The following is a 144,179-nucleotide window of genomic DNA, read 5'->3' as shown; positions in this document are numbered from 1 at the left end:
CATTTAAAGATAACAAAGTGTGTTCACAATCTTTCCCCAGCTTTTCATCATAGTTATCCTGGAAATTAGTGAGACAGGAATTTATTATTGCCTGTAGTTTTCAATAAGGCAATTTAGGCACAGTGAATAAGAAATGACTTGCTCGAAGAGATAAGCTAGGAAGTGGAGTAACCAACCGTCCTAGTTTACCTGAGACTGAGGGGCATTTTATTAGTAAGTAGCAGAGGCAGGATAACAACTCAGGCCCTTTAACTCTTTTTTTAAAAAATTAATTAATTAATTAATTAATTAATTTTTGGCTGAGTTGGGTCTTTGTTGCTGTGCACGGGCTTTCTCTGGTTGCGACGAGCCCCGGGTCCTTTAACTCTTAATTTAACACTTCTCCTCCCAGATGACCTCATCATGTGTACTTGACCTTCTCTACTTCGGGAATTCCGCTTAAAACTTCTCTTTTCACTCAGCTTTTCTTGACTAATCTTATCTGAAACTTCAGCTGCCCTAACCTCTCCAGCAATCCTTTGTCTTTGGTATCCCAACCACAACTGGTTCTATATTTTCTCCTGTATATGGGTTTCATAGTTTTTCATTATGTTTCTTTCCTCTCTCCCTCAGATCGTGGGGTCATAGAGGCAGACAGTGTTTCTCCCTCCTTCCCATGACATGAGTGGGGACTTCATAATTACTGCTGCCTGACCAGCAGGAAGTAAGTAGACATTCAAGACACTTGACCTTCAGGGTCAGATAAGTTGCCAAGGGTCACCATTTATTAAAATTCAGTTATCATTTAAGATGAACAAGAATCACTTAGTGCCAGGAACACAATCTGTATATTTAGTGCAACTCTATGTGGATTATAATAAGGAAAACACAGCCTCGTACAAATCGATGATGCATCTCAGAGAGCCGACTTTGGCATCCAGGCCTCCCCGGTCATGGTAGCTCCTTTAGTCCCCTGGCCTCAGCAAGTACTACCACCCCTGGTAGTTGGGCATCTCGCAGAGGACCCACCAGCCCTCCAGCATGTGGAGTGAGTGGAGCTCATTGAGCTGGAAGTGGTCATGCATGCAGGAGCAGTCCTCTGTGAGCTCGGACACCAGGCCTCCGTAGCCATGTCTCTCATACAGCTTTATCCTGTGAGAGCTAGTCTGTTGTGACAATAAACCAAAGATGAAAAATAAGTTGTGGGCATCCTTGATGTCAGTAAAGGTGACTCAATCAGCCTGCAGCTTCATGAAGCAGGGTTTTCAAACCATCCTGTCATATATGTATCCTTTCCTTACATGGTTGTTATAACAAATTAGGGAGAGTATTAAAATAAAACTGACCTGACCAGGGGTCTATCCTGTGGAAGAAACAAGAATTGAAATAAAGTCAATAAAAGGGATTCCTTTCTAAAAAAAAAACAACTGTCACAACTGTATTTAGTTCAGTCTGCAGAAAGGATTTTAACTCCGTTTACCATTATGACTGTGTATCACTGAATCCTATCAAGCTTGGTTTTGGTTTTTTTTTTGATTGGAGTATAATTGCTTTACAACGTTGTGTTAGTTTCTGCTGTAGAAAAAAGTGAATCAACTATATGTATACATATATCCCCTCCCTCCTGAGCCTCTCTCCTCCCGCCATCCCACCCCTCTAGGTCATCACAGAGCACTGAGCTGAGCTCCTCAAGCTTGTTTTTAAATATTTTTATTTTGGAATTTATTTATTTTTGGCTGTGTTGGGTCTTCATTGCTGTGCGAGGGCTTTCTCTAGTTGCGGTGAGCAGGGGCACCTCTAGGCATGCGGGCTTCAGTAGTTGTGGCATGTGGGCTCAGCAGTTGTGGCTCAAGGGCTCTAGAGCGCAGCCTCAGTAGTTGGGTTTAATGGCTCTGCAGCATGTGGGATCTTCCCGGACCAGGGCTAGAACCCATGTCCCCTGCATTGGCAGGCAGATTCTCAACCACTGTGCCACCAGGGAAGCCCCTCAAGCTTGTTTTTAAGTCACTTTTGTACTCATCATGTACAACAATTCATATTTACTCTGAGTCCACATGTCCAACATTTTGCCAAGTCACTTGTAAGTTGAGTTTCTTGCCTCAAAGAAATTTCTGTCTTATTTGTACCTCTTTTTGCATCTGCAAATTTCTGCAGCCGAATTTTGGTTTCACTTCTTGAATCTGCTTGTCATGACACATAATTTGGTGTCATCAGAATGTAGAAATACAAATTCCACATGATTGAAAAACATTAAGCAGCATTTTGGTGAGGACCATGTCCCATGAAATCCTAATTAATGATCTTTTTCTGACCCTTGTAAAAAACTAGTTGATAATGACTGCTGAATACAAGGAGCCACCTGCAAGCAAACTGTTCTAGTTTCTAGATCCGTAGGTCATAAAGAAGGTATTGAAAATAATCGCCAGTACAGTCAGAATACATTATACTTATGTTGTTCTCCCATAGTCTGTCAGTGTTCATTAAGAAATAATGATCTAGATAGATTTTTTCTTTACTGAACAAGGTAGTTTTTATTTAGAAATTAGGGATCAGCTAGATACTTCCAAATTCAACTTTAGAAGCTATATTGTTGTGATTTCTTGTGCCTAAAAACAATCTGCCCATTTTTAATGCTTTATTGAAATGAGTTTTAATGTTTCCATATGAGAGCGTAGTAAAGGCAATCAATTTTTTGTTAAATGCTTGAGAGTTGGGCTTTGCTATTTCACCGTGAACACTAGTCCTGAGTTGAAACAAACTGACTTTTATGAACAGGAATTTATGGCCATGGATCAGTGATGCTTTCACATGAGTCGTGTTGAACTAAGACTCACGTAAGGAATTGTGTGGCAGGGGCGGACGGAGTCGTTGAGGCCCATCCACTGCTGGTAGTCGGGGTAGTCGCCGCGCCGCAGGAAGCACTGGTGGCCCTGGTAGTTGGGGCGCTCGTAGAGCATCCAGCAGCTGCTGTCCACCCGGATGGAGTTGCAGCGGCTGAAGTAGGGCTGCAGGTTGGGGCAGTCGCTGCTGCACTCGTAGCGGCGGCCCTGGAAGCCCCAGTCCTCGTAGATGGTGATCTGCAGGTGGAAAGCAAGGTGACAGCAGGGAGTCAGCTGGGAGGTACATCCCCCCCACCCCACAGTAGATACCCAGCAGACACGCTGTGGCGTATGTTTATGTAGGAAAAAAAAGATTATAACAGTGTATGTATAAGCCCAAATGTCAATCTTGGTTATCAATGAACGGCAAGATTATAGGTCTTAATTTTATGTTTTTATTTCTCCTTTTTGTTGTTTTCAATTGCTTTAATTTGTTGTTACATAAATATATATTACTTTCATGAGATGAAAAAATAAAATCAATTTGTAAATGTATAACTTTGAGTTACTGGTGAAAAGCAGCAAATTTTGTAAATAGCCACATTTTGTCTTGAGATTAAACACTTCTCCTTGGGCTAAAAAGCAAGAGGTCTCCCAAGACTCTCTGAGACGCTCCAGGAGTAGGAAAATATACAGAATCCTCCCATTCCCCTCTCCCCTCAACCCAGCTTCTAGGGATGCTTTTTGTTTTCAAAACTAGCATCATGTGGACCTAGAGTCTGTCATACAGAGTGAGGTAAGTCAGAAAGAGAAAAACAAATACCGTATGCTAACACATATATATGGAATCTAAAAAAAAAAAAAAAGAAAAGAAAAAAATCGTTCTGAAGAACCTAGGGGCAGGACAGGAATAAAGACGCAGACATAGAGAATGGACTTGAGGACACGGTGGTGGGGGGAAGGGTAAACTGGGACAAAGTGAGAGAGAGGCATGAACATATATACACTACCAAATGTAAAACAGATAGCTAGTGGGAAGCAGCCACATAGCACAGGGAGATCAGCTCGGTGCTTTGTGACCACCTAGAGGGGTGGGGTAGGGAGGGTGGGAGGGAGACACAAGAGGGAGGGGGTATGGGGATATATGTATGTGTATAGCTGATTCACTTTGTTATACAGCAGAAACTAACACACCATTGTAAAGCGATTATGCTTCAATAAAGATGTTAAAAAAAAAAAAGCTAGCATCGTGATTTTCCTGAGTTTTCCCTCCCTGAAGCAACACTGTTTCATAGGACCCAGGTGACTGCTTGAAAGCTTTTCCCATCGCTGCCAACCTATTGATTTAGAAGCACTCTCAGATATTCAGGGGTAGAGGGTGACCCCAATCCCCAACTCATCGCGTGTGTATGTAGAAAGATGAAATCAAACACCTTCATGGTTCATGACCCAGGGAGGGACATCCACCTACAGCTGGCAATATGTCCACAATGCATTTGTAAAAGTCCTCAGGCAGCATGTAAAGAAAATGTGCAGATGCTAAGAGGAGAGAAATTAATAGCCACAAAGAAAAAGTGTTCCCCTGCAAGTAGCAGAGCTAGACAAAAGAAAACTGGGCAGAGTCCTATGAAGTTAGACAGTATACCCAGGGACCAGAGGATATACCTAATGTGGCAGGTGTACTGGTAAACTTCAGTTACAGCTGTAATTGAACCAGTGTGGGAAAGGCTGCATTGGTCTCCCCAGCTACAAAACCACATCGGAATACACCACCATTTTCAGCAAAAGTCAACAAATCACACACCAGTTTTGGCACATGTTAAAGAAAACTGTTCTGCAGAAAGGTGACACATCAAAACCATAAGGTGGTATAATTTATACTTACATTCACTTGGTCAAATTGTTACTACATGTATTTATAAGCTCAACTATGTGCCTAATCAGAATTTTGGAAATGTGTTGAAAGACCAGATCATTTTCATTTCCTAGTAGTCCTTATATTCTACTGAAAGAAAGCCCGGACCTGTTTTTCTTTTAAGGCTTTATTGAAATGAGTTTAAATATTTCCATGTGAGAACATAGTTAGGGCAATCGATGACAGGTTAATTTAATTCGGATTGAAACTTTGGAAAATTGCCTCCTACTCCACCATTCTGAAATGTTCAGTGCTAAACATTTGTAAAATGTCCTACAAAGCCAGTCTGCTCTGACACAGAAATAGTATATATTCTCCAAATCCTCCAACCAACAATCTTCTAGTCATAATGAAGTAGCATAAGATACATACTTGTTTTTTTAACCACAATATGGCCAAACAATGTGATTCTAAGAAAGCTCAACACCTGAAAAAACACTTCAATGCACTTTGTATCAAAAGCTAATTGCAAAGAAAAATATGCCAGCAAGAGTTGGAATTTTAAGATGATGCAGAGACTTTTCTTCTCCCAGAGACTTTATTACGAACTCCCATGGTGCAATTCCAAGTTTCTAAGTGACCTGTAGAATAAAAAGATAATTTTTGTATCAAGCACATCAATTTAACATGGACACAGATATTAGCTTTCAATCTATAGGGAGTTAAGGTCAAATATCAGATACCAAATTACTGACAAAGATGAATTAAAATAAAAGTGGGTGCAAAAGAATTTCCATGGAATTTTTCTCAGACATTTGGAAATTGAGTTATATTTCTCAATTAAATACAATATATGATCCCACACAGGGAAAAATATATAAAAAAGGACAGTATTGGTCAATTGACAAAATTGATACCTAGATGGTAAAGTATCAATGTTAAATTTTCTGAAGTTGATAAGCATCCTGTAGTTATTTAAGAGAGTGACTTTATTCTTAGGAAATACACTCTGAAGTATATAGGGGTAAAGTGATATGGTGTATATAACTTCAGATGGCTTAGAAAAAGTTTTATATACTCAGTATAAAATGTATACTGAGGGGCTTCCCTGGTGGCACAGTGGTTGAGAGTCGGCCTGCCGATGCAGGGAACATGGGTTCATGCCCCGGTCCGGGAAGATCCCACATGCCGCGGAGCAGCTGGGCCCGTGAGCCATGGCCGCTGAGCCTGCGCGTCCGGAGCCTGTGCTCCGCAATGGAAGAGGCCACAACAGTGAGAGACCCGCGTACCGCAATAAATAAATAAATAAAAAAAATAAAATATATACTGAGAGAAAGAGAAACAAAGAGAGAAGAGAATAAAAGAGTGGGACAGAGACAGAGAGAGAAAAATGGTAAAGATAATGAAGCAAAATGTTATGGTAACAATTAGCAAAGGTGAGTAAAATGTATATGAGAGCTCTTTGTACTATTTTTGCAACTTTTCTCTAAGCTTGCAATTATTTCCAAATTAAAAAAATAATAAAAATAATACTTCTTTTCACTAACCATGACCAAAGCAAATCATTTCTTTGCCCCGCAGCAGTTGTGTATTGTGCCTGCACTATACTATTTTGAATTTCTTATATATTGCTTTGAATTTAAACTTATATTGCCCTCTTTCCATTTCTGATAGAGAAGTGTTAGTCTCCAACTATGAAAATGGAATCATTGATTTCTCTCTGCAATTCTAATAGTTTTTACCTCACATAGTTGGATGTTCTGTTGTTTGATGCGCACATGTTAAGGATTGTTACGTCTTCTTGGAGAATTGACCCTTTTATCATTATGTAATGCCCTTCTTTATCCCTAATAACTTTCCTTGCTTCTAAGTCAGCTTTGTCTGAAACTAATATAGCTAATTTTCTTTTTTAAATTAGTTCTAGCGTGATTTATTGTTCTCCATCCATTTACTTTTTTTTTTTTTTTTTTGCTGTGCTGTGTAGCTCGCAAGATCTTAGTTCCCTGACCAGGGATTGAACCCAGGCCACCTCAGTCAAAGCACCAAATCCTAACCACTGGACTGCCAGGGAATTCCCTACATCCATTTACTTTTAATCTATATATGTCTTTATGTTAAGAGGGTGCCTTATAGGCACCATATAATTGGGTCTTGTTTTTTGATCCACTCTGACAATTTCTGTCTTTTTTTTCTTCTTCATAATTGTATTATAAAAATTTTCATACAGAAACGTTGAAAGAATTGTACAATGAAGATACATATGCCCACCACCTGGATTCTGCAGTTAAGAGTTTGCTACATATATGTCTAACTGAATCTCTTTGCTGTACACTAACACAACATTGTAAATCAGCTGTACTTCAATTTAAAAGTTTGCCATATTTGCTATATTTTCTTTAACATACATCTTTAACACATCTGCAGTGATGGGAATGCTCTGTGCTGTCCAGATACAGTAGTCTGTGGCTATTGAGTTCTGTCTTTTAATTGGTGCATTTAGACCTTTGATGATCAAAATGATTATTGATATAGTAGAATTAATATCTATCTTAGTTGTTAATGTTTTCTATTTGTTGCCCTTGTTCTTATTTGTCTTTCACTCTTTTTCTGCCTTTCCAAGGATATGGCGTTGCTCATACCCATTTTGACTAATAAATGAGCTACTAATACCAATACAGTACAAAAGAAATCTTGAAAATTGTTTTCTAGAATACCTGGATTGTTAAAAAATAATTTCTCTTTTTCCCTTATTGAAGAAATTCAGTGACTGGAATCGAAATTTCTGAATAAGGCATTGATATCTTGCAGTTAAAAAAAATGTTCATCAGCTAAAAGACATGATACAGTATCCATAAGCCACAAAAGAAAAGACTAAGAAGCTTAAACATATAAATGAAAAATTTCTTCAAACAAGAAACTGTGAAAGTGTATTTTTCATACATTTAATAAACTATTTAATTTATTTGTTATTTCTAACAAACTAGATAGATGTGCGTGTATGTATATGTACATGTATGGCAAATATTTGAATTGAAAATTATTAATAGTTGTTATTTCTGAGGAGTAGGACAAGGATATGGGAAAGTGAGGATTCTTTTACTTTTCATTATCTATATTTTGTACTTTTGAAATTTTTACTGTAAGCATGTATTACTATTATAGTTGAAAAACTACTTTACAACCCGATCAAAAAATGGGCGGAAGAACTAAATAGACATTTCTCCAAAGAAGACATACAGATGGCCAAGAGGCACATGAAAAGCTGCTCAACATCACTAATTATTAGAGAAATGCAAATCAAAACTACAACGAGGTATCACCTCACACCGGTCAGAATGGCCATCATCAAAAAATCTACAAACAATAAATGCTGGAGAGGGTGCAAAGAAAAGGGAACCCTCTTGCACTGTTGATAGGAATGTAAATTGATACAGCCACTATGGAGAACAGTATGGAGGTTCCTTAAAAAAACTAAAAATAGAATTACCAAATAACCCAGCAATCCCACTACTGGGCATATACCTGGAGAAAACCATAATTCAAAAAGACACATGCACCCCAATGTTCATTGCAGCACTATTTACAATAGCCAGGTCATGGAAGCAACCTAAGTGTCCGTAGATTGATGAATGGATAAAGAAGATGTGGTACATATATACAATGGCATGTTACTCAGCCATAAAAAGGAATGAAATTGGGTCATTTGGAGAGATGTGGATGGACCTAGAGACTGTCATACAGAGTGAAGTAAGTCAGAAAGAGAAAGACAAATACCATATATTAACACATATATGTGGAATCTAGAAAAATGGTACAGATGAACCTGTTTGCAAGGCAGAAATAGAGACACAGACATAGAGAACAAACGTATGGACACCAAGCGGGGAAAGGAGGTATGGGATGAATTGGGAGATTGGGATTGACATATACATACTAATATGTATATAATAGATAGTTAATGAGAACCTGCTGTGTAGCGCAGGGAACTCTATTTAGTGCCCTTTGGTGACCTAAATGGGAAGGAAATCCAAAAAAGAGGGGATATATGTATACATATGGCTGATTCACTTTGCTGTACAATAGAAACTAACACAACATTGTAAAGCAACTATACCCCAATAAAAATTTAAAAAAAAGAAAAAGAAAAACTACTTTATTAAGTACATTCCTCAAGGGTTGGAAGAGATGCCTAAAGTACACAAATAATAAAGCATGAAAAACCCTCACGAATGTGGTTTCTGCTGTTTGATTGTCAAGAAGGGGCCTTATGAGAGGGATTCATGTCAGGATCTGATCCTATTGCAAAATGGGCACTTATTCTTTTGACACTCCTGGGCTTACAAGTATCGATTAGCCTATAGAAATGGTTGGTCCCTAAAACGAGCCTCTCAGGCAGTATGGGTAGGGCACAGTGGTTTGAAAGCACTCACCTAAGGACCATTCACTTACTGCCAATTCACTAATCAGTAATAATTACTGAATATTACTGCCTGCAAAGCATTTTATACACATGTAGGAAATAATAAGGAAATAAAAGATCTGCTTCCATCAAGAAGCTAACAGTCTTCAACGGTTATGGAAAAAAACATACAAGGAATGAAATTATACGTTCAAAATAACATACCAATGAGCAATCTTGAGAGCCAGATTTTCAGTACATAGGTGCATAGATGAGCCTCAAGGGGCTATGAACCTCTGTCTCAGAGATCTATTTTTTCATGATTAAGTTTAAGGTGTAGATTATCAGTGTATGTGTGTATGTGTGTGGATGTACGTATATGTTATTTCTGGAGTTATTACTGTTTTTTGATTTTCTGCTGTCTGTTTTACTTTCTAAAGCTTGCTCTCCCCAAACTGACATCTTAAAAATTAACATCATCTTACTCAAAAGGATCTTAAGTAACAAAGATATAGTTCTAGAAAAGCTATACCTTCAAATCTCATTATAACAAAGACCTTTAAAAGAAAACTCAATATCATAAATATTTCCTAATAGCATGAGTTTTGTTACTAGAATAACATGTATTAAAGCCCTGATGTGACTAAAGATTTCAGGCAGTTCTTAAAGCATTTGCTATGATAAGGTTACATTTCTAATCAGTCAGTAGTTTGCCTCAGAAAATCTGAATAAACCCTGAGCCCTGTGTGACCCAGTCTATTCAGAGATTCACATTGTAAAAATGCATAGTATAGCAACCGAACTACATAAAAAGGAATTTCAGTTTTCACTTGTGTTTCTTGAAGCAAACCCAATTCATAACCCAGTGGTTCTGTTTTCAAAATTCCCCTTTCCCTTTCCTACCTTACAACCCTCCAGCTGACCCAGAGTCTCTCATTCAACAAAACCCTAAAACATCCCAGCCAGCCAGTCTGTACCACTTTTCTGATTCTTTCCCTGCTCAGCTTTGGTCTCTCTGACTTTTAAAATTTCCTTTTCACTTTGCACATTGCAATTGAGAACGCAGAGCTGGAACGGCAAAGAACCCTCCTTTCTTTCTCCTTACTTTCCAGCCCTGTCCATCTCTGACCATTCTCTGAATTCTGAAGCATAAATGTCAAAGGAATTAGATGGGCAGGGCAGAAGCAACAGAGATGCAAAACAGACAAAGATAAAATTTTCATTAGTGAGAAAGGGACCGAGAATAGGAACGTTTGACACAGATATTAATACAAATCCTCTCCTCAACACACTTATTTGAATCAACAGAATAATAGCTGATTAACTGTAGATAGTATTTCTCAAATGCTATAAAGATAATAATGGTCAATATTTATTTAGGATTTACTCTGTTCTCATCTCTCTCTCTTTTTTTTTTTTTTTTTTTTTTTTTTTTTTTTTGCTGTACGCTGGCCTCTCACTGTTGTGGCCTCTCCCGTTGTAGAGCACAGGCTCCCGACGCACAGGCTCTGCGGCCATGGCTCACGGGCCCAGCCGCTCCGTGGCATGTGGGATCTTCCCGGACCGGGACACGAACCCGTGTCCCGTGCATCGGCAGGCAGACTCTCAACCACTGCGCCACCAGGGAAGCCCTCTTTTTTTTTTGTTCTAATCTCTTAACATGCATAATATCAGTTAATCATTTCAACGACCTTAAGAGATAAGTACCATTATTCTTCCCATTTTGCAGAGGAGGAGAGGTTAAGCAACTTGCCCAAAGTCATACAGCTGGTATATTATACAACGGGCTTTAGTTTCAAACCCAGAGTATCTAACTCCCAAAGGCTAGACTTTTAGCCACAATATAAGTAAAGTACTCCCCAAACACCTGGTATCAGTTGGGTTCAGTTTGCATTTTTAGACCTACTTTGTTCTTTGGCTGTGTGTCCAAAGATAAATTATTTTATGGTTTCCATTCTGTGACATTTGCTTCCTTTGTAGAGCTGCTGGTGGCATTTTGATTCGTTGCTCCCCTTCTTAACTTGACACCTAGAGACACATGTAGTCATCATGTCTGTATAAAAAGCATTTTTTAAAATGAGTCCTCCTCAGTTTTACATCCTTCCCTTCTAGGGTGCTTTGCTTCCATCACCAAAATTTCTGAGAAATGACTTCCCTGATTTCAATGATGGAGGGAAATCAAGTCATAAATGCTCCTGATTCTTTTAAATTCCACCAGACAGAAAGATGTTACCATAACAACATTGACCTTACTTTGTAAGTACATCTCCTAGTTTTACTTAAATTTTTCTAAGCAATGGAAGTAAACAGGCTTACTCTGTTTGCGGGCATATTCTGCTGCTTTGGGTGCTGTTAACATGGCAAAAGGGTGCAAGGAGAGGTGGAAGGGTGGAGCTCTGGGAACCTGAAAAAAAAAACAGTTCTACTTTTAAAAGCTGCACCCACTTCGTGCTGTCCACAGCTGCTGGTTATAGCACTTGTTTCAGGGCTCGGCCTGTTTCCCCAACCCGCCGTCCTGACGCGTTACTAGCAGTTGAGGATCATGTTTCATGGGTCATGCACTTTCCCACGCTGCCTTTTGTTGCCGTTCTTTGCCTAGAATGTTCTTTCACACAATGATGCTCTTCACATGGTTCCCTTTACCTGGAATAGCTTTTTCCTCCTCTTCTGCCTAGAGGCTCCTACTTTTCCTTTAAGATGTGGCTCATACATCACCTTTTCTGAGAAACTGACCCCGATGTCTCCCCACCTCCCCTCTCGGGCGCTGGCACCCCACCCCCCAATCCCATCCTAAGGCCAAATTATTGACTCACTCCTCTGTGAACTCAAAACACGTCGTCACGTAGAACACCCCCAGTGTGCAATAGTTATAACCCGCTGTCTGCTGCATTGCACCGGAAACTTCCTCAAGGTTAGGACTGTCTGTCTCTTCAACCTTTCATTCATTCAACAAGTTTCCAGTGAGCACTACTGTGGGTCAGGCCCTGTTTTAGGAGCTGTGGTTGGTAAGACAGACAAGGTTCCTGCCTTTCCAGTGCTGAGTGAGGAGAAAAAACCAATAAACTATTAGGCAATCAGGGTACCCACACACTGTGATAAGTTTAATCAACTAAACCAGAGAACGTGCTAGCAAGTTACTGGGCAACCGCCACCTCACACAGAAAGGACAGAAAATTTGGATTAAACAATAAATGAAGTCGTGCTGTCTTTATAGACAGGACAGCTTATAGCCACCTCAGCAGGGCACGTCTAGATTTGACCTCAGCCTTTTATTCAAATGGCAAACATATTTATTGAGAGTTTGTGTCATATCCAGCATTGTAAAGAATTAAACATAGGCATGAATGGTGGCTTCTGACCTCAAGAAGCACGTAATCTATTCAGAAAGATGACCCTAAAACACAGAAAGTAATTACAAGGAGGCTTTGTATCTGTGTGGAGCAAGGGTGGCTATGATAACAGCCCTGCAGCGTGATACGTGCCACGTGTAAGAAAGAGAACCAGCTCGTATGGCATCCCTGATGCATTTTCTACCCTTAGAAGACTCAAGACAGGCTTTTGCAGTGGAATTCCCTGGTGGTCCAGTGGTTAGGACTTGGCACTTTCACTGCTGTGGCCTGGATTCCAGGGAACTAAGATCCCACAAGCCGCGTGGCATGGCCAAAAAGAAAAAAAAAAAAAAAAAGACAGGCTTTTCCCTGTCCACTGGAGAAGAGAGAACCCGAGGAGTTTAAAGTCACTTCCAGCTCACATGTTCTATGACTCCTGATAATCTGATGATTCATGCAAGCAATTAATATGGCTTCCTGCGTGGTTTACAAGAAAAATTATTTTTCAAGTAGGATGACATTGAAATCCTAAAGCTAGAGTTAATCATGTGCTCTTTTTTTACTTCAAAGTTCCTTACTGAGATCTTCAGTGTACCACACAGCTAGCAAGTGACAGAGCTGGGACTAGACACCAGTCTGTTGGCCTCTGAAGAGTTTGCTTTGGATGTAAGTCTGGATAGAGTGAAATGATGGATGGTCAGACACTAGGGTGTGGAAAGGAGAGATTCTGATGTTCTCTAGTTACCTGCCTTGGTCTTTTTCCTCTCTCTGTTACACAAGTTTTCACTCTCTCTGCCCCCCTTTCCTTTTCCCCTCTTTCTCTGTCAAAGGGAGCTGAAGAATATTTTTATTGTTTGCTTTATTTGTTGAAGGAAGATTTATGCTCCTTTTACTTCACTTATGCTCCTTTTACCCTCACTTGTGTGAAGTTCTTAGTTACATTTTTTTTCCCTATGGGTCCATGTTCCTCAGCAGAAAAATGGCTCCCTGTCAGCCCAAACCAGCTCCCTTATCGGGAGTAGAACGCGAAGCGTAACAGACTTGAACAATTCTGAGTCCAGGAGGCCTTTCTGTCACTAGGTGGCAGCAAATAGCCCTGAGGAAAGCCATCAAGCCCACACACAGTACCCATGTGGTACCAAAGTGGCCAATTCCAGCGGCCAGAAATGCTACATAATCTGATTAGTATTCAACAGCGCTTTAAGCTCTTGTGTGGGAAGGATTTTAGCTGTTGCTTAGGAGACATTTTATCCGAAGGAAGCAAAAGTGATTCATATACACGCAGCAGTTAGAGAGGAACCTTTGTCAATAACTTTTTTTTTTTGAACAACCACACCTCCTAGTTAAAACCATTTTTTTGAAGTTATGTTAAATCCCAAAGGACTGTTTTAAAATAGCTCTTACAATTTAATCTTTGAAATGCTCCGTTTCCATTAAGAGGTCCTGCTAAGTTAAGATGTGGAGGGGGTGCCTGAGTAGAGCCGACGTGTAGCCACAAGAGAAAGGCCTGAGCTGGCATCCTTGAGTCAGTGAGGAGCTTGTGAGGGCCACAGGGGTAGATGATCGTCAGATGCTTATGTCTGTATCTCACATCATCTCATACCCTTTGTGAGAATTTGCTATCTAAAATAGGCAAGGTTTATAATGTATTAATAATACAACGGATGCTTGATGAGCTATTTAATTTTTGAATATTTAGAGAAGTGGTTCTTAACTGGCTGTGATTTTGCCTCTTAGTGGACATTTGGCAACGTTGAAAGACATTTTTAGTTGGCACATCACGGGGCAGGAGTGGGAAGCTATTGGCATCTAATGGGTAGAGGCCAGGGATGCTGCTAAACATCCCACAATGCACTGGACAGCCCCGACTCCACCCCCTACACACACAACAAAGAATTATCTGACCCAAAATGTTGAGAAGCCCTGATTTAGAGGAATACAGAGGAAATCAGATACACCCCCTTCCCCCTGGGTACCAGAACCTTAACCATAGCTATTATTTTGAGGTTACCATGTGCCAAGCACGAAGGGCTTTACTGATATAACTCACCTCATTTCCCACAGAAACTCATCTTCTGGTCCCTGTTTTTACAAATGAAATCAAGGCTGATAGAGCTTAGATTAATCCTTGCCCAGGATTAATCTGCTGATAGCTGGTAGAGCTGGGGTTCGAACCCAGGCTACCTGGCTCTAGGATTCTCATGCTTAACCCTTACACAAATGGCCTGTCAAGTACAGGACACTCATATTCTGTAACAATAAACAAACTCAGGTCTTTGAAGGGAAGCCCCTGAAACCCAGTCCCCCTAAAACCAAGTTCCTCTGCTGAGTTATGATTAACCTCTCTATCCAAAACATTATTCTGTTTCTTGTCCAACACCTGTTCCCCTCAAGATTGAGGAGTATCAAAGAAAAGGGGGGACTGAAACCGAGCAGGACCCTGTGGAGCCCTCCTGGACACCAAAGCCTTTCCATGTCCTCCATTTTTTGTTTGTAGAAAAAAAGCATCAGACATTCCCTGAGTTCCAAAGGGCAGATTCAAACAGTTACCAATTAGGGGAGTGACTGAACGCAGAGAGAGAGCAGTAGTGCAGAGATGGGGGCTGGTCCTGGTTCCTCTTCAGGGGACGTGCATGGCAATCTGATGCGTATCTCTGAGTTCTTCTATGGGAACTAAGGCTCCCACCCTGGTGGAGGAGGTCACTTCAGGCTGAGCACAAGCACACGGACCCCAGACTGGTTGGAACCAGAAGGCTGATGAATGAGATTCCCAGAACACCACCCAGTTACCTCATCACCAACCAATCAGAGGAGGGTTACATACTCTGCAGCCCTCCCCCCAAATTTTGCCTATAAAAACGTCTTCCCTGAAACCCATCAGGGAGCTCGGGTCTTTTGAGCCTAAGCTGCCCTATTCTCTTTGCTCAGCCCTGCAATAAACTTTGCTCTGCTCCAAACTTAGACGTTTTGGTCGTTTGGTCTCACTGTGCATCAGGCATGTGAACTTGAGTTCGAGAACACCCCCTCTCTGAGGGTACGATTTATTTCCCTGCAGAACTGGTCATTATGTAGTCTACCTGTACATCTGGACTTTCTGTTATTGGTAACTGATTGTGAAGACAGAGACTGTGAAGAACAGAGAAGGTGCTGAATAAAGGCTCTTTAATGAATGAAGGAAAGGCTGGATGGATGGATAGAGACTGGCCAGCCCGCTCTAAACAGTGCGGCTTTCTGTTCTGGCCCCTTTAATGAACCTGGCTCATCTGAGCTACTCTGACACCCATGTTTGCAAACCTTCTTGATGGATAACCTAGCTAAGACTGGAGGGGTTCACAGTGCCGTTCCCTCTAGGATGTGATTTTCTGTATTTGCTCTCTGGCCGCTTGAGCTGAGACCAACCAACCAGAGGTGCCTATGGCCTGCTCTAGACCTCTCCCAGGCACAGAAGATGAAGGGGGAGAAAACACAATGTCTGAAGTGGAGGAGCTTGGGCTCAGATATTTATATGTATGTGTTGGCGGGGAGGGTTTGAGGAAAGGGGAGAAGAGGGCAGCCTGGAAGGGAGAAAGCTGCAGAAAAAACGAACAGGAATGAAGCAGCATGGTTTGCTTGTCTCTGTAAGAACACAGAAGAGCTGGGCTTTCTTTAAAAGCCAAGAACAGCTTGGGTCTCTGAGGAGCACTGAGTCTGGTGTGGCTTATACCTCAGCTAAGGTAGAATGTCAGCTCCAAGATATGAGATCCATGAGAAAGTCATCTTTTCTGACTCACCCACCCTTGTATCCCTGCACCTACAACTATATTGAATGAATGAGTGAGTGAATGAATGAATGGATAGAGTTGAAACCAGAGTGATCAGAGAGGAGGTGCTGATTTCCTCTGTAATCAAGGGAACTTGAGTCTCAGGACCAGGCCAGCTTACATACGGATTAAGGTGAGAGGGCCATTGGATTCAGTTACAACACTTCTGAGGAAATGCTCGACTCCTAAGCTGGCCCTGGTGGACTTTTTACTTTATAGGATCCCACTGTCTGCAGTATGGTCTGCAGGTAAGAGAACAAAGGATGCAGGCATTCCTGTGGCCGTAGCCCTGCCCCTGACCTCGCCTCCCTTCCAAATCCTGGTGGGGGGCATTGAAAGCAGCTGTGTGAGTAGAAGTCCTCATGTGAGGGTGTGGGTTCTCCCTGCTTCCCTCCCTGACTCCCTCCCAGTACACATCCCTGCCAACCCCACCCCATCTGCCCTTTCTTCTTCCCTTTTCTAGAAGTATCTAAAGGGATCGGTAGTTCACCTCTCAATAGAAGCCCATATGTTAAATGTTTACTAAAGGTTCATACATTCATAAACAGCAAAACCTGAACTGACGTAAAGATCATTCAGAATACTCCGTTTCTGTTTTTGTTTTTTTAAGATTAGTATATGGAAGCCCAAAGAGGGAAAGGGACCCAGTCAGAACTCACCCTGGGTCTCTGGACTCCCAGATCGTTAGTGCTTCTATTAGACTGACTTCCAAGTAGTCTTGTGGGCAGGAGAAATGTGGCAGCAGTAAACTAGATAATTTCTCATGAGAATGAATGTTGTAGATCTTGTCCTAGTGCTAGAAGTTATAGTACATCATACAAGAGGAGCGCTTGGACTTACCAGATCCACGTTATGAAAGGTGTAAGTGAGAAATTCTGTTAGTCAGAGACAGAGGCAGAATCTAGACTCTAAGCCTGGTGCTCTATTGGCTGCCTCTGTTTGGCCTTCCATAAAATGCATTTGGTATTGTGAATATAGTCCTCTACCTAAGGAAAGCATCTTACATTTATTACCCAAGTAAGATATGGCTACATCTGGTTTTATCCATCATGATATAAAACTGTTATTTCATGCCTGGAGATGCAACATTATGAATTCATAAAATAAAGAAATTCTCTCTAAAAATCCCTTATATCGATAGTCTCAGGTCGTCCCTACCTTGGTAGCACCAGAATTGTTAGAAGAATCAGCCCCATAAATTTTAAAGACTTCCTCAATTGGGATGCTGTTCTGTTAAACAACAACGACAATAACAAAGATGTATTATCATACCATGGCTTTTCTTTTATTACAAAACAAAGCTATTATAGCTCCCATATATCCAGTACCATGCCTGGAGACCGTGGGCACCAAATAAATGTCTTCTAAACAAATGGATAAATCAGAGTATCCTAACACCAATTATCTATGTGTTATTTTTTCCCCTTAAATAAATGTTTTCACAATACAATATAGAAGTCAACCTTTTTATTAATCTTTAAAAATAAAAATTTAATATTAGTAAATTCTACATATTTAGAAACATTGGTTGAAAAAGTAAAATAAATATTCATTAATGTGAAAATGCACATTGTAGATACAAAACCTCCATGTATGCCAATAATGTTCTTTTCCTTACCATTAAGATTCCAGCATAAGACGATAAAATCATTGCTTCTCGTTCTCTGTGGTTTGGATATATGGGTCTACCCCGAAATGGCATTTTCCTAAGGGGGAATATGAATGAATAAGAATGGAGGGTTTATTCTTGTTTTGTTTGACACCTGCTAAGGTTGTGACAATAAGTAATAAGTAATTACCAATGGCTGTGTGCTTTGCTATTCACAAAATTGATATGATTAATCCATCATCAGTAAAGTGTACACTTTGAATTTTGAATCATCCAACAGTGGTGACGAATTTGCCCTCATCTATCCACATTTCCGCAGCTATCAAATCCTGGCGGACTGGCCACTATGGTGGAAAATTGTGGTTTCACCAACCTATATCCTTTCCCCTTCTTGTGGCAGTTTGCTTGGGGGTAACTGCCTTAACCCCCTGTAAGCCTGTAACTTCCAGGGAAGCTGATGACACCCCTAGATTCCAAGGATGGAAAACACACTGTGGCCTAAATTAGCTAGCACCCCCAGATAAGTCAGAGCAAACAGAGCCATTGAGACACAATTCTGTGATTTTTAAAAAGTCCATTCTCCCCTGGCCTGAATGTTGTGATAAAGTGGGCTGAAACTAGGCATAGCGTCCATGCAGAGGAAATAGCCAAGAGGTAGATCCTGATGACCTGGTTTGAGTTTTGAATTAAGCCATGCCTAATGAGGACCTAGCCGTGGACTTTCCAGATACAGAGGCAATAAATCTCTCCTCCCTCTCTCCTTTTTAAAATTTATTTATTTTTTTGCTTAAGTCCGTTTAAACCGGATTTTCTGCTTATTACAACTAAATACTGATACAACCATTCAGCACCAGGTGTGTGTTCTAAAGTCACAGAGCAGAAGAAACAGCTGGCCTCCAGGACACGCGGTTCAATCCTGGCCTCATTAGCTGCATGTTCTTCCTAACTGAGTGGGTCTGCTCGGCACACATGGGAGAAGATGCCAGTAATCCCGGCAAGGATTCAAACTGTGGTGATTCAAGCCGCTCAGCTCAGGTGCACATCTGGTTAAATGCTTAAGAAGTTGCGTTTAATAGTTCTTAGGAAAAGATTGCAGCCTTACCCACAGAACTGATCTTTTTTTTAAAAAAGTCAAGGCATGTACACAATAAAGCACAGGTTTATTTCTAAGGCAGAACGTTCTATGCAAGAAAGATCTGCATCAGACAGAAACCAACTCACAGAGATGCAAAATATGTAAGCATGTATATGACTTCCTCGAATCGACAACTGTCAGGGTTTCTTCAGGTTTCTAGTTGGAGGGGGATACGTACCCCATAGTATTTTCAAATCTGAGTGCCTTGTGGTGAACTTCCTCTGTCATTACTCACAGTTAAAAAAAAAAGAAAGAAAAAAAACTATTCAACTTACACTTTCTCCCACTTCAGCCAAGTTAAGTCTTCTGAGTGATCCAGCCACTGCAGAGCAACATTGATGGCCAAGTCGTAGTGTGCCTGGAAGCAGGAAGCACAGACAGCAAAGGAATCGGCTGAGACATTGGCCGAAGCACGTGCTAGGCACAATGACAATGGCACTGCTAAGCCTATTCTACTCGTTTGTCATGTCCACAAAGGTGACGATCACCAGCTGTGTCCAGTAACCTGATGCTTAGGCAGAAATAACTAGTGTTCTTCAGGCATTACATTTACCTCACACTAGAGCAGTGTGTGTGTGTGTGTGTGCACATGCGCACACGCGTGCGAGCCAGAAATGATAGATTCATGGAATACTAAACTGGAAATCAGGGAATCTGGGTTCAAATCTAGGTATTGCCAACAACTCATGGTACCATATCCTTGGGTGAGCAATTGCTGTTCTCTGGGCCACAGTTTCCTTGAATTTTAAAATAGAAAAAGGGGAAGATAGAGGAAGAGGGACACAGAGAACAATTTCTAATTCTGTGGAACATCAGAACTGAGTGCCCAGGGTCACAGGGGAGGTGGTGTGTCCATCTGAGGAGCTGGGGGAATCCCGGGAGGCTTCAGAGAGGAGGCATCAGTGGAGCTGGGGCTTGAGGAATGAGGAGAATGTCTACAGGTGGAGAAGCACCTCCCAGGAGGAGGGTCCAGCAGAAGCAGAGAACTGGAGGTAGACCAAGTGACTTTCTAAGAGTCTTAAATGCAGTAAAAAGCTGAGGACCAATTCCATGTTCATTCCTATCCTCCCCACTACCTTTTCCTGATAATTTCTAAGTGTCTTTGCCATTTGTCTATCAAAACATTCCTTTTCTCCTCCCCACCTCCAGCCCCAGTAAAAGGAAGGTCAGTTTTGTTTCTGTGTTTGTAGATGCGTTCCAAGGCTCTGTGTAACTCTAACATTGTGTAAACAATGTAATTATAACAATGTAATTATTTCTTTCAGGGACTGACCCAAAGTGAAAAGGAAGGAAGGGAGGGAGGGAGGGAGGGAGGGAGGGAGGGAGGGAGGGAGGGAGGGAGGGAGGAAAGAAAGAAAGAAAGAAAGAAAGAAAGAAAGAAAGAAAGAAAGAAAGAAAGAAAGAAGAAGGAAAAGAAAGAAGGAAGGAAGGAAAGAAAGGAGGAAGGAAAGGAGGAAAGAAAGAAAGGAGGAAAGAAAGAAAGAAAGGAGGAAAGAAAGAAGGAAGGTAGGAAGGAAGGAAGGAAGGACCATGCTTACTTGTTGAAACCTAGTACAAAGATTGATGCCTGGACCAGCAGCACTGACATCACCTGTTTGTTCATTAGAAATGCAAATTTCCAACCCCACCCCTGAACTCCTTAATCAAAACGGTCTTGTAATAAGACCTCATTAAAGTTTGAGAAGCACTTATCTAATTGATTTAATTTCTCCATTTAATACGTGCACAGAGAAGTAGTTTAGAACACCAAGCCTTAACTGCTCATTCAGCTCCAGAGAAATCAGCCAGGGAAGGGGAGGGGGCGGGGAGGGACAGGTAATTTCTTCTTCCTCATTAGTGCAAGAATAGTAAATGGGTAGCATAAAAAGCTGAGGGTCTACTAATCTCTTTTGGATTAGATCTTTACATAGCTTCCTTAATTTATGAGAAGTGAACTTTGATTACATAGTATGAATCTGAATTTCAACATGTATAATATAATAAAAAAGGATTTTAGGATTATTCAATTATTTGGTTTTCTCCATAAATGGTAAAAAATTATATTTGAGAACTACACGACAGTTAATCTCGTCAACAAGCTTTTAACATCATGTCTGTCACATTTAATCTTGTACTCGTTTTGCTTTTAAATCTTTTCTCTCCTAATAGTAAATAAAGAGCAAAAGTCTCATGACTTTAATTTTCTCATTCTTCTTGCTTTCAGTTTAATGAGTTGAAGAGACCACATGGAGAATCCTAGGTTGAGAAGATGAGGAAGAGGACATTCTGGGGGGATCAAGATTAGCCTTGCTTGCGATAGATATTAGATCCCCGTTCTGTCCCCATAATACACGTATGACACAGATGTGACTCGTGGCAGCATGCCTTTCTTTACCATATCATCTAGAAAGGTGAGTTGCCTTCTTCCTTTGGGGTCAAATTCATTTTCCCGAAGTCTGATGCCAATATAATCTCCCCTTAAAAGCAAGAGAGCAGGATTGAACCAGCGGGAAAGACATGGGAGCACGGTCTGCAGAAGAACATTCCTTCCCCATCCCTCCCTCCTCCACCAAATACAAGCGAAGTCACCGATGGCTCTGGTAGCTGAGTTAATATTCATTTTGATTTAAACAGACATTCTGCTACCTTGCAGGTTTAAAGTGTCTAACCATCATGAACAAATCACATTTATTGTAAAATTAAACTCACATAGAACCGAATTTCTAGGAAAGCAGGGAGTATGATAAATCCCCAAGGCAGAACAGATATTACAAAACCGAAAGGATTGAGACCCACTATTTAAAATAAAGATTCCCTTGCTGCCCTTGCTAAATTCAGGCAGGATGTCCAAAGTTGATAACTTCCAGATATATGACATTCCATACAGATGTGTTCTTTTGCCTGAAGGCTTTTTGCCCATTAGAATGCAAATACCGTTAGGAGGAGTTATGTGTAAAAACATATTAGTGATTCCACTTTAGTGTATCCTTATCAGATCCTTTCCTAACGGACTTTTAATAAGGGGAGGGTAGAATAAGTGCCCTGGGAGGTGAATAGAAAGGAGTACTACCCTGGGAAAGTCAAGAAGAGGGAATGGATATAGGAAAAAGGACTCTGGGGTCTCCAAGGTCGATCTCACAATGTTACATAAGGACAGTTCTGTTTGTCAAGGTCTTTACCAAACACTTTGGGCAAGTTCCTATGCTGGGGATAAATTTGCTTTAGGGTTCTAAAAGCCCTTCTTCTGAGTCATTAAGCTATTCTAGATTGATAAAAGTTCTTGAAATTTTGCTTTGTAATTCCAAGACACTTTATTTAAAGTAGCCTAAATAGATTCTTTGGGTAAAATTAAACTATATATACATAAAAAATTATATTTATTTCAGTTTTGAAATTACAGTTCTTTCGATGAGATATGTAGAGGAACTGGCATTCCTAATCATGGCTTGTTCTTTATTATGTTGACCTCTAAGCACATGCATGTAAACATGTGTGAATTCATACATAGTTTATTGCAGCATTTCTTTTTTTTTTTTGCGGTACGCGGGCCTCTCGCCGTTGTGGCTTCTGCCATTGCGGAAAACAGTCTCCGGACGCGCAGGCTCAGCGGCCATGGCTCACGGGCCCAGCCGCTCCGCGGCATGTGGGATCTTCCCAGACCAGGGCACAAACCCGTGTCCCCTGCATCGGCAGGCAGACTCTCAACCACTGCATCACCAGGGAAGCCCCTACTGCAGCATTTCTTAAAGAACTTGTTAAAAGATAATTATCTTAGTAGGCAGAGAAAGGACATTTAATGGAGACTATGATAAGATCTCTAATAAAAGGGTATTATTGTTGTGCCTATAATCATGAAATAGAACATAATAACCTTTTTCTCCTCTTTTTATATGGTCTGTGATTTTCACCAACCTCTTAACAAAGTACCAAGTCAAAGAAAAGCTACCACAGGAGGAAAAAAATTTCCATGGGAAAACTTAATGTTTTCTTTATGTGTTTAAAACAAAGTTCAGAGGGCAGAAAATGGAGATAAATTATTTAATCAATAAACCTGACAACAGAAGAAGCAGAGTCTGCAATTTAAATGCTGGGCCCTTGGGTACATTTTTCCAGAAATCTCTCCTATATCTTTTACCAGTCGGGCCCTTTCAAAGGCATACCCTGCCCAGCACAGGCTGGGACTGTGGGCTCAGATCTTAGACTCTAGAATGCGAATGCCTCGGATGTGCACGCTGCTGGCAGAAGCATCCTCCCAAGAGGTTCAGCATCCTGCTTTGCACCACATGTGAGGCCTCTTGGGCAGGAGACAGAGGCCAGATCATCCGGCTTTCTCCTATAGCCCAGGAACAGATTCTTCCTTAGGTTTTTACCCCACTGCCAATATCCAGACCATCTATGACATAAACCCCGCCAAATGCTCAGTGCAGTAAATGTAAGTTATTCTCAATCAGACTTACAGGAGTTTTCTCATTTCCTTCTTTAGTAGCCTTCTTTCCATGATTAAAGGCTTATCCAGCTGAGCAGGTATCTGCAGCTACACTGCACCTGTTTTCCTTTGGAAAGACCCAGCCTCTCTGAACCTAGAAGCTACAGCAGCAAATCAGAGAGAATTTTGAGTTAGGGATGCTATCACTCCTAATACCAGTCATGGAGTCCTAGGCTCTGGAAGGGATCCGAGAGTGTGCAGGCCTCTTATCCAGCAGGTTCCAGGTCAGAAAGCTGTGTGGAGGCCAGCGCACTGTACCTTGAGTTGATCTGACACCTCTTGTTCCTTCCACACTTTTCCAATATTCATCATTTACTTATTCTTGCCATAACCTTGCAAGTATCGATACAACAGACACAGCTCATGTAATCATGGATGAGACTAGCTAGACAGAAAAATCCAAGCAAAGATGGCTTGTGATCTGATTCTGTTTGAGTTCTGTGTGCATTCAACATAGTGACTCTCCATGAACCTACCTGGTTCCTGGCTCATGATGGAGGTTTCTATAGAACCCAGGTACAACTTGCTATGGCCAGCAGGTCCCAGTAAGAACGTGTGGTGATGGCAAAGGTGAGGCCATACCTTCAATTCTCAACCCCACATTGAACCAGAAATTGAAGTTCAGGTGATGGGGTCAAAGGGGGCCTGGAGTCACAAAAAGGACTTAATTTTAGAAATCATCACTATTGAATGGAGTGCCCAGGGAGAGGTATAAACGGGATATCAACTTTACCTGCAATGTTTTGTTTCTTAAAAAAGATTTAAAGCAAGTTGTAATGGTTAATTAATTTTATGTGTCAACTTGGCTGGGCTACTGTGCCCAGATATTTGGTCCAACATTATTCTGATTCTTTTTGTGAAGGTGTTTTCTGGATGAGATCAGCATTTAAATCAGTAGACTCTGAGTAAAGCAGATTACTCTCCATTATGTGTGGACCTCATCCAATCAGTTGAAGGCCTTAAAAGAACAAAGGCTGACCTTTCCTGAGCAAGAAGGAATTCTGCCAGCAGACTGCCTTCAGACTTGAATTGCAACTCTTTTCTTTTTTCTTTTTTTTTTTTTTTTTTTTTGCGGTATGCGGGCCTCTCACTGCTGTGGCCTCTCCCATTGCGGAGCACAGGCTCCGGACGCGCAGGCTCAGTAGCCATGGCTCACGGGCCCAGCTGCTCCGCGGCATGTGGGATCTTCCCGGACCGGGGCACGAACCCGTGTCCCCTGCATCAGCAGGCGGACTCTCCACCCCTGTGCCACCAGGGAAGCCCTAGAAACTTTTTTTTAATTGTAACATATAAACATTAAACTTTATTCGATTCAGCTCTCCAACAATAATCGGAGAGGAAACAGGATGCCACTGATTTAAATAAATTCTTCACCGAATTGGTTTAATTATTTTGGACCATTCTTGCTGTGGCTGCATCTGCTAAAGCCTTGGATGGGACGTAAAAATGGGAATAAAGTCAGAGCATTCCATAGGAATGGATTAACTATAAAGAGAGTAATGTTGTGCCCTACGGGAGAATCAGTTGGGAGAGGACACTGCAAGCCAGAAAGGTTGCCTGGTGGCCTAGACAAGGAAGAGTGCTGCACCTGGGGAGGCCAGACGCCAGAATGTGGAGTCCATTCCACTACTGACTGCTGTGGCCATGGCCGTGGCCAAGCCTCCTGGCTCTTCTGCACCCCAGTCTCAGGTGTGATCTAAAATGTGAAGAGCCTGGTTAACAGCACCCAGAGCACCTTTCACCCTAACATTCCACAACTCCATAAAGGCTGGCATGTGTTATCATTCTTCTAACTCAAAAATTTAAAAAACATTTGTTGGTAGAACATCTGTCCTACCTCAGTTCCTTGACTGGGGTGGGGGAGTGGCACTTCCTTAGCTTAGATGACTTTTTTTTTTTTTTTGTGGTACGCGGGCCTCTCACTGTTGTGGCGTCTCCCGTTGTGGAGCACAGGCTCCGGACGCGCAGGCTCAGCGGCCATGGCTCACGGGCCCAGCCGCTCCGCGGCACGTGGGATCTTCCCGGACCGGGGCATGAACCCGTGTCCCCTGCATCGGCAGGCGGACTCTCAACCACTGCGCCACCAGGGAAGCCCAAGATTCCTTTTTAAAAAGCAAAAGATTTAGCGTTTGCTCTAACCTATTCTTGTTTTGTAATTCTGAACCAGTCTTTTGAATTTCAGAAACACCAATTATAAAATGTGAGTCTCTTGGTTGTTGGGACAGCTTCCTCTTAGACCCATTCTTCCTCCCCCTTACCACTCAATGTGGCATAATATGCAAAGATTTTTTTTTTTCCGGCCATACCACACGGCTTGCGGGATCTTAGTTCCCTGACCAGCGAATGAACCCGCACCCTCAGCAGTGAAAGCACAGAGTCCTAACCACGGGACCGCCAGGGAATTCTCATAAAGATTTTTAAAATATGAGCATCTTCCATTCCCACTAGGCTGGAGGTTAGGAGACCCTGTTGAGGCTACCTTGGACGAGTTCATTTTCCTCTCTGTGTTTTCGTGTTTCCTCCTCTGTAAAAAAAAGCACTGAATGATTGAAGAGGTTTCTGCCAGCTGTCCAGTTCAGTGACTTCCATGCATTGAGTCTCTGTGCCTGGTTGAAAGAGGACCATTTGCACAGACTCTGTTCAGCTTAGATTTGAATTCAGCCAGTTGCCCCTCTTTTCTGTCTATAGAATTTTAATGAAAACAAGACTCTGGCTGGAAATACACATAAAAGAGCTGCTGGAAAGATGTCAGCTGCCTCATGCATTAGCTGTTTCATAGAAACCAACCCCCCCCCCAGAAGTCACAGCCCCCATTTTCTATAGGAATATCATGCCCTGAAGAAAATCTGTACACTCCCTGCAGGTCCCCGCTCTGCACCCCGGCATCTATGGTACAGGTCCTTCAGACCGTGTTCTATTAACAGATTCCCCTTTCAGAATCTCTCACCAACCGAGTGATCCCAATGCTTCTGTTCTCTCCGTGCTTCTGGAGGCGTGCTTGAGCATCCACTGGGCTGGGGCTCACAGGCATCCGGAAAATAGATGCTTTTTTTTTGGTTGCTAGGAAACGGTGACTGAATGAAAATAGTTTGTTTTTTAAATACACCCACACTCCCTGAAGGGGGAGAAAAAGTCATACATTTGGGACAGGAGTATGATCCCGACCTGAAGTTCACAGACCTTTTTTATCTGAGCAGGCTTCAGTTTCCCATCTAAATGATTCATGGAAAGCTGAGAGCGTGTGAGCCGTCCACCTCCCCCAGGGGTTTTTGTAGCGCTCGGCTGCAGACTCAGGAGTCAACTGGCCAAGCGAGGATTTCTGGGGGAGCCAGTGAACCTCGGGCTCCTCACAGGTAGGCTGATTCTACTTGGTGACCGTAGACATGGGGCAGGGGAAATCCTGAACAACTGTCACCATTTATCTCCTGCTAAGTGGTCTCCCTGCTCACACACTTAACACTTCCTCCCTTGCTTAAAGCTTGCTGATGATTTCCCATTGCTCTTAGAGTAAGATCTAAACTCCTAACCGTGGCCTGTGAGTGAGTGTCCTCTATGCCCTTGGACAGGGGCAGACTGTCGCTCTGCCCCATCTAGTTCTGGGTGTCTGTTATCATTACCACTTAACTCTCTTTTCCACCCCTCTCCACCATCCAAGTCTCTCATCTACCTGATATCTCAGGTGTTCTATGAGTGACAGTAACACTCTAGATTTGGATTTTTATAGGCTAGCTGTTCACTCCATATTGAATTGAATTATATTGAATTATATTGTACTCAGAACGTTCCAGGTTTTGTGAGCTTGAAGTTTATACAATTTGGGGACGCTTTTTAAGACAAGGAATGCAAAAATATGAATACAAGATTGAATGTTTATTTAGGACTATTAATCACCACAAGTTACACATTTGAAAGAGGTAACAAATACCACAAACATTAAAAATAAAGAAAAAACTCAGTATTAATATTATCTTTATTAGCTCACCAACATACCCTAAAATCTTTTTTTCTTGCATACTCTTTGATTACCTCTTGAGGTGACAAAGATTTTGTAATAATTATTTTCTATAGAGAGATTGGAAAGAAAATTGTCTTTCCTCTAGTGTAGTTGTTTACAACTTATTTGAAATTATAAAGTATTAGAATAAACTAAAAGTTCTTTTTCAGCTTATTGATTCCATGTTGGTAATGTCTCCTTCATTACGTTTTCCACAATTTCCTTCTCAGGAGATGCTCCTTCCTCAGGGCAACTCCTGGAAGACTTTAGCCTTGACCTTGCTAGGCTTCTTCACCCCTGCCCTCCCCCTCCCCTCAACCCCACACCCACACCCACCTTCATCCCCCCCACCAGCTGAGGTTGCTGAAGCTTGTCCAACTCAGCCAAGTACTCGTCAACTTCAGTGTTCCCCTCCCCAGCTCTGATCCTTGGAGACAGAGAGAAGGTTCGGGTGCTCAGTGGTCCGTCAGGGGCTGCTTGTTGCCCAGACTCATTGGTGGGACTTCCCTGGTGGCACAGTGGTTAAGAATCTGCCTGCCAATGCACGGGACACACATTCGATCCCTGGCCCAGGATGATTCCACATGCCGCGAAGCAACTAAACCTGTGAGCCACAACTACTGCGCCCTCGTGCCACAACTACTGAAGCTCACGTGCCTAGAGCCCGTGCTCTGCAACAAGAGAAGCCACCGCAATGAGAAACCCAGACACTGCAGTGAAGAGTAGCCCCTGCTCGCTGCAACTAGAGAAAGCCCGTGCACAGCAACAAAGACCCAACGCAGCCAAAAATAAAGAGATAAAATAAATAATAATTTTTAAAAGCCCAGACATTCTTTACTTCTAAAAAAAAAAAAAGACTCATTGGTGAAGGCAATGCTAGCAGTGTGCCTGTCCTGCCACAATGCCAGGACCACCTGCCGGGCACGGAGGGTGACCTCTGGCTGGGGCCAGCCTGCTGCCTCCTCCTCGCAACCCCCATGGAGGACACATTCAGCCTTGGAAGAACCCAGGAAAATGTGAGACCCTCCACCTTGGCTGCTTTAGCTTTGGGAGAAAACCCACCTCTCAAACTTCTTCATCTCAGGACATTAAAATCAAAACAAAACCACTCTTACACCTCAGTGAGGAAATTCTCTGTTCTCATGGCATGTCCTCGAGGCAGGTGTAAAAATAGTATCCATGTTTTATACATAAGGAAACCACGGATGGAAAGGGGGATGGTTTGCTGGGGGAAGTCATTTTATCAGCTCTGACTTCCCAAGCACTGCATCTTCACTAGACATTTTTTTTTTCTTCACTAGACATTTTAATGTCTTCTTTAAACTTTCTAAAATCCCTAAAATAGTCATGATAGCTGCATGTAATATATTGACTTGATACCGTGGAAATGGAATTACATTTTCACAGAATGTTGGTATGAATTTTTTGTCTTCATCAAAATGTATATTTAAATTACTGAAGAATAATACTACTACATAGTATGATAATGGAATAGTAACTCTGTCATTTGGGGTAAATTACTTAACTTCTGCACTTTATTTCTCTGTTCTTTAAAGCACAGGGAGAATCTACCTCACAGGTTGTTCCAAACATTAGAAAAACTTTCTATATATAAAATATATTTTGACCTGAGACACTTACAGGTCTTTCACAGATGGTAGTCGTTAATATCGTAATGTTTGCATCTTAATTGTATTTATTCATCCTTTGCTCTTTAAAAGTACTCTCTTAGTGGTTTATGTTGAATCTCCTTATTTCAGTGGTAAGCTCCTACAGTGTAAACATCGTGTTTTCTATCAATATCTTTGTGCTTCTCAAATAAGATGCATAATAACGCTTTGTGCTTATCATGCATTCACTAAACATTATCTGGAATGGGAAATTGTTTTATGTTCTGAAGGTAATGAGAACTCTGAACACATTTAACAGATAAAATCTCTGCTCTCATTTTTAGGAATGTTCTTGCCCTTATTGGTTGAACAATTAGGGGGTCAGCAGGGGTTGACCAGATGGTAGTGTTTTTAGCATTTGCATTTGGTAGGGGGAAAAAACCCTGCGTGCACACATAGATAGTGTATGGTAAGCCAGCATATGTGAGCATAGCTCACAGGTTTTACACGAAAAAAAAAAAAAGAAAAGGCACTTTCCTGGTGGTCGGTCCAGTGGCTAAGGCACTGCGCTCCCAAAGCAGGGGGCCTGGGTTAGGGAACAAGATCCTACACGCTGCAACTAAGAGTCCGCATGCCTCCACTAAGAAGAGTTCTCATGCCACAACTACAGATCCCACATGCTGCAACGAAGCTCCAACGTGCTGCAACTAAGACCCGGTGCAGCCAAATAAATAAAATAAATAAATAAGATGAGATTTAGTAATCCTCTCTGTGAACACAAGAGACCAGACATTGAAGGGTAACAAAGCTATGACTATGCTCACCCTAGGATTTTGACAAGTCTGAGCATATCTGGGCAAGTCTGGAGGACCAGGGATTGCAGAGTTAGACCAAGATTCTATTTGCATCAGTGGTTCTCAACATTGGCTGTACTTTAGAATCACCTGAGGTGCCTCTAAAACTCCCCAGAACAATTAACTCAGAATCTTTGAGAGTAGAACTCAGCCATCCATATTCTTTACATTTCTCCAGGGGTTCCTATAATATGCAGATGAGGTTGGGAAACACTGACATGTGAAAGACCTAGGAACATCCTAGGTAATGCTCCATTATTGCAGTTACACTAACCTTCAATCTGAGGGAAACTTTTTTTTTTTTTTTGCGGTATGCGGGCCTCTCACTGTTGTGGCCTCTCCTGTTGCGGAGCACAGGCTCCGGACGCGCAGGCTCAGCGGCCATGGCTCATGGGCCCAGCCACTCCGCGGCATGTGGGATCTTCCCGGACCGGGGCACGAACCCGTGTCCCCTGCATTGGCAGACGGACTCTCAACCACTGCACCACCAGGGAAGCCCTGGTTAGTGTTTTAAACAGCCTTCTTCCTCTACGACTTTGTTATAATTCCCTGTGTTTGAGGGCAATCTGAGGAGCCCCGTGATTATCCATGTGTACTCACAAACGACCCCTCTCCTCTTTTTGGATGGTTCTGCAGAATCCTTGAGCAAAGCCTGAGTATTTTTACTTGATCCAGGGTGTGAATTCTTTCTCTGAGTCTCCTCCACCTCTGGAGCAATTAAATGCCAGAATCCTGGGCGAATATGCTCAGAAAATCCTAGATACATGTGAATTTGCCGCAGGTACACAATTTAGATTTTCTCTGTGATTCGTTTCAAAAAGTAGAGCTTTTAGGTAAGTAAATAAGATTTGGGGAGAATATTCAAAGTAGTTAATTTAATTTTTTTACGTTTCTTTTTAAGAGTGAGTAGTTAAAATGATACAACTAATTCTCATATACACCTTGTTAAAAACTCAAATGGTACAGAGGTATACTGAATCAATGTGTGGGGACGTCCCTCCATTTCCCCCAGTAATCTTTTTTCTCTAGTTGTAAGTGCTATCACATCACTCAAGACACTACACTAAACATTTACATACACAGGTAAATACAGAAACACTTGTTTATTTTAATATAATTGGATTATACTGATATTTTTTGCAGTTCTCCCGCCTTCTTAAAATATGTCTTAGAAAGCTCTTTATTAGGATATATAAACATATCTCATTCTTTTTAACTGTGGTGTATATTTCACAGTAAAACTACACTGTCATACATTCACTCGTTCCTCTATTGAGAGACATTTAGGATATTTCTAATTGTTTGCTACAATAAGCAATTTCGCAGTGACAGTTTTCTAAAAATACATATTTAACTTTGTGAATAAGCATGTCCTTAAGAGAGATCTTTCAGAGTGGAATTGTTGAATTAAGGGACAGGTGCATTTAAATATTGACAGAAGCTGATAGAATGGCTGTCTCCATTTACTTTCCCCCTAACATTGTGTGGAGTCATCAGTCTCACTGTCAGCTGAGTCTCCCTGTATGATGGGGCATCACCAGGATTTTGTGTGAGCAGACAAAGAGAGATTTTGGAAAATTTTCCAGAGTACATTGGACCCCTCAGCTATTGAAAGCAGTCCTTCAATTCCTGGGTTGTAGAGTTTGCTCCAGTAGGTGATGGAGGACAGGATTTGTACACTTGTGGTTTCTGAAGTAAGCATTTCTTTTCATGTCTGTGAGGTTTCTTTCATAATGCTATGCTTTATTAATAAAACTTTCCAAGCACATTTCCTCCCCTCTGCAGCAGTTTGTGTTCTAAGTGTGGTTACAGCTGTCAGTAGGTCAGTTGTAATTATCTGATCTGGATTGCAACCCTGTCTCTCCTCCTAAACGACTCAGCGGGGAGAAGCCAAAACCATTTTTTAACCCTAAAAATCATTCCCTTTGGCTTTTCCAGAGCTTACGTAGGAAGAGAGACCTACTAAACTCTTAGCTTCTCTCCAGTGAATAGCTTCATTTATTGTTCAGTGGTTAAGGAATAACACTGATAGCTGGTATTCTGTGCTGTAACCCCCTCTAATCACACTGTGCTCTCTTGTCCCTGCAATAGTCCCAGCTCTCAACTTTGCAGGACCCTCCAGGCCTATCTTGAGCCAGGGAATTAAAATGCCATAGTTGTCTTTTTTTTTTAGTTTATTTTATTGAGGTACAGTCGATTTACAATGTTGTGTTCATTTCTGCTGTACAGCGAAGAGATTCTGTTACACATAAATATACATTATTTTTCATATTCTTTTCCATTATGGTTTATCCCAGGATACTGAATATAATTCCCTATAGGACCTTGTTGCTTATCCATTCTGTATATAAGAGTTTGCATCTGCTAACCCCGAAATCCCACTCCTTCCCTCCCCCACCTCCCTCCCCCTTGGCAACCACAAGTCGTTCTCTATGTCTGTGAGTCTGTTTCGTAGATAAGTTCATTTTTGTCATATTTTAGATTCCACATATAAGTGATATCATATGGTATTTGTCTTTCTCTGTCTGACTTACTTCACTTAGTATGATAATCTGTGGGCCCATCCATGTTGCTGCAAATGAAAATGCCATAGTTTTATGACACTTTATGGCTCCTATGACAATAAATTATCTGTAGTGGGGGAAAAAGCTGTGGAAAATTAATATGTGTTCTCCATATTACATGAAGTGGAGTGGTAATGGGTGGGGGGAGAAGAAGGCTGTAAAAATATTTGGATTTTAGATGTATTTTAGATCAGAAGTAGAAAGAAGAATGAAGCAGAAAGTATAACAACAATTTAAGAGGATTAACCAGAGGACATCATCTTGTTGAGCACTCGCTAGCTGCAGCATTTGCTTATTTCTAATCCCCATGACAACTCTATGAAGTAATGTCATTTCTTCGTCTGAAGATGTGGAGACTGAGGCTCAAAGTAGCTACATGACATGGCCAGAGGCTCATGAATAATAAGCAATTTTGCAGGATTTAAATCTATGTTCGCCTTGTTTCAGAATCTTTGCTGTTCTCACCATAGTACAGTTTGCTCCAGTCAAATGTGAATTTCAGTTAGAGTAAATAATTTTTTTTAGAATAAGTATGGCCATATATTCCACAGGGTTATACTTATACTATAAAATTATTCATCATTTATCTGAAATTTAACTAGACAGACTGTATTTTTTTTGTTGTTGTTTGTTTGTTTTTTGTTTTTTTCGGTACGCGGGCCTCTCACTGTTGTGGCCTCTCCCGTTGCGGAGCACAGGCTCCGGACGCACAGGCCCAGCAGCCATGGCTCACGGGCCCAGCCGCTTCACGGCATGTGGGATCTTCCCGGACCGGGGCACGAACCCGCGTCCCCTGCATGGGCAGGCGGACTCTCAACCACTGAGCCACCAGGGAAGCCCCAGACTGTATTTTTATTTATTAAATCTGGCAACAGAAGACTCCCTAACCTACTAGAGCCAAGAGCAGGGGTGGAGGAGAGGAAAAGGTGAAAATCTCTCTCCCTCTTACCATTGTTCGTTTCCTTGTTTCTGGGTTCTTTTTATAGCTCTTTCCCTGCTTCTCTCAAGGCAGCATGACCCACACCTGGTGATATTCTCACATATGCCCTAGATTTTGATAGTAGTTTCTAGAGAGAATGTGACTGTTTTTGATGACCTGTGTCCTAAATCAATGGGCCAATTTGGACACCAAGGTTAAAGATTGCCAATCTTGTTTTACATAATGCAAAGAAGATGTTCCTTAGTTTTAAAGTTGTCAGATGTTAGCTTGGAAGATACAAAAATTATTCTAAAGGAAGGATATGCAAGGTGGTGGGGAGGCAATCGTGCCCAACCGTGATTAGATATAGAATTTGTTCTGCCGGGGTTGTAAATCAGCCAAAACTTGCTACCTCATAACAAGCACTGTTTGGTTCTCTGCAGAATTCAAAGATAACCTCCTATTCTTGAGGATAAGATAAAGGTACTAATAGAGAAATATGTTTGGAGATGGTGCTTCTACAAAGTTTGAGAACATCTGTAAAGCAACTATACTCCAGTAAAAATTAAGAAAAGAAAAAAAGGGCTTCCCTGGTGGCTCAGTGGTTGAGAGTCCGCCTGCCCATGCAGGGGACGCGGGTTCGTGCCCCGGTCCGGGAAGATCCCACATGCTGTGAAGCGGCTGGGCCCGTGAGCCATGGCCGCTGAGCCTGTGCGTCCGGAGCCTGTGCTCCGCAACGGGAGAGGCCACAACAGTGAGAGGCCCACGTACCACAAAAAAAAAAAAAAAAAGTTTGAGGACATCTGTGGACACCCAGCTGTATGCCACTGGCACACCATCAAGACTGGGACATTTTAAAATGGCGGCTCTGGATGTATAGAAGTGGTGATGCCACAGACTCACGGGGTCAGGCCAGGAATGTCATATGGGTGTCAAACAGAGCTGTTATGGAAGGTGTTCCTCTTTAGCATTCACCTCTGCATAAAAGAAACCTCTGTGATTGCCTGGCCAGGTTTACTTCTGGCTGCTCTTAGCCTGGTAGCACCCAAGGTCCAGGAGGGCCCAGGGACTCTGCATCTACTCGCTGTAACTCAGGGGTGATTGGGAGTGTTGCTGTAGCCTTGTCTAGCTTGGTGGAGTGGGGCACTGGGTGCCCAGACACCCTGCCAGTGCTGAGAATGTTCTTCAGCGTGGGATTTGTTAGAGTAAATGACTGGACACGGGCTCTAGGTTTTGAGTGACAATAGTTGCTTAAACAAGTCTTTCTATATAATGAGGAGTCCTATCCCAGTCTATTCCTGCCTCCTCAATTTCTTTTAGAATTTATGCTACATTCTAAAGGCATGTACTGTGCTGAGAAATGCTCTGAAAGGGGGTTCTATGAAGAACGTCATTCAGAAAGATGACAAAGATGACAAATACTGTACTGTAAACTCTTCATCTCGGAATTTGGAATAAATGAACCCACTATGGTAATCAGTATAACATAGTAGTATGCAAGTGACAATCTGAGGGGAAATCCAAAAAAATCAGTGAAAGGCTTTTTTCTCGAACTTTCCTTTTCACTTCTAATTCCTTACTTTCTCTGATTTATTTGATTAAATCCAACTTTTTTGTTACCATATTTGAACAGAGCTTAGTCTCATTCCTTCCAAGGTTCTAACTTAGAGTGAAAAGTTGGTAGGTTCTGTAGATTGTTTTTAAGAGTACTTTCTTAAATTTAATTTTTTTTATGTTAAAGTATAGTTGATTTACAATGTTGTGTTTGTTTCAGGTGTACAGCAAAGTGATTCAGTTATACATATACATATATCCATTCTTTTCAGATTCTTTTCCCATATAGGTTATTAAAGATTATTGAGTAGAGTTTCGTGTGCTATACAGTAGGTCCTTGTTGATTATCTATTTTATATATAGTAGTGTGTGTATGTTAATCCCCAAACTCCTAATTTATCCCTCTCCTGCCTCCTTTCCCCTTTGGTAACCATAAATTTGTTATTGAAGTCTCTGAGTCTTTCTGTTTTGTAAATAACTTCATTTGTATCATTTTTTTAGATTCCACATATAAACGATATCATATGATATTTTACTTTCTCTGTCTGACTTAATTTAGTATGATAATCTCTAGGTCAATCCATGTTGCTGCAAATGGGATATATCCAGAGAAAACCATAATTGGAAAAGATATTGATACATGCAACCCAATGTTCACTACAGTACTATTTACAATTACCAAGACATGGAAGCAACATGAATGTCCATCAACAGAGGAATGGATGAAGAACATGTGGTACATATATACAATGGAATATTACTTAGCCATAAAAATGAGAGTACTTTTATTTGTCTTTTGGAGAGAGAAATGGATGCAGCTTAGTGATGAACCCAAACCCTGGAATAACAGAGATTTGAATTATCATCCTAGGTTTACCCTTTACCACTGCAGGGCAGGAGGTAGAGCTCAACTGATTGCTATGTTTATTCAGAGCATAAAAGTGCCAACTTGGGGATTTTTATGGAAGTTTCATCACATAGGCATGATTGAACATTAACTGAATTTCCAGCCTCTCTTCAGAGAACTGGGTGGGTGGGTGGAGGTGAAAGTTTCAAGCTTCTAATCATGGCTTGGTCTTTCTGATGACCAGTCCCATCCAGCAGCCCACCAAGAGTCACCTCATTAGAACAAAATACATTCCTGTTATCCAGGAAATTCCAAGGGATTTAGGAGCTTCGTGTCAGGATGCAGGGTCAAAGACCCATATTAGAATAAAAGATGCTCCTGGTGTATCTATTTAGGAAATTACAAGGGTTTTAGGAGCTCTGTGCCAGGAACTGGGAGCAGAGATGAATATATACATTTTCTATTATCTCACAGCAACAAAGGCTAAGCTATGAGAGTTGGTGCCAGGCTGCATCTGCCCAGAGGAAGGGGTGTCTTCTCCTAATTCACTCAGAGGTGCCTATGGGCTAGTGATAGTCCTAGAGAGGACAGAAGATTAACTTATTTGGGGCAGTAACTGTGCTGTGGTTCCAGAATTCTTTCCTCTCAGAAAAGTATTCTGGACAGTCTACCTCTAAGATAGGGCTTTTTAGGTCCCAACTTCTGTTAGAGATCTTCCTAAGTAGTAAACATTCATGGAGTATTTCCAGTCAACAGAAAGCTAGGAGATCAGAAGTTCTGTAAAATGAAAAAGGAATTATAATATCTGTCTTTTTACTTCCAGGATGCTTACCTAAATGTTTCTTATCATCATTTTTTTTTCAGCGAACATATAGGATTCTAATGTCGCTAAGCCTTTCCTAATTGTCTCCGAATTCTTTAAATTAAATATAACAAATGTTGCATATTTAAAATATGCTTATCAGCCTGTTCTTCAATTAAGTTTGTAATGATTTCATTCCCTTTGTTGCGGCAAGAATGGCCATGTTGTCACCCTAAAAATATGGGACCTGGAGTCAAACTACCCGGGTTTGAATCCCATCTTTGCCACTTACCATCTGTGGCAGGTTACATTTTCCCAGATGGACACACAGTCCTCCTGTTCCTCTTGCTCTTCTTCTTTTATTTTTTTTTCCCTTATAAATTTATTTATTTTTGGCTGTGTTGGGTCTTGTTGCTGCGCCCGGGCTTTCTCTAGTTGCGGAGAGCAGGGGCAACTCTTCATTGCGGTGCACAGGCTTCTCATTGCGGTGGCTTCTCTTGTTGCGGAGCACCGGCTCTAGGTGCACAGGCTTCAGTAGTTGTGGCACGCGGGCTCAGTAGTTGTGGCTCACGGACTCTAGAGCCCAGGCTCAGTAGTTGTAGCGCACGGGCTTAGTTGCTCCATGGCATGTGGGATCTTCCCAGACCAGGGCTCGAACCTGTGTCCCCTGCTTTGGCAGGTGGATTCTTAACCACTGCGCCACCAGGGAAGCCCCCTTATGCTCTTCTTATAAGGGGATATTGACTCCACTTTTATCAAGGTAGGGGGCAGATTTATCCACTTGAATCTGGACAGGTCTCTAATTGTCATAGAAGTAAAACTATGTGACTTTCAAGACTAGGTCTTAAAAGGCATATGTGGACCATTACACAGCAACACAAGGAACTAATAATTGATACATGCACAAGTGGATGGATCTGAAGGGCATTATGTGTAGTGAAAAAAAAGCCAATCTTAAAAGGTTATGTACTGTGCGATTCCATTTATGTAACATTCTTGAAATGATAAAGCTATAGAGTTGAAGAACAGGTGTGCTGTTGCCAAGGGACAGGTATCAGGGTGGGGAGGAGTGGGCGTGACTATAAAGAAATAGCACAAGGGAGTTCCTGGATGGAACAGTTTTGTATGTTGATTGTGGTGGCAATTACATGCATCTTAACGTGAAATCGAATTGCACAGAACACAGGCGCAGGCACACACATACACAAATAAGGGCATGTAATAACTGGTAAAATGGAGTAAGTTCACAGTCTAGTTAATTGTATGGTTAATTTCCTGGTTATGATATTGGCCTACAGTTACAGAAGATCACTACTGGGGGAAGCTGAGTGATGGGTTCATGGGACTCTATTACTATATTTGCAACTTCCTGTTAGTCTATAATTAACTCAATATAAAAAGTTTTTTTTTGTTTGTTATTTTAGGTCGTACAGGTTTCATTGGTCCTTTCAGGATGCTTGTTTTTGGAGCCCAGCTGTGATGCTATAGGTATGTCCAGGCTACATGGAGAGGTTATTGTGGGGTTCTGCATGACAGCCCCATCTGCGGTCCCAGTCAATAGACATATGAGTGGGGAAACAGCCACAGCTGCCATCTGACTGCAACCGCGTGTGAGACCCCAGGTGAGAATCTCTAAATAAGAACTGCCCAGCTGAGCCTAGTCAACCTCTAGCGAGGTAACAGTCAAGTAATATTATTGCTTTAAGCCACTAGGGTTTGAGATAATTCATTAGGCGACAAAAGATGACCGGAATACCATCAATGTGACCTGGGCACCTCTGTGCCCCAGGTTTTTTATTTACTTATGAAAAAGTAATAGTGCCTGCACGACAGTTTATTGCAAGCACGAAACAAGTAATCGAGTAAAGAATCTAGGACAGTGCTTAATGAGGTTCATAAATGTTAGCTCCAGTTATTATTACTGTGTATCCAAATTATAATAAAAGGACAAGCAAGATATTAAATAGCCCATTTAGGTCTGGGTCAATTCCAGAATGACACTAAATGACTTGTACCCTCTTATCCCCAGAGATTGAGAGCAAGCCACAAGAACTTGGCAATGGAGTGGCTTCTATCTTGAGCACATCCTGGTATGACCTCTACCCTGTGGTTTGCCTGTGGGGTAAGTGTACATTCTAAAAATAAATAATGGTTCTATTAAGTTACCCCCCTCTACCTCAACCCCAGAGGGAGTAACTTATTTGTTCTATATGGGTTAAAAGTATTTGTGGGTGCTAATCTGCTCCTTGGGACGAAGAACATTCTTTTATGGAAAATGTCTGTTGCTTGAACAACACTTCAGCTAGTTGGAAGCCCACTTTGTAATACACAGCATTAAAAAAGGCCTTCTCGGGCTCCCCTGGTGGCGCAGTGGTTGAGTCCGCCTGCCGATGCAGGGGACACGGGTTCGTGCCCCGGTCCGGGAAGATCCCACATGCTGCGGAGCGGCTGGGCCCGTAAGCCATGGCCGCTGAGCCTCCGCGTCCGGAGCCTGTGCTCCGCAACGGGAGAGGCCACAACAGTGAGAGGCCTGCGTACCGCAAAAAAAAAAAAAAAAGGCCTTCTCCCTTTCCCCAATTTGAGCACAGAGTGTGCTAAATCAAAGCCCTCTTTTCACTGTGCACCATTAAACAAAAAATTATCCTATAATTCCCACCCTACTCCTACCTCCTGACCACACAGTTATTGCACCTTCAGGTCAGGACAGCAGACAACCTTTGGAAGGAAGAATTGACAGAAGGGGAGGCAGAATTGATTCGGAGGAGCATGGTGTCCTGAGGTCACCCCCAAGGAGTCTGAATTTCCCTCCAGAGTTAGTGCCTGGTCGGAAACCAAGGAGGGGCCATTTCACCCAAAAGTGCTGACTACAGCTGCCTGGCAGCGCAGGGATGCACTGCAGCAATAGAAGCCCTTGGGCAGCATCTGGATAAATACTTAGAACTTCAGACTTTGGAAAATGCCGAATCATTAACCCTTAGGTTTTAGTCCTTGCCTGTGATCTGTATGGGTGTTTTTGGAGGTTGCCCTGAAATCTGGATTCACTATGACTAACTCAGCCCAGTCAACCTTGTCTGTAATACTTAATCCCTACACAGAAAGAAAAAACTGAGAGAGGAAAAAAACTTGATGTGTGGGACAGGGGGAGGAGGGTAGGGGTGCTGGGGACACACCCACACCCACACCCACACAGATGATGGAACAGTTTCTGCATCATCAATTTGAACTCTTTATCTGAGTTATCACAAAACACCATTAAAATATAACCTGAGGGCTTCCCTGGTGGCGCAGTGGTTGAGAGTCCGCCTGCGATGCAGGGGACACAGATTCGTGCCCTGGGCCGGGAAGATCCCACATGCCGCGGAGCGGCTGGGCCCGTGAGCCATGGCCACTGAGCCTGCGTGTCCGGAGCCTGTGCTCTGCAACGGGAGAGGCCACAACAGTGAGAGGCCCGCGTAACGCAAAAAAAAAAAAAATATATATATATATATATAACCTGAGCTATATTTCCCTGCTGCAGTTGTAACAATGTTGTGATAGCACCTCTCCTGATGTATCTGTGATTAATGGCCTTTATCATTAAGGTTTTCACATCCAAGGTGGCTTTGAATGCAAATGTGCATTTTATCCAGGAGATGTTGGGGAAGATACCATAGAGTTGCCTGAAAACTAGGACAAATATCTCAATAGCTAGAGAATCAAGAACTCCTGCTTTACACATGACCTGTTTTACAAAGTACCACAGCTGGCCCTGACACTCTCCTGACCTCACCACTGGGAGTTCTTAAAAGAATGACAGTGACACCAACCCTAGCTTAAGTATTTGATAAAGCCTATGGGTTCTGAAGTGGAAGAAAGGAAGGAAGTTGAAAACAACAGGTTGGATAGTGAACCTCAGAGAAAGTTTCTATAAATGAAAATTGCCGATGGGGCATAAAGTAAATAACACAAGGGGCGTAAATAATACAAGTAATTCAAGTAAATAATACAAGGGGCATAAAGTAGGTAATACACCTTAAATTGCACCTGTTAGGGATTACTCACAATTCATCATCATCCTCCTCTTTATTTTTTTTAAATTTTTTTTATGAAGGCTTTATTTTATTTATTTATTTATTTTTTGCGGTACGCGGGCCTCTCACTGTTGTGGCCTCTCTCGTTGCGGAGCACAGGCTCCGGACGCACAGGCTCAGCGGCCATGGCTCACAGGCCCAGCCGCTCCGACCAGGGCACGAACCCGTGTCCCCTGCATCGGCAGGCGGACTCTCAACCACTGCGCCACCAGGGAAGCCCAACAGAGACTTTTTAAAATCAAATTCCTATGGCTAGGACCTAGCCTGGCAACTGAAGTATACTTGATAAATAAAAACTCAGAAGACTAGTCATCAGCACTTAATTTTAATTAAAATTGATAGTTTCGATTAAGAACAGGACTAGAATAGTGTTTACAATCAACTTCTGAAAAATCACATATATATAAAGGAAATAAAACAGGTCAGCAGAAGTCCAAGAAAGGTGCAGCTTGTAGTATTGCACGTGGATGAAATATGCTGTTCAGGGTAGCATAATACTTAGGCCACACAAGGCAAGGAGGAGGAGACAAATACAGAGGACAAACCCCTAGTTAGTATTTATTCTGGATTCTTCAGTGAGCTCAGAAATATGTAGTATTTTTGAAACATTCAGCTAGAGCTCTTTACAAGGATTGACTGTGTCTTCAACACCTTTTAGTTACAGCCATGCTTTTCATTCCAAATCATGCACAAGTTTAACGTACAGCTTCTACCTCACATAATGGGACATCTGTTAAATCAAAACCACCCAGTGCCACAGGCCATGAAAAGTGGGAAAGGGAATGAATTTCTACTTTATACAATTTTAGGGAATAGTACTGTGGCTATAGTTTACCCTTTCAAGCACTCTTCATTTTGGTCATTTATATCAGAACATGAAGAAAAGTTGACAGTGAGTACAAATGGACACTAAAAGTAATTCCTAGGCTACTAGTAGAAAGTAAAATAAAATTTAAAAAAAGTCCCCTGCCACGTTCACAAAGGTGGCATAATTGTATGGATAAGAAAAAGGCTGTAAACTTATAGAAAAGATAAACTCTGGCTTCTAAACAAATTACAGAATTGATTTTGCCTTTACTCTTGAGTGTTATAGAGAAAAATGTAAACCAGTGGACCTAGTTACCAAAAACACACATCCTCCAAAGACGAGGGATGACCTTAAAGTTTGGCCTGAGCTAGTTTTGTCTTCAAGTTTTCTCCGAGTTTATCCATGAACTCAAATGTATTCAAGTAGTCAGAACGCTGCACACTAATAGCAGAGGAAAAAGAAAAGAAGGAAATTTAGTTTGTCTTTGATCTGGTGGCAGGTAGAGGAAAAGTCCTAGACATGCTACTTAAAGTAACATTCTATTTATTTCTAGAAGAAAACTGATTAATGTGAACAAGCTATAAGTTTATGGCCGATGACTGCGTTCAAGGTTCAAGGGGCTAACCCAGGTTACAGGCAGTCTGAGCAGAGGCTGGGCCACACACACACTCACAGGAGGTTCCTGGCCATGTAGCTTTGAGGGTGAAACTGCCCCAGAGCTTCATTCAGACTAATGCCTGGGACACTGAAATCATCCCACTTCTTATTCCTCATTCTTAAAAATAATAGAACATATCCAGGTACAGTCATGCTTTTACTCATATCCCCACAAAATGTCACGTCCTCAAAAAAACCTTTAGTAAAAAATTTATTCCTAAGTATTTTATTCTTTTTGATGCTATCATAAATAGAATATTTCAAATATGTTTTTCAAATATTTCAAAAAACATAGTTTTGCTCCCACTGTGAATGTGATGGTTCTTCCATTTCCATTTTTGTTTATTGGTGGTGTAAGGAAAAGCTACTTTGTTGTTGCTTATTTATCTAGTATCCAGCTACCTTAGCCTTTTTTTGTTGAATTGTTTGAATTTTATAGATATATAATTTATAACCTGAAAATAAAGACAATTTCATCACTTCTTTTCACATTAAAAAGAAAAAGAAAAGCTTTAGTGCTATTATTTCTACCTTTGTCTTACTTAAAAAGCAAAAGACAATGGACTGGCTATCTAATCCTGCTAATACGTGCCTATTCAAATCGGCTTGGAAGTAACACACCCATAGGAACATTTCAAACACTGTATTCTTGCTGGAAATTTAAGATAAGAAAGATGTAGTGATGGCGTGTATCCCCATTACTGAGGTATACTGACCCGAACAGAGATCTCTGAGGACACATGGATGGGACACGGGATTAGTGTTAAATTTTAGTATTGTTTCTTGATGTGAGTCATAGTAGCCAACTTTGATTGAGGGAGGAATCCCTGAGCAGCAGCTGATCCAGCTGGGATACAGGCTACCATGTTCTCAAAAAAGTCCTGGGCGATACAGGGGCCCTCAAGTATCTGACTGCTGGTTACAGATACTTAAGGAAGGGACTATGATAAACCGGACATCTTATACCTGCACTGCTTACTTTTCTTACTGTAAATTGAAGAAAATAAAGAGGTAGAATAAAATAGTCTTGGGGGTCCCTTTGTTTCTAAATGCCTATAATTTTCTTGTTAAATTAAGCAGAACCTTGCCACCCACTTGACTGTAACTAGATCAGGGGTGAGCAAACTACCGCTTGGCCCATGAACCCAGTCTGGGCTGCAGCCCAGTTCTGTACACAGGGCTTGATTGGAACACTGCCACACCCATTAGCTTTTGTGTCAACACTGACTGCTTTCCTGCCATGGAGGCAAAGTTTAATAATTGCCGTATGTTCCACAAAGCCTGAAATGTTTATTATCTGACAATTTACAGATGTCTGCTGACTCCTGAACCAGATGACAAATACTAATTCATGCAACTCCAAAAAGCACTTGATATTTTGAGTCCAGTGAGGATAAATGGTAATTTGACCACAGAGCTTAGGGCATCTTATACTTACTTGGGTAAACCTTTAATACAAGCAGCCAAGTCCTTGGTCATGAAGCCAGCCTCAATGGTCTCAATACAGACTTCTTCCAAAACCTTTGCAAAGAAGCTGAGGTCTTTATTGTTATCAAGTTTAGCTCTGTGGGCTAAGCCTCTGGTCCAGGCAAAAATGGAAGCTAAAAGAGAGGGAGAAAAAAAAGGCACACTTCAATCACACTGGTTAGAAATATTCCCAAGTGCCTCAGTTCCCCAAAATAGAACATTTTTTTGTTTGTTTAGGTAACTGACTTCACTGGATGCTATCTGCATGAGCTGTAAGTTTTAGGAAAGTTGGAAACATTTTACCAAATTGAAACTTTTCAAAAAACCTGCACTTTTGTAGAGGAAATGTTTTGGATTTTGTTAGACCTTTAAGAAAGCACATATTCAGGGTAGGAATACATGACGCTTAAGGCATTTATGAATTTGGAAAAGGTCACAATCTCTTCTATCTCTTGTCTATATTGGTCTCTTCTCCTCTTTCCAGGCTATAATCTGTTTTAAAGTGCTATCCCTAAAACCTAGTTAAAAGGATCTAACAATGTGGCTTTAGATTCTTAGCTACATGTGACATTTCACTGCAGCAGAGGAAAAGGAAAATGCTTGTTGATAACATTCTTCTCTGTAATGAATATTCTCCCACAAACTGGAAAAGCATATACTGTGTGTATTTTAAGAAACATTAAAACAGTTCTTATGAGTAGAGCAAATCAGCTGTTTGGTGATGATTTTATACACAAGGCACTGGGCAGCCAAAGGAACACATCTGAGCCCCTTTGGAGATTTCTACTCTGGTTGGAAATCAATGTAGCAGCAAACAGTATCTTACCAATGGGATTGGTGGATGTCTCCTCTCCTTTCTGGTACATTCGGTAGTGACGTGTTACAGTCCCGTGGGCAGCCTCTGCTTCTACTGTCTTGCCATCTGGACAAACCAGCACACTGGTCATCATGCCAAGAGAGCCATAACCTATGAGTGGCAGAACATGAAGTATGGGATTCAACTGCATGAAGAGCACTGGGTCTCCCAGAGATGAGAGAAAATGACTTCGTCTTGACCGGTCTCAGTGAGCAAAATAAACATGAGCACATGGAGTCACCAGTAATTCTTCTGCCTTTCAGAAAAGGCTGTGCTTTTACTTCACTTATCTACCTCAGAGGCACCTGCTCCATGATGAAGAACTCATGGTCGGACTGCCTGCATTCCACCCTAGTTCCGTGACTCCCTAACTACTGTGGCTCAGTTTTCTTACCTGTAAAATGGGAATAGTAGAAACACCTATTTCATAGGGTTGCTGTGAGAACGAGATGAATATGCATATGTTCGTGACTATATATGAAAAGAATACATAGTCCTATTCCTTAGACTAGTACCCGCCACAGAGTAAGAGCTCAATATATTACTGTCATGCTTACGTGCAGATACTCTGCTGTTCCAGGAAAATAAAGATTAATGAGTTGTCTCCTGCCATCAAGCTGCTCACAGGCTCATGTGGGACTGGGAAGAGAAAGCTGATTAAAAACAGAATGGGATGGGGCTTCCCTGGTGGCACAGTGGTTAAGAATCCACCTGGCAATGCAGGGGACACGGGTTCAAGCCCTGGTCCGGGAAGATTCCACATGCTGTGGAGCAACTAAGCCCATGTGCCACAACTACTGAGCCTGCGCTCCAGAGCCCGTGAGCCACAACTCCTGAAGCCTGCGCACCTACAGCCCGTGCTCCGCAACAAGAGAAGCCACCGCAATGAGAAGCCTGCGCACCGCAACGAAGAGTAGCCCCCGCTTGCCACAGCTAAAGAAAGCCTGCACGCAGCAACAAAGACCCAACGCAGCCAAAAATAAATAAATTTTTAAAAAGCAACAACAAAAAACACAGAATGGGATGGGTCCAAGCACCTCCCACTCGCCCCTGCTCTCTTTCACAGCCTCCCCAGAACGACTCTATTCTGTGGTTTCTTATTCAGAGAACCACATTACAACTTTTAAGTCCATACAACTGATTTTTCTTCTTTTCTTCTTTTTTCTTTTTTTACACTCGAATTCCAAGAACACGTTTCTCCATTTTTGCTACCTCCCAATAACACCTGTGGAGTTAATAATGCAAATTTATAATAGGCTGCTACTTTGTTTGTTTGAGAGTAAGTAAATAAACCCTTTTTAAACTCATCTTTGAGTACAATGGCAATTTCTGTGCTGAATTAGCAGCTCCTTTCCTATCACTGTGTTGGTATGAGGCTTTAGTAGAGTCTCAAATATTCATTGATTGGAGACGTTTAGGGCCATATCCACGGTGAATGTGTCTATCTATTTATATTAGGAGACACTAGTTGGTACCACTGTCAAAACTGAGGACAGGAATAAAATGTTTGGTGTGAGTCTAAAGTAGTTCATGCCTCTAGAGAAGAATGAACGTAAGAACAGCTCGGCTGGGGGCTTCCCTGGTGGCGCAGTGGTTGAGAGTCCGTCTGTCGATGCAGGGGACACGGGTTCGTGACCCAGTCTGGGAGGATCCCACATGCCGCAGAGCGGCTGGGCCCATGAGCCATGGCTGCTGAGCCTGTGCTCCGCAACGAGAGAGGCCACAATAGCGAGAGGCCCGTGTACTGCAAAAAAAAAAAAAAAAAAAAAAAAAAAAAGAACAGCTTGGCTGCCTTTTAATCTGTTTAGCTACGTTGAGGTCACCTTTATCTACAGGTACTGCTCAGACACAGAGCCTTGGTTCCAGGTATCTTTATCGGTGCACTGCTGGACACTGCAATTCCACATTCCTATTTTGAAATCCTTTGAACCTCCATAACTTGACAATTACATTGGAGATATCCCTCCAGATACCCTCTTCTTTTTTTTTTTTACCCTCTTCTTATTGCCATGAGGACATTTAGAAATGATGGAATCATTTGGGTCCCTTTCTAAGAATTCTGTTTACCAGGAAGCTTTTTTACGCACCACAGAATCACCACAAAGCAACACTCCTTCCTCTGCTGCATTCAATATAAACGATTGTGAGGACGTAAGAGAAACAGAAGGAGGGTAAAGAAGGAGAACTGGGTAACTCATTTATCTGACATAAAAGTTATCTTTAACCAGGCAGATTTACTGATTTTCAAACTGATAGGAGATGATTAACTTTTCATAAGAGAAAGAAAAAGTAGTACTTCCTGGGGAAAAGCAAACATAATTAAAGCTACCACAAATATTCATCGGGGGAAATTCAGTTTACACAGCTACCCTGAGTAACTGAAGTTGGAGGGCAACTTGGTGCTGAGGAAATCAGGGAAGGGAGCAATTTTGCTCATTTGGTCCTTATCTCTGGCATGAAGCTCCTGATTCCTGGAATTTCTATGAAAAGCCCGGGGCTTCTTTGCTCAATTCTGTGTGTTTCAAGCTAAGCAGTAAACACATGTGTCTTACAGGGTGACAGAAGAGCCGTCAAGGCTGGCAAAAGGGGCATGATCTGTAACTGTCTCCAGATGAATGGGCTCTCGGAGGGAGGCCCCTCGCTTAGGAGACAACCCTGGGCCCTCCTTGCCCGAGTCCCCTAGCTTTTCAGGTTCTCATCAGAAGGCAGATAAGGGTGGGGGGTGGTTTTCAGATCGGGCCGCTGGGCTACCATTGGAGGCAGGGAAGCTTCAAGCGGGGAAAGGGCTGAGACATAAGCTATGTCAGCCTCTGAGCCTGGAGCCGGGAGTCTCAAGCCACGAGTTAATTCCTGTGCGTCCCTGCCAGAAGTCGCCTGCCCAGTCTGAGCTTAATCTCCTCATCTGTCAGCTAAGAAGATGGACCTGGATGCCTTGCGGCGTTAACATTTCATGACTTTTAGCAGCAAAGGACTACAGAATCCCCCTTCCTGTACCAGAGAGCTAGCAGGGCACGACCTGTCTGCTGCAGGCCAAGCCCACCTCCACTTGGTTCTCCAGCTCCTTACCTTGGGCCACGGAGTCCGACTGCACATCCCCATCATAGTTTTTACAGGCCCAGATGAAGCCTCCTTCTGATTTCATAGCTTGGGCCACCATGTCGTCGATGAGCCTGTGCTCATACCAGATATTCTGAGCTTCAAACTGAGATTTGTATTGCCTAAGAAACAAGAAAGAAAAGAGCAACAGACAAAGAAAACTGGTTTTGTTGGGATACCATGTGCCTCTCCAAAGGAGTTGAGGTGGGGTTGGAAGCAGCACATTTTAGTTGAAGCAACAAATTTGGGAACCAGACAGACATGGGCTCAAATCTCTGCCCACTCATTTTCTAGTTGTGAAACCCCAATTCCCCCTTCTGTAAGGGTGATTTCATCCACTCTGCAGAGATGTGAGAATTAAACAAGACGGTGGAGTGTTCCAAGTACTACTTTTACAGTTTTCAATACACCACTAATGAGATTCATGAGATTCAGCTTACTTTAAGAATGTAATCGGGGAGAAAAAGACTACTTTACTGCTCAATATCATTCAGGAAACTAGGACAGCTTCTAGGTTTGATATAGATAGATAGTAGAAGGAGGAATTAAAATGTTTCAGGAAAGATACCTCAAATCCTAGCCGTGGCCTGAATGCTCATATCTAAACGGGAGGGACGCCATCTTAAAGGTCAACAAGTGCTCAGGTATTGTTGAACTCAAGGTTGTTATAAATGTAGACTTAAGTTCAAATGACTCCACTAAAGCAGAGTTTTATTTATTTATTTTTAATAAAATCAATCAATTAATTAATTAATTTAAACTTTTTGGCCCACGGCTTATGGGATCTTAACTCCCTGGACCAGGGATTGAACCCATGCCCTAAGCAGTAAAAGCGTGGAGTCCTAACCACTGGACCACCAGGGAATTCCCAAAAGCAGAGTTTTATTTAGTTATTTATTTATTTGCTGTACGTGGGCCTCTCACCGTTGTGGCCTCTCCCGTTGTGGAGCACAGGCTCCGGACGCGCAGGCTCAGCGGCCATGGCTCACGGGCCCAGCCGCTCCGTGGCATGTGGGATCTTCCCGGACCAGGGCATGAACCCGTGTCCCCTGCATCGGCAGGCAGACTCTCAACCACTGCGCCACCAGGGAAGCCCCCAAAAGCAGTTTTATATCTTAACAGTGGGCTTCAGAAAGAATGGAAATGGGCCCAAACTCAAACTCACACCCATGAAAAATCAGAACTTTCTATCATTAACAGGGTACCTTTACTCACACATTAAATAACTCTGGCCCTGAAGAAAATAAACAGGGGGCCTTTATCTGAGAACACACTTCCCTTCTAAAAGCAATTCAAGAGTTTCGTTTCACTCCTGTTAAATCTCAGTTTTGTCCTTATCTGAATGGGATAGTGATGGTTTTCACTCAATTTGTCCCACAATCAAAGGGATAAGCATACAAATTCTATATTATAAATGCCAGCTTATGTGACAAAAAAAGAAAAAGAACTGTAGTTACTTGTCATATATCTCCTGAAAGATGTCTTTAAAACGTCCATCATATTTCTTTAGAATAGTGTTTTTGGTGCTCAGATACAAAGGCCAATTCTTAGACAGAGCCATCAGGAAGGAACTGTGTGCAAAATCTTTGATTGCCTTATCTTGATTGTACATCCCCATGGCAACACCACCACCCTCTGTGGGGGGACAACAATGAGGGAAAAAAGAAAGGTAAACAGGGTATAGTTGTAACAAGTCTATATACACCCACCACCCCCAAAACACCCAATTCCCAGCTCTCATGTCTGAGTCCAGGCTTCAAACTTCAATATTCCATGAGTTCTTGAGACACATAATCAGAGGAAAGTCAGTTCTAGGTAAGGACATTCTAACTTGCTCTGAAAGGGCAACGTAAATGAGAAAAACATGGTCTTTAGGATCCTAAAGTTCTTGAAATACCGAAAGCTACTGAAACGAACCAGAAATACACTCAAGAGTTGAATAATTTTTAAAGTCTCTTTTCATACTTTAAAAATTTCAAGCATGTTTTTTAAACTCTAAGTGTGAACTCAATCCTTAGCTACTGAGAAAACTTTGCATTTCAAATACTGGATGAAAATTCTTGTAATTTCCTGGCGGATACTGAAAGTTCATTCTGTCATTGGTAGAAATAATTACACTCCATGTAATCACTGGTGTTTCACAGCTCTTGTTGTTTGAACTTTGTTATTACTGAAAGCTAGAACTTGAATCTGTGCCACTGCCCAGGGCCAGCTTGGGCTGAGGATGTTAGAGCTGCTGAAACTGGCAGAACTAGAGTCCATTAAAATGATATGATTTAGAGGAGTCAAGGAAAACAACAGCTAGGTAAGTTTTGAGGTTTTGTTTGTGTGAGTGCTTTTAACAACCTTAACAGTGGAGAAAGAGGGTCCTCTGTTCTTTCAACAGCTTTTGGGAGGGATCTGCCATAATGGACCTTAGAAGCAGCAGGACGGGGTGGGGGGGGAAAGAAGAGGCAAAAAAACCAAACTTTCCACTTTCACAGAACAAATACTCAGAAGGACAAGAAGAAAACTTCAGCAAATAAATAATGCAGCCATTTTCAAATACAAACCCTACCAGAGCCAAAGGGCAGGATTACACAACAGGCGATTTGGGGCTATTAATGTTTAATTTGTGCACAACAGACTCCTGTCAACCTTCCCTCTATGTTTTAAGAGAGACGCATAATTATCTACTTGCATTTCCAATTATCTATATGCATTTCCAATTAAGTGGCTAGTTCTTTTTATGCCTTTAGCAATGCCACAGGAAGCCATGGCATTGATTTTGAGTCCTATGGAAATGTTGTAGATTCAGGTTGTATTTTTAGGCAGCCACACAATTTTCACAGAACTTAAAAAAAACCCAGTAATAACGCTGTCTAAACGATCTGCTAAAAAAATGAAAGATGTAGCTCATGGTGGACTTACACATACCTGTGAAGTTATGTACCAGGAATGTCGTTTTGGGGGATCCATCGCTTGGCGTGTAGGATATCTCTACTTTTCCAGGCCCCGGGACAACAAAATCAGTTGCTTTGTACTGTATGGGGGAAAAAGGTATATTAAAAAAACAAAAACAAAAAAACCCCCCACAAAAATCCAAAACTGCCCTAGCTAGTTAGTGGTAGTACACATTAGAAATCAATATTTATCAGGGGCCTACCATGCATGGGGCAGTTTCCTGAGTACAGATATGGGTATGAGAGAGAATAACAAAGTATTTCCCCTTATGAAGCTTAAGACCTAACAAAGATAAAAGAAGTAACATTAGAGCTTTCAAATGTCAAAAGGGGGCACAGATAAAAAATGCTATTGGAGGGCTTCCCTGGTGGCGCAGTGGTTGAGAGTCCGCCTGCTGATGCAGGGGACGCGGGTTCATGCCCCAGTCCAGGAAGACCCCACATGCCGCGGAGCGGCTGGGCCCATGAGCCATGGCCGCTGAGCCTGCGTATCCGGAGCCTGTGCTCCGCAATGGGAGAGGCCACAACAGTGAGAGGCCCGTGTACCACAAAAAAAAAAAAAAAAAAAAATGCTATTGGAAGACAGAGGAAGACGAATGACTATCACCTGGAGGTCAAGGAAGTCTTCCTACAGGGAGATGATATACCAGCTGTAGCGCTGAAGATGATGATGAGAATGCTAATGCCTGGTTCTCACTATATGACGTACTTTAAGTGATTAACTTGTATCCCTTATTACCTCATTTGATTCTTCCATCAATCTTACAAGGGAGGAACTGTGATGTAGTGGAAATAATGCATCTAGGGTCAAGACTCGGGATCTGGTCCTTGGACCTTCAGGACTCGGTCTCTTCATGGTAATCACTGCTACTAATGCCCAGCCCAGCACCTGTCCACATGAAGCAATCATTCTGAAAGCAGCTGCAACAGGCTGACGACCCTTAGGAAAGGGCCTGTGGAGGACTGCTACCTTTGGTATGGAAAATGTGCCCAGCCCACACTAGGCTTATGTCAATCTTTGCTGCCTTGTATCTTTCCATGGCTTAGATTAGAATACTTTCAGGGTCAGGTACCAGCCGATGCCAGCCAAATCTATTTGTCTGTTTTGTGTAGAATAATACTAATAACAGCTGGTAGAAAAGCTGTCAGATAACGATACAGATTAAATATCTACTCTATGCAGAATATTTCTGACATATAAAGTCCTTCACTATGGGTGGTAATTGATTCCCATTTCTCAAAAGGCAGAAACCGAGGCACCAAAGTACAATAAATGCTTTCTAGAGGTTTGGAATTTTCAATCTAGACTTTAATAAATAGAATGACCATTCTTCCAGGTGACTGATGCCAAAATAATAATTGAAAAAAAAAAAAAAGGAAAAGGACATCATTGAACTCGTAAGAACTTAAGAGTGGTGTTCCCAGGATTAGTGAGCTTGTAGCACTCCCATCTACATCCCCTCTCCTGGGCCTCTGAGAGGTATCTGTGAAGGCACTGGCCAGGATGAAGGGATAGTCTGAGCCACACGGTAGAACAAAGTGAACTACCCCTCAAGGACGACCTGGTGACCCTGCCTCCAGGAACAGAGAGTGGTCTGCTCTACCCATACTGTGTTTAAGGACGGCTACATCAAAGCCTCCGGGTGTCAGCATCAGGGAGACTTGTTTTTAAGGCTCTTTTAAGACATAAGCTGCTTTCTATGAAAGTCTAAAACTTCAGTTTCAACACAGAACTTTTATTTTGTTTAGCTGGCAATTTTTGTTTAATTTGGCAACAAGCCTACTTGTATAGAAGTACAGAAACTGTACTTTTTTGTTCCCAAGCAGGAAGGGAATGTTTTAAAGAGACTGTTTTCAACTACTGAGTCAGTTCTTCCTTTTATGCATGAAACGATCACGTTTAATATAATCTTCGGTAGTTCTCAACTCTGCACACTAGAATCTCCTGGGGAGCTTTAAAATGCCATGGAATTCAGATTTAGCTGGTGTAGGGTGGGACTCAGGCACTGGAATTAAAACAAACAAAATTTTTTTAAAACGCGAAGCAAAATAAAACAAACACCAAAAAACCTGTAAAGGGACCTTACTGTACAGCCACAGGGTTGGCTGAACCACTGATTTGGCCGAACCACAGGAAATTCTCTAAATAAAAATGTCTACATCATATGGTTTAATCTAATAAAAAGATAAGGAAGAAAAAAACATGCCTGGAAAACATCATTTGTGTGGAGACAGGTACCCATCTGTAAGTTTATCTGTATTTACTTTTATCTAAATGTATACATACATTCATTTCTCAATTCTGTACCTCACTTAATGGGAGTAGATAAGATAAATAAAGATAAGAATAAAGCACATATAAATCAGAACTGCTGGGCAGTCAAAGCCCGTGAAAAAATAATATGGATTTTTTGATGATGGCCATTCTGACTGGTGTGAGATGATATCTCATTGTAGTTTTGATTTGCATTTCTCTAATGATTAATGCTTTGTGACCGCCTGGAGGGGTGGGATAGGGAGGGTGGGAGGGAGACGCAAGAGGGAAGAGATATGGGAACATATGTATATGTATAACTGATTCACTTTGTTATAAAGCAGAAACTAACACAACATTGTAAAGCAATTATACTCCAATAAAGATGTAAAAAAAAAAAAGAATATGGAAAATCAAGTTATGCCAACACCACTTACTTGATCGCCATAAGCATGACGACCTATGATGATGGGTTTTACCCATCCACTCACAAGCCGGGGGATATTTTTGCAGATAATAGCTTCTCTGAACACAGTGCCACCCAGAATATTTCGGATGGTACCATTTGGTGATTTCCACATTTGTTTCAACTTGAACTCCTCTACCCTCTTCTCATCGGGGGTGATGGTGGCACACTTGACACCAACGTTGTATTTCTTTATAGCTTCTGCAGCGTCCTTGGTGACCTGGTCATTGGTGGCATCGCGATTCTCTATGCCTAAATCATAGCTGGGAGGGAAAAATTGTAAGCGTAACTTTCCAGGCAAACCGACAGGAGATTGAGGGTACTCCTATTCTATCCCCATGCACCACTCTGTGCATGGTGATGGCATGCAGGGCCTGCCCTGCAGAAAGTGAAAACTCCATATGTACCCAAATCCGCTAAGTTTTAGCATTAGTGTATCCTAGACACAGAAGATGGCTGCCAACTAAAAAAAAAGCACCCAGAAAGGCTGGACTGCTAGGCCACGCATGCCTCCCTGTGTGTGGGAAGCTGTCTAGAAGGAAACTAAATGGAAACCGCTGCGCTCTGCCCTGCTGCCTGCTCTTCACCATAGAGGCAATAATAATAGCACACCAGCAACCTTTCTGTAGACTGCCTTCCGCACGATTAACATAAGAATGCAAGCCCAAACATTAATTTTCCCTTAGTAAATATTGTGCTCTAAAAATAAAGGGGTCAGAGGGTTTCTAGTATTTTGGCACTGAAGTGTTGGAGTTACAGATGAGACGGACACTGCCAAAAAAAGCTAACGACCCCTTCATTAATGACAATTAGTCATATGAAGAAGCTTTCCCTACATCTTGGGCAAATTTCTTTCTTCTGGAAACAAGCCTGCAGTTTATAGAATAAGTAATGGAATCCAGCAGTGGTTTTATAGAACCCAGTGAATTATAGCTTAATACACACCAACACCCAGACTGCAGGTTATTCAGAGCAGGAAAGAATGCTGGTTGTCCATGAAGTATAGAAAAAGACTGTAAAGCTTTATTTAAAGTATGTAATAGTTTGCCAAAAGCAGGAAAAACAAAACAGTAATGAACAGTTTATTTTGTTCTCCAAGGCTTTAAAAGTTTTCCAAATTTTTTCAGCCTTCAAAACTTGCTGAACCATTAAGCCTCTAGATTTCTTGCTTCAGTTCCTGTATTTTCCTTTCCTTAGATATCCCAACTTGTGACGGAAATGCAAAAGGGAATCCAATCTTACAATGTATTTCCAAATAATAATTCCAAACTGCTTTGACTGTTTTGGCTTCCTCCCTCCCCTTGAGGGTGTATCGTGCATTTGCATTAACCAGACCTCCTTAGGAGATATCCTTCCTTCTTAGTCTTGTAAGGGGTCATGATGACCCACTACTTGCTTTGTACGCACAGATGTGGATTGTGTGTAAACTGTCAATACATGATTTGGGTCAATACAACCCTTTACTTAACTGCTCTTTCACCTCTAGCGGGCAGAACAGTCCTCAGAGCTTTCTGAAAAACTGTCTCCTGGGTTATAATCCTCAAGTTGGCATGAATAAAATTTTCCATTTCTTTCTTAGATCGATTATTGGTTAATTTTTTTTTCATGGACACTTACAAAGCCACTGACTTTCTTATCTTATGGTTTAGGGAGTGCTCAATATCTATAAATGTCTACTCCTAACTCAAACAAGCAATGTGGTCAGCAGTATTTATGTTCATAGGAAACATTTTTCATCAGAAGAACCTGCCAGCAAATTAGTGGATTTTTTGCTTCTCTTCTTAACATTTCTAAGCGAAAAGAATGAATAAATGGCCTCGATTACTGCCTAGCCAACAGAAAATAAAACAAATGAATCACTCCACTCCCCTCAAAAAGAACCAATCATGTAATAATAATAGCAATTTTGGAACAACTTACACTTGTTTAAGTCTCCAAAAATTCTTTAGTCTTTAGCCAGTGACTCTTTGCCTTCTAGGCATAATAACTGTCCTTTAAACCTCCTTATGCCTCTATACTAAAGCAGCTCAAAAGCACCTTTGCAGCTACTATACTGGGAAGAGCTCTGCAAATTCACCTATTATCATGTAAAGTGTTTGTAAAATGCTTCTTTAACCACTTGGATGATTTTTTTTTTTAACTTTAATTAATTAATTAATTAGGGCTGCATTGAGTCTTCGTGGCTGGGCTTTCTCTAGTTCCGCTTAGTTGCAGTGCGGGGGCTTCTCTCGTTGCGAGCACGGGCTCTAGGCACGCAGGCTTCAGTAGTTGTGGCGCACGGGTTTATTTGCTCCGCGGCATGTGGGATCTTCGCAGACCAGGGATCGAACCTGTGTCCCCTGCATTGGCAGGCGGATTCCTAACCACTGCAACACCAGGGAAGTCCCTGGATGATGTTTTTATAGTGTCATTTCCTGTGTGTTTGGTGGACCTCTGCAGATATTTGCTCCCTCCCTCTCATGGCTGCAATATAGATATTATCCACACCTTAGGCTTAGAATAATTAAAAAGGGCATTTAATGACAACATGTGAATTAAATGTCTACACCCAAGCAAATAACAGGTCCTCAGGACAGTCTGAGGAATAATTCTGGGTCAAGGCAAACACGCTTACAGTTGCCAATAGTGTGGCTGAAATGTGTTGTCCAACATATTACCCTGCCAGCCTTCAGCCACTCCACCCCTGTGAAAATTCTGTCTCTACCTAGTCCAATGTACAAAGAGCACGAGCAAATGTATGAAAAACATAGGGGGAAGAAAAATGAAAGAATTCCATAGAGATTTTCATATCTGTCCCCAAATACTTTTTTTTTTTTTTTTTTTTTTGCGGTACCCGGGCCTCTCACTGTTGTGGCCTCTCCCGTTGCGGAGCACAGGCTCCGGACGCGCAGGCTCAGCGGCCGTGGCTCACGGGCCCAGCCGCTCCGCGGCATGTGGGATCTTCCCGGACCGGGGCACGAACCTGTGTCCCCTGCACTGGCAGGCGGATTCTCAACCACTGCGCCACCAGGGAAGCCCCCCAGATACTTTTAATACAGGGTAAAGGCTCCAATCTCCAGGACACAAATGATTTACGGAACTTCTGAAAGGTCGGGGTTGTATTAGATAATGTCAAGAATTCTTTCTGTGCTACAATTGTATGAAAAGGGTAAAAGACAAGGAATGAAAAAGACAAGGAATGAAAAGGAATGTTTCTCCAGGTCAAGATGAGCTAACAGACCCCCAAGCCATGAGCCATCTGGCCAGAGAAGGTAAACAGGACACATCCTGACCCACTGAAACTAACATTTAAGAAATGTCACAGAAATTTCACAAGCTTCTCAGTTCTTCCCCTTTAAAAACAACCCCAACTCAAAGACCAATTTGGAGTGGATCTGAGACTTGTCTCCCACTCCCTTCTTGGCGCCCTGCAAATAACCCCTTACTTTGCTGCAAACACCTACTGTCAGAGTTTGGCTTTCTGTACCAGGGGCACACCAGTTACACATTCATTTGCTCATAAGCTCACCAAAAGCTTTATACACAAGGTACAGTGGTATCTATGTAAAAAAGCGACTTATAACCTGAAATCACACATGCTTTCTGACTTTGCTGCTTGGCAGAGTGATTCATTTACCTGTGCAGGTCCAATTCCACATAGGGAAAAATAAGTTTCTCTTTAATCAACTCCCAAATGATTCGTGTCATTTCATCTCCTTGCATCTCTACTACAGAACCGCCTTGGATTTTTTGAGACATTTTGACTTCAATAAACCTTCAAGAGGAAAAATGATAAGACACATATCTCATCATTTGCCTCATTACCATGTAAAAACAAAATACAATTTGGTGACTTCTAAAAGAACAATTCATAACAGCATGACTGCATAAACAGCTAATAATAACAATTACATGAACCATTAGAATCGAATACGTTTGCTGTATAAAGCATTGTGTTACATGCTTCTTGTGTGGTTTCTGAATCAACACTCACAACAACCCTGTAAGATGGAAATTATTTTTCCATTCTACTTTGCTAAAAGAAAAAAAGCTTTCGCAAGGCCATCCGGCTGGAGGGTCGGCTGGAAGGTCGGGGGAGCCTGAGCCGGTCACATGCCCTTAATAATGTAATCATTATTCTTGACTGTTGGTTTGTCCTATAAAATGAGATTATTTCCACAATATCATGTTTATTTGAAAACCTCTATCCAACTCCTCATTCTACTGGGCCCTCAAGAGGAGCAGAATGATGTGTGCTACTATTTCCCCTCTTTTAAGAGGCTGTTTTGGTTAAAACAACTATCCTTGAGGAGATTCAACAAGTTCCAGCGACCCATTTTAAAGAAACTTTAAGTCCTTTTAAAAGTGAAAGATGAAGAATTCCAGGTGGAACTATATTTTCCTAGAGACAATAACGGATATCGGGGATGTCACACTGAATACAAAGTGATTTCTCAGAGAAATCTGTACGTATAGAGAAGGACTACTGTCCAGGACACGCCCCTGTCCTGTCCTCGGTATCCCAACTCCTGGACTGTTCTTCTGGCGGTTAGTGGGCAAAGCTGCCAGTGGGTGGGACAGGGGATTGGAATTGTTCCAGGAAGAGGTGTCTTCTTGGGATGTGGGGGGATGCCAGATTCAAGTCAATCTGATTCCCAGAGAGGGCAGGGGTACACCCTTTGGATGAGGCTTAAAGAAAGGCGTGTTTCCTGAGAGGCAGAGGAGGCCCTGAGCCTGCTAAAGGTTCCCTTTCATGGTGCTCTAATGGAAACTTTTTTTCTCCCCAGCAACATAACTGCAGATTGCTTTTATTCTTTTAAGTTATGGCTGAGGACTGGAAGTCAGGAGAACTGACTAAAAAAAATATGAAGTAAGAGGCCTGTAAACAGTATTTCTTAAAAAGTTAAGCTAAAGTAACTTGGTCTTTAAATTTTAAAACGTAATGATTAGTAGACTGTGAGCTTCAGTTCCTCACCACAAGCCAGGACATATTCCTAACCCCTAGGCCCATTTTCACTTCCCAATTTCTAACTCTGGGATCCTGCTTACTAGAGGTTCCCTAGACCATCACTGGGGAACCATCTGGAACTCAACTAGAATAAAAAAGTGAACAAACTGGTGTGAATGAGTCAGCTACTTCCCATTTGTAATTTCAAGTATAATTTAAAGTACAGCTTAAAGTGTATGATTTAGTCATGCTGATCCCACTGTCACATCTGTCCTTGTATTTAAAACAAAACAAAAAGAGGCAGCAAACTTATCTTAGTTTTGATACATTCCTGAGGCCATACTCCTACATAGTATTATGCAAGGGCTATGATGGCTAATTTTCTTTGACGGCAAATACAGTTAATAAAAGGTCATACATCATACTTGAAATTTCAATAATGAGTGACAATGTTTTTTAGTTAATTATTTTCTTCTCAATTGAAACAAACACTTTCTGCAGTAATCTTTCTATATTTCATAATGCATAACTGAAACATTTCATGTTTTCTTCACGTTACTTATCCATTACATTTTTACTATCTTTTCACTAAAAAAGTGAAGCTTTATTGTAGACCCTGGCTTACTACAATGTAGGACACTATTTTATTTCTCCTAGATTTGAATTCCATGCAGTGAGCATTAGACACCACTGAATTCACTTTCTACCCTAGTCCCTCAGATTTTCTGTCTCCACCCAAACCCTGACTTCAGAAGGAAGGCCTTTTCCAACAAGCCAGTTCATTTATTCTGAAAGCAGCTGAATTCCAATCTCCTGACACACATGTGCAATGCTAGAAAATAAACCTGGACTAATACAAAGTAGTTTAAGAAAAAAGAGCTGCTCACCCTGTTTAATTTTATTTTCATTATTCCCAAAATTTTAGCCACATTTTTTGGGGGGCTGAGTTCATAAACTACATTAATTTCTGGGAAAACCCCCCCAAAAACCAAAGTCTCTTGCAGAGAAGTCTAGACTGAAAGAAACAAGGAAGCAAGTGCAATTTATTGTTGGAAATATTCCTGACTCACTCCCTTGCAGTGGCTGCGACCACTTCCAAGACCTCCAAGACCAATTAAACGCAGTATTGCCATATCAAAGAATGGGAAAAATTGCTAATTCTCACCTTTACAATTTCTAATCACCCAAACTCCTCTCAATCTTGCAGACTCAGCTGAGTGCAGTTTATCTCCTAAAACAAATCAAAAAAGGGAAGAGAAAGGTAAGGTACAAGGCACTCCTGTCAGGAGAATTTAGCTGATTTCAATACGGGCCAAGCAACCCGGTTTGTCTGGTTTAAAGTACAGTGCTGAGTGTACCCAGGCGGGGCAAAGGGCAGTTTCAGGTCCGCAGGCACCTTTCAAATAAAGTAAATATCTTTGCACACACTGGAGGGTGCGTCCGTGGGGAGTCCCGGGTTCGTCGTCCGTTAGCTAGTCTTGTGGTTTGCACGTCCTTAGGGGACGCTGTGACCAGCGGGCTCATGGCCTGCATGCGTCCTTGTGGCCACTGTGCAAGAGGGCTGCAACCGAATCTGGCTCGGTTTCTCCTTCCAGGTCTCCACGTCCGCCCCTTCCCTCCCAGGTGCCGGGACCTTTAAAACCCGGGCGCCAGGAGCAGGCCGAAGGACGCCTCCCCCAGAACTCGAGAAGCCGGCGGCGGCGTGGTTTCCTCCACCCTCACTCCGCCCCCGACCGCCACCAGGTGGCCTAGCGAACGCCCCTCGCCGCCCCCCTTCAGGCTCCCCAGGCGGACGCATCCAGCTCGCCGCACCGCCAGTCCCAGCAGCCCAAGGTCGATGCACACTCCCAAGTCCTCCAGCTCCCGAGGCCGCACGGTTTCTTCCCCGTAAACGCAAGACTTCGACTTCCACGCGTCCCTGCATCCTCCCACCCCGATTTTCCTTTCTGTTGCAGACTTGGCCTTCCGTTTGTCATGGCATGCAACCTTCCGCCGCCCGGTTTTCGTCCTCCCTTGACTAAGAGCGGGCCTTCTACACATCCAGGCATCCAGCACCTTCTTCCTCTCCATTTCCAAAACCACGCCCAATACCTGGATTTCTTTCCCCTGCCTTGCGACCACGACTCGCCGCTAAGTTGCCCCTACCATACCCAAGATCTGAGCTTCCTTCCTTTTTCCCACTCCAGCTATTGACAGAGCCTCCCCACAAAAGCCAGGGGCCGGAGACGCCCTTCGAAGCCTGCGGTTACCTGCAGGAGAAGGTACGCTGGCGATGACCCGGGAATGCCACAGCCCTCACACGGTTAACCCCACAAGCGCACACTCTGGCAATCCCAGCCGTGCTCCAGCTGTTTCGGCTTCTGACACGGCCTCCGCAGAAACCGAGAGCTGGGATGGCCCCGCTTCCAGGCTTTTGTCCCGACCCAGGCCCGGCCCCCTCAGTCCACCTCCCGGAGCTCCGCCCCTGCCCCGCCGCCAATCGCCGCGCGCTGACCCGCTGAGATGGGCGGGGCCAGGGGCCAGGGGCGGGTCCCGGAAGGCTAGGTCGAATTCCGCGGCGAATTCCAAGCGCTCAAGGTAGGGAAGGGCTTGCAGCGCCTTTGGAGTCGGCCGCCACTGCTCTACGGCAGAAGGACGAGATTGCCACCTGCAGGCTGGGGAGCAGGGCACGCCTGGGCCGGTCTTCTGAATCCTCCGCCGACAACCTAGGGCCCGGCGGAGTGAGTTTCCACTTCTGCAATAAAGGCAAACCGGGGACGGCGCGGCTCGGACCAATCCCCTTCCCTGCGCGCCCCGGCTGTGTGGTACACTGGAACGCGCTTGGACAGAAGGAAAAGTGCCGTGGGCAAGCGTGACATCGCTTTGGGGGCTTCGCGCAGCTGGAATGCAAAGGGTTGAACAGTTGCACAAGCAGGCATGGTACAGTAAATTTCCGCCACCGCCGATGACTAAGTCTTTAGAGCTTCGGTATCTATAATTTCAATTACTACTGAGTACTATAAATAAACGCAGTCGTCATTTGCATTAGAAGATAAGGATAATGAGATTATTATCTGGGTTCCAGAGAAGTTCAAATAAAGATCGGAAGTCTTAGAGAACAGTGGATTAAAAAAAAATTCTGTCCTCTGCAGGGGATTATTTTTTGTGTATTCTTTATTCTTGAAAACATGCAAGGCAGGGGAGGAGTATTTTAGATCGTGATTTGTAGGATAATCGCATGCTTGGTCCAGGATTCAATACCCCCAAATTTAGTTTTTAAAATTATCTCTAATATCGGGTTATTATTATTACTCTTATGAAGGGTACTATGCGAGGTGCATTTTGGTCACTAGAGGGCACTGGTATTTTTCCCAAGAGAAAAGGAAGAAGGAAAGCATACGCAGCCTCGCGCTTGTTGATTATTGAGATGGATTAACTGAAAGTAGCGGTCACTTCCATTTATTCCTATAGAACTGATTATAGAGGTATATGGTCTTGTATTTTCATCTCTAATTTGAGACTCCAAATCACCTGAGATTGTAAATTTACTCTATATTATATCAGGCTCACGTTATTACCCCTTGTCCACTGCTAAAATTATTTATATTCATTCTTGTTCCAGAAAGGATTTAGAGCAACCTTCAAGATACAAACAGTATAGCACGACAAAGGACATTGAATATAGGTGAGGAAAAGATAGAATAAATACAGGAAATTGTACAGAACCAAGGTGAGTTTAATCACAAAATGTATTCCATCAAATCCTAAACAGTGCCGAAAGGGGGGCTACAAACTTGGCTCTAAGCCAATGTGGGAGGAAAGGTAACAGCGTTACCTTTCTAAAAATCTAAAACAGCGTTTCCTAAGTCAGTAATGTAGGAAGTACTTTTCAACTGAAAAGTTTTTTTGTAGATCCCGAGCAGTGACTTATACTAATATATACAGATATATGCTCCTTATGCCGATAGCTCTCATACAACTATAAAATAACAAACTTATAGACAAAATGACTACAAGCAAAACTATAAAAAATATATTACCATTGTCAACATTAATTAAATGTAACAAACGATGTTTGGCTGAAATTAAATTACTGCTTGCAATTTGAATATAAAACTCACTGCTTACATTCTGGTTCTTTTGAATTTAGCTTGGCTTTTCCACTGGATGCCATGTGAGGATTCATTTAGAACACCAGTCTTCCAGACTCACAGACATAGAGAACAGACCTGTGGTTGCCAAGGGGGAGAGCGGGTGGGGTTGGAAGGGATTGGGAATTTTGGGTTAGCACATGCAAACTATCATGTATAGGATGGATAAACAGCCAGGTCCTACTGTATATCTCAGGGAACTATATTCAATATCCTGTGATAAAACAGATTAGAAAAGAATATAAATAAGAATGTATACACCTGTATAACTGAATCACTTTGCTGTACAGTGGGCGATCTTTACTGGGCTATCTATTCTGTTCATGTGATCCCTTGGTCTAATTTATACTTTATTGTATGTTTATGAAATATTAATATCACCAGGCTAACTACAAGAGGGGGGAATTTTTTTGCTTGTCTTTGTTTTTGTTTCTGGAAGGCATAGACTTGAGCACGGTTAAGGGTTAAGGAGGAAGGAGTCATTGGAAAAAGAGGTTGAAGAGACGGCACAAACTTCTGTAATAGGAAAGACACTTTGTACTCTATTATGAGTTAAAGACACTTTGTACTCTATTATGAGTTAATCACTAAAGAAATGTTGCCTGTAAGCTTAAATTATACATAATGGCCCATCTCTGGGAATCCTGCCTCCCAGGTAATGAGCATTAAGCTAAAATACCTTTGTTTAGCTCACAGGAAACATCCTGACCAGGTGGACCTGTGGATGACTGCAGGGAGGAAGAAATTAACACATCTTCTATGGAGGCTGACTGGAACCAGGAAATGTTTGACTTCACTCCCTCCCCTTTTAGTATTAAAAGAAGCCTGAATTCTAACTCAGGCAAGATGGTTCTTTGGGGGCACGAGTTCACCATCTTCTTGGTTTGCTGGGTTTCTGAATAAACTCGCTTGCCCCAACACCTCATCTCTCAATTTATTGGCCTGTCGCGCTGCCAGCAGTTGGAGCTTGGACTTGGTGACCCTCCCAGGGAAGAGAGGAGAGACTGGATTGAGAGCTGGGAGGATTGAGCAGAAGAGGCTCTTTTCTCCCAGAAATGAGGGCAGGAGTCAGGCCAGGGTGGATGTGAATGCAGGTAAATGTGATTGGGGTGGTTAGGTAGTTAGGGATCGCACCCAACACCTCGGCTATTTCACTCAGGTAGATGAGATTCTCTTGCTGAGAATGATAGTCAAGATGGTGTTGGTGCGGAATAGCAGTAGTGAGGAATGGAAGAGGAAGTTGACTGCTGACTCCTAGGAAGATTGCTGAGGGGCTCAGCTAAGAGTGGTGACTGGCATTGATACTGCTATCAGCCTTCAGGCTTCGATGCTACTCTCCAGTGGCTGAAAAGACCCAGCTCAAGGAGAAATGGGTGGGAACTTGCCAAAACTCTTGGGGGAAATGGGTCTGCAGAATTTAGTTAAAACAGCACCTCACTTTGGGTTTCACTTCCTTTCTGACTGCCCCTGCCAAATCCCACAATCCTGTCAGCAGGTTTTGGTATGTTCTCTTCAGCTAATGGCAAAACACTCTAGCAGGACAAAATGATGGCTGATGCTAGCCAGGCTGAGCAATACGGGGCTTGGTAACTTTATTTGCGCCAGTCTTTGCAGCACAAAACTTGAGTGAAAAAAATAGCTATAGAGCTAACATCACTTATTCCGGATTAGACATTGTGCCAAATGTCTACAAACATTTACGTACAATGTTTTACTTAATCTTCAAAAAACTATCTGTGAAGGGTACTATCATTAGCTCCGTTTTACAGATTAGAGGCCTGGAGCCTAAAGAAATTGGTAATTTAAGGTAACTTGGCTAGTTATTGGCGTAGTCACCCAAGTCTGATAACAATATTCGCTTTAGGCACAAGTGTTATGCAAGTGAGTATCAGTCCGTAAGAACGCTGAGCGCGGTAACATATTATTAGTGCCCATATCATCGGACACATACGGTAACCGCAGTCCAGCCCTCACCCATCCGGTGACCCCCGCACACTTGACGCTCACGCGCGCAGTCGCCGTGGCTTCCTCTAGGAAGGCTGAGGCGGCCTAATCTCGGTCAAGGTGTTGAGCACGACTCTATCTGGGTTGGACTCCTTCTGCCTGAGCGTCTGATCCGAACGTCGTGCGGGCGGAGCAGGGAGGGCGGAGCCGGCGCCCGGGAGAGTTACGGATTGGAGGGGAGGAGGAACAGAGGGCGGAGCCTGGGGGGTGCGGACGAGAGAAGCCGCAGCAACCATGTAAGCAGCTTTGCTTCCTGCCGCAACCGCCGGTTGCGTGAGAATCGCGGCGCTGGGCTCTAAAGCTTCCTTCCTGCGCTTGGGCCCGGTGAAGCGGGGGCTGGGGTGGAGGGTGGCCGGCGGGGCCGCGGCGGGAGGCGCAGGTAAGGGAGGGGGCTGGCGCGCGGCCGGCTGGGCCTGAGAGTGGGGAAGAAGGCGGGTTTAGGAAGGTCTGGGGCCGGAGCGGAGGGGAAGTCTGAAGTGAAGGCGAGAGCTGGGGCTCCGCAACCGCGGCTGCGGCCGAGGCTGGGCAAGGAAGGGCAGAGAACCTGTGCCCGCATTCAGGCGGCTCCCTTGATTCCCCGGCTGCCCCTTGTCTGGCGAGTGGGGAAGGGAGCCGGGTGGGGCTGTTCTGGAAGAGGTTTCCTTGGAAGCATTTGAAGTTCTCTTGCTCCTCTCGTCCCGTATACTTGAACTTATTTCGGAGGTGCATAGTCCAGTTCCTCCTCCCTCTGATGGTTAAGCTCCGAGCCTGTGTTTCAGAGGTGTATACATAGACGGGACAAGAAAGTTGCTCATCTACAGAAACGGTACCGGTAGTAGGGTTTATATACTTCCTTAAATGCTTGCCTCTTCTCTTTGAGGCTATTCCATTTGTACCTATGTTTAAGAGTCTCTTGAGAAGACTTGATTTCCCAGTTAGTATTTTCCCCTTGTTTAGAACGTTCCCAACAAAAGGATGAGAGTGGAATATTTTTAGGAATTAGGGGTCTTATGTTCTATGTAGAAGTCACTGTTAAGGCATTCAAGAAATATGAGAAATGCTGGAATTCTGTTTTAGTCAAGTTATTCCTGTTTATCTGGTGTATTTATTATATTATTCCGTACTGATTCAGTGCATCCTTGACAGTAGAGGTGGTCTCTTGGTATATTGTAGTGTCTTATTTCTGATTTATTTGAATCTTGTTTTTTGGCACTCCCACTATCAGGATTATTACAAAAAAGTTCTTAGTTTCTTTCCGTTAGATTCGAGTTTGTGACAGAGAAGGGCAGATTAAGTTTCTTTTGCAGAGCAAGACTACTTTCCTGTGTCCTCCCTTTTTCTTCTTTCTGGGAAGAATAATATGGATCATATGGTTTTCCTTTAGAAAATCTCCATCTGTTGGTACGTTGATCAAAAATTGAACAAAAAAAGTCTTTGTAGATGGAAACTAACATTTCTACTATTCAGCTGTCCTGCATTGTTAGATATATTTTGAGTATTAAAAAAAAAACACTGTACTTAGAAATGACTGAACTGATACTTGCATTTTTCTGTTTGCTAAAATTTTGATTTGGCTGGTAGAGCAGGATTATTTTCTAAATTTCAGTTCCTGACAAGACTTTTGATAGTGCTGAGGGGGTCTGCATATACTAGTCACATTCAAGTGAGAAGAGGCAGAGTGCTGGTGATATATGAGAGGTCTTTGAATGAGTAAGTGAATGCTTCTAATTACCTCTCAGATAGGAAAGAATCCTAGTTTATATCACAGACAGTTAGTTATTAAGCTACCACAGAATAAGAGTTGTAAGATAGTTTCTTCAGGGTCCTGGTATTATTATGTAGTTATTAATATTAACTGTGTGATTGTATTGTTTTAGAAACTACACTGGTGAGTGTTTTTTTGGTAATTTTTATCCTCACATCTTCAAAACCTAATAAAAGTTTCTACATGGGTGACCCTTAGGTGTGATGCTAAGACTCTTTAGGAAGGTTGCTAACTCTCCTCATTTTACTTGCGTCAAAGTATTATGTAGGATGTTCTCTGAGGCCTTCAGGTTGTTACTGCTATCACATTATTCTTTCTCTCCAGGACCCTCTTTTTTTTTTTTTCCTCTTTTTACCTTTTTGAATTTACACTTGATCAATCACCAGCTGATTTCCCAGTCCTTTATGCTGGTATATGGGTTGTCAAGACACTTTAGAAGGACGTGTCCTTTCCCTCTTTCCTTCTTCCTCTTCTCCCCTCCCTTCCTCCTCTTCTTCCTCTGCCCCTTCCTCCTCTTCCTCTTTTTCTTCCCCCTCCCTCCATTCCAATAAACATTTGTTGCCGAAATTCTCCTCATCAGTGGTTTTATTTTTGCTTTGTTTAATTAATAATCAATTAACGTTTTAATTTGGCAGTGTCCTGAGTAGTTAGAATTCAGGTAGACCAGAATTGAAAGTCTGGGAAGAGCTACAAGATAATTTTGCTCTAAAGACTAATTCTGTGCCTCTTACGGGCAAGCACTTTGCTAAAAGTGCTTCACATATACTGTCCCACTTAATCACACTAAGACTCAGTTTCCACTATGTAAAATGAAGATGGTAATACATATCTCACAGGGCTCTTACCCAAATTTACTCAGCGAAGATATTTCAGAGTCAGAATTTGAAACCAAGAGTGTCTGCCTTCAAAACCGATGCAAACTCGAAATATCTCTTTAATTAAAAGAAGAAATAATTAAATAAAATGCTGCCCGCAGGAATAAATAAAGAGTAATTCTGGGGTAAAACTTGACATCTAGTTACAGCTCTACCACTGACTAGCTACGTGACCCTCGAGAAAGTTGTTTTGGGTTCAGTGTACATTGGTTGCTTCAGAGGTAAAATGTAGTAATAAGCCCAGCTCTGTATCTTTCAGGCTTTTAGAAAAATGAAATGAGATGGTAGATAGGATTTTGAAAGTGAAAAAAGCATTTTGTAAGAGTGTAGTGTCCTCCTTGTAAATATAAATTAGATTACAAGCTATAGCATTTTAATGAGTTATGCATAATTCATCGTCTTCTCTTTGAAGTATTAATATGGCAGAAAATAGACATCAGTGCTTTTCTGTTACCTGCATCTGATGATGTGGTTAGCTTTAAAGCTTTGGTTGAATTATAATTTTTGGTTATTAAAAAAAAAAGCCCGTTAAGATCTTCATTTTAATGCCTATATGAATTGAGGCTTAAAAGGAGAAAACCCAGGCTCCTGTGCCTAGGAAGACATATGATGGGGATCAGTCAGCTTGTGGATTTGGATAGTTCTTATAGGTGATGAGGCATAGTTTGAGGTAACTTTTGAGGTTATATAGAAATGTCGTTAAGGGATGACTATTTCGTTTCCTGTTCTTGGAAATATTCGTTTTTTATATTTTTTTGAAAGAAAACATTGAAATAAGTAAAATAAAACTTTGAGGAATTTGTATGCTTGTGTAAAACCAGTTTTCCCCTTTAAAAAGCTATTTTTTCAAAAAAGTCTTAAAATGAAAACTATGTAAATCATGTGAAAATCCTCTTTTTTCCTTTTTGCCTGCTCACATTTATGCCTTACCTTCAAATTTTTAATAATTTTGGTATTTTTCTGTATTTGAATAGTAATTTTGAAAATGAGATTGACTATATGTTCCTAGTTTTAGATAACTGAGACTCTTCCTTATGATCTAGACTTCAGTGTTTTCAAGTCTTAATTTGGAGTGTATGCTGAGCTAGATTTATTTACTCTTTGGTTTGTTTAGGTCTGAATTTTTGAAGTCAGATTTCTAGATATTTGGATGCTGTTTGGAATCAACCTTCGGGCTTCCTGAGGAACTTACTTTTGCTTATTTCTTTTGTTTATTAGACTCATGAAATGGCCACAGATGATAAGACGTCCCCTACATTGGACTCTGCTGATGATTTGCCTCGATCTCCTACTAGTCCTTCTCACCTCACACACTTTAAACCTTTGACTCCTGATCAGGACGAACCTCCTTTTAAATCCGCGTATAGTTCTTTTGTAAATCTCTTTCGATTTAACAAAGGTAAGACTTATTCTTAAAGATCAGAGACCCTACCATCTTGATTCTCTGAAATTCTCTTGTTCAACTTTCATGCTGTGTCTTTGCAAGAAAGTGAAATATTAACAAGGAGGTAGCTTTATAATCATAGGTCACTGGAGTTAACTGCATAAGAAGAGAAAGCTAGAATTTTCACTTTAATCTTATTAATTATTGGCAACTGAAGATCAGAATTGAAAACTAAATATTACACGGAGGTCTCTTTTTAAAGAGAAGTTAGCATTCTTTTTCTTTTCCTTTCTTAATATATCTCAGTTTTCTTAAGTTCATAGAATGGACTTTTCTCTTTTAGGGGTTAATAGCCAAAAAATTTTTATTTTTTGCAGTATGTGGACCTCTCATTGTTGTGGCCTCTCCCGTTGAGGAGCACAGGCTCCGGACACGCAGGCTTAGCAGCCATGGCTCATGGGCCCAGCCACTCCGCGGCATGTGGGATCTTCCCGGACTGGGGCACAAACCCGTGTCCCCTGCATCTACAGGCGGACTCTCAACCACCGCACCACCAGGGAAGCCCCCAAAAGATTTTAATTAAAGCAATGAAACTAAAGGACCAGCACATGGGAGGAAGGGTTCATATTTTTCAAAAATTGAAAGCTGTCAGCAGGCTTGTTGTTGACCTGTTAAGGTATACATTTAATGACACCAAATGAAAAGATATTTTTAAAATGAGCTCTTTTTAAGTAATATATTTTTTACTTGTTAGAAGAATTAAAAAAAAACATGGCCTACATCTTTTGCTTTATATTTAGCTGTATTGTTTGAAATGTGTTAGAAAGTAATCCCTCTAGTTGTAACGGATTTGGGGGTTAATAGTTTAATTAACTCAGTAGAAATTTTAATAGTATTAACTGACTTTTATTAACAGTCATGTTGAAAGCTCTGTAAAACCTGTTAGTCCATTTTGAAGACAATAATCTTTTTTTTTTTAAAGAAACCACAACAATCTTATTCTTTAGAATAGTTTTGGATTTATGGAAAAATTAGGAAAATAATACAGGAAGTTTTTATATACCCTTACACCCAGTTTCCTGTGTTATTAACATCTTACATTGGTAGAGTACATTTATTACAATTAATGAACTATTATTGATTCATTATTAGTAACTGAAGTAAGTATTTTATTCATATTTCTTCAGTTTTTACCTAATGTCCTTTTTCTGTTCCAGGATCCTGTCTAGGATACGTTACATTTAGCCATTAAATGACAGTAGTTTTTTTATTTAGCATATGTTTATTGAGCACCTACTATCCACTGGGCACTATTTTAATAGTACAAGGAATCTATCCCATAAATAAAGCAGAACAACAAAAAAATCACTGCCTTTGTGTAGAGCTTGCATTCTGTTTCCTTAAATATGCTCAAGAAATTTCTCATGAAAAGTAAAACAGGGACTTCCCTGGTGGTCCAGTGGTTAAGACTCTGTGATCCCAGTGCAGGGGGCCTGGGTTTGATTCCTGGTTAGGGAACTAGATCCCACATGCTGCAACTAAGACCTAGCTCAGCCAAATAAATATTTAAAAAAAAAAAAAGTGAAACAAACTGAAGGTCACATATACCAAGGATGTAATTTTGCCACCTTCTTTGAATTTCTCTCTCTTTTTTCTTTAAGAAAACCCTAATGTTTACTTAGGCATGTAATATAAGTACACATTCTTTCCTAAAAACTTCTCATCTATTTCCTTCTCTTTGCTGGACTCTGAGTCTTAGTTTTTCCAATAATTCCAAGCTTTTGTTTGCTGCAGAGAGAGGAGAAGGGGGTCAGGGAGAGCAACCATCTCTGAGTGGAAGTTGGACCAGCCCCCAGCTCCCTTCAAGGACACAATCTGTGAGATCACCTACACCTTATAAAAAACAGCTTAATGAGGAGCTCCAGCGGCGATCTTCAGTGTTAGGTATGACACTGTTCTCATTTCATTCCTCTCTGTGTATTAGACTTTTCCCATAGTCATTGTGTTTTGCAGGTTGTTTATTGACTTAACTTTTTTTCTATTTGGAATAGTCAGGTACTCTTGAGAATTAATGAAACTGTTACCTGGATAACTGTTGGTACCTAAACAAGCGTTCTTAAACATTTCATTAAACTTTAGACAAGGCAGAGCTTTCTTTGACTGTTTTTTGATTAATTACTTGCTTGGGTTTCAGCAGAGGACAGTTTGCGACACCCCCAGGAGAACACAGGTTAGTTTCAGCTTTGTGACTGACTGCTGCATCTGTTCTTGGGGTGGCCAGTGTAATGTGATGTGCATGCCTCTGGCTGCAGAAGTCTCTCAGTTCCATTAGCGGGCTGCCACTTGCTCTTGGCCTTCTGTCCTTGTCGGGGTGCAAGCTGTCATTGTGGCTGGATAAGCTGAGCTCCTCTTGCCTGTTTGTTCTCCATCCTGGTCTGCTACGTGGTCATGTCCTTCATTTTCATGCTGTAGTGGGATCAGCCTGAATCCACAGACTAGATAAAGTGAGTTGTTTTATGTTTTATTTCTGTTAGATTATTAAACTCAGTGCAGTGGTTTGCCCAACTCAAGGTGACAGGAGAAAGGCAATGAGAGGGGGCATAAGAGAGGGAAAAGGATGTAGCATTGGAAATCAGGTGTCCGTGAATGTCAGATCCTGCCTTGTCTGGCCAGTCTTCCCCATGAGGTCTTCGAGTGAAAAGTAGGCGGGCACAGGTAATGGTTGTTGGCAGAAGGATATTTTATTGCTAGTTGAGACTTGGCTCAGAACCTTCTTCTGGTGGGTCAGAGGAGAAGGAGAAACGAAGCAGAAGAAGAGTTTCACCCTAAGGACTGGAGCGGAGCTGGCTGTATCACCTCTGTAGGTTTCCCAGGGCAAAGGGACTCAGCCTGCGTCATATCAGCTGTTTGGAAGGAAGAATCAGAAGGTAGGAAGAGAGAAATGAGCTCTTTACTCCAAATGGATGGAAGGAAGAGACCATCCCCACTTTTAACCTTAAACTCTCCTTAGCTCTTGAACCTGGCCCGTGGCAACACTCCTATTTTTGTTAAGGGAGCTCTTTTGACTAAATCCTATACTGAGTCAAGCATAGGATTTATTTGTTTATAAAATTGAGGAGTTGGACTAGAGTCTAATCATTTAGCGGTTAGAAACTGACAGCCTACCAAACCTTGGCTTGATGTTTTGATAAACTTTAATTTAAATATCACTAGGTGGAGCTTGTAATGTCTAGTTTGCTGCAATCCCCACCATTCCTTACTATCTTTTATCAAGTCCACTTGATTCTTTGATTTTGCCTTAGCTTCTAGAGGCATTTGAGTTTCACAAGCCTGGGACTGTTTTACCAATCTTTTCCTACTAAAAGGCTGTGATTCCACAGTCTACTAGCTCTGTGACCTTGGGAAGTTATTTAATTTTCTAATATTCATTTTACAAGAGAAGCAACTAAGATGATTTGCTTGAGGGCAGAGTGCTAGACCAGACTTTCTCTCATGCTTCTTTCATCTTCATCCATGATGAAACCATCATCTGTTGGTTCCAGGAACAGTCTTGCTCCTGCTTTTTCTGTGGATGATGCTGTTTTTACTTTCTCATACTCCTAAGTGGCTAAATGCAAGGGGCTTCACAACTAATCGTTGCCTGTGCATGGGAGCACAGCCTTACTGTTCTAACAGCTTCATCTGTCTCCTTTTTCAATTCGTAAATCATGGAGAGTTGGTTTATCACAGAGACTCAAGAACAATTTGCTCATTCTAATACACATACATTTTTATTCTAGTAATAACACATGAGGTATCTGCTGAAATTAAAATATTATTTATAAAAATAAAGTTTTCTAACATAGGTGCTGTTTAGATAATTATTTCCGTAATTAATATCTTGGAAAATTCTTCGTCAATTTATACCAACTTCACATTTTTTTGTAATCTTTTCTTTCCCACTCAACCAAAACAAAGAACACCTAAATCTAATCTAGCAAACAAGTGAGTTTGGGAAGGATATAGAGAGAGCTGTTTTCCATCTTGCTTTACCGTAGGTTATTAGGGTAATGAGTTTAAGCTAATAAGGATGTTCATCCTTTTTGTCGAGCCACCTCTACTTCATCCTTAGGTTTAATAACTGCTGGAACCAGGAATAGGTAGAAACTTCAGTTGTAATCTTGCTCTAAAATAAGGAAATGATACATGACAGCTTTGGTGGACACAAAGCTGGAACATGGGTGTGTTTTATTATTGACAGGACTGGCTTCAGTATTGCTGTTTCAAGAGCAAGTGATCCCGTCTAGTTTGGAACTGTAGGAGTAGGGAGGTGGCAGGGGAGGGTTGCATTGGGGTTCTAGCAATTCTTTGGGGAAGAGAAGTCTGCTTGGACATCGGTGAAGGGAAGTTTGTGGATAAATTACCATCCTGGATGTTCTGAAGTCTGTCAGACTCTGTGGGGTTGGCTATTAAATTTCTTTCTGATGATCTACTCCACGAGCCTTTGGGTTTGTGGTCTGCAGACTGAACTGAACTGTTCAACCCTGTCGCTGACCTGTTTGACTGTAGAGACTGGGCTAGGTAACACGCAAGCATTGCTTTTCCTTCTGTTAAATTTCTCGCAGGAATTTCTAGCAGAACCGAAGGGCCCAAGAAATCATTAATGAATTTTGGGCCATGTTAAGTGATGCTCCCATCCAGGCCTTAAAATCATCAGTGGTCACAGACAGTGTTTGTCTCAGGTAGCCCTCATTTGCTTGTGAAGCAGTGTTTCACATGGTAATAAGAAACACTTTCAACAGCCTCTTACCCTTATAAAGGCTAGTTTTAACTCTCAGTCTGTGTCACTGGCTGGGAGAATGTAAGTACTGATATATGCTAAAAATAAGAGGAACTTTGCATTGATACTAGAGACTATTAAGGTAGTGTTTTTTGTTTTTTGTTTTGTAAATCTGACTCAGATACCAGAAGGAAGGCAGAACCTGCCTTTGGAGGTCATGACCCTCGTACAGCTGTTCAGCTCCGAAGCCTCAGCACAGTATTAAAACGCCTCAAGGAAATCATGGAGGGGAAGAGCCAGGTACTATCTAGAGGCTTTAGAAGATTACTTATTAAGCACTTACCTGGGGACCATGTGGTACTCACTAAAAATGGTACAATGCCACTTGAAAGAAAGTTCAGTTAATACTAACTTCACCTGTGGACACCATATTTTTTACTCATAAGTTCCTAATTTTAGTTTATCAATTTTTTTCATTTTATGGATTGTGCTTTTTGTGTTCTGTTTAAGAAATGTTTTTCTAGCCCGGGGTAGTAAATATTCTCCCATGGTTTCTTTAAGAAGCTTTATTATTTGTGTGAAGTATATGGATAAAGATTCACTTTTTTCCCCATGGATGTCCAGTTGGACCCAGTATCATTTTTTAAATTTTTAAAATTTATTTATTTATTTATTTATTGGCTATGCCACATGGCATGCGGGTTCTTAGTTCCTGGACCACGGATCGAACCCGTGCCCCCTGCAGCGGAAGCTCAGAGTCTTAACCACTGTACCACTGGGGAAATCCCAGCACCATTTTTTTTTAAAGACAACCCTTCACTGACTGCATTACAGATCTTGTCAGAAATCCATTTATATGTGTGAGGGTGAGTCCATATATGTCCAGGGCTCTCCTTTTTCTTCCACAGCTCCGTTTTTTCCTCCCACTAATACTCTGTCTAAAATTACTGTAGCTTTGGAATAAATCTTAATGGCTGACATTATACGTCCTTCAGTTTATTCTGCTTCAAGATTGTCTTGGTCATTTTGACCTTTTGCGTTCCCATATAAATTTTAGAAATAGCTTGTTAATTTCTGCAAAAGAAATTTTCTAGGATTTTGATTAGCATTGCATTTGCCATTGCATTTTAATAATCAATAGTTTCAAGAAGTCTTCACACATTTTTATTGTTACAGGATAGTGACCTGAAGCAATATTGGATGCCAGATAGCCAGTGTAAAGAGTGCTATGACTGTAATGAGAAATTTACCACTTTTAGACGCAGACACCACTGCCGACTGTGTGGGCAGATTTTCTGCAGTCGTTGCTGCAATCAAGAAATCCCTGGAAAATTTATGGGTTATACAGGTAAATGGGCTGTATTGACACGTTTACAATTTTTAAAGATCATAACAATAAGATAGTTATAATACAGGACCCATGTTAAGTCATTTTTTAATTTTGGACATCATGTGTGAATTATGGGGTGCACAAACATGAGGGAGACATGGCTTTGTTTTTAAGGACCTTATAGTCAAATAATAAAGTAGATGGGGATATTCATAAATAACATGAGTAAAAGACAGTGTATCATAGATTCTACCAAAAAACCATGGGACCGTTAATGTTTTTTTGTTGTTTTTTTCTTTAAATTTTTTAAAAAATAAATTTATTTATTTATTTATTTTTGGCTATGTTGGGTTTTCGTTGCTGTGCGCGGGCTTTCTCTAGTTGCAGTGAGTGGGGGCTACTGTTTGTTGCGGTGCACAGGCTTCTCATTGTCGTGGCTTCTCTTATTGTGGAGCACAGGCTCTTGGCGTGCAGGCTTCAGTAGTTGTGGCACGTGGGCTCAGTAGTTGTGGCTCGTGGGCTCTAGAGCGCAAGCTCAGTAGTTGTGACGCATGGGCTTAGTTGCTCCGCAGCATGTGGGATCTTCCCGGGCCAGGGCTCGAACCCGTGTCCTCTGCATTGACAGGCAGATTCTTAACCACTGCACCACCAGGTAAGCCCCGTTAATGTTTATTAGACAAGTTGGTTGGAGTGATCACTAATTTATATTATTATGAGAGTTTTTTTTTTTTTTTGCGGTACACGGGCCTCTCACTGCTGTGGCCTCTCCCGTTGCGGAGCACAGGCTCCGGACCCGCAGGCTCAGTGGCCATGGCTCACGGGCCCAGCCGCTCCACGGCATGTGGGATCTTCCCAGACTGGGGCACGAACCCATGTCGCCTGCATTGGCAGGCGGACTCTCAACCACTGTGCCACCAGGGAAACCCTATGAGAGTTTTTATTTTACAAAATACAGATATCCCTTGAGTTATATGACAGTGTGCTTTAGCAAATTGCATTTACTCATATTCTTCCCTAAATTTTAGTAATACAGAGATTTAAAATTATTTGTTGAAGCAGAAAAAAACTAAATGGTGTGTGTAGTGATTAGGGAGTGGAAGTGGAAGGTGGGCAGAAGTTACCAAAAAGAGAACACTTCTGTTTTGTTAAAGTATGTGTGTGTGTGTGTGTGTGTGTGTGTGTGTGTGTGTATGTATAATTTAAAAAAAATTTTTATTTATTTATGTTGGCTGCACCAGGTCTTTAGTTGCAGCATGTGGGAATCTTTTAGTTGCGGCATGTGGGATCTTTAGCTGTGGCATGTGAACTCTTAGTTGCAGCACGTGGAATCTAGCTCCCTGACCAGGGATTGAACCCAGGCCCCCTGCATTGGGAGCACGGAGTCTTAGCCACTGAACTACCAGGGAAGTCTGAGAACACTGTTAGTATCTCTCTCATGTTATTTTTATTATCATGTAGATCTTCCTTTTGGCCTTACTCACTTTAAAAAAAAAGATTTTTTTTTTAACCTAAACTGCTTCAGAGTTCAGACCCCAGTTATCTTTCATCCAGATTATGGCTGCAGCTTTTAAAAGATTTTTTTACCTTTAGTTTTTCCCTATCTCAAATTCATTTTTCATACTCTAGTCAGTATCCTATTAAATGCTAATTTGATCATGTCAAATTCCCATGCATAAAACCCTTTCAGAGTTCTCATTACCTATAGGATAAAATCCTATCTTGTTAATATGGTTGGTGTATGGATTCCCTAGGGCTTTCTTAACAAAATACCACAAACTGAATGGGTTAGGACAAACAGAAGTTTGTTGTCTCACAGTTCTGGAGGCCAGAAGTACCATAATAGCCCTCATTCCACTGGTCAGGAACAAATGTAGGGATTTGTCATTTGCTGAGTATGTTTATTCCAGTTATATATTCTAGAACTGAGGGATAACCACAGATGGGTTCGGGGACTCACTGAACCCACTGTAAGATGGACCTAAGCTGGAACTCTGTTGATCACCTGACCTCTGTAAGCCCCTGCTCTGACTTAAAACCATAGTAACATTTTGTGCCTCTTGGAATTAGTGTTAATTCAGTGCCAAAGTCCAGTCATCTCCTAAAAGTTTGACTATTACCTTTTTCTCAATGCACTGTCACTCTGGTGAAAGGCTCTAGGTCCTTTGGGGAAGCCTTTTAGGAAGATAAACAGTATACATTTTTTGGCAGTGTAGTGGGGCCCTTCCTCAAGGTGACGCAGCCTCCCTTCATTCAAGGAATTCTGGGTCTGTAAATGGCTTAAGTCTGAGAATTGGTTGAGGGGTCATGACTCTTTTTGATTCAAGTTTGAGTTTTGTTCACTTGATCTAGAACTCTTTTTCTTATACAAATCCAGTAAGAGTTTAGAAGACTGCCCATTTACTTTTAGGAACACCATGATCAGATGTGTCATAGATCTCTGTATATGTTACACTATTCTGCTTACAGCTTTGTCTCTGATGTCTCTTCTGGTAACATGCCTACCTTGTCTTTGTCGATTAAATGCCACCACTCTGCCCCTGCCAACCTGGGATCCAGTGGTCCCCAGTGCATTTAGATTTCCCAGTTTAGCACCAGCAGTTCCCACTATAATGGGTGACTGCAAAGCTCTACAGGGATGCTGGGGCTCCCCTCACAAATTTTTTTTCTCATAGTCATGGTGAAAGGTATGTCCCCTGGATCCTCCTGGGGCAAGCGAGCAGATCTTACTTGGTAAATCTGCTCCTAACAGTCTCCCTAAGCTTTTGGATCCCTTCCTTTATAGCATTCCAGGGTAATTCTGGCATTTCAACTTCATTTAGTATAGGACACTTTTGGTCCATGTTTTAGCCGACCAACCAGTTAACCAGACTGTTAGAGCCCCTTTGAACACCTTGAGCTATAACATTAAATCCAGAATCTCTGCTTAGTGGGTCCATATCAATAGATCCAGTTTGATCTGACTTTATGTTCTTTCCAGTATTATTTTATACCCTTGGTAGCCATTCCCACACATATTCCCTGGATTTCTGTTTGTCTAAATTGGAAAAATCATGTAGTTCTTTTGGAGTATAGTGTACTTCCTCATGGGTCACACTTTATAACTCTCCTTTCAGGGGACCTGAGTCTTATTATAGGCCTAGAAGCAAAGAGGGTAGTGGGAGTGGGTCCTGAGGAGAATAAGCAGGGTCTTGCAAGGCAGCTAACTCATGGGAGGCCGTTGTGAACTTTTCAGGCAAAGCAGGGTTAATCTCAGACAGGGTGGAAAGGCTACTTCTACTCGCAAAGAAGACTAAGTAGAAGTTGGCAGTTCAGTGTTCCCAGCTTCCCCAAATATCCCCTTCCAGTTTTCAGGATTTCATTCCTTTCTAATCAATGCCCTAACTTTAATAGACACACCGTAAGGTTAAGTGATTCAGTGTGTGTTGTGGTTCAGTCACTTGCATGATGAGACTCTTGGTTTGATTTTCAGCAGTCTCAGTTCTGCAGCTGTGTATGGTTCTTTCAGGGAAGACATAGACACTTTGAGGTACATTGTACAGTTCTTGAGCTGGGAATTTGAATTCCTGATGTCATTCTTTTCCCTTTTTGTCCAGTGCAATTAGGAGCAGCTAATCTCATACTCATTAGTTTGACAAAAATGTTCTAAGATGTGCAGTACATGGTAAGTCAGGTCTTTGCCTCTTATAAGTATTTGATTAGGAGTATCCATAGGTGATACTTACGTGACTCTGTTGCCCCATCACACCGTGGACTATCAGCATTCTCTTTACCACTGGAAATAGAGTCCTTATTGCCTTTAAATCTAATTAGAGAACCAATTCCAGAAACCCAAAAACGAATTCAGAAAATTCAACCTTAAGATTTTGTTGCTCTAGAACTTCTCTTGGTACCAAAATTTGTATTAGGGTTCTCCAGAGAAACAGAACTAATAGGGTATTTACGCCCCTCCCCGCCACCCCCCCCAGCACACACACATTTATATAGAAAGAAAGATTTATTTTAAGGAACTGGCTCAAGTGATTAAGGGAGCTGGCAAGTCTGAAATTCTTAGGATAGGCCAGCGGGCTGGAAACTCAGGCAGAATTTCTGTCTTAAAGACTCGAGACAGGACTTCCCTGGTGGCGCAGTGGTTAAGAATCCTCTTGCCAGTTCAGGGGACACGGGTTCGATCCCTGGTCCGGGAAGGTCCCACATGCCATGGAGCAACTAAGCCCGTGCGCCACAACTACTGAGCCTGCGCGCCACAGCTACTGAAGCCCACGTGCCTAGAGCCCGTGCTCCGCAACAAGAGAAGCCACCGCAACGAGAAGCCCGTGCACCGCAACAAAGAGTAGCCCCTGCTCGCCACAACTAGAGAAAGCCCGTGCACAGCAACGAAGACCCAACGCAGCCAAAAATAAATAAATAAATAAGACTTGAGACAGAATTTTTTCCTTTTTTAAAGAATCCTCAGTCTTTGATCATAAGGCCTTCAAATGATTGGATGAGATCCATCCACATTATGGAGGGTAATCTGGTTAAAGTCAGCAGATGGTAAATATTAATCATGTCTTAAAAAAAAACCCTTCACAGTAACAACTAGACCATTGTTGGACCAAATAATCAGTCTTGCCAAGTTGACACATAAAATTAACCGTTGCAGATGGGACAATGAATTCTGGGCACAATTGTATATCCAGGCTGCGAATAAATACCTAGAATACCTAGGCACATAGAAACAGATCAATGAATGTTAAGTTATAGTGGTGTAGCAGTGCTATCTCTGTATCTGCTGTGCAACTTTCTGATTATATGTGTCTCTTGTCCCCAGTGGACTGAGTTCTTTGATGGCAGGACTGTATCTCATCGACCTTTTTACCACATCCTTTAATTTAGGCATGTGCTCAGTAGGCCCTTGCTGGTGAGGATTCTTCAGGAAATGAGAACTTTTCTGGTCTGGGTTGGCTCCCTTTATTGATCTGATCATTTTCATTCTAACAGCTGAACGATGAAGGGAGATTTCCTTTACAGTGTAAGAACCAAGCCTTTGTTATGGCAACTTAAGAACCTTTCTGCAGGAAGTAATTTCATCTCCTTACTACAATTCTACTTTGGTCAGCCGGTGGTAGTATGTCCTAGCACTCTCATTTATCCTGGACTGGAATTCAATTTTTTTGGAGGGGCTCTTGATTGGAGATATCGTTCTTTAGATTCATCTGTTGAATCATGGTGTTAAAAATGAGTAACACAACAAGTGATATGTAACTTTGCTTAAAATACATGCATAATTTAATAAAGCTGAGTACTATGTAATAGTTTTCTTAAAATGAGAAATAAAAGACCCTTTATTGTACTTGGTAGTAATTATGGTAAAAACACAGTACAGTTGACTTTCAGAAGTCTTTTGTTCATGTCACTTCAGTTCTCTAAATGTTAATGGTAAAAAGAATTATGGTAGAATTGTTACGTAACATGTTATTAGTAAAGTTTAATTATCTTACCTCCTTTTTTAGTACACTAAATTGTTACAGAATCACACAAAAATTGTAACAGAAAGGGTAGAAATGAAAACTTACATTTGGGCAGGACTGCATCCTGAAAAAAGATGCATTTAAAATTATTAAATAGCCTTATTGTTTGTCTTCCCAAGAATATTTCATTTCCACCCTTACTTTCACTATAAGAATTTCCTTTATACTTCCCCCCCTATATTTCATATTGCTTGTAAGCCAATTTTGTTAGTTTGTTTTTAAAACTGTGCCCCCTTGTGGAGACCACTCTTCATGGCTTCATATAGATAGCTAAATAACATTTTCCTCCTTACTTGTTATTTAGGGAAAAAGTGTTACTTCTATTTGTATTGGTTTATATACTCAATTAAAAAAATTTTTTTTCTTGAACATTCTGTCTCTGATAGATCCCTTACTTCATTTTTAGGACCTTGAGGAATATTCTTTTAGCAGAGTTTTCTAGTACCTTGAGTCATATTTTCTTGTTATAAATATTTGAGATAATTTGGATACCTCGATGGATTTTGCATAATGATGGTTTTTAAAATATATAACAGAGCTAACAAAGTTACTTTACTTTTAAAAGATGTCTTTTTTGATAGTCTTTACTTGAGGATGGTTCCTGTTATTAGATTAACTGGTAACCCAAGGGTTTAATGTGTTCTGGTAAGTAATATGTTAGTTATCTTTTACTTAATTTTCTTTTTTTTTTTCCTCCTAGGGGACCTCCGAGCCTGTACATACTGTAGAAAAATAGCCTTAAGTTATGCTCATTCCACAGACAGTAATTCCATTGGTGAAGACTTGAATGCTCTTTCAGATTCTCCTTCCTCTGTGTCTGTACTTGATCCGAGTGAACCCCGAACACCTGTAGGGAGTAGAAAAGCCAGCCGCAACATATTTTTAGAGGATGATTTTGCCTGGCAAAGGTACTGTCACTTACATGTAATTTTATTTATATTTGATAAATACTGATAGTCTTGTGACCTAAGGGTGCTTTAAGTTAACATTTAACTTCTTTGAATTGTTTCCTGAAAATACACCGTTTTCTCCTTTTTTCTCAGCTTGCCTTAGGAAGGATCACAGAAGATGTTTATGGATAGTGATAATGTTGACTAATTAGAATGTTAGCTCCACAAGAGGAGAGACTTTTTCTTGTTTGCTCTTCTACACCTGGCACCAAGAACAGTGTGTGGCGTATATATGATCCTGATAATATTTGTTGAATAAACAACAGAAGTTATTTCCATTAATAATTTCTAACGTAGCCTTCTTTGAGAAGGAGGATGCTCATAAGATTTGTGTTCATAATATTTGCAAATGAAATTAGATTTTTTTCCTTCCTGAGGAACATTTCATCTCTTCTTGTATGTCTAAATATGCTACATTGTCTGGTTGTGGAGGATGTTACTCTTTCTTTACCTGGAACTGTTTGAATTAGAATCCTAGATTCATCAGTTTCTGGTTGTTTTTCGTTAGCTAAATAATTTTCTCATGCATCGTACCAAATATGGCCACGTCAGAGTGCTTGAAGTTTTAAGTAGCATCTTTCTGTTATTTTCTCAGTTACCTCTTAATGGAGTGAGGAATTAATAGGTAACCAATGAATTTAGACAAAAGTAAAAAATGAATGAATTATACCTACATTCAACATGTATGAATCTCGGGGATATAATGTGGAGGAGAAAAGAAAGTCACATATGATATAGCCCGTGATTATTTATAGAAAGTTCAAAAATATACAAATGAATACACTGTCTAGGGATACAAACATGGTAAACTTAAAGAAAAGGAGGAGAATGATAAATATAAAATTTACAACAGTAGTTTCATTGAGGGCAGGGAAGGGAATGGGATTGGGTCAGGGGAACAAGCACTTCAAAGTTGATGGTAATGTTCTTTTTCTTAAATTGCTCCATGGGTGCATTGGTGTTTGTGGCATCCTGATTCTTTATACCTTACATATATTTTATAAGTTTTAAAGATTGACTCTGCATTTAATGAACAAGAAAGAAAGGAGAGGGATTCTTCATTTCTTACTTCAGTAAGCAATGCCATGTGGATGCCTGGCCCTGTTGTGTGAGCCCAGAATTGGCAAGTGTGATTTAATAAAACAAACCAGGTTTGAAAGCTTCCTGGGAGATGCCGGATAGATGTCAAAGGCAGAATAACTTTAGGTTCTGTGCTAATAGTTTAATGTTCATTCTCTTTTAGCCATCATATCTCTGTGGTAGGCACTACTTTCTCCTTTTGACAGATGTGGGTGCTGAAGTTCAGAGAGATTAAGTAACGTGCCCAAGGTCACACAACTAGTAAGAGGTAGAGCCTGCACTTGGACCTAGGTTTGTGTGACTCTGCAGTGCTATTCCACCTAGTTATGGGGACTGAGAATAACGTATTTGAACTCAGGATTCCGGCCCCCCTCAAAGCACTTCAATTTTGTATATGTGATGTGAGAAGGAGTTCTACAAGTCACTCATCCAGCCAATTTTATTATTTTATTGACACCCATTATACTTAATATAACTCTCTTTATCGCTTTTTTGGTATTTGATATCCTTAAGACAAAAACCATCCTATTTCCACTTCAACTAAAAGAAGAGAACAAAAATGACCCATAAGCTCATTATTGCAGAAAAACAACCTGCTTTTAAATGTTAAAGCATTTTATTGAAATTGGATTTGCCTGTAACTCTCTTAAATCATCTCAGTATTTTCTTATTTTCTTTATAGTTTGATTCATCCAGACTCCTCAAATAATGCTCTTTCAACAAGACTTGTATCTGTTCAAGAGGACGCTGGGAAATCTCCTGCTCGAAATAGGTAAACTGCCAAATGAAAACACTGTTCTGTGTCTGGTTTTTCTTTTTTATAGTAATGAGAAGAACAGACATAAAATGGAGGGGATTGATTGTTATACACTTTCTTAGCTCTAAAAGCTGAACTAAACTATCGTTTCCTTTTTGCTAGTTAGCTGTCACTTGCATTCTCTCAGTGGCCATTTCTACTACTCTCTATTGGCTTCAGATCTCGGAAACTTCATTCCTTCTTTCTTCACGCTTAACAGGTGACCTCTCTTTCAGTTACACAGCAAAGAGGGGAGATAACAGACGAGGATGTCCTCAACTCTTAACATCACTTACCAACTTGATTACAGTTGCAGCTCATGCTTTCTCTTTACTTCTGGTTCTCCACTTGTGTTCTGGTTCTCATCCCTTACTAGTTTTTATTAGTTTCTCTATTAGTGTTCCTTATCTTTCACTTCTCTCTGCTGACTCCTTACTGTCTGCATTTAAACAAACTCATGTCTTACCTATTAAAAACAAACAAACAAAACCCCTCCTTTGTGTTTTACCTCTAGTTATCTGTAGTCTCAATTTATTTTCTTAGGCAAATTCCTTGAAATAATAGCCCATAACTGTTCTATACCTGCACACTTCCTTCTCCTTTTCAACTTACTAGAGTGTTACTAACATCCACACCTCCCCACCAAAAGTAGTCATTACAAAATCAATTGGTAAGTGGTTATAAACCTGAAGAACTAGATATCTGACTCACCATGGTTTAACATACTTTCAGTTTATTCTTCAACAAGTAATTAATAGGTACTTGTATAACAGTGAATCAAATAAACAAAAATTTAAAGCATATGAAAACATAAGGAATAGGGGAGGAGGTTGGAATTTTTGTGTTTTTTTTTAGATTTTTTTTTTGATGTGGACCATTTTTAAAGTCTTTGAATTTGTTACAATATTGCTTCTGTTTTATGTTTTGGATTTTTGGTGGTGAGGTGTGTGGGATCTTAGCTCCTCGACCAGGGGTTGAACCCCCCCCTCCCCCCGCACCGCCACCTGGCATTAGAAGGTGACGTCTTAACCATTGGACCACCAGGGAAGTCCCAAGGTTGGAATTTTGAATAGTGTGGTCAGTGAAGACCTCAGAGATGGTGATGTTTAAGCAAAGACTTGAGGAAGTGAGGGAGTAAGCCATGTGGAAATTTTGTAGAAGAGTTTACCAAGCAAACAGGGAATCGCTAATTTCTGAGAGGGAACATGCCTGGCAGGGAATAACAAAGAGTCCTGTGTGCCAGGAGTAGAACCTTCTTACAATTCATTGTAAGGGCTTTGTCGTTTAATGAGTGAGATGGGAAGCCGTTGGCGAGTTTCATTTTTTATTTATTTTGAAAATATTTTATACTTGCAAAAAAGTCGCAAGTAATAGAGTTAAATAAGTTTTCACATATTCTTCATTAAGGTTCACTAATTTACATTTTGCCCATTTGCTTTGTTACTTTTTTTTTCTAGACTATTTGAGAGTAAGTTGCAGACATCATCCTTTACTTCAAAAAAAACTTATAAACTTCACTTTGTAGAGCAGTTTTAGGTTCACAGCAGGATTGACGGGAAAGTACAGAGAGTTCCCATATCCCCCTGCTCCCCACAGCCTCCCTCACTATAACCATCTCACACTAGAGAGGCATGTTGTTAAAGCTGACGAACCTGCAATGACACAGCATTGTCACCCAAGTCTGTAGCTTACATTAGGGTTCACTCTTGGTGTTGTACATTTTGTGGGTTTAAACAAATATATAAGGACATATATTCACCATTATAGTAAAGTACAGAATAGTTTCCGTGTTTTAAAAATCCTCTGTGCTCTGCTTATTGATCCCTCCCTCCCTGCCTCACCCGTGGCAACCACTGATCTTTTTACTGTCTTCATAGTTTTGCCCTTTCCAGAATGTTATATAGTTGGAGTCATACAGTATATAATCTTTTCAGGTTGATTCCTTTCACTTAGTAATATGCATTTTAGTTTCCTTCTTGTGTTTTTATGGCTCGATAACTCATTTCTTTTTAGCAATGAAGAATATTCCATTGTCTGGAAGTACCACGGTTATATTTATCCACTCACCTATTGAAGGACATCTTGGTTGCTCCCAAGTTTTGGCAACTATGAATAAGGCTTCATAAACATCCATGTGCGGGTTTTCGTATGGATATGTTTTTTATTCATTTGGGTAAATACCAAGGATTGTGATCACTGGATCCTGTGGTTAAGAGTATGTTTAGTTTTGTGAGAAACTGCCAAACTCTCTTCTAAAATGGCTGTACTATTTTGCATTCCCACCAACAATGAATGGGAGTTCTGTTGTTACATATCCTTGGCAGTATTTGGTGTCATCTGTATTCTGGATTTTGGCCATTCTAATAGGTGTATAATGCTGTCTCATAATTTGCGTTTACCTAACGATGTGATGTTGAACATCTTTTCATATGCTTCCATCCTTTCCATCTGTATACATTCTTTGGTGACGTGTCTGTCTAGGCTTTGGCCCATTTTTTAACTGAGTTTCCTTATTGTTGAGTTTTAAGAGTTCTTTGTATATTTTGGATAACCATCCTTCGTCAAATGGGTCTTTCGCAGATATTTTCTCCCAGTCTCTGGCTTGTCTGCTGACTCTCTTGCTGTTGTCTTTTGCAGAGCATAAGTTTTTAATTTTAATGAAGTACAGCTTATCAATTTTTCATGGATTATGCTTTCGTGTTGTATCCAAAAAGTCATCTCCATACCCTAGGTCATCTAGATTTTCTCCTATGTAATTTTCTGGAGTTAGTTTTACGTTTTACATTTAGGTCTGTGATTCATTTGGAGTTAATTTTTTAGAAAGGTAGAAGGTATGTGTCTAGGTTAATTTTTTTGCATGTGTATGTCCAGTTGTTCCAGCACCATTTGTTGAAAAGACTGTCTTTGCTCCATTGTATTGCCTTTTCTCCTTCATCAAAGATTAGTGACTATATTTATGTGGATCTGTTTCTGGGCTCCCTGTTTTGTTCCATTGATCTATTTGTTCTTTTACCAGTACCACATTGTCTTGGTTACTGTAGCTTTATGGTAAGTCTTAAAGTTGGATTGTGTCAGTCCTCCGACTTTGTTCTTCTCCTTCAGTATTATGCTGGCTATTCTGGGTCTTTTGCCTCAACATATAAACCTTAGAATCAGTTTGTCAGCATCCACAGAATAACTTGCTGGGATTTTGATTGAGATTGTATTGAATCTGTAGATCAGGTTGAGAAGAACTGACACCTTCACAATATTGAGTCTTCCTATCCATGAACAATGACTATTTCTCCATTAATTTAGTTCTTTGATATCTTTCATCAGAGTGTTGTGGTTTTCCTCATTCAGATCTTGTATATATTTTGTGAGATTTATACCTAAGTATTTCATTTTTTTGGGTGCTGATGTAAATGGTAATGTGTTTTAATTTTTTTTTTTTTTTTTTTGCGGTACGCGGGCCTCTCACTGCTGCAGCCTCTCTCGCCACAGAGCACAGGCTCTGGTCGCGCAGGCCCAGCGGCCATGGCTCACGGGCCCAGCTGCTCTGCGGCATGTGGGATCCTCCCGGACCGGGGCACAAACCCGCGTCCCCTGCATCAGCAGGCGGACTCTCAACCACTGCGCCACCAGGGAAGCCCTGTGTTTTAATTTTTAACTTCACTTATTCATTGCTGTTATATAGGGAAGTGACTGACTTTTGTATATTAACTTTGCATCATGCAACCTTGCTATAGTTCTGGGAGTTTTTTTGGTTGATTCTTTCAGATTTTTACACAGATGACCATGCCGTCTGTGAAGAAAGACAGTTTTAATTCTTCCTTCCCATTCTATATTTCTTTTATTTCCTTTTCTTATTACATTAGCTAGTGCTTCCAGTATGATTTTGAAAATAAGTGTTAAGAGAGGACATCCTTGCCTTGTTCCTGCCTGAGCAGTTGACAGAGTTGCCATTTATTGATATGGGGAAGAGGGGAGGAACATTTAGACATGTTGAATTTGAGATACCTTCTAGACATCCAACTGAGATATCAAATAGTTGGAGGTATACATCTAGAGTTCAGGAGAGGAGTATAAGTCAGAGATATAAACTTGGGTGTTGTTATCATGTGGATGGTATTTAAAACTATGAACCTGTGTGGAGATAATCAAAAGAGTGAGTGTGGAAAGTGAGGAAGTGCAGACCAGGGACTGAGACTGGGGAAATGAGGAGGAACCAGAAAAGGAGACTGAGAAGGAGAGACTAGTGATAAGGTGAAAGGGAGTCAGGAGAGTGTGTTGTCTTAGTAGCCAAGTGAAGAAAGTATTGTATTTCAGGGAAGAGGGAGTTATCCTGCTGATATGTCAAATGAGATGAGGAGTAAAAACTGATTATGGGATTTAACAATAACAGTGGTATAGGCCATTTCAGTGGGTTGTTCGGGGATCTGGCGAAAGTGGAAGAAGAATTGGAGACGAGTTTTGTTATACTGAAGCAGGGGAATGCACTAGAAGAATGTGAAGTCAAGACAGTTTTTTAAAAGATGGGACAATTTCCAAGATTCCTGTTGGCACATATACAAATGTAGAGATAGCTCTGCTAGTTTACAGTGTATCTCTGTGTGTTTTGAATTAGTGCTAATATTGATGTATGTCTTTAGGAAAGATGTAATTTAGTCAGTGAGTACTGTCTCTAAATAAAATTTTAGCTAGCATTCTTACCACTAGGCTACTTATTTGAATATTTGACAACAAAATTGACTAATTTTCTTTTACTTTCATTGCCACTATATCAGAATATGTGTAGGGATGATGGACTTTTAGAGAAGAAGAATGCATGGATAAAGCACATATTGGACAAGAGACTTTAATTGGTTGAATAAGACATAGTGGCAACTTTTCACTAAAAGAACATGCCAAGTCATGAAGAAGAAAAAAAAAAAAGAGGAAAAAAAACCCATGAAGAACTGGTTATTTAAAAAGTCTTGTTTATAGACTATGTTTATTTGATATCAGGGTTTCTTATTAAGAATGATTTTTTTGCCTAAACCTGTTACAGACCTGTGGATAATTTCTTAAATTATTTTACGAGTATCTTTATGCTAGGAGAACATAGGTTTTCAATTGAGACCTGGTTTGAATGGCAGTCCTGTTATTTATTAGCTGAGTTAGACAAATTCCTTAATCTCTGACTCTTGATTTCTTTATCTGTAGAATGGATGTAGTTGTACATATTCAGTAGGATTCTGTGAGACCAAATGAGGGAAAATACATCCTGGGAGGGACTTGAACACATTGTAGATGCTTCTGCCTTTTATCCTTTATATAGAAGCTAAATTGGGTTTCATTTTTTCTGTGTAGAAGCTAACTAAATTTCTAGTTAAAATTTATTTATAAGTAAATGCTTGCTGCTGTTGATATTTCATTTGCAAGTCACTTATCTGGTAACTTATTGATATTACACTTACCTAATGATTGAGTGTAAACTTTAGAAATACAATTTTTTCCTGTGTTAAAAAAAAAAGGATATTTTGTAAGTACTTATATACCAAGAGAGGAAATAAATTTTCACTACTTTTTCTATTGATCAAATTCAAAATAATAATTGAGGACAATATTTTTAACATAGGTCTACTAATGAGAAGAAAGGAATTCTTTTTCGGGGGATGATTTTGCTGAGTTGGGGTTCAAAATTAGGGGGTTTCTTGTCATCAGAATATTATAGATGTTCAACTAAAAAAAAACTCGTTAGTTCAGTGGTTATGCAAAAAGTTTTTGGATTGTGGGCCATAATTTCCCATGCCTGATCTGCAAGATTTTTTCTGCATTTAGACTGTGATGCTTTGTATTTGTCAATTAAAAAAAAAGAAAACACCCTAATTTTCAGCATTTTAAGAAGAGTTTGTATTTATTCCTTTGAGATATTACTGCTGTATGAACTAAATCTATAATTTTTTTTTCTGTAGTTTTTTCATGATGACTTTTTTTTAAACATCTTTATTGGGATATAATTGCTTTAGAGTGATGTGTTAGTTTCTGCTTTATAACAAAGTGAATCAGCTGTACATATACATATATCCCTATATCTCCTCCCTCTTGCATCTCCCTCCCACCCTCCTTATCCCACCCCTCTAGGTGATCACAAAGCACTGAGCTGATCTCCCTGTGCTATGCAGCTGCTTCCCACTAGCTAGCTATTTTACATTTGGTAGTGTATATATGTCCATGCCACTCTCTCACTTCGTCCCAGCTTACCCTTCCCCCTCCCCGTGTCCTCAAGTCCATCCTCTACGTCTGCGTCTTTATTCCTGTCCTGCCCGTAGGTTCTTCAGAACCATTTTTTTTTTTTTTTAGATTCCATATATATGTGTTAGCATATGGTATTTGTTTTTCTCTTTCTGACTTACTTTACTCTGTATGACAGACTCTAGGTCCATCCACCTCACTACAAATAACTCAATTTCGTTTCTTTTTGTGGCTCAGTAATATTCCATTGTATATATATGCCATATCTTCTTTATCCATTCATCTCTCTATGGACACTTAGGTCCATAATGACTTTCTTTTAAACTTAATTTGAAATAATTACAGACTAACATAGAAGTTGGAAATAATAGTGCAGAGAATTTCTGGATACTCTTGTCCCAACTTCCCCAATGATAGTATCATACATAACCATCATAACTACTTTTAAAAGTGCCCTTAACATTGGCAAGTAACCATTTATTTAAAAATGAACTTTCATTGTAATCCTGTTTATTGATGAAGAACTTACAACTGTGTTTTCACTTTCTGTTTTTATTTCCAGATCAGCCAGCATTACTAACCTGTCACTGGATCGATCTGGGTCTCCCATGGTACCATCATATGAGACATCTGTCAGTCCCCAGGCTAACCGAACATATGTTAGGACAGAGACCACTGAGGATGAACGCAAAATTCTTCTGGTACCGGTCTAGTGTCTTTGACCCATTGCAACTTTTGAGCATAAAGAATGTTTATCTCACTAATTATTTTTTTAAGACAAATACAAATGAAATAGCCAGTTATCATATAAATTAAATAGAGGAAATAATTTGCTTAAGTTTTTCTTAGGATGACCTGAAATTGGTCAAGCATTCCATGCTCATATGCTACATTAATATTTTCTTGACTGCTTTCATCTGGCAAAATCAGAATTCAGATGCTTACATAATACTAGAGCTTAACTTTGAGTTAGGTCCCAGATCGCTGTTTAAACTTTGGAACATGTTTCTTATATACATGGAATACTTTTCAGAGATTTAATATTATATGTTTAAATAGGTAGTAATCAGTTGTTTATTGAATTTATCTTTGTAAAATACTGTGTTCAATCATAAGAGTGACTCAAAGAAATGGAAGATATGGCTTCTGTCCTCAGGTTTATAATTCAGAAGGTATAGAGATGAGAATAAGCATGGCATTTTTTTGTGGACTGAAGTGAGGTCTATTAATTGGGAGATGTTGGGAGGGATATTAAGTTCAATTCTGTGGGCAATGAGAATGGAAAGTTATTTGGGGCTACTTGGTGGAAGGTGGTGAATTCAGTCTCTGTAAGTTTTAGATTTGAACCTGTAGGTGCTGAGCAGTGTTGAGGTTTTTTTGAGCAGGGAGTAATTCCTTGATGGCCTTTCTCTAGGAAATTCACCTGGCAGTTGGGTATATGAGAGAATGGTAAGAATCTGGGTGGGGTAAAAGCTACAGAAAGTTACTTTAGATTAATGTGATTCACTGTTCCCGCCTTCTCTTTTGTTCTGTCTCCAAAGAGGGGTGTGACATTCTGTGTTTAGATAATCAGGAGACTGTAGTATGTGCCATTGACTGAAAAAAAAAAAATTATTTGGGATAGTTTTGTTTTTTTTTTCCTCAAGAGAAAAAGTTGTGTTTGCAATTAGATGAGCTGAGTTCAAGCTGTTCCCCATGCATGTGTCATTTCTATTAAATCATGTCAGTTAGCTATGACAAAAAAATCTGAATTGAGTTTCCTTTTATGAATCTAAAAATCACAAGAAGCAGTCTGAAAAGGTATATAGCATCCTCTCAGGAGTAATTACTTCCTCATAATGTGATTTCAGGACAGTGTTCAGTTAAAAGACCTGTGGAAAAAAATCTGCCATCACAGTAGCGGAATGGAGTTTCAGGATCACCGCTACTGGCTGAGAACTCATCCCAACTGCATTGTAGGAAAGGAGTTAGTCAACTGGTTAATCCGAAATGGACACATTGCTACAAGGTAATGGAGCTTAAGAAAGACTTTTTGATATTATTTATGAATTTATTTTTAATGACATATCATGTAGATATAAAGGGAGCAAATTTCTTTGTGAGTGGGGTGCTGCTTGTTTTCTGCATTTGGTGTTTGGGGTGCTAATTACTCAACCCTCCTCCCTTCTGAGTTGTAATGAGTAAAGAATAGATGCAAGGAGCCAAATGGGGTCACAGTTCACATTATTTATTAAAAGCAGAAATGTGCAGTTAATTCCCAAAGCCCAGAGCTCTCTAGTTAAGCCGGATTGGGGAATGCAGCTAGATCCTAAGGCCACAGTAGATTCTCCTGCTACTGCTCCCTAATCTGAACTTTCAACCTGTCTTGAGAATTGGGTCCATTAACCACACCTGGAGTGTCCTACCCTGCCTCACAAATCATTTGTGAGAAAGAGACAGACAGGTCTTGTTGCCTTTCAGGGTAATGCGTCACCTGGCTTTTCTGCTTGCTTAGAAGAAACAAGTATGTAGGAAGAGAAGAAACAGCTGTAAGCAGTGAAGCCCTGGGTTCCAGTTTGGGTTGTATCTCTTTTTAGTTTTGTGCCCTTCGTCAAGTTATTCAATCTCTTAGAGACTTGACCTCTCAGCTCTAATATGAGGACAATTTGTGATCCTATGAAGAAGCTGTGAGAATGAAATAATATGGGCTAATGTGTTTGGTACATTGCCATATAAATGTAATGTGTTAATAAGTGTCTATTTCGTGTATATATATAGATATACATTTCATATCTATATTTATAATATTTGGTATTGTCTTCTCATCAAAGACTGTAAGCTCCTTGAGGACAGGAGCCATGCTATTCTCAACACTTTTTACTCCTAGTAAGTACAGGGGTATGCATGCACTGAGTACTTGTAAATGTTTGTGTAATTGAAATTAGGTTTTCTTGGGACTGGTTCTCCTTTACTATGGTACATGGGAAGATCTTTTAATTTAGCTTAAGTCTCTCTTGTTTTATCCCTCACCTATCCAAGGACCATTTGAAATTCCAACTCTGATTAGAATGGAAAAAAAATTCAGTTTGTGTCTCATCTTGTACTTGTAAAATTATTCCGACTGACTTTTAAAAGTTTTCTTTTCTCTTGGTCTTGATTCAGGGCACAAGCTATAGCAATTGGACAGGCGATGGTGGATGGACGTTGGCTGGATTGTGTCAGTCATCACGACCAGCTCTTCAGGGATGAGTATGCGCTGTACAGACCACTGCAGGTAGTGTTCAGTGGTACCGCCAATGGGAGTATAGTGAGCTTTGTTGCCAAGTCTTCTTCATCAGTGGGAATAAAAACTAGTTGAATTACCCAAAGATACACTTTTCTAACATGTTTTCCCTGCCATTTGAGGAAAGTTAAACATTTTTACTTGATAGGTAGTGGTGATTAAAAAACCCATTGGAATCAAACACTATTCAGTTGGTGTGGCTTCTCTTAGGCTTGGCTTTGTGATATTGTAGTTGCTTGTCATTTATCTTCAGTGGTTTTCAGTTTTACTATGTCTGTAGTTCTAGGACTAAGAGGGAGTATATATAGTAAAATAATTGAAAAAACTTAATGGTACCATTGCAGTAGATTTTGATTCTATAGCAGTATTCAAATGTATAGTAATGGTAAAACGGTGAATATTCTCTTTTCTGGTTTTTATTTTTTTACTTTAATTAGGAAATTGGAAATTACTTAAAGATAGAACTTTTAAAAAAGATATACTTTCACTTTTGGTTTATGTTAATTTGATATAAATAATATTCAGTAACACCTTTGTGAACTAAAATTGAAAAATCAGTGATTGATTAGAAAAGACAAATGACCCAAAACACTAGTGTGGTGTTATGTGTTAAAATCTAACAGTTGTTTTCCAGGATGTTGGCACAGGGTTAGGATAAATTCTAAGCTGTCTTTACTCTCAGGAATAAAAGATGAAATGAAACACTATAAAATCTGTATATTATGTTTTGTTCGTAATATGCTGCCTTTAAGCTTACTGATTCATAAATATTATAATTGTAAGAGTGGAGTTGCCAGCATGATGCTGGTTTACAACTTAGCTTTTATTAATTTGCTTATTTTTACATAAATTTATTTAGTGGTTAGCCTTGTACAAATATTGGGCTAGAATTTATTTGTAGTGTGACAGCTTCAACATTGTTGCCATTGAGGGTCAATTGCTTGGATCCTGTCTTGACCCTTTCAGAGTACAGAATTTTCCGAGACCCCTTCTCCGGACAGTGACTCAGTGAACTCTGTGGAAGGACACTCTGAGCCATCCTGGTTTAAAGACATAAAGTTTGATGACAGCGACACAGAGCAGATAGCTGAAGAAGGTGACGATAATTTGACCAGTGAGTTTCACTTTCTGACATTTTAGTTTTTATGAATCATTACTGTGTACGTATGATAAAATGAGTGTTTTGTTTATGTAGTTGAAACAGTCCTACTTTTAAGATTTATGGCTCCAACTAAATGTAACAACATCTGATAGCAATCCTTGTCCTAGATACAGTATTTTCTTAAACCAACTTGTTAGGCTACTGGTGTTTTCAGATTTTGCCGTAGTTTTTAGTTTGCAGCAGCTTAAAAATAACTCCAAGCTAATATTGCAGTAGACAACTTTCTCACCTCTTCACTATGATATCAGGCCTTCTCTCTGCAGAACCTCCAACATATTTCTTCATTTTAAAAATTCATTTTATATTTAACTTGCTCAAATTTTATTAAGTCTACACAGAAGTACATGAAAATACTGTATCCATTTTGGTATTGCACATTGGGCTTGTATATTAAAAAAAACATTTTTCTCCTTTCCTCCAATACCCTGATGAAACCCATTTTTACTCCCCTCCTCTCCCTATATTTCTTTCCCCTCCCCAACACTAAAAGATTCTGCCAGTCCTAGCAAGCGCACATCAGTAAGCAGTTTCCAGTCCACAGTGGACAGTGACTCAGCCGCTTCTATCAGCCTGAACGTGGAGCTGGACAACGTGAACTTCCATATCAAGAAGCCCTCCAAGTACCCACATGTGCCCCCTCACCCTGCTGACCAAAAAGGTAGGAGGTAGTCACCATCTGCAATCCAAACACAGGCTGGAGAGATCTCAAGCCAGCTTGTCCTTCTGGCTTCCTCTGACCCCTATGGCTGAGGGGATTTGGTATGGGTTTTGGTCCACCCCTTCTCATTTTCCCCACACCTCTTCCCCACATGTTTGTTTTTTTTTTTGGTTGGTTCTGTTTCCTTTTATTTCTTGTTTTCTACCTCAGTACCACCACACCCAGTTTAAAGCTTGTAGTCTTTAACAGGAAACTACATCTGACTGCTTTTCCCTTAGCATAATGTGCAACTTCCAAGGTGGCATTTCTTTGCATTTATAACATGGATGTTCTGCTCTATTCATTTCTCTTTCTTCATTTAATATTTTAAAGCTTATTTGCTTATGCTATTACCCAGTAGCATAGTATTCCACTAAACCTTTCCAGATGCTTGAACTAGATTGGTGAAAAACATTCACACATTCCAAAACATCTTTCTACTCTAATTTAAAATGCTTATTGTGCATATGCTATATTTGTAAAAAAGGTTTCTTCTTTAATACAAAACAAATTCATTCTTTTAGCTGTCTTATTTGAGGCTTTAGTCTACTGAAAAATAATAATTCAAAGACATTCGGTATAAAAGGAAAAATAAGGTAAACCATTACTAAAATCTAACATAGCAGTACATAGAAATGAAATGCTTTCTTTAAAAATGGATGATGATGTTTACTTTGTTGGATATAATTAAAAGGAAATTTAAATTTTAGCTCTAAAGTGGCATTAGTAAAGGTAAATAAATAAAAAATACATAATTGGGAATTCCTTGGCGGTCCAGTGGTTAGGACCCTGCACTTCACCGCAGGTGGCACGGGTTCGATCCCTGGTCAGGGAACTAAGGTCCCACATGCTGTGCGGCCAAAAACAGGAAAAAAACATAAGTAATAAGTAACTGTGGCATTTCATTATGTTACAGTAACTGAAAAAACATTATTCTACAGATGAAGCAATTTATTCCATGATTTCACCTGTACTTTGAATTTTTAATATTTAGCCCTCTAAATTTGAATTGTCTCCTTACTTAGATCTGAAATTCCTGCCTAATTCTTTGCTGCTGCCTACTTTGAGCCTCAGAATATTATCAGAAGATAGAAGCTTTTGAATGTAAACTTCTATGCTAAAATAATTGGAAACAAATTCACATTTCTACAACAGATTTCTCATAATTGTTGATATTAGCCACTATCATCAAGATGTGGTAAAATGGCATTTAAGGGTTATAGTAATAAAAAGGTATATCTTATTTAAGAATAGAAACTTAGAGAGGGTGTGAGAAAAGAGGAGACCTGACTAGCATTGAGCACAAGTAAGATACACATCTTTATGGGAATCCTCAAAGCAGAAATTGGAAAAATGATGGCAGACATTTGGGTGAGTATGAAAGGACAGTGAAGCAGACGTGGCACTTGTGGGAGAATTAACTGTAGACTGTGGTCACATGGAGGATATTGGATTTTTGTAATATAAATGACATGTGGTTCAGAGGTGGGATGATCTGTGGAGGATATCTGTTCTCTGGACACTTCTGTTGGCAATTTCATTGTGCTGAAAGAAGAGTGTGAAATACATTTTTGACTTGCTGGTGATTTCATCTCTTGTAAAGTTAAGGAACTTTTGAAAATCATGAAGAAAGTGACCTGTCATCACGCAGCTGATAATAGCAAAAGGTGGACTGCTGAGCACAGTCAGGCACTTGCTTTAGGAAACCTAACTTCATAATGTTGGGGGAAGAATGGGAATAGAAGGCTCCGATAATGACGTTTTTACAGTACAACCTCAAACTGCATTTATAAGGAAAATTAAAGGGGCAGCACCTGCAGTTGAAAAAAAACCCATCATGACTCCTCTGGCAACTTTCTGATCTCAACCTTTAAAAATTTTTTTCTAGAAAAATTGTGAGAGGAAACCTTCATATGAGGATCAGTCTGAAAGAGGGCCCAGTGCTTTTAGAAAAGTGGCAGGATAGCAGAAGTCCAGACTGCACTGAAGATTGGAGGAAATGCCAAGGATATCTTGGGAAAGATTTTTAAAATTGTGATGCAAAGAAAGAAAAATTAGGCCAGTTATTTGGAGAAGTTGATACAATATTAATTGACCTTTTTTTTTTTTTAACCTCTGTCAAGATAATCTTAACCAGGAAAGAACACTCTCTGTTAAGAGGACGTGAAGTCCAAAATAATGAAGAGTTAGAGAATGCCTTGTTGTTGTTTTTTTTCCCTTCTAGTTTTACTGAGATATAATTGACATAAAGCACTGTGTAAGTTTAACGTGTGCAGCATAAGTTTAGTGAACATCCATCATCTCATATAGATAGAAAATTAAAGAAATAGGAAAAATTCTTTTCTTTGTGATGAGAACTCTTAGAATTTACTCTCTTGACAACTTGCATATATGACATACAGCAGTGTTAATTGTATTTATTGTGTTGTACATCCGTCCCTAGTACTGGAAGTTTCTACCTTTTGACTGCCTTCGTCTAATTTCCCCTTCCCCACCCCCTTCCTCTAGTAACTGCCAATCTGATCTCTTTTTCTGAGTTTGTTTTTGAAGTATAATTGACCTCCAACTGTTACACATCATAGTGATTCCATATTTCTATACATTTTGAAATGATCACCAGTTAAGTCTAGTTACAGTATGTCACCGTACAAAGATATTATATAGTTATTGACTATATGCCCCACCTTGTATATTTTACACCCATGACTTAGTTATTTTGCAACTGAAAGTTTGTACCCCTAATCTTCCTTACCTATTTCTTTTCTCCTTCCACCCCCCTCCCCTCTGGCAACCCCTGTTTGTTCTCTGTATCTGTAACTCTCTTTCTTTTCTGTTCTGTTTCTTCATTTGTTTTGTTTTTGAGATTGCACAAATAAGTGAAATCATACAGAATTTGTCTTTCTCTGACTCATTTCACCTAACATAATACCCTCTAGTTCCACCCATGTTTTCAGAAATGGCAAGATTTTATTCTTTCTTGTTGCTGAGTACTATTACGTTGTATATGTGTACACACACACACACACACACACACACTCACACTCACACTCACATACCCACCTACCCCAGAAAGAAGGTAATTATTAGATTGACCTCTTAGGTCATTTGCAACCTTGAGAGCCTGTATTTGAGGACCGTATAAATCCCTTAATAAACATTTCTGGCTTTCACAGTTCTCTCTTGTTAGTTTTTAGCATACTAACAGGAGTTTTTCTTGTGAAGTTGAGATACAATAAATTATTTTTTTCTTCACTGTAATTACAAGGAACACTGGTTGCCAGAAAATAAAGGTCATCAGAGTGACCTAGTTAGGGAAGTGAAAGACTTCCTCTGCTTCTGGTTTTCATTTCTCTTAAATAAAAATGAGAATGGGTGCTTTTTATCTTTCCATTAAAGTTAAAGGTATTATTAAATCTTTTCTTTGGGATCATCTGCTAGCTTTTAAGGCTGAGGAAATTTGAATTTATAAAATTGATTGTAATAGCTATACTTAAAAAAAAACTGGTCGGGCTTCCCTGGTGGTGCAGTGGTTGGGAGTCCGCCTGCCGATGCAGGGGACACGGGTTCGTGCCCCGGTCCAGGAGGATCCCACATGCCGCGGAGTGGCTGGGCCCGTGAGCCATGGCCGCTGGGCCTGTGCGTCCGGAGCCTGTGCTCCACGGTGGGAGGGGCCGCAGCAGTGAGAGGCCCGCGTACCGCAAAAACAAACAAAAAACCGGTCATGTTTTTTATGTTACATAAGCAAACCCCTCATTTTCAGAAACTTGTAAAACTGAGACAGTGCGATCTTCTGGTTTGATTAATTTTTCATTATTGTCTTGGAGAGTTATGCAATTAAAATATATTTTATTCTGTGTTGGATGCAGGATTCTGAACCATTCTTGGAAAGTTAGCAAGTAGAACCTAGAGAAGAAGGTGAAAATCGTGGCTTCCGCAAACCTCTAGACCTAATTTCCGATTTATAGGGAAACAGGGGGTATAAGCAATTTAAACAGCACCATGAGGAAACAATCCATCAAATCCAGAATGTGGGATGTTCACCAGGACATTTGGCCTGGGTTCTTTCAAAATTCAATATCATGAAAAAAAAAAAAGTAGGAAGTCTACTTTGGACTAAAAGAGAATAAAGAGAATGTAATGTATGAACCTTAATGGATCCAGGTTTGAGGGGGAAAAAAAACATTTATTAAAGCATTTTGGGAACAGTTAGATAAATTTGAATATGGACTAACTCAATGATATTAAGAAATTGTCAGTTTTCTTAAGTGTGTAAATGTTACGGCTATAGAGGAGAATGCCCTTATTTTTAAGAGATGCATGCTGAAGTATTAGTGGTAAAATGTCATGATATGTATAATTTCAAATGGTCTGGAAAAAAGCACACATATAGAGAGAAATCAGCTGTGGCAAATCATTAACAATTGTTCAGTCTAGGTGGAGGGTATACAGGATTTTCTGTATGTTTGAAATTTTTTCATATTAAAATGGGGAAAATCCATCGCTTCTGGAATTTTATATATATATATCTATATATATATCTATATATCCTTTAGTATGAAGAGTAAAGCTTGTAAAGCCTCTACATTAGTTGAACATTAATTTCTGTGCGGGAGGTATAGGAATAAAGTATAACATCTGTTTTCACTGGTCCATATAATACTTGATTTTATTGTATTTGACATGGCACACTTCAATTTTCTAAATTTTTTCCTCCACTTTCTTGTTTGAAGAATGAGCATATTGGCTTATAGACACATTGACTTTTGAAGCCTATTTGTTTGTAAATAAACTCTACCTGCAAAGAATTTTGTGGAGCACCTTTACCTTAAAGGGCTTAAAATGCATTGTGGTTAAATTTGCACGGTAGAAAGAACCTCATTTGAGCTATGCTTGGTCACAGACCTAGAGAAAAGGCCATGGGGAAGTAAAGAGTAAGTTTCACTTGTAAGAAATATATTTACTATTCTAAAAGTTCTAAAAGAACACATTCACAGTGTGTTCAGAAGTTACCTTTCAGCAACTATTTGGAAGTATTTGGTTAGAATTTTTGAAAATTAAAACTCTAAAAACTAATATAAATCCTTACGAGTTACATCTTTATTCCCTGCCATTGTCACTTTTGTATTAATTTATTTTATAGCTTATATTCTGAAATTTAAAAAACCCCACCTTATATTGTGTTATGAGGTGGCTTCTCTATCTGAACTCATTGTTAAATAATACAGTTGTACATGAGAAAAAGTAACTTTTTAGGCTTGTCATGAAAATTACTGACAATCTCAGTTTTCATAAACAAGTTCAGTTTTGATAAGGGAAAAATGATATGTTAAAGATTATCTGTCATTACTGTTTCAAGGTTCTGTTGAGTTATTAATTTAAGTCTACCAAGTTTAGTATGAAGTGTACAGAACAAGTTATAAAGCATCATTTTAGCCCAAAGTTTTCGTGACTTGGCTGTGTACTGATGGGTTTAGTATGGGTAATACTTCGTGTGTGGGTGTGTTTTCTGTATAATTATGCTGGCATGTTATAGTCATAAGCTTCTCCTTTCCTTCCTCCTCTCTCTCCTCTCTCCCTGCTATGCAGAGTATTTGATTTCTGACAACGGAGGACAACAGCTCTCAATAAGTGACGCCTTCATCAAAGGTAATTTTATCAAAAGCTATACATGGGATGGTGTCTCTTTGTTCATGGGGATATACTTGAGGCTCAGCACATTGATAGGTGCAGACTAGGTACTGACAATGTATTTGATTATTTTAGTATCATGGGAACACAGGTTTTAATATGTGTAGTAACTTTGAGAGTGTTGAGAACCAAAAATGTAAACTTGGACTTGGTTTGAAAGAAGGTCTCTGATCTGAAAAGTAATTGTTTAAAAGCTTTTAAATAGATTTTGAATTTTATTCATTTAAAGGCATGAATAGCTTATGCTTTCCTATATCATGAGTATAGTATTAAGTATTGATATACGTATCATCAGTGATTGTCAAGCTTATCAAAAAGCCTACAGGCAGATCTCATCCAACTGAGGATGCTGCTTGCCCTGGGGAGTTGGGAAGACAAGTGGACAGAAGAGATAAAGAGATAAAGAACTAATTCTGCTGATCATTTCCCTGGAGACAAGAGAAAGTACAAGCCTTTTCTAACCGTGACCCTACTTAGCTTGCTGTGGAGTGAAGACACACTTACTTAATTGGTCCATAACACTCTACAGCTTAGGCCTCAGATAATGGGAGGGTTTCACATAAAAGAGAGAAGGTAGGGCAAACTGGTACAAAGGCAGCCACTTGCAGCTGTCATAACTTAGCAGTGTTTCTAAATCCACCTCCAAGCATCTGATTCAACTAGATGTTTATAGACCAGGGGTTTAAATAATTGAAATGTGCCATTTTTGTACTTCACTTGTCATGGACACTTGCTTTACTGTGTAAGCTGCTGGAATGTTTAGTTGAAAGTTTTTTTGTTTGTTTAGTTTGCTTTAAGAGGGGAAAGATTTGACAATTTTTGTAAGCATTTCTCACCTCTTTTCTTTCCATTTATTCAATCACATTTTTCAACATTTAGTGAGCATCTTTTTTTGCAAAGCATGTAGTATTATCTATTATTTTTTTGGTCTCGATCCATTAACAAAATTTTACATAAATTGTTATTTACCGTGTTTTAGTTTCTTTACAGTTAATTTTTAGGTCTGACTTGTAAAAGTTTTGCCAATTAAAAAGAAAGCCTTTTGTTCCTGTATTGAAAAAGAAACACTAAAAGGATTGTCTGAGTAGACTTTCTATACTGTCATGTACTGGTTCAGACATATAAGGGCTGAGCTTTTCTCTTTAAAGTTCAGCACCCACACTATCACATGTTCTGCTTGCATTCCGACTTCTATTGAATGCAGTTTTCAGTTTGTGATTTTATAGGAAAAATAAACCACCTCGTTTTGTTAATGTCCCCAAATAAATAAAAAGAGTGTAAAAAAAATCTCATTTGCTTTTCAGAAGCTGTATTTATAATTATTTTCTTGAGAGTCCTGGTTGCTTATGTAAATTTACTTTTCACACTTCTGTCTCTGATTTTGTCTGTTGAGAATATTGATGATCTAACTCAGAGTTCATTTTTTTATTTACGAATTTAAACATGTCCTTGCTTTTTTTACACCAACAATTGAATTGACTAACTTAAAAAATGTAAAAACGTTAAGTTGGCAATTTCTAAATCTACGAGTAGATGGTATAAAACGTGACAATGAAGGATAATTTCTTATTTTACACTTAGAATCCTTATTTAACCGTCGAGTTGAGGAAAAATCCAAAGAGCTGCCTTTCACACCTTTGGGTTGGCATCATAACAACCTGGAGCTGCTGAGGGAGGAGAATGGAGAGAAACAAGCCATGGAGAGGTTGCTGTAAGGCAGTGAGCTTTTTAATTTTAATTCTCCATTTTTATAATCTTCAATGACTTGATAGGCATGTGCATAGTTCTTCCTTAGAAAGTCAAAAATACTAACATTACTTAGGAAATAAAGCCTGTTCTGATGAAATTTCTTATAAAACAAAGTGTCCTAAATTGTCCTTGTCTGTCCCCATTGTCATTTATGTGTTAAAGTTTAATCAAATTAAATGGGTCATCTTAGTTGAGAATATTCACAGATTTTCTTTATGTGAAAAATCATTAAGGTGCAGATATGCAGAAAGAATAAAATTGACCAAGAAAATCTCATCTGTGAGCCATAATTAGTGTGCTTATTTCTTTGTAGACTGTGTTGTATCTTCAAAACTGTTGTCTCTGGCAGTATTAACTATGCAGACTTCTTTCCTGTAACATTTTTGTAGCTCAGCTAATCACAACCACATGATGGCACTACTTCAGCAGTTGCTCCATAGTGAGTCATTGTCACCATCTTGGAGGGACATCATTGTATCACTAGTTTGCCAGGTTGTTCAGACAGTCCGACCTGATGTCAAGAACCGGGATGATGACATGGATGTCCGTCAGTTTGTCCACATCAAAAAAGTGAGCTCTGCTAATGCTTTCCTAATGCTAGGAATTGATGAGATGGGCCTGATAATAATTTGTCTCTTAATGGTAATCTGAAAGGGTCATTACCAGGAGGGGTGCTAGGTGAGGAGGGGGAAGTTTTTCTGCCTGCTCTATTTGTTAGCAGTGCACTTAAGGGTCATAGAAGCCACTGTTAGGAAGTGAGAGGTGAATGGGGGTGGGGGGTAAGTTGGGCTTGCAATGAGTTGGGAACCCAAACTTTCGTGCTTCCTCTTCTTGATGTGTCATCTATGAGAAGTCCTCTTCCTACAGATTACTGTCAGTGTTCTGAGTAAAAGCAGTGGGTAATTGCTTTATTTAGAGTGTAGTGGAGTTTTGCCTGTATTTTTTGCCTATGATATGTAACTTAATAGTGGTCTTAATTGACATCTGGCATCAAGTACCAGGTAGTATGTTAGAGTGTTGATGATCATGCTAAGAGGCCTTTGATTATTGGTTGAAAGGAAGAAATGCATCCTGGAACTTTTTGTACTTATTTGGAAATAAATAATAAATAATAGAATTCATTTGACTGGATTCTAAGGATGTATCATTGAATTTTGTTGTTTTCTTAATTGTTTCATTAGATCCCAGGTGGAAAGAAGTTTGATTCTGTGGTTGTCAATGGGTTTGTTTGTACCAAGAATATTGCACATAAAAAGGTAATGTGATTCAGTTCAACAGTGAAGTTCAGCAAACTATGACTGTGTGCCAAGCTAACAAGCTGGGGGTACCTTAATCATGGAAGAAAAGGAGATTGGACATTGAGGGGTGACTAGCAGTGTGTCCCATAGGGGTGAAATTTTGGGGGTTGAGGGAGAGTCTCCCAGAGCCGATGATGATTGGGACTTGTACAGTGGGAACTCATCAGACAGAAGAAGGCTTCCCAACCAGCAGGCTGACAGGACACTGATATCATTTCTCCCTTCATCCCACCGCATCTCAGGGAGACAGGATTTTCTAACAGACTGGAGTCCTTCCAGAGGCCTACCATTTGACAACTTTGTTCTTCCTCATAGGGCTGAGCTCAGAATTATCACTGGAATTCTGTTATCCTTCTCCCCTTTTATCTCTACCTTCAACCTTGAGGCTCTTTCTAGCACTAGCACAGAGAGTAGGGTGAAATAACCTGGTGGACTAAGGAAACTCTGAGATCCTAAGGTGCAAGATGGGAAATGGCAGGAGATGGGGCTCGAGGAAGCAGGCACAGGCTTTGTATCTCACTTTATTCTGAAGGCTACTGATTAGCGAAGTGTAGTGTGCATCAGGATCACCTGTGGACCTTGTTAAAAATGTAGATCCCCAAGTCCAAACCCTGGAAATTCTCATTCAGTAGGTTTAGTGGGGTGGGAATTGGGGGGTGAGTACGGGAAGGGTGGGACTACTTAAAAAAATTTTTTTTAAGGAAGTTTAGTTAATTTACAATGTTATGTTAGTTTCCAGTGTACAGCAAAGTGATTCAGTTTTTTATACACATATATATATATTTTTCATATTCTTTTCCATTATAGTTTATTACAGGATATTGAATATAGTTCCCTGTGCTGTACAGTAGGACCTTGTTGTTTGTTTATTTTATACACAGTGGCTTGCATCTACCATTCCCAAACTCCCAATTTATCCCTCCCTGCACTACTTTCCCCTTTGGTAACCATAAGTTTGTTTTCTATGTCTGTGAGCCTGTTTCTGTTTTGTATATAAGTTCATTTGTGTCATATTTTAGATTCCACATATAAGTGATATTATGTAATATTTGTCTTTCTCTGTCTGACTTCACTTAGTATGGTAATCTCTAGATCCATCCTCGTTGTTGCAAATGGCATTATTTCATTCCTTTTTATGGCTGAGTAGTACTCCATTGTGTATATATGTACCACATTTTCTTTATCCATTCATCTGTCAATAGACGTTTAGTTTGCTTCTGTGTCTTGGCTATTGTAAATAGTGCTGCTATGAACATTGGGGTGCATGTATCTTTTCAAATTAGAGTTTTCTCTGGAAGTATCCTCAGGAGTGGGATTGCGGGTCATGTGGTAACTCTGTTTTTAGTTTTTTAAGGAACCTCCATACTGCTTTCCATAGTGGCTGCCCCAATTCACATTTGGCTGGGACTGCTTTTAATGGAGGCACTCTGGGTGTTTCCAGTGTCGTTTATGGGTTCTCACATTTTGAGAAACCATTGATCTGTACAGTGTTCTCAAACCTTGCTGTGCTTCAGAATCACTAAGGGAACTTATTAAACATAGAGACACCCTGGCCCCACCTGATTTGGTTACAGTGAGACCTCAGGCAGATCTCAAGCCTGAACAACTAGATGGAGAAACTGCAGTCCTGTTTTCACTCTTTTCTAAGCAGAGTCTAATAATTTTTTTTTGTAAGTCATTAAGCCTCCTGAAAGTTGTTAGTGACCAAAGAGAAATAAAAGTATGTTTGGATTTGATATTATAGCAATGATCCAGAGTTCATATTTCTACATAGAGTCTTATTAAAACATTTTACCCATCAAAGTAGTACTTTGTTTTTTTAAAGATTTATTTATTTTTTATTTTATTTATATTTTTTAAAAAAGTTTTTTTTTATTTTTGGCTGTGTCGGGTCTTAGTTGCAGCACACGGGATCTTTGTTGTGTCATGCAGGTTTTCTCTTCTCCAGTTGTGGTGCATGGGCTCCAGAGCATATGGGCTCTGTAGTTTGCGGCACTCGGGCTCTAGTTGAGGCAGCAAACTCAGTAGTTGTGGCGCGCGGGCTTAGTTGCCCTGTGGCACGTGGGATCTTAGTTCCCTGACCAGGGATCAAGTTCCCTGTATTGCAAGGTGGATTCTTTACCACTGGACCACCAGGGAAGTCCCCAAAGTAGTACTTTAAATCAAATTAAATGGTCTTTGTTGAATTCAGAGGTAGGTATGTTGTGCTCATCTCCGGAATTAAAAACTGTTATGTGGGTGTGGTAGACACATATGCATGAATGACTGTCTTGCTCCACTGACCATATTTAGAGGTAGTCTTTAATTTGTAGTTGCTAAAAGAGCCCTGAATGTAGTTTCCCAGCTGATGAGTCACTGTTTTCAGGACCATTTACCGGTTTGGCCCTGATAAGCTTGGTCAGTCGGAAACTTCGATTGCAAGACCCTGGCTGTTCTGCTTGTGGCTTTAGCTGCATGGTTAGGATATATTATTTGAGTCACTGCTTCAGGATATGCTTTAAGGTTTTCTGTTTTAACTTCTTATTACCCAATTTGGCTTGCAAATTTATGACTGTTTGGAAATTTATTCCATTAAAAATATATTCAGCAGGTGTTTTAAATCTTTTCTCCCTCATCTACCCTTCTTGAATTTCAGAAAAGTTAAATTCTGCTTTCAGAGTTGCTGATTTGTGGGAGTTTGTGGAGTAGACTGTCTTTAAGCCCCTCTCTGCCCTACCCAGGGCTGGATAGCTTTTCTTGCAACATTAGAAATTAAAAAAAAAAAATAGTTAAGAGTATAGAAGATTAGGTAAAATAGCATTAGTAGAAAAGAAGCCAATTTTTGAAGAATTTTGCATAGCCCTAAACTACTAATTTGCTTTGAAAAAAAGTAAGAGAATACCACAAAAGAACTAAATGAGAGTATTTTAATATGAATGTAATGAGATCATCTATTTAAGAGGAATTATGAACAGTGTGAATTTAAAGTTGTGCTTGAAGGAGGACTATAAGGTGCAAACTTCAGAGTTTTAACAAACTGTTCATTTATTTTTTAGATGAATTCTTCTATTAAAAACCCCAAAATTCTTCTGTTGAAGTGTTCCATTGAGTATCTCTACAGAGAAGAAACTAAATTTACTTGCATCGATCCTATTGTGCTTCAGGTAAGAACTTACTGAAACAGTAATCTGGAGGGATGTTTGTGTACTATGATGCTTGCCAGCTCTTATAACGCATTCCAGCTGCTTAAATTTGACAGACAAACTTAATTGCTGTTGTTTCATTTAAAAAATTTATTATAAAAGGTGCTTTTATGTATCACACTTTAGAAGCTTACCAAAACCTCTGTCACTAGTTTTAGTTTCAAAGTGTTAAAGGCAACACATGACTTTTTGGGAATATATGAAGAAAATGTGACAATCCAAATCCTGTTTTTCCTTCCCATCTGGGTCATGGATTTACTTTAAGGATTTCTCTAACTTTATCAGGTTCACAATGATAATACCTGATTTTTTAATACGGTCTGTTCTACTAAAACACGTGTTTCTAGAACACTGAGTAGCTTACACACAGTTGGTAAAAGACAATAACATCCTATGGAAGTTGTGTCAGTTTCTGTCTGGTTTTGCTTAAGTGAGGAGGCCCAGAATAACTGTGGTAGGATTATAACCCTCAGCTGGAAAGAAAATCAGCCTCAGCTCAGCTCCTATAAAGGCAGGAACCCTTTTAGTTCTATTTTAAGAAATTAGAAGTGAGCTCCTCTTCGAAGAGTTCTCTCCCTAGAGAGATGCAACCCCTGGTCCTGGATGGCTCTTAGGCGTTCACTGTTCAGAGTTTCATTTCCAATTGTACTGTTGCACTTGCTTTTGTACATTTTAAATTTCCCTTGAGGCCACCTCCAGCTACACTGAGCTGCCTGTCTGGGCTGTCCCAAGTTCTCTGTCAAGGTACCAATTTTTATTCTTGTTAGTGCTCTGAATATGAAGTTACATAGGTTTTAAGTTGTCTGCCCCAACCTCTTTTCTCCCATAAATGCTATTAATTAATTTGTAGTTGTTCAAAATGCGAAGTTTTCAGGAATGTGTATTCCTATTATAGCAGAAACACATTCAGTTCCAGAAACATTTAGGAAAAGCATTGCTTGAAAATTCATAGGTGATAGGTACATTTTCTCAAGAGTGGTAAGAGCAATCACTTTTGTTCTGAATTCATAGACAGCAACAGAAAAAACTTAATTGTGGTGAAAGGCACCACGGGTCATGAAACTCTGCTCTATTGCTTAAGGAACTCTGTTAACTAGGACTGTTTTCTTTTTGGAATTCAGCTATGTATCAGTAAAAGTGAGGGGTTTCAGCTAGATTTATACCATTCCTTCTAGCTCTCATTTACTATGACTTTTCAGTGACAACTAAAATAAGGAAAAAGGGGAAACACAATTATCGTTCGTGGAATCTAAGGTACTGTGATGCTGGGACTTTTCTTGATCTCACCGAAGGTGTCAGTGAAAGACTTTTCTAGGTTTAGATCACAACCACATGGATTGCAAGATGCATCCTAATTGCAGAGATGTTAAAATGTGTACAATTTCATGTCTTGGAGTTGATGAACTAGTAATCAGAATCCATAGATACTTAGTTACAAAAAAGTTATACTTAAGTTTATCTGCTTTATTTTAACTCCATCCTTACAACCAGGTTAACAGACTAAAAACTTTATGTTAGAGAAGTATGCTCTGGGCAATGTATATTAGTAAACATTAAATTTAATTCATATAATGTAAAGCATCTGGTTCATCAGTGCTATAAAACATAGTTTATTATATCTTTAAGTGACGTATTAAAGTTTTTAGTTTGAATTGATAGAAAGTATCAATTGATATGACTTTTTTTTTTTAATCCTTTTTTTTTTGGTCCACTCATTGTGGAATAACCAATCAAAGAACAAGCTGAAAGGTAAATAAAAAAGGAGGATGAGAAACAGTGGGCAAAGAGATCATTAGCCTGTGGTGCCATACTGTCTTCGCAAGGTCAGCCCTCAAGATCTGTTGGTCTGCCACTGCTCCATTGTGTTCCTGGCCTACCTTCTGATACTCTTTCCTTGCTGAGCCTCTCTCAGGACCCCTTTTTAGCATGGTGCTTCATGTATAATCATAATAGTTGACTGGAGCTGGAACTGAGAGGAAATGTATTTGCTATCCCTATATCAGAGGCCAGAAACTTAAAAAAAAATCAACTTATTTTAGTTATTCTTTTTTTTTTTTTTTTTGCGGTACTTGGGCCTCTCACTGTTGTGGCTTCTCCTGTTGCGGAGCACAGGCTCTGGACGCGCAGGCTCAGCGGCCGTGGCTTACGGGCTCAGCCGCTCCGTGGCATGTGGGATCTTCCCGGACAGGGGCACGAAACCGTGTCCCCTGCATCGGCAGGCGGACTCTCAACCACTGCGCCACCAGGGAAGCCCTATTTTAGTTATTCTTTATTAGAGCTGCACAAATAAAATCATTTAAAATGTCATTAAATAACAATTTATTAAGCAGAGAAGGAAATTAACACGTTTCAAGGAAAAAAATTCCATTTTGTTAATAATGGGAGAATTTGAAAATGTACAATTTCTATCAGTAAAACAGAGAAGGGTGAGAAGAAATATACTCCATCTAACAGGGCAGGTTCATTGCAGGGGATAGGCTCGTCCATTGCTGGTGGCACTGACCATGAATACAGTCTTACTCAGAAAGCACTGGGCATAGGGAGCAGAAGTGACAGACGTGCTCCCGCATTCCATTGTCACCTCTCTGAGCCCAGAAATTTTATGAAACAATTAATGAATTATATTGTTTTAACTCTGGTTGTTATTTACAATATTCATTTGCTTTGAAAGTAAGCCTTTGTCATGAAATTGTATTAAAAATGATTTAATTTTTAACTATAGCTGTTCTAGATAGAATATTATCTGTTCGGAGATTGAAATTAGGAAGTAGCTGAAATAGCATCTGTTAGAGAGTTATTTATTCAGATACCCAAAAGAAGAGATATTCTGGTTAGTTTCAGAATGTAAAAGGGGGAATTCATAACTATATTAAAAATGTTTAGAAATTGCCTTCATTTAGGGTTAGGGTTTTTATTTATTTATAACCTTTGAGAGCTAGCTAATTGGATTCTTGGCTTTTATGTCATAGGTTATTAAGAATTCAAAATCCTTCAAAGTAAAGGTAGTGAGTTGGAGAATGAAATTTCTCCTGAAACTCTTTTCAGCATAATCGGCAGATTAGAGTGATGAAAAATATTCTTGGTTGTGTTTGAGTTAATTTGCTTATAGCAATGGTAAGTGATCTTTAGCATAGTTTCACCTGAGATTGGCGACCTGAGAAATGAGTTAACACATCAGTACTGCAGTGTTTACTTAGTAGGAAATATTTATTGGTAGTGGTTTGTGGGCAAAGAAAACTTAGGCTGAGTTTGATATTAATAGTCAAACTATCCTGATATTTTTACATGTCTAGATCTTGAATTGTACCACACATAATATTTTTGATTTATCTTACTTAGGAAAGGGAATTCTTGAAGAACTACGTTCAGCGAATAGTTGATGTTCGGCCCACATTGGTTTTAGTTGAGAAAACGGTATCTCGAATTGCCCAGGATATGTTACTGGAACATGGCATTACTTTGGTCATTAATGTAAAATCAGTGAGTGTTCTTATTTTTCTATTTTTATATCATTTAAAAATAATCACGGCTTGTAAATTTATATGCATGTGTGGTAGATATGCAGGGATCTTTAATTATTTATTTCTTTGCTGTGCCATATATATTGAAAGTAGGACAGGCATGGCAGTGATTTCATTATTTATAAGACTGGAGGAACTCAGGCTGGAAGAAAGTACGATTCATATAGCACTCATACGAGTTATATAATGCTCATCATAGGTTCTACAAGACCAAAGGTGTAATAGACATTAGTTAATAAGTAGTATTTGTGGAGACTTCATTTTGTAGTAGAAAATGTTCTCTCCCTTGAAAAGTTACCCTCTTCAGAATAGAGGTCAGTTCTGGAGGTTTCCCACCCTCCTGGAAGCTTCCCACCCTCCGCTCCTGAATCAGTACCTTTTGCCAGTGCATGATGCTTAAATGTGTTTTGATAATGTCATTAATATGAGTATGGTTTATTTTAGTAGGCTTATATTGATTTCTAAGTGTAAACTAATCTAGAGTCAGTAAAAGTCATTTAATTATTAAAATCAAGGAAATTCATTGCAAGGGCATTTTCATATGTTCCTATTATTTTTTCGTATTAAATTTTCTAAGAATTTTATTCTTCTCTGTCAAATTTTGTAATATAATGTTGTTCTGTGTTCTAGCAAGTTTTAGAACGAATCAGTCGGATGACCCAAGGTGATTTGGTGATGTCGATGGACCAGCTGCTTACAAAACCTCACCTGGGCACCTGTCACAAATTTTACATGCAGATGTTTCAGTTGCCTAATGGTGAGTGATCTCTAGTATAGACTTACCTGGAATTGGGGACCTGAGGACATGAGTAAATTCATCAGTACTACAAGGGTGACTTAGTAGGAAATAGCTATTAGCAGTGGTTAAATGAGGACAGGCAACTGTTGTTTTACTTAAGGGTTTTTCTCTGGTAGATGTTAAGATGGTGAATTCTGTCTGGACTTCTGGATTGCCACCTAAGCCTTCTTAACCTTGTGTTTGTTTATTTGTAGAACAAACCAAAACACTGATGTTTTTTGAAGGCTGTCCACAGCACTTGGGCTGTACAATCAAGCTTAGAGGAGGCTCTGATTACGAGCTGGCTCGAGTTAAGGAGATCCTAATATTTATGATCTGTGTAGCTTATCATTCTCAACTAGAAATCTCCTTCCTCATGGATGAATTTGCTATGCCTCCTACATTAACACCAAACCCCTCCTTCCATTCTCTGATTGAGGGACAGGAGGATGAAGGGGCTGCACAAGAGCCATTCAGCGGAAGTCCCCTCCCCCGGGAGCCTGACTTCCCTCCGGACTTTCTGCCCTCTGATGATAGCAGTTTGCTAGAATCAAGGATTCTGTTTGAGAAGGGTGATCAGGAAACTAAAAGTGTGCCACAGGATGTTGCCTCTTCGAAGCATCAAGAGCATGCCACAGCAGCTTGCCCAGCAGGTGCCCCCTGTGCTCTCTTTCCATCGGTACCGGAATCATTGCTGCCGCTCCATATAGATGACCAACAGGATGCCATAGGCAGTGAGCAGCCAGAGGCTTTGCAGCAAGCAGAGGAGCTACAGGATCCCAAAAGCCAGATGAGAGCCTTTAGAGACCCTCTACAGGATGACACTGGCCTGTATATTACTGAGGAAGTTACCTCCTCTGAAGATAAACGAAAGACTTATTCTTTGACCTTTAAACAGGAATTGAAAGATGTGATCCTCTGTATCTCCCCAGTAATCACATTCAGGGAGCCCTTCCTTTTAACTGAAAAGGGGATGAGATGCTCTACCCGAGATTATTTTGCGGAGCAGGTTTACTGGTCTCCTCTCCTCAATAAAGAGTTCAAAGAAATGGAGAGCAGGCGGAAGAAACAGATGCTCAGGGATCTCTCTGGCCTTCAGGGCATGAATGGAAGTGTTCAGGCCAAGTCTATTCAAGTCCTGCCCTCACACGAGCTAGTGAGCACCAGAATTGCCGAGCACCTGGGTGATAGCCAGAGCCTGGGGAGAATGCTGGCCGATTATCGGGCCAGAGGAGGAAGAATTCAGCAAAAAAATTCAGACCCTTTCGCTTATTCTAAGGATGCATCAGGTACTTCAAGTGGCAAATCCGGAAGCAAAAGTGAAGGTGACGAAGAGAAAGGGTTGATTACAAGTGATGCAGTGTGGTCAACAAAGGTGAGCAAGTCCACTTTGTGTGCTTGTGTAAATTTAAAATGTGTTGGGGACTTTCCTGGCCATCCAGTGGTTAAGACTTCGCGCTCCCACTGCAGGGGGCGCAGGTTCTGTCCCTGGTCGGGTAACTTAAGATCTCACATGCCTTGAGGTGCGGCCAAATAAATAAATAAATCTACGTAACATACATGTCTTTAAAAAAAATGTGTTGAAAATCTCTGCTATGGCGGGGTAAAAATAATCAAATATGACAAATTGCATGCAGATTTATTAAATATTTCCTCTATGCTTTTTTTGTCTAGGTCTTTCAGCTTATGTGTTGCTTTAAAATGTATGAAATAGGAGTGTAATGTAATGAAACTGGATTTTGAGGGTTTCAGGCTAAGTTCACAGTAAACTCAGGAGGAGCTCTGAGGTAGGACGGCGGCGTGGAGCTGCTTAAAATTTCTGGCATGATGACTCGGGTTTAGTGTGATGTGTCCTTGATCCTTTTAATGGCAGTGAGCAGGACAGTAAGGGTTGGAAGTTTATTGTAGGAAACAGATGTGTTTTAAAAAAATAAGGAAGCTTTATTCGTGGATACATTATTGATAATGGTGGTAATAAAACTAATGAACAAATTTATCTCTAGATGAGGAAATACAGTTTTTTAATAAAACAAAAAGATGTTTGCTTTCACAAGTCTGGGAATGATTAATAATGGTACACCGTTTTTAATACATGAAATTGGCAAAAAAGAATGTGATAAGAGACATGGCTAATGAGGTATGGAAAAATACTTAAACTAAATAAATTTATGTTTATATACATTTATGTAAACTTATTAAAAGTGATAGGGTGGTCTTTTAAATTTACATGAGTACATATATATTTTTGATTTAGGATTCCCATCTTTTATAACTTATTTCTGCAGATAAGTAAGCATTTGGTATAAGGATGCTTACATTTTATTATAATATATGTACAAGGGTGTTTACTGAAGCATTATTTCTAATTGTTTGCTGTTAAAAGGATGAGTTGGATCTCGTTTAATGACCCAGAGAGAACCCATGATATATTTTCTAGTGTTAAAAAGCAAATTGGGGCTTTCCTGGTGGCGCAGTGGTTGGGAGTCCGCCTGCCGATGCAGGGGACACGGGTTCGTGCACCGGTCCGGGAGGATCCCGCATGCCATGGCCACTGGGCCTGCGCGTCCGGAGCCTGTGCTCCTTACAGGAGAGGCCACAACAGTGAGAGGCCCGCGCACCACAAAAAAAAAAAAGAAAAAGCAAATTGTGTTTTAATATATGTAGCATCAAACCATTTTTGTAAAAAACCAAAATCACCTGTGTATACTTAAGTGAGTGTTTTTGTGTGTTTATGTGTATGAGCTAGCGAAAGTACATGGTTTTTAAACATACAGTCAAATTTGTCAATTTGGGAGGTAGGGCAGCATCAAAGGAGGAGAGGCTTTAAGTACTTCATGAACTTCTTCATATACCTCTGTACTGTTTGAATTTCAGCAGAGACAGGTGTTACCTTTGTTATGATCAAAAACAGGTATAAAGTACAAATAAATAAATACCTCAGGATTTAGATTTCTGTGTATCACAGGTTGATGTTATATCCAGCTATCAATTCAGACTATTTCATATTTAATTAACTATTTACTTCCAAGATAATTTAATGTAGTTTTGTAAAAATAAGAGTATTTAAGAAAACAAGCTATTTAGACATCTATTGGTATTTTTACGTTTCACTTAAACTTTTTGGATTGTTTTACCTCAAAAACTAACTGCTCTTCTTCCTTATATTTAGTGTCTTGTAGTTTTGAATCTTCACTGAAACCCCTGTAGTGATGACGGAGGCTTTACAGATCGAGTGGAGTGTGTTGGATGTTGGAGCCAGGCCTGGGGTTGGAGTGCGTTATGACTTGCGGTGCTCATCTGGATGTTCCTTCTCTTCCAGGTGGACTGTCTGAACCCTGCCAACCACCAGAGACTGTGCGTGCTCTTCAGCAGCTCTTCTGCCCAGTCCAGCAACGCTCCCAGTGCCTGTGTCAGTCCGTGGTAGGATTCCTTGCCCACCCCCCCCCCGCACCCTCCCACTATTGTACTTGAGGATAGAATTCCAGCAAGTCTGAAAACAATTCAGCCATTAGGCTCTGTTTTTAGGTGCATGGCATGCTGCTGGTCATATGTGAATTGATGGAACTTTTGAACTTGTGAATTACGTATGAAATTTGTATTTGTTCATGGGTAGAAGTAAATGAAAGTACCTTTAGTGAGAGTGAAAACGGATGTGAGGGATGGAAGAGAAATTTGTAGTTATAAAAGTGAGAAAGTTGATACATAAAAGCTAGATTTAAGCATTTTGATAACATGTACAAATCAGGCAGGTTTTTTTTAGGCATCGCTTTCATAAAAGCGGTCAGTCTTTTGTCTTAAGTTTTATTCTAAAACTTAATTCGAAGTAGATTGATAGAAACACATTTTATAATGTTATAATTTATTTCCGGTGATAGTCACAAAAGCCTAGTTATTACATAGTTTAGTTTTAAAAGTACTAAAGAACATAACTGCTTGTTTTTGGAGTACTTTCCATGACAAAATGTGTTCCGTATTTTAATTTTGGACACCAGAAACACTTATTTCTACCAGTGAGATCAGGGATTCTTCCAGCATCAGTAGAGCTCTAGCAGTCTGACTTGGGGCTGGGTGAGCCCATGGGGATTTTCTCTGGGAGTTTAGGTCAAGGCTTGATATAAGATGTGGGTTTCGACAGGGTATGTATAGCTGAACTCTCTTATTTGTGGGCATTTATAAGTTGGGTATAAAGTTAAGAATTGGCTTTCCTGGAGGAATGTGAGCTGCTGCTCTTTGTGCTCAGTAATGGTGTGGACTAGAGAGCAGAGACAGGAGTCCCATTTTATACTGACCGGGCTTACGACTTTGTAAAGGAAACTTTTACTTCTTCCTAACTCAAATCAGTTTTACTCATTTAATATTACAGTTTGTGCATCCTGATTAAATAGTTTCATAGGATACTAATGGACTGGGAATGGATATGATGCTGTAGTGTGGCTAGTACAAACCTGTTTTATCAGATGAGGTAAAACCTGTTCTGTAACAACAAAAGCATAGTACCTGTTTTAATACTGTATTATAAGCAGATCTAACAGGTATCAGTTTGGAGTCTCATGAAATATCTTTTGCTGGGTGGTAATTCATATGATATGTTTCTAAGAAATCTTTTCTTTTAGGATTGTAACAATGGAATTTTATGGAAAAAATGATCTTACATTAGGAATATTTTTAGAGAGATACTGTTTCCGGTAAGAACCAATTTTCTCCTTATGTTCCATTTATGCTTTTTTGATGCCCAGAATTTCAACCTAAATTAAACATGAGTTGGAGCACTGTTGTGTGACCTTCCTGTTCATGCCACATGCCAGGGTTTACTATACAGAGAAGTAATCCTTTCATATTTCAACCCAGCATGTCTTCTCCAGTTCATTCCTCAGATCTTTGCCCATCTAATTGCCCTGCAATCCGACAGACTTTTTTTTCGGATGTCTGTTTTTACAGTGATTCAACTGGGAGGCAAGAGAAGCTAAGGACCTCAGTTTAAGTCTTAGAGCTATCACCTGCCACTTAATATGACAAAGAACAAGTAGTTTAATCTTTACCAGCCCCCTTTATAGGTATTAACAAACTCCACAAATGTCAGGAGTTTTAATAGGTAAAATGAGATGATGTTTTAGAAATACTTGGCAAATAGAAGGTGCTTAACAAGTGGAACCTATCACTGTGATGTGGTTGAAGGCAGGATGTTCAGCTGCAGGCTCTGAGCAGGGTGAGTGGTACCCCGAGCAGATCATCCACCAGTCGTCCTTACTCTTGACAGGATGCTGCACTTTCTCTACAGTGGTCCTGATTAGCCAGGATTCACTATACACTGCTCCTCGGTTTCGTGGTTAATGTGAGGACTTTCTTTTTGTCAAAGGCCTTCCTATCAGTGTCCTAGCATGTTCTGTGATACCCCCATGGTGCATCACATTCGACGCTTTGTCCATGGCCAAGGCTGTGTGCAGATAATCCTGAAGGAGTTGGATTCTCCAGTACCTGGATATCAGCATACAATTCTCACCTATTCCTGGTGCAGAATCTGCAAACAGGTAAGTGTACCCTGTTGCTATAATATATCACATAGTATCTTTTATTTCTGTATTTATATAGTTCTTTTTTGGGGGGGAGGGTGGCCTCTGTTTTTTTGGATTTAGTATTTGTCTTTGGGCTCTTATTTATTTTACCTTCTAGTGCTGTATGTTCCCTTTAATGTTTGTTTCCTAAAGATTCCATTTTAGGATTTATCAGTCATTATATAAAACATAGGTACCATGCCCAGTAAAATAGATCTTGACAGTTCTCCATTATGTTTGTTTATTCATTCAGTAAATGCTTATTGAGCACCACCTAGGTGCCAGGTACTGTGCTAGGCCCTAGGAAAGAAGGAAGAAGAAGGTCAGGCTCCTGTCCTCTAGCGGGGGAGACAGACTTACAGTGATTACAGTATGCTAGAATGCTTGTGTAAGTTTAAGTCTATGTCAACATTTCTATCTTAAGACATACAGATGTGAGACCATGTTTAATTGATCTCTGCTGGTTTTCATATACATTCTTGAGGAAAGAACCATGTGTTTTACTTCTTCTGTGTGTTTTTCTAACTCTGCAGAGAATATTTGGTGCCAATATTATGTTTTTAATATATACTTTTTATTCAAATTGTTAACAGTGAGCATATGCCAAATTTAACTTCATTGTTATCTTAATTGGCTTATTTTGGAGTGTATGTTTGGAGGCACATATGGGAATTATAGATAAAATAATAGTGCAACCCATTTCAGTATCAGAGGTTGAGGAGGGCAAAGTCAAAGGTAGTGCCTTCTTCGGTAGGAACAAAGAGCCATGAGATCATTTCTTGCAATGATTGGTCTTTTTAGACTTGTTCTTCTAGGCCTTTAGTTTGCTGTTAGACAGCTGGCAATATTTTGTTGTAGAAGATGTGAACTTCTGTAGATTGACCAGTGAACTAAATGAATAACTTAATTCGATCCTTATATCTTGCATGTTTGGTGTATGCACTTTATTTTAAAACAAAAACTTCTGCCTTTGGGGTTATGTTAGAAAGGAAAAGGTAAACAGTTTTTGTTACACAGAAATGAAAACTTTTAGGTGTCCAAAAAAGTTATATATGACCAAATATTAGTATACTTACTATTAAATTTCTGTAAGCCATGATAATAGAAAAATGGGCAAGGGGTGTGACAAAGCAATTTAATACAAATGGCCAGTAGACATGTGCAAATACATTTTACTCATTAGTAATAATCAAAGAAGTATAAATAAATAAAATAAATGGAATGTGTTTTTATTTAGTTAGTTTTTAAAGAAGGTACATTTCAAAGATTTATAATTCCTGAGATTGGTAAGAAAGTAGGGAAATTGATATTCTCAGATACTGTTGGAGATTGTCTCCCAAAACAGGTGTACTGGTTTACACAATGTGGCAGAAAGTATCAAAGACCATATAAATGTCCATGCCCTTTGACCTACCGATTTCCATTTTCGTTAATTTATTCCAAGGAAATAATAATTATGCATATTTATAAGTGTATATATATACATATATATGTATATATATACATACACACACAATAGGGAAGTTCATCAAAATAGTGAAAAACTTGTAATGTCTTAAATGCACATCAATAGGGATTGGTTAAATAATTCCATATTATGGGATACTCTGCAGCCATTAAAAATCAAATTGTATAAGAATATTCTATGTGGGAAAATATGATATATTGCTAATAAAAAAAAGGTTATGAAGCTAATTATAGGGAACAGTTTTTATTTATAAACATCCCAGCTAAGCATATATGTATTCATGTATAGAAAGAAAGCAAACATACTAGCATATTGATGGTGGTAGTGGGATTACTGGCAAGAGAGTTTTCCCCAGCCATCCCTAACTCCACCCACCTTGAAGCATTTTTTTCTTCTAGTTTTCTATAGTCAGAATATACTAGATTTGTACTAGAGAAGAAAATACATTGTTTTTTAAAAAAGAGATTCTCAATATGTGATTAGATAACAATTTATGCTGAATTTCAGGTAACACCAGTTGTTGCTCTTTCCAATGAGTCCTGGTCCATGTCATTTGCAAAATACCTTGAACTTAGGTTTTATGGGCACCAGTACACCCGTAGAGCCAATGCTGAGCCGTGTGGTCACTCCATCCACCATGATTATCACCAGTATTTCTCCTATAACCAGATGGTGGCATCTTTCAGGTAAGAAGTCTGAGCGACCTTGTCACAATCACATACTCCCTGGAAGGCTTTATAACATTTCCAGTATTACTAGATTGAATTAATTTTTGGTGTGTGTTGTTCCCCATTCCCACTCTTGCAAAGGCAGAGGGCCATACTCTGTGAAGAGCTTTCAGTGTTATTATTTTATTTAATCCTTTAAGAAATATGTATTATTATCACCCTAACTTAGCTTATAGCTGACAGATAGAGCTAGCAAGTCATGATCCATGATTCTTGCTACTGCAGTTGTTACTCTTAACCATTGTTTTTGCATCTGAGAGCTTATCAGAATTTTGCTAAGACATTACTTAGCCATAAGGGTAATCGGATATTCCAGATAGAGCTAAAATCACTAGTTCAAAGAATGGGTGTTTACACTTGTTCTTAAATGATTTGAGAAAGCCTTCGGGCTGTGCCTTCAGAATATACCCAGAACATGTGTCACCACCTCCACCACTACCACTCTGGACTGAACCTCTGTTGTCTTTTACTAGATTATTGCACTAACCTCAATCAGTTTCCTTTTGGCCTTACCCGCTGCAGCCTGTTCTCAACACAGCAGTCAGAGTGGTCCTGTTATATGAAAATCAACTCAGGCCACTCATGTGCTCTAGAGCCTCCAGTGGGTGTCTGTTTCACCCTGAGTGAAGGCCAGAGTCCATTTACGAGCCTGTGAGCCCCTACATGCTCTGGCTTCTCACCCCCTACTACAGCCCCCCTCGCTCACCATACTTTAGCCTCACTGGCCTCCTGGCTGGACCTCAGCTATGTCAGGTAGGCTCCTACCTGGGAGCCCTGCACTTGCTCTTCCGTCTCTGAGCTGCCTGCTCCCAGATATCTGCCTACTTTTCCTTATTTCCTGCAGGTCTTTGTTCAGATTTCACCTGCCCTGACTCCCTCTCACTCCTGGCACTCCTTGCTTCCCTTTCCTGCTTTATTTCGCCCTGTAGCACCTACTATCTGGCGTAAGATATGTTTTAAGTATTTGTTTTTGTTTATCGCCCAAGCCTTATTATTCCTGAATCATGAGAGCAAGAATTTTGGCCCTTACTCCATGCTGTATCTCAGCACCGAAAACAACATCTGACACATAATAGGCACAAATAGGTACACAAATAGGAAATACTTGTAATTGAACCCTATTTCCTTTTTTAAGCAAGAGCTATTAACCATGAACCTAGGGCCTAGGTGAGATATAGCATTTACTAGACATCATGAACTTCAGGTGGAAAGGAAACTCACAAAGAATCCTTGGGAACTGAGAAGGTAGTGAATACCTGTGTGTCTAAGCTAATTGTAGGAAGGAGTCCCTCTGCTCATTCATGGAGGTTTATATCCCAGTCATTTGTTTTTAAAGCACATGAGGATGGCCTCGGGGGATAAAAGATGACATCACAATGCAGGGGAAAAATAAAACAAAATCTTTTTAAAACTGGGGAGGGTATTTGTAATGGCTGAAAGTTGCCTTCAGTATTTTTGATTGTTTTAAAAATGCCATTTCATAGAAACTTTATGATCTCTTGCACCTCATAGGACTTAGTTGGCATCTCTACTCAAAATATTAAAATATTTTTCACTTTTCTACTATTACTTGTATTTTTTCCTCTCAGTTATTCTCCCATTCGGCTTCTTGAAGTGTGTGTTCCACTTCCCAAAATATTCATTAAACGTCAGGTCCCACTAAAAGTGGCCCTTCTTCAGGATCTGAAGGACTTCTTTCAAAAGTAAGTTTTATTTTCTTTGGTCATCTGTTTTTGTTTCGTACTGCCTGAAATCTAAACTATTTTAAATATCATGTTTGTTCCTTTAGCTTTCTTCGAAAACAGAAATAACCTGTTTTTCTAATTGTACGTTATATATGCCTGATGTAAAAAAGGAAAAGTGTAGACGGTTCATAAAAGTACTAACAAAGAAGTCAAACGCTCTCAGGCATAACAACTATTAAAATTTTGATATACGTCCTTTTTTGTTCTGCAAAATTGTATGTGATTCTTAATTAGATAAGACCTAGTTAAAGTTTTGTGTGTACATCTTTTTTCTACTTGTGTGAGATTAGACAATTTGATTCTGACTTTTCTAAAGTGTTCAATATTGTTTATGTTTATATTGTTAGAGTTTCACAGGTATATCTTGCTGTGGATGAAAGACTCGCATCTTTGAAAACTGATACATTTAGCAAAACAAGAGAGGAGAAAATGGAAGATATCTTTGCACAAAAAGAGGTAATTCATTTTTCTGACAGAAACCCAAATGTTAGCTGTGAACTTGTTAGAGGTTCCTTTTGGGGTGTGTCTCAGATTGCTGGAGTGGTTTCTGTTCCTCGTAGATGGAAGAAAGCGAGTTCAAGAGCTGGACTGAGAAGATGCAAGCACGGCTCCTGTCTTCCTCTGTGGAGACCCCTCAGCAACTGCAGTCGGTCTTTGAGTCACTCATCGCCAAGAAACAAAGCCTCTGCGAAGTGCTGCAGGCTTGGAATAACAGGTGTGACTTTGCGGTCCGGTGTTTCTTTTACATTATTGCAAAATTTGCTCTGCTATCATGTTTTTGATGTAAATGTCCTTATTAATTTGGATGTTTCCTTTTACTCTCAAGTTGTAGGAGCTTTATTTTTATTGCCACTACCACCCTTCACCTCTTTCATCCTTTAAAGTGTAGGTTGTGAAGTTAAAAAAAACAAAGATGAGAATAGCCTTCATTGCTGTTGCAAATACAGTGTGTGTGCTTAATGAACCTAATTTATCTGTATTAGTATGTCATGGAGTGATTATTGGGTTTTAGGCCATTACTTTCAACTCTATTATTTTGTGTATCTTGTACCTTTATTTAAATATTTATTTGGGGAAATATTTCCCTTTAATGCTTATTGAAAAGTTCAGTTAGATTATTATAGCATTTATTGAGCACTTGGACCATGCTAGGCACTAAGTAAGGCAGTAGATGGACATGCACTCTTTTATTTGATTTTGAGTCCTACAATGTATGTATACTGATTGCATTTTACAGAGGAAACTGTGGCTGTACGAGACTAAGGGATTTGCCCAAGTTATATAGCTGTTAATTGTCAGAGCTCGGCTTTGAGCCCAGGTCTGTTGGTCTTTACCACCCGTATTTTTTACGTTATGTTGTATTGTCTCATTATAACTTGCTATTCTTTTATTACTGTAGTCATATCAGTAACAAGTAATTAACTGATTAGAAAGAAAACAAAAATTTAGTCTTAGTTATGTACAGCTTTAAAATCTATTGCATTCGAAATAGGAAAATCTAATTCTTGTGGTTTCAAAGCTATAAGGAGAATATGTGTAAACATTATTCAGGATATTAGAAGGAAAATCATATTCTTCTTTTCTCTTTTCCTTTTTTTCATTAACTATAGGTTGCAGGACCTTTTCCAGCAAGAAAAGGGTAGAAAGCGGCCTTCAGTTCCTCCAAGTCCTGGAAGACTGAGGCAAGGGGAAGAAAGCAAGGTAATGAAATGTAGTTTTGTCTTTGAGCCTATGTATATTGGTATAGATATAATTAATTTCTCTTATGACACTTAGAAGTGGTAGTTTAGGGACTTCCCTGGTGGTGCATTGGTTAAGAATCCACCTGCCAACGCAAGGGACACGGGTTCGATCCCTGGTCCGGGAAGATCCCACATGCCACGGAGCAACTAAGCCCGTGTGCCACAACTACTGAGCCTGTGCTCTAGAGCCCACGAGCCACAACTACTGAAGCCCGCGCACCTAGAGCCCGTGCTCCACAACAAGAGAAGCCACTGCAGTGAGAAGCCCGCGCACCACAACGAAGAGTAGCCGCCGCTCGTTGCAACTAGAAAAGCCCACGTGCAGCAATGAAGACCCAATGCAGCCAAAAAAAAATAAAGTGGTAGCTTAATATATACTTTATTAATAATAGTAGGAGTTTTTAGTTTTGAAGTTATGAGGTTTCTTGGTGATGTGACCTGGATTAATTTTTTTTATCTTAGCCTGAAATAAAATACATTATAATTCATTTATTGGAAACATTTATCAAAAGCTACTGTCTACTGGCATCACTGAGGATAGTATCACAGAGGCAGTAAATGCTATAAAGGAGAAGGTGTGGATGTGCTGAGTGTATAATAGAGTCCTAATTTACTTTACTGTGAGTTTTGGGTGTTCTTATCTCTGTGCTTAAGTGAGAAGCTTTTCTTAAGGGGTCTGCACCAGGTTAGTTCTACATGTTGATTTAATTAACCTTTTCTAACTGTATTAGTTTTCTCTTGCTGCACAGCACATTACCCCAAACTTAGTGACCTAAAACATAAATTTATTATCTCACAGTGTGTCAGGACTCTGGCACAGTGTGGCTGGGTTCTCTGCTCACAGAACTGAGATGAAGGTTTTGGCCAGGGCTGTTACCTGAGGCTCGGGATCTTCTTCCAAGCTCATCTAGGTTGTTGGCAGAGTTGAATTCCTAGTGGTTATAGGACTGAGGTCCCCCATTTGTTGCTGGCAGTTGACTAGAGGCGATTCTCAACTCCTAGAGGCTGCCTGATTCCTTGCATGTGGCTCTGTTCATCTTCAAAGCGAACAGCAGTGGATTGAATCCTTTTCATGTTTCAAATCTCTGAATTCTTCTGCTGTGTCTGACCTCTGGACACAGATTTAAAGGACACATGGTCAGGCCTACCTGGTTAATCTCTGTAGTTTAAGGTTAACTGATTTTGGGACCTTACATACGTGGTAAAATCCCTTCACAACAGTATCTGGATTAATGTTTGGTTGAATAACTGTGTGTGTGTATGCCAGGGGGTGGAGTTCTTGGGGGCCATCACAGAATTCTACTTACCATGCTAACCATGAACAGATGAATTAATGTCAGTATATTATAAGGGCTTAATATTCTGTTATCATGAGGGCTTTTGAGAAAATATCTTTTTGTACAAGTATGTAGTATTTGTAGCAGAGTATTTTCATGGAATGATGGGTTCAAGTGCCTTGGATCTTTGTGTTATTTAGTAACACTGTGTAACTGAATTCCTCCTTTTTGTCTCATGAATAACTGTGTAGGAATCACTTTTCCTTAAAGTTTAGGTGAGAGTAAGAATAAGAATTACTGAAGATGATTTATTAGTATTTGCCAAGTAGTTAAGGACAATTAACGGCTATTACAAACTGCTAGTGGCCTGTTTGCCTACTGATGAAACAGTGAAGCTAGTGGTGTAAGACCTCTAATTATAATATTGAGACATAGAATTGAAAATACAAAATCAGTCAGTAGATGATTATCTTTTTTTTCTTGTGCGATACGCGGGCCTCTCACTGTTGTGGCCTCTCCCGTTGCAGAGCACAGGGTCCAGACGCGCAGGCTCAGCGGCCATGGCTCACGGGCCCAGCCGCTCCGTGGCATGTGGGATCTTCCCGGACCGGGGCACGAACCCGTGTCCCCTGCATCAGCAGGCAGACCCTCAACCACTACGCCACCAGGGAAGCCCCGATGATTATCTTTTTGAAAGATCAAAAGTTGAATTGAAAATCTGTAGCACTGCCTTTGTATTCATTCATTTGATAAATAGTTCTTGAGTGCTTTTAGGCACTGTTCTGAGTGCAAGGAATTCACGTTTGTGAATGAAGGCCATAGTTATTGTCCCTATGGAACGTTTGTCTAATGAGACTGACAATAAACAGATGAACCAATAAACATTTAAAAAACAAATGGAAACAAGGCTATGAAGAAAAAAATTGAAAGAAATGGAGAGTATTGCTAGGGGAGTAGGTGATGGTGAGTTATTTTACATAGGGTGCCCAGGGAGGTCTCTCTGGTATGGTGAACAAATCAAAGAACATTTTAAGTAGCAGTCTAAGACATGACTTTGTAATGAAATTGTACTCAGGGCTGATAGTCATTTAAAATGTATCTTATCTATGGATAATGGGACTTGTGAAAGTCCAGTGGGTAATCAAAGATTACTAGGCTTAATGGATAATCATAAGTAGTTCCTAGATGCTTTAATGGGTCTGTGAGCTATTGTTTAGAACAGTATTCTCAAAGTATGGTTCAAGGATCCTGGGGGTCCAAGACCCTTTCAAGGGCTCCACAAGGTTTCTCTTTTTCTTTTTTAATTAATTAATTAATTAATTAATTTATGGCTGTGTTGGGTCTTCGTTGCTGCGCACTGGCTTTCTCTAGTTGTGGCGAGCAGGGGCTTCTCTTTGCTGCGGTGCATGGGCTTCTCATTCCTGTGGCTTCTTGTTGCGGAGCATGGGCTTTGGGCGCACGGGCTTCAGTAGTCGTGGCACGCGGGCTCAGTAGTTGTGGCTCATGGGCTTAGTTGCTCCGCAGCATGTGGGATCTTCCCGGACCAGGGATCGAACCCGTGTCCCCTGCATTGGCAGGAGGATTCTTAACCACTGTGCCACCGGGGAAGCCTTCCCTTTTTCAACTATATATCTGTGTGAGGCTAGATTTTCTTTATATACTTCAATCATAATAATATAGCTCAACAGGTTAAATGCAGAAGTCGGAGAGGAATTTAACTGTCTTCTATTAAGCTAGGCATTAAAGTAATTGTAAAAGTGTAAAACAATGCCACTCTTAATTTTTTTTAAAAAAATCTATTTTTAATTAAAATATGTTTTTTATGTTAATATGTAATGGGTTTATTATTGTTATTTTTAAATAAATTAATAAACGTACGTTCTATAACTTTTTCAGTTTTGATTTTCTAATAAGGAAAAATTGGAAGATATAACCCACATAAACAAAAGCTATCTGAGTGTCTTAATGATTCTTAAGAGGTTGAAAGGGTCTTGAGGACAAAATGGTTAAGATTCACTGGGTTAAAAATTTTTTTAAATTTAAAATTTTAAATTTAATGTTTCCTTAAGAATAAAGTATTTTGTTCTCTACAGATAAGTGCAATGGATGCATCTCCACGGAATGCTTCTCCAGGACTTCAAAATGGGGAAAAAGGTTGGTCCTTGAGTCTGGTGATCACCTGTCATTGAATTTAAGACATTTCTTAGTCTATAAGTTGTTTTTAACTACTAAATATTGAGAATTTTTTTCTGATGCAATTGGACATAGACTTTTTTTTCCTTCCTGTAAAACGTTTGTAGCACTCTAAGTTTAAGATTATCATAAAGTACATTGCATAAGATAAGTTAGGATATAGAAATACATGATAAATAGAGAAGATTGCTTTTAGGGAAAGAACAAAAAGACAAAAGGAAACTGAACTTCTGTCTGGATTGTTATAAAGTCAACTGCCAGGTTTCATGGAAAAAAAACTTATAAAGTTTAATTTATATTTTTGTATCACTAAAATCCTTTCCAGACTTAATTTTTCCTCAGTATTTCGTAGAGTAACTTTTCTAGGTGCTATCCTAGAAAATTGGTAGGGAAATTTACTTAGACTATCTTTGTAGAACAAGAGCTCAACTCAGAATTCTTGGCATTTTTCTATCATAAGTAAGTGAATTTCCCCCCGAGAATAAGCATGTGATTTTTCCCCCCAGTAGTGTCATAATTGCATTCTCTATTAAATTGAATGAACTAATATTTAGGTAGGCATTATGGTCTAGTGCAAAGAATATGGCATAGGAGCCAGAAATGGTTACCAGTCACAGTGCTGTCACTAAGATCTGATTGGGTTCAAGTCATATAACCTGTCTGGATTTTTGTATCCATTTCTAAAATACGCACTGAAATGGCCTATGTAACTTTTAAGAAGCTAAAATTCTTTGGTTTATGAAGTAGAAATAGGAGTTGGCATTTTAAAAACATTGCTGTTAGATAGAAATGGACATAATGTTTTAAAGTGACTCATTTGCACTCTGTTTTTCTTTAGAGGACCGCTTCTTAGCTACCCTGTCCAGTCAGAGCTCCACCAGTTCCCCCCACCTCCAGCTGCCCACTCCTCCCGAAGGCGTGCCTGAGCAGGCCGTGGGAGGGCCCCCAGAACTTGATACCACCAGCAGTTCCGAAGGTACAGGTCAAGTCACTTTTACTGCACTTCGTCCAATAGAGACAAACACTCTGAGTGCTGTGACACAATTCTTTCTTAGCCCTTTAGGATTTAAAGTTTTTACTATTGAAAGGGCTCTTTCAGATGTAGCTTTTTACCATATCCCTTCTTCAGTTGCACTGCTTGACATGTAAATATCTCAGTAACAAAATGTTATTTCAGCTGCATCTACTTTCTGGGGATATTACTTTCTTAAGTCTCATTAAAGCCCATGATTTTTGCCTTGTAAGAAGGAAAGAGAAATTGCAGCCTTTTTCTAACAACAAATATTTGTTTCACTAATAGCAAATTTATACCTTTTTTCTTTCTTTCCTTGCTTTCTCTTTAAGCACCAACTACTTAATTGTAGCGTAAACTTTAAAAATATCTTTTAAATTGCAATTAAACTCAGATGTAATAGCCACAGTGTGCATAACTGATTTGAAGTGGCAACAGGAACAGCTGTGACTGAGTCCATGCATGCTCGGCCAGTAATTATGTCATGGCTGCCGCCTGGCCCTGTGATGATAAGAGGCCATCGGTTGCAGGATGATCTCAACTTCAAACATGTTGAAACGTAAAAAAAAAAAAAAACAAGCCACTTGGGGTCAGTGCTATGTATGCTTCACTATTGCTTCCTGTTTGATAGTCATTATTCCTAGATCAAAAATTTTACACCATAATTGGTAATTATGGCGTGCACGTCTGTGTTCCAAAGAGGAAATGAAATATAGTTGACGCTTTATACTTTCTTTTACTCTTTCTGAATATTAATGTATAAGTAGAATATTTTTCATTCTAGATGTATTTGATGGACATTTGCTGGGATCCGCAGACAGCCAGGTGAAGGAAAAATCAACCATGAAAGCCATCTTTGCAAATTTGCTTCCAGGAAACAGCTATAACCCTATTCCGTTTCCTTTGTAAGTATTATAAAAGCCAGTGGCTGTTGGGTGGTTTTATTTTTACTTCATTTAAAAAATCTCTCGATAGATATACTCTCTGCATATTTAAATATGTTTATTTAACTGCACATATGTATTTCTCAATCCAAAATTATACTTCATCATAGTAAAAAAGATGTCTTTTGGTATAATATAATTTGTAGAACATGTAATCATTATATAGTAAATGAGTGGATTAAAAAAGCATTAACTAATATTACTTAATGCTTAAGAGTACTGATTCTGAAAAGAATTGCTTATATATATATATTATTAAGATATACTGCTATATCCATTGATCTCATAAAAACATATTGCTGATTGTATATGAGGATATTACTGACCCAGTAATTTACTGGGACGTGATGCTTTTTTAATAGTGATGATGAATTGCAATGGCTATACAAGTTTTCGTGTGATTTTGTTTGTACTGGACTTACTCAGAGTGGGGAAAAACATAGGGCTGGCTTTCTACACTGCCAGTGTGGAAAGCTTTGTTTGGAGTGATGATTCCAGAACTCTCTCATTTGAAAAAGAATTCTGATAATTTTCAGTTGTCTTCAAAAACTTTCTGTTGATGTATTTTCCTTGGCTGTTTGTTCAAGTTCTGCATACATTTTGGCTTAATTATATTCTTGTAATTGTGCATTATTTAGTTAACTTAAAATTGTCCTGAGATTTACTTGTAGTAGTGCTAATGGTTTGTATATGTGATTTTCTGCTAATTTTGTTCTGATTTTTGTATTTAAAAATTTTGAACAGTGATCCAGATAAACACTACTTAATGTATGAACATGAACGAGTGCCCATTGCAGTCTGTGAGAAGGAGCCCAGCTCCATCATTGCTTTTGCTCTCAGGTATTATTCATGGGGCTTTTTCACCTATGGTTGTATCTTTATATTTTATGTGTATTTATTAATCGCTGTATTTTGAGTTCTGTTACATAGAGTAGAGCAAAATATAAGTAAATGTAAAATATTAAATATAAGTAAAAGAATGTATTCTTTGGATGTGACAGCTTATTCTTTTTGTATCTGATAATGTATGCTTTACCCAAATAATAACAGGATGATTCTTAAGCTCCTAATAATTAGATTAACTAGGCAAGTTATTTACTAATCCTTAATATCCTTTAACCATTCTCTGTATTATAATATGTATCCATTGTATCCATCCTTTCCTTTGCTTTATTTATTGACATAATACTTGGAACATATCTGCCTTATATCATCTGAATGTCTTTTTTGTATTCTTCATTCATTTCCGTCCTGCTTCTCACACATAGCAGGTAAAGTTTCCTTACTTAAAGTAATGCTGTTCCTATGCCTTAACCCATTTACATGCCCACAGTTATCATGTGTCTTAAAGAAGGACCCCTCTTTAAAAATATTTATATATCATGTCTAAAAGAATAAAGCTTTTTAATCTTAATGGTATCTTGGTAGTGGTAGAACCTAGTTTAAGTAGAATCTAAGATGTTTAATAAAAATATTTTTCCTCTTGGAAGACATTGAAATTAAAATTTTATTTTTAATATTGGTTACAAGTTGTCCATTTATCAACAAATATTTGAATGTCTGCAATGTGTGGTATACTAGGTACTGGGTATACAGGGGTAAACAAGATAGATTTATAGGCTTCAGCATTTATGTAGTTTAGAGCTACTATTTGGATAATGAAGAATTTTTTTCCTTTAGAAGATTCCATATGGTAAATTTTTTATCTTTGCCTTTTGCCGTTTATGAAGATAGTATTTGCTTCTCCTTTTATTGGTTAGACATACTACATTAATAGATAAGAAAGGCAAGAAAGTCAACCAAGAAAAACATATATTTTGTACTATGAGGAAGCAAGTTTTCTAGCTGAGCTCACCTTTTTCTAATGTCTTGGAAAAATAATACATGCTAAGATGCTTCCCTTGTTCCCTAACATCTGATTTATCTAAATCAGTGCTTCCAGACTGCTAGTCCAAGAGTTGGATGTTTTTGGCCAATGCAAACTAAAAAAATATGCTTTTTCTTAAAGTTCAATACCTTTAAGTTGAAAAGTACTCTAAGTTCCTTTCCTCTCTATTATACTAAACAGTGAAGTTTCATGCTCTTCAGTTAGCTGTTCAGCCCCTGAAGGCATTTGATCTAAATGTTAGTGTGGAGGCCTTGACAATCATATTTAGGATATTGAGCCTGGTTGGTGTGTTGGGTCATATTTTGTATTATTTTTTGTGAAGACATTGACCTTCTTCATGAAGCTTGTACTTGATAACTTTTGTTAGTTAACTTGTGTTTGTTTAATTATGGATGCTTACAATGATTGTGTTTCTACAATGCAAAGCTTATTCTAAAGCATATGATTTACTTTAAAAGAAGACCATAATGTGTAACATTTTTCAACCTATTTCTACCCTAAGTTGTAAAGAATACCGGAATGCCTTAGAGGAATTGTCCAAAGTGACTCTGCGGAACAGTGCTGAAGAAGGGCTTTCAACAAACAGGTGATCTGCGATTGATTAAAATCTATTTTCATTGAGCTACGTCATTATTTTCTAGGTGCTCCTACTCCAATTTTATTTTAGCTTATTGTCAATATAAAAGTTTCTAGAATATAGTCAGTGGCACTCATCCTTTAGCCAATAGTTGATAGAACAAAATTCAGGTATAGCAAAAGACCTTAAGAAGTCTCTTAGGATACAGTTTTCTGATAATTTGTCATAGAAGTTCATTGTGTATTGCAGATTTAAACTTTTAACATTTTAAGTTCTCTTTATTGTTTTCATTTAAAAAATAATAACTCTGAAATTAGTAAACTATTGCTTGATTTTGTAATTTAAAGTATTCATGAATTTTCCATAATAATTAAAGATCTTAACAGTTAAAAAATAAAACAGCCCCCCACCAAACCAGTTCTTTAAGTGTGTTCAGTATTTTAGACATTTGAGACAGAAATTGTCGTCATTGTTGGACTTATGGATGCTAATATAGCTCTGATAGACTTGTGAAAAATATTATAAGAGCCTATATACTTTCATATATTTTTCCATACGCTTTTATAGCTTTATCATTTTGCTTTTTCTTAAGCCCAGTAGACATTTCAAGCCTTTTCTTCCATGCTAACCTGCGTTTATATAAATTATGAATCAGATTTCTGATATTGTGGGTGGGGTTAGGTGGGGGGTAGATTAATACAGGAATTAGAGTACTTGCTATTTTGTGTCTGAATCATATAAAACCAACTTTCCTTTTGTTTTTCATTTTAGTACTTTAGACAGCAGACCAAAGAGTAGCAGCCCTATTAGATTACCTGAGATCAGTGGAGGACAGACAAACCGTACAGCAGAAGTAGAACCACAACCAAGTAAGATTACAAATGGAGAAGTAATTCCTAGTTTTGTTTGTAATTGTGGTTTGAAGAAGAAAACACATTAAATAAGAAATGCCATCTGGCAAGGATATATTACTTCTGGTCTTTGAAATACAGTATGGATGTAAAATTTTTTGTATATCTTCTTTTGTACATATTTCACTTTTCTTTGACTCTTACCTTAAGTTTATTGAGTTTGAAACTCCTAGAAACTCATAGGTCTATGCAAAAATCTGCCTTCCTGGCTAGAGCTTTCAGTTTAAAGCATATAACTGAAGAAATATAACAGCAGTTTTTGCTTGTTTGTTTTTGCAACTTTGTTGGCATTGTGAAAAGAACTTTTCATGTATTGTCTCCTTTAATTCCCATAATAACCCCATAAGAGTTATTTGACATATCTCCATTTTTCAGAAGTAAGTTAAGACTTAGATAATGCAATTTGCTGAAGGTTACACAAGTAATGGGGAGCTGCGATTTGAACTTGGATCTCTCTGACTTTGTCAGTCAGGAATATTCATTACGAGTAGCAGAAAACTCAAGTGACTGTTGGGTCTTGAATGACAGTTTATTTTTCTAAGATAGCAACTGCAGGTAGACAGTTGCTAGCATTGGTTCAGCCACTCAGCATTGTAATGACAACATAGGGGTAGTTTCTCTTTGATTCTCTTGTTTTACTCATGGTCAAAAATGTCCCACTTAATGTCTGCATTTGAGGCAGAAGGAAGGGAGGTACAAGCTGCAACTGTTCTCTTTTATTGGGAAATTCCCTTCCCCCTTCAATCTCATTGGTTAGAAGTGAGTCTCATGGCCACCCTTTCCTGCAAAGGAGACTTATAATGTGGTAAGCAGCATTGTCCTGGTTGGCTTACATAAATCATGATTCATTTCCTGGGACTCTACACATTGCTGCCTCAAACAAAGTTGGAGTTCTGTTAGCAAGGAACAAGGTGGGATTGGATATTAAGGATATTAAGGCCATAATGGTGTCTGCTGCCCTAAGTAAGCACTTCGTGATCGACATTTGATGTGGGTTTTGTTAATGGTAAATGTACAAGATTAGGATCATATGTATTAGTGATATGATGAAGCTCAAAACTAAGAATAAAAGTATAGAGCAAGCTTTAGTGATAGTTTTGGTCATCCTGTACTACTTATTTTTGAAAAATGCGAAAACTAAAATTGTATATTTTGCTCTGTTGAAGTGTAGGAAGACAGATGATATAAAAACCTTTAACTTTGACGCATTGTAGCTTGGAATACTGTTTTGTATTAGTTTAATTAAGTATACTGTGATACTGTAAGAACCCAGCCTTAACTTAATCTTGTTGCTTAAGATATTCTGACAGCCTTGGAAAGATATTTTTAAAAGGCTTTCTATATAATTTCTCACATTTTGATATATAGCTATCTGAACATTGCTCTTCTTTCATGTTTCTGATAATAAGAGTGCTTGACTGCCCCCCTAAAGATCCCATAAAACATGTGGAATAATAATCTGTGCAAATAAGACTATCAGTGTTACTCATATTTATTACTCTCATATAATGGTTACTGCTAACAAAGGAATGAGTTGAAAATTTTTATTTTTCTACTTGCAGTGACCTGTACTTAATATGTTACCTCTTATTTTTAGCCAAAAAGGCTTCTGGAATGTTGTCCTTCTTCCGAGGGACAGCAGGGAAAAGCCCTGATCTCTCTTCCCAGAAGAGAGAGACCTTACGTGGAGCAGATAGTGCTTACTACCAGGTTGGGCAGACGGGCAAGGAGGGAACGGAGAATCAAGGCATTGAGCCTCAAGGTGTGTTAAAGGAGACCAAATGTGCTTATTCTAGGTTTCGATTTACTTATTTCAGTTGGTTATGTTCCTTATAGCTTGAAGTAGATGCTTCTGTTGCTGAGACCAGGGCATTCCCTCTCTTCTCACACCTTGGTGGGGGTAGAGTGGGAAAAGCATGGCGCTCGGAGGATCCAACTGGTTTCAGATGTCATTGCTATCACTTACTGTGTGGTTGAATTAGAAATCCTTACTTTCTGTACTCGTAAACTGGAAAAGCAGTGTCTTCCAAGGTTTACTGGGTTTACTGAGGACTAAGGTTTACTGAGGACTAAGTGACATTATACATGTAAAACATCTGTCTCACTATGTAGCTCACAGTATATATTCAAATGTTTTCATCCCACTACCCCCTCAGACGTTTCCTTTCTTTTCCAGTCTCTGTAAGGTGGAAGCTGTTGATACCCACCTTCATTTGGATATTTAAAAAATATATCTACCTGATTGTGTTTGAATACGGGGTTAGTAGACCAGGAGTTGGCAAACTATGCTTGACCTGTCTTTGTTAATAAAGTTTTGTTGGAACACAGGCACACCCTTTCATTTACTTACTGTCTGGCTGGTTTTGCATTATATTGGCAAGTTGAGTAGTTGCAACTGAGTAAAATACTTACCATCTGGCCCTTTACAGGAATAGTTTGGCAACCCCTGGGTTAGATCATGAATTATTAGTTTAAAAAATAGGAACTGCATGGTAAGTTTTCATCAGTAATTAAGATATGCGTTAAGTATTCTATAGGCTGCTATTGGGCTGTGATCCTTGGAAGGCATTGGTGCTTTGAAAAAAATAATTTTGAAATGTGAAACTTAGTGGATGACTTGTTCTTCTAGATATTAAAATGTATCACAACTCTGCAATAATTAGAGTGGATCTGGCAGTAGGTTTGCCAGACAAATCAGTCAAATAAAAAAAATAGCTCTGAAGTAGACACTAGTATATTTTCTATATTGTACATATATCTTAGTATATGATAAAGAAAGCATCTCAGACTATTGGGGAAGCATTATTCCATACACAGGGAAAACCGGTCATAAACTCTGATAAAGAAGCCACAGAAAGTCGTGATGTTAGAGCTGAGTTATTTTATTGCTATCATAGAGATTACTTAACTATAAGAAAAATTGTTCTTCAATCTGAATTCTCTGATTTTAATCTAAAAATTGATCTTTCAAAAGGTACATAGATTTTTATTGTAATTTACACAGTTAATTGTATACATGATGCTTGCTTGAGAGTGACTTGACTAGGATAACATGAATTGACTTGTTTTTAGTATTATATCAGGGGAAAAAGAACAGACAAAATGACCTGATAACTATCTAAAACTTTGGCTTTACTAATGATGTTAAATCTTTTAGATGAAGTAGATGGAGGAGATACACAGAAGAAACAACTCACAAATCCTCATGTGGAGCTCCGTAAGTATGAGATAAATACCTTTGGTTTGGGGACCAGGACTATAATTGAGCAAACTCCATTATTTGAAGCTTCTAGCTTCTCACTAGATAAATATTCTACTTCTTGAAATGAATATTAAGTCTGTGTACTGATGAACATTTGTTTAGTCTAAATTTAGTTTATAAAATATACATTTTTTAATTTAGAAGGAAATTTATAAATTTAATTAAAATTATAATTTAATGCAATGTCTGATGTTTAAATAATTACTTTTTGTGTAATCTAGAGCCACAGAGCCTTAGTAAGGCATCTAGAATTGTGTGTGTACATGTGAGTGCCAAAAATTTATTATCCAGCATTATAACACTATAGAAAAATTTAAGATGTAAAAGTACAATGATGAAAATACAGTGACCAGCATAAAATTAGAAATGGGTCTTATTTTCTGTTTGATTTTTCTAGAAATATGAAGGGTGGTCATAAGATGCTCTTTAATCCTTCCTGAAGATAACTTTAACTGAATTGTGATAAACAGGGATGTAGTAGACTTAATGTGAAAAATTGCTGTCGTGGAGAAACTTAAATGATTGCATTTGATGGGGGTGGGGAGTGAGCAAGAAGGAAAAGGAAAAGGTATTTCTGATCCAGAAGAGCTTTTTTTTAAAAAAACACTTCTGTTTATAGAATTTTCCGATGCCAACGCCAAGTTTTACTGTCGTCTCTACTATGCGGGAGAGTTTCATAAGATGCGAGAAGTGATTCTGGGCAGCAGCGAAGAAGATTTTATTCGTTCCCTTTCTCACTCTTCTCCGTGGCAGGCCCGAGGAGGCAAATCAGGAGCTGCCTTTTATGCGACTGAAGGTAAGTCTTTTTAATCATTTACTAATTAAGCGGTATCCATCTTTTTCCTTCGGATAATTTATGAATCCCTTGAACTGAGGTAATACGATATTGTCTTTTTGCAAACATGTTTTTCTTTTTATGCTTGAGAGGATGAAAGAAGCATATTTAAAAGAATATATGGTGTACGGTGTGTAATGAGAGACAAATATTGATCAAATCCTTACTAAATTCTTTCTAGTCCTGAGTTTTCCAAATGTAAATAATAACAGAACTTCTAGAAGACTCAAAAGGTACCTCAGAGCTCATGAGAGAAAGATAAAAATAGAAACATTTGACCTGAAAACCAGAAGGCCAAGTTCTTAACCTACAAAGTTTTACAGAAGATCATGAGCATTTTTATTTCACATTCCATTTTCCATACTCACTGAAAGCGAAATTATTTGAGAAAATGCATCAGGAAAGACGTGCTAGATAAGAACTTTCATAACTTACTTATTGGATTGTTAACAAAGGAATTTATAACATTTTACTTGGTAGTTAAAAAAAAATAGATCATTTAGCTATGACTTCAGGTGTGGTACTGTCGAAAGTAGAGGTTTCTTGACTATATAAATCCTCAGAAGCCCTTCCAAACCTTCAATTACTTGAGAACTGTGTTCTGATCAAAATCTTCTCAGTGATGTCAGAAAATATCCCTTAAAAATGTGAAGCAAACAGATCATTTGGGATTTTTAGAATGATTTATTTTGGAATACCTCAGTAAATATTGCAATTGAATAAACATGAAATTTTTGCCTTTTAGATGATAGATTCATTTTGAAGCAAATGCCTCGTCTGGAAGTCCAGTCTTTCCTTGACTTTGCACCACACTACTTCAATTATATTACAAATGCCGTTCAACAAAAGGTAGAAACCCAAACCTTGATCTGTAAGTTTACTGGGCTTTTTCACATCCTGAGAGTCCTAATGGCAGTTTTCTCCGTGGTAATATGTGAACAGAACATGACTAGATCTCTGCTGTGCTATTGAGGTGTGGTAGAATGCAGGGATTTCAAACTCTTTTTCCTACATATATATAGAGAGATTACCCACTTGTCATGAAGCAGTGAGCCTCCCGTGAGTATGAAAGAGTCACATAGATTTTTTTTCCATTTATGGGTTTATTGCCTATTATTGGAGGAATTATATCATAATAAAATTTGTGAGTTTGAGAAATTGAGAACGATTACCCCTTGGGAGAATGTTAAAGATCTAATAATTTTGTTGGCATTGCTGCTTTACTTCATAGATTCAAAGGTTTGAGTTTGTTTTAAGGTCCTCTGACTGATCATATTAATAGAAAATCATGTTTGGGTAATACATGAATAATCCAGATATTGGTATTAAATTATAAATAATCCTTTTGAAAAATTGAAGTATAGTTGATTTACAATATTAGTTTCAAGTGTACAGCATAGTGATTTGGTATTTTTGCAGATTATACTTCATTGTAAGTTGTTACAAGATAATGGCTATAATTCCCTGTGTATATAATATATCCTTATTGCTTATCTGTTTGATACAGAGTAGTTTATTAATCTCATATAAAAAATTTGTCCCTCCCCCATTCCCTTTCCCTTTTGGTAACCACAAGCTTGTTTTCTATATCTAAGTCTGTTTCTGTTTTGCATGTACATTCATTTGTATTACTTTTAGATTCCACATATAAGTGATATCATACAGTATTTATCTTTCACTGACTTATTTCACTAAGCATAATATTCATACATAGTCCTTTTTGATAAGAGTTTACTTTTTTCTTGATTAGAGGCCCACTGCATTGGCCAAGATTCTTGGAGTGTACAGAATTGGTTATAAGAATTCCCAGAACAACACTGAGAAGAAGCTAGATCTCCTTGTCATGGAAAATCTTTTCTATGGGAGAAAGATGGCACAGGTAAGGATACTGGACTATGCAAAGCATTTAGCTAGCATTTACCCTTTGTATTTCTGCTTCCTGAACATAATGAGTCAGAGAGTAACATGATACTTGAGAGTAAATATTAAACTTTGGTTACTAGGCAAAATTTAACTTTTGAGTTATTGAACCCTGTAGGAAAGAATAAAGAGGAATATTGTGGACTGGTCCTAAAATTTAACATATCCAACATCCTAGAAACACAGAATTATAGAAAAAGAAGGCAGATGCAACATAACAGTTTTAAAGATGAAGAAACGGAGGCTCAGAGACTTTGAGTACTTTATCAAAGTCACACAGCTATGCCTAGAACTCAGGTTGGTCTAGATTCTAGAACAGTACTCTTCAGTGTGCTGGTCCTTGAACTGTTTCCAGTCCGTGGTGAGATAAGAGCTTGTACTAATCAATAGAATGTAATTTAATGCACTGCTTTCTTCATCGAGAATGTCTTGCTATGGCAGAAGCATCTGCTGTACTAAATTGTGGGTTTAATGATGTAATTGATTTACATTCTGGTGCTAGCCTCTCTGTCATCATGAACCAGGAAAGCCTGTCTAGCAGTGGTCTGTTGAATAACACTTCAGGTCGCACTGGTCTAGTACCCAGGTCCCTGACCTTTGAGTGCGTTGCTTTTCCTAATGCCCAGAAATTCGTAGAGATACGCTGTTGCTTCTACATTGTCCTAAGTAATTGCACAGTTTTGGTATCAGTACTTAAAAGTTTCCTCTGAATGTTTGCATCTGTTTTTTAAACTGCTTTATGATTCAACAATATATTTTTGGAGTTACTTGTTAATGTTTCTTAGAGTTGATTAAATGGGTCAGTATATTTCTGAAATATTTCAATAAATGAGTACCTAGCTATTAATTTCATGATACAATTACATCACCATGTGTTTTATGTATTATACAATTACAGTGTATGCATTTAGTGACATATAAGTTATTAGGTTTTAAAATTAAATTTTAAAGTGTTTATAACTGTAGTGGCTACAAGGAAGCTTTCTGCCTTTTTAATTTAATTAACCATTTGTAACAGCTCACACATAAATGACAGAGAGTTTTCTTTCTGCTAGGTTTTTGATTTGAAGGGTTCACTTAGGAATCGAAATGTAAAAACAGATACCGGGAAAGAGAGTTGTGATGTAGTCCTGCTGGATGAAAATCTCTTAAAAATGGTTCGAGACAACCCTCTGTATATCCGTTCTCATTCCAAAGCTGTGCTGAGAGCCTCAATCCGTAGCGACTCCCACTTCCTTTCTAGCCACCTCATTATAGATTATTCTCTGCTGGTTGGGCGAGATGATACCAGCAATGAGCTGGTAGTTGGAATTATAGGTAAGTTGATGAGCATGCCTTATGTATAGTTCATGATTTAAGCCAGAGTGAAATTTGAAGACTATCTGGTGTAGTAATAGCTTATTGAATAATTTCACAAACTTTCATTTGAAATTTTAAAAATAATAGTTTTTCTGTTCTGGTACCTTTTATTCAGGTTCCTCATTTCCATTTTCATTATTTTTACCAAAAATATCTGTATTCAAAAGTCACTTGAAGATGAAGCCTTATGAGGTTGTTATGAGGATTAAATGAATTAATATGGTAAAAACCCTTAGGACAGTCCCTGGCATATTGTCCGCACCTGCAGTATTGCCAGCACTCAATAGCTATTGTAGAAGTAATAGTAATGGTAATTGCGGTTGTCATCTGCTTATATTTATTAAGAGAACCTTTACTGCTAATCTCGCCCCCTGCAACAGATTATATCCGAACATTTACATGGGACAAAAAGCTTGAGATGGTTGTGAAATCAACAGGAATTTTAGGAGGACAAGGTGAGCAGAATTTTTGTTCTGTTTACTCTTTAAACTGTTCTCATTATCTTCCTCATCAGTTAACATATACTAAATGGATACTTTAAAAAAAATTCTAAAACATAAGTGGTTGTCTTTGATTTTATCATCATTTCCAAGGTGATCAAATAATAAGGGGAATTGTTTAGGTGGGGAAATATGGGGTTTTAAATTTGTGTTAAGATGCCAGAGGTTCTCAAAATGGTAAGTTAAAAAGGCCAGAAGTTCTGAACAGGAGGTTGTCCTGAATTAACACTTGAAATCCTCTAAGTTCTCTGAGAGCTGCCAGCGCCATTTGTGCTTTTAGACTTCTCTCATCTCTAAGCAAGAGCGTCTTTTAAAATAAAAAAAAAAACCTCCTACCAAGAAGGACCTGTCCCTTGTCATGTGGCACAGTGAACACCCTCCCTCCTTTCTGAGCCCGCCGTGGTGTGTTTGCTTACAGACCACGGCATTTTATGTCTGTTGACATGAAAGAACATAGCCGTTGAAGTCAGTTGTCTTATCAATTATGTAACGGCTTCCTTTTCCCTCTTCGCTTTCATAATCCTAGGTAAAATGCCGACTGTGGTCTCTCCAGAGTTGTATAGGACCAGATTTTGTGAAGCAATGGACAAGTATTTCCTGATGGTACCAGACCACTGGACAGGCTTGGGTCTGAACTGCTGAAACAAAGCACATATTTTGAAATGGACCAGGAAGAAAAGGGGCCTGGAACCAAGGACCAAAAATAAGCTACATGTTTTATTCCTTCATCACATTCACCACTGTATGCAAAGCCCTTTCAGTTCTGCGGCTGTGGAGGCCATCTGTAGCCGGAAGGGTTAAAACTCTGTGGATTTGCACTTTGGTTTTTGAAACCTACAAATGAGCTATCCATAGGCTGGGACGTTGCATGAACATTTTGTTCACTTAAGCTGAAATCTAAGCACATTTCAAAGGGCTGAGGACAAATGTATGGTTAGAGATGAGATACGGTGAAAAAATCGGTTGTCATATTGGCTAACAATCCTGTTGAGAAAACAGTGTCTCATAGATTATGACTCTCCTGGCATCATATTGGACAGATTCTTACCTAGAAAGCATTTGTAGAGCTGGTGAATTTGTTTTGTGTTTCTTATGTAACAATTTAATGTTACCTCTTATCAGAATTTCTGAAACCTTAAAAAAATTCTGAATTATTTTATTAATGGCCAGTTAAACAGATTGATACAATCTATTCTTGTTTTGCTGAGGAATTTGACTTAAATTGAGAATCGTGTCATGTTCTGTATCTTTCCCTGTTTTCAAGTGTGTTTGATATTTTTCAAGTTCTGTCTCTACTTGTCTGTGGGTGACAGGAGGCTACAGCCATTAACTTTAAGCCTTTTCCTGGAGCTGTTTTTTTAAGCTTATTTACAGCTTTTGAGCAAGTAATATGCTGAACTGCACTTGTCTACACATGCTCATACTCTAAGTTTTTCTCCCACTTTCAGGGAAACATTAGTAAATTAGTCTACGGTGACTAAATCCCCAAAGGGATAATTATTAATAAAGGTTTTTTTTTAATATAAAAAATAAATTAGGCCTGATCCAATAAATTGGGTGAGGGAAGCACTTGCTTTATTTTTTATAAAGGTAAAGTATCCTTTTCAATATAACTAGCAATTTATGTGGCATCTATAAAATTAAGAAGTTTCCAGTGTGGACATCCCTGTTTTCTAACTTTCTGTACCAGTTTCTAGGCCAGTTCTGACTATTGAGAAATGTTAACAGTTAAGATATTCTTAGTGAGAAACTTATTGTTTACTAGAGTTTTTGTTTAGTTAAAAAGTGATCAGAAGTATACTAAACTGTCTTTGAGGAAATAACACAACCCCGAATATTTTCTCTTGGTTTCTTTCCCATAATAAGGATTATTATTACGGATAATACCCCAAATAAGGATAATTTGGGGTTTGTAAAATTTTAAGGGTTCCACTCTTTTCAGGCTTCCTATAGTAGCACGTTTCTATTGCACCTTTCACATAATAAGAAAAAAATCTGGTTACATTCCAATTACAGAGACTTAAGTATGTAAAATAGGAACATTTTGGAAAGTTTGCTCGAGAAAACAAAAGCATTAGTTTGGTGTTTGGTGCTTATTAGAAACATGATTTGTTCTGTACTAGAAACAAACTGACCAAGGACTTACTACTGATCTGATGATAAGCACTTTTTTCTTTTTTAACATGTGATGTGCCTTTTGAAAACGTACAAAACAATGACGATTTTAGTTTTGATATCAAAGGCCAGTAAAGGAGTTGTACAGGGCTGAAAGATGTGGAACATTATTCACTTCTCATGTGTCAGGAACATGGATTTTGCATCTCATATTGAATGCAAACATATTTTGCATCTGTTTATTTTTTCTGTCAGGAGGCTTGGGGTTATTTATCCTGTCCATTTCCCTCACCCCAGTCAGGAGCACTTCCAGGGGCAGGGGTCTTCCCGCAGCTGTAATCACGTTGTTTCTTTGTTTCAGTCTCAGTACCACGTGTATAGCTTGAATGCTCCATTGGAATAGCTCTTGACAATAATGTGTCATGTTGATTTTATTTTCCTTGCCCATGACTTGAAGAACCGATTTTTTTTTAAAGTACTGCTGCTGCTTAGGTAATTTTGTGGCTAAAAAAAATTCCAATATGATATAATCTGAAACAATACTTGTTGCCTTGCAAGGGTGATCTGTCCTTTTAAAACTGTCTTAATGGAGGGGAAATATAAAATTTAATTTGTTTTGAGTGGTAGAACTATATACCCGGCCTCTTGCTGCTCTTGTTTAGGCCACTACCAGATACATAAGCCTTTTCAAATACTGTGTACTCAGTGTCAGGCACTGAATGGCTGTTTACCTCTCTTGAATTCCCCATTGAGGCCTGGAGAACCTTGATGGTGATAAGTTAAGAACAAGGAAGAAATCTTAATACTTTCTTCTTTAGAATAAAAAAATGAATTCTGAGAATAATTGATAGCACAAGAAAGCTATGTGAACATGTTGCATTGTATAAAAATCTTATTTATAAATGTGAAGTGTTTTGATGCCATCAAAACTTTATTTAAAAATAAAAAAGATTCACTTTTTTCTTACCCAAGCCTAAGAAAAATAAGGGGAATAAGCTGTTGCAAGCCCTTTTGTAGTCTATTGAATATTTTAAATTTATAGATATTCAAATTTTCCTACAGAATGTCCTACTTATAATTTTTTCCTTGATCCAGCAGTGAGTGGTTTTCTAGCTTTGGCCTTTATTGGGTATTGTAAATAGTAGGGTTGTATTGTTTTTTGTGGCATCAGCTTCTCCTTGGCTTTTTACCCATTAGTGTCGTGGGCTTGTATAAAACTGCTGAGGAAAATAATCTACCTGTATAGAAAGTTTGCTTAGCTGGCGGAGTGAAAACCCTTGCAAATGAGCCTGGTGGTGAAACAGATCAGGCCATTCATTATTCCTCAAGTGTTAACATACTGACTTAAGCAGTATTCAAACCATCTAGTGCAATGCCTTTTTTGTTTGTTTTTGTAACACGGGTGCAGTTGTATTATAGAAAAATAAAAATTACAATCATGAGCAGTTTTATTAATGCTGCTCTGCTTGTTTTGTAAGAAATGTATATTACGTCTTTGACAGGTTTAATTTTAACTAGAGAAATGACATTGTAAATCAAAATAGCCTCTTTTAATTTAATATGAAAAATTCAATTAACAATACTGAAAATACTTAATGTATTATATTGTATATATTTCTCTACTTTGGTTCCAGCTGTTTTATATGATTGACATGTTATTTATGAGATAAAACTGCCTTGACCTTTTGGAGACTTATACTGTAAAAAGAGGACTTACAATAAACTGAGAATCAACTTCACTTTGTTTTGAATCTGCTTGAGGAAATTAAGAGGAGATGGAGTTGGTGCCCCCGGCCCAGCAGTGTTGTTTTCTGTTCATTCTCTCCCCCTTCCGACGGGAGAATTGAAGTCTTTCTTCAGTAAATAACTCTCCTCTTTAGGTCTCAGAAAGGGGGTGCTAAATCCTTGGGTTCACTTTGCCCCATATGGACCTGGCCTTTTCTGTCCTCCCGCCTCTCTTCAATTCTGTTTCTGGTTTCCTTATGGGGCGCTCTAGAAAGCTTGGCCTTGCCCATCAGGGAATGGCTGAGTCCACCTGGAGGGCAGCCTCCACTGTTAGTTGTTCCCACCCTTCACAGGATCCCTGAAGTGGATCCAATGTGCTGCAACCCGCAGCTGTAAGCACAGCGACTCCCACTCACCATGCCCAGACTCACAGGGCGAAAGTGAGAACCGCTGGACAGAGGGGATGGCCCCTGTGCCCAGGGATGCCCAGGCGGCCTGGCTCTGCTCCCTCTCAACCCCCAACAGTGGTGGAAAAGGCGTATGCATAGTACCAGTTTTCTGTCCCCACTATCTTGACGTCTTGTGTCAGAAATTAATTACTTATAAAATTCCTGGGTTAACGCTAAAAGAGACTTTTTAAAACTATTTTTTTAAATTAATTTATTTATTTTTGGCTGCGTTGGGTCTTCGTTGCTGCACGCAGGCTTTCTCTAGTTGCGGCGAGTGGGGGCTACTCTTCATTGCGGTGCTAAGGCTTCTCATTGCGGTGGCTTCTCTTGTTGCAGAGCGCGGGCTCTAGGTGCGCGGGCTCAGTAGTTGTGGCATGCGGGGTCAGTAGTTGTGGCGCACGGGCTTAGTTGCTCCGCAGCATGTGGGATCCTCCCGAACCAGGGCTTGAACATCCCTTGCGTTGGCAGGTGGATTCTTAACCACTGTGCCACCAGGGAAGTCCCTAAACCTATTTTTTTTAATTACAGAAAAGAAATTAAAAAATATCATCTTAATTGTTTTTAAGCATATACTTCAGAACTGTTACATGGCACAATACATCTCCAGAACTTTTTCTTCTGGCAAACACTGAAACTATACCCATTAACTCTTTTTTCCCCCTCACCCTAGCTCGTGGTAACCACCACAGTCTACTTTCCATTACCATGAATTTGACTACTTTAGATTCGTCCTTATAAGTGAAATCATGCAGTATTTGTCTTTTTGTAACTGGATTTGGCCCCTTAGCATAATGTCCTCAACGTTCATCCATGTTGTAGCATTTCCTTACTTTTTTTTAAGGTTGAAAGGTATTCCGTTGTGTGTATGTTGCTACATTTTCTTTATTTATTCATCAATGGACATTTAGATTACTTCCACCTCCTGGCTATTACGAATAATGCTTCTACGAACATGGTAGTGCAAATATGTCTTCAAATTCCTTTAAAAATTCTTTTGGGTAAATACAGAGAAGTGGGATTGCTGGATCATATGGTGGTTCTATTTTTTAACGTTTTGAGGAAACTTCATACTGTTTTCCACAGTAGTTGCACTATTTTACAATCCCATCAACAGTGCACAAGTGTTCCAATTTCTCCACATCCTCTCCAATGCTTATCTATTTATTTATTTATTTTGATGGTAGGCATCCTGATGAGCATGACATAATATTGTGGTATTGATTTGCATTTCTCTGATGACTAGTGACGTTGAGTGTATTTTCATATGCTTGTTGGTCATTTAAATATTATCTTTGGAGAAATATCCAAATGTTTCGGCCGCTTTTTAATCGGGTTACTTGATTTTTTTGTTGTTGAATTGTAGGAGTTCTTTATATATTCTTGATATTAACACCTTATCAGGTATATGATTTGCTGATATTTTCTCTCATTCCATTGGTTGCCTTTTGATTCTATTGATTGTATCTTCTGATGCACAAACGTTTTTAAGTTTGATGTAGTGCCATTGGTCTACTTTTATTTTTGTTGCCTGTGCTTTTGGTGTCATATCCAGAAATCATTGCCAAATCTCATGTCTTGAAACTTTTCCCCTGTTTTCTTCTAGGAATTTTATAGTTTTAGGTCTTACATTTAGGTCTTTATCCCATTTTGAGCTAATTTTTGTATGTGGTATAAAATAAGGGTCCAACTTCATTCTTTGGCACTTGGATATCCAGTTTTCCTAACACCATTTGGTAAAGATACTGTCCTTTCCCAGTTGAGTGGTCCTTATCAAAGATCATTTGA

General features: G+C 39.6%; 4 protein-coding genes and 1 long non-coding RNA gene across 10 annotated transcripts; 2 read left to right on the top strand and 3 right to left on the bottom strand.

Moving 5' to 3' along the window:
• Positions 1 to 851: 851 nt before the first annotated feature.
• On the bottom strand, positions 852 to 4,237 carry LOC309825344 (gamma-crystallin A-like; the record flags this gene model as incomplete). The annotated part of the gene is given in 5 exon segments (XM_082658902.1): positions 852 to 944; positions 948 to 968; positions 972 to 1,145; positions 2,814 to 3,056; positions 4,232 to 4,237. Coding segments are annotated over 5 exon segments (537 nt in total).
• A 6,757-nt stretch (positions 4,238 to 10,994) lies between these two features.
• LOC309825154 (uncharacterized protein C2orf80) lies at positions 10,995 to 23,402 on the bottom strand (the record flags this gene model as incomplete). Its single annotated transcript, XM_082658615.1, has 7 exons — positions 10,995 to 11,080; positions 11,369 to 11,456; positions 17,340 to 17,411; positions 17,800 to 17,887; positions 19,201 to 19,283; positions 21,300 to 21,381; positions 23,362 to 23,402. The coding sequence occupies 7 exons, from the start codon at positions 23,400 to 23,402 to the stop codon at positions 10,995 to 10,997; spliced, it is 540 nt and encodes a 179-aa protein (XP_082514741.1).
• Positions 23,403 to 40,916: 17,514 nt separating this feature from the next.
• On the bottom strand, positions 40,917 to 60,472 carry IDH1 (isocitrate dehydrogenase (NADP(+)) 1). Of its 2 annotated transcripts, none has more exons than XM_082658571.1 (10): positions 60,327 to 60,472; positions 59,243 to 59,308; positions 56,767 to 56,904; positions 53,122 to 53,413; positions 50,405 to 50,510; positions 48,946 to 49,123; positions 47,459 to 47,610; positions 44,363 to 44,503; positions 43,508 to 43,670; positions 40,917 to 41,853 (listed from the first exon to the last, which is right to left on the bottom strand). In XM_082658571.1, exons 3-10 carry the CDS (start codon positions 56,886 to 56,888, stop codon positions 41,763 to 41,765), a joined length of 1,245 nt encoding a protein of 414 aa, XP_082514697.1. In that variant the 5' UTR covers positions 56,889 to 56,904; positions 59,243 to 59,308; positions 60,327 to 60,472; the 3' UTR covers positions 40,917 to 41,762. The 2 variants fall into 2 exon arrangements, with proteins under 2 accessions (XP_082514697.1, XP_082514698.1); XM_082658572.1 differs by lacking the exon at positions 60,327 to 60,472 and adding an exon at positions 59,890 to 59,958.
• Positions 60,473 to 60,663: 191 nt separating this feature from the next.
• On the top strand, positions 60,664 to 63,090 carry LOC309824894. 3 transcript variants are annotated; one of them, XR_014296985.1, is made up of 3 exons: positions 60,664 to 60,996; positions 61,679 to 61,741; positions 62,897 to 63,090. It is a non-coding gene; the product is annotated as an uncharacterized lncRNA (long non-coding RNA). The 3 variants fall into 3 exon arrangements; XR_014296986.1 differs by having other exon boundaries at positions 61,679 to 61,786; XR_014296987.1 differs by having other exon boundaries at positions 60,664 to 61,044; positions 61,679 to 61,786.
• Positions 63,091 to 64,468: 1,378 nt separating this feature from the next.
• PIKFYVE (phosphoinositide kinase, FYVE-type zinc finger containing) lies at positions 64,469 to 141,924 on the top strand. 3 transcript variants are annotated; one of them, XM_082657669.1, is made up of 42 exons: positions 64,469 to 64,590; positions 68,049 to 68,229; positions 70,009 to 70,158; positions 70,412 to 70,444; positions 73,155 to 73,273; positions 74,150 to 74,321; positions 80,514 to 80,721; positions 82,526 to 82,615; positions 89,418 to 89,556; positions 90,706 to 90,863; positions 91,997 to 92,108; positions 93,084 to 93,231; positions 99,563 to 99,622; positions 101,246 to 101,375; positions 101,803 to 101,983; positions 102,595 to 102,669; positions 105,747 to 105,854; positions 109,233 to 109,373; positions 110,045 to 110,171; positions 110,408 to 111,567; positions 113,512 to 113,612; positions 114,806 to 114,877; positions 115,549 to 115,720; positions 117,720 to 117,898; positions 119,530 to 119,643; positions 120,033 to 120,141; positions 120,246 to 120,400; positions 121,296 to 121,386; positions 124,798 to 124,858; positions 125,736 to 125,873; positions 126,694 to 126,814; positions 127,598 to 127,693; positions 129,244 to 129,327; positions 130,090 to 130,187; positions 131,827 to 131,991; positions 133,387 to 133,446; positions 134,111 to 134,287; positions 135,072 to 135,175; positions 136,077 to 136,205; positions 137,302 to 137,563; positions 137,986 to 138,060; positions 138,632 to 141,924. In XM_082657669.1, exons 2-42 carry the CDS (start codon positions 68,058 to 68,060, stop codon positions 138,745 to 138,747), a joined length of 6,162 nt encoding a protein of 2,053 aa, XP_082513795.1. In that variant the 5' UTR covers positions 64,469 to 64,590; positions 68,049 to 68,057; the 3' UTR covers positions 138,748 to 141,924. The 3 variants fall into 3 exon arrangements, with proteins under 3 accessions (XP_082513795.1, XP_082513794.1, XP_082513796.1); XM_082657668.1 differs by having other exon boundaries at positions 70,409 to 70,444; XM_082657670.1 differs by lacking the exon at positions 131,827 to 131,991 and having other exon boundaries at positions 70,409 to 70,444.
• The last annotated feature ends 2,255 nt before the right edge of the window (positions 141,925 to 144,179 follow it).

The sequence above is a fragment of the Grampus griseus genome (assembly GCF_964374135.1).
Source record: "Grampus griseus genome assembly, chromosome: 7".
Taxonomy (NCBI): domain Eukaryota; kingdom Metazoa; phylum Chordata; class Mammalia; order Artiodactyla; family Delphinidae; genus Grampus; species Grampus griseus.
Note: the sequence above shows the minus strand (reverse complement) of the source record. Positions and strands in the feature narration are given on the sequence as shown.

What these genes read in the sequence shown, in the direction of transcription:
- IDH1 (XM_082658571.1), bottom strand. Translation starts at nt 56,888, where the DNA reads ATGTCTCAAAAAATCCAAGGCGGTTCTGTAGTAGAGATGCAAGGAGAT. An exon ending in GTGGAATTGGACCTGCACAG is followed by an intron (nt 53,414 to 56,766) that starts GTAAATGAATCA and finishes TTTCCCTCCCAG; the next exon opens with CTATGATTTAGGCATAGAGA. An exon ending in GTCATGCTTATGGCGATCAA is followed by an intron (nt 50,511 to 53,121) that starts GTAAGTGGTGTT and finishes TCCCCCATACAG; the next exon opens with TACAAAGCAACTGATTTTGT.
- PIKFYVE (XM_082657668.1), top strand. Translation starts at nt 68,058, where the DNA reads ATGGCCACAGATGATAAGACGTCCCCTACATTGGACTCTGCTGATGAT. An exon ending in CAGATGGTGGCATCTTTCAG is followed by an intron (nt 117,899 to 119,529) that starts GTAAGAAGTCTG and finishes TTTTCCTCTCAG; the next exon opens with TTATTCTCCCATTCGGCTTC. An exon ending in ACTTCAAAATGGGGAAAAAG is followed by an intron (nt 124,859 to 125,735) that starts GTTGGTCCTTGA and finishes GTTTTTCTTTAG; the next exon opens with AGGACCGCTTCTTAGCTACC.